General features: G+C 42.7%; 6 protein-coding genes across 15 annotated transcripts; 4 read left to right on the forward strand and 2 right to left on the reverse strand.

The window, feature by feature from the left end:
- The first annotated feature begins 5,799 nt into the window (after positions 1–5,799).
- Positions 5,800–19,949, forward strand: steap3 (STEAP family member 3, metalloreductase). 3 transcript variants are annotated; one of them, XM_055878127.1, is made up of 6 exons: positions 5,802–5,906; positions 6,636–6,682; positions 13,043–13,549; positions 15,289–15,816; positions 16,450–16,614; positions 16,706–19,949. In XM_055878127.1, exons 3-6 carry the CDS (start codon positions 13,058–13,060, stop codon positions 16,997–16,999), a joined length of 1,479 nt encoding a protein of 492 aa, XP_055734102.1. In that variant the 5' UTR covers positions 5,802–5,906; positions 6,636–6,682; positions 13,043–13,057; the 3' UTR covers positions 17,000–19,949. The 3 variants fall into 3 exon arrangements, with proteins under 3 accessions (XP_055734101.1, XP_055734103.1, XP_055734102.1); XM_055878126.1 differs by lacking the exon at positions 6,636–6,682 and having other exon boundaries at positions 5,800–5,906; XM_055878128.1 differs by lacking the exon at positions 6,636–6,682 and having other exon boundaries at positions 5,800–5,906; positions 16,891–19,949.
- On the reverse strand, positions 19,373–23,004 carry c23h2orf76 (chromosome 23 C2orf76 homolog). The gene is made up of 5 exons (XM_055878129.1): positions 22,626–23,004; positions 21,923–21,973; positions 21,216–21,253; positions 21,006–21,087; positions 19,373–19,758 (listed from the first exon to the last, which is right to left on the reverse strand). Exons 1-5 carry the CDS (start codon positions 22,753–22,755, stop codon positions 19,679–19,681), a joined length of 381 nt encoding a protein of 126 aa, XP_055734104.1. The 5' UTR covers positions 22,756–23,004; the 3' UTR covers positions 19,373–19,678.
- Positions 23,005–31,196: 8,192 nt separating this feature from the next.
- On the forward strand, positions 31,197–35,033 carry dbi (diazepam binding inhibitor (GABA receptor modulator, acyl-CoA binding protein)). The gene is made up of 4 exons (XM_055878130.1): positions 31,197–31,354; positions 33,024–33,141; positions 33,244–33,306; positions 34,498–35,033. Exons 1-4 carry the CDS (start codon positions 31,346–31,348, stop codon positions 34,569–34,571), a joined length of 264 nt encoding a protein of 87 aa, XP_055734105.1. The 5' UTR covers positions 31,197–31,345; the 3' UTR covers positions 34,572–35,033.
- A 3,756-nt stretch (positions 35,034–38,789) lies between these two features.
- tmem37 (transmembrane protein 37) lies at positions 38,790–40,479 on the forward strand. Its single transcript, XM_055879238.1, has 2 exons — positions 38,790–39,169; positions 39,949–40,479. Exons 1-2 carry the CDS (start codon positions 38,939–38,941, stop codon positions 40,477–40,479), a joined length of 762 nt encoding a protein of 253 aa, XP_055735213.1. The 5' UTR covers positions 38,790–38,938.
- Positions 40,480–41,036: 557 nt separating this feature from the next.
- sctr (secretin receptor) lies at positions 41,037–47,969 on the reverse strand. Its single transcript, XM_055878141.1, has 13 exons — positions 47,429–47,969; positions 47,008–47,130; positions 45,797–45,890; positions 45,423–45,526; positions 44,032–44,141; positions 43,653–43,785; positions 43,176–43,329; positions 42,930–42,990; positions 42,766–42,835; positions 42,586–42,677; positions 42,332–42,458; positions 41,950–41,991; positions 41,037–41,846 (listed from the first exon to the last, which is right to left on the reverse strand). The coding sequence occupies exons 1-13, from the start codon at positions 47,546–47,548 to the stop codon at positions 41,682–41,684; spliced, it is 1,395 nt and encodes a 464-aa protein (XP_055734116.1). The 5' UTR covers positions 47,549–47,969; the 3' UTR covers positions 41,037–41,681.
- An 8,928-nt stretch (positions 47,970–56,897) lies between these two features.
- LOC129820966 (M-phase phosphoprotein 8-like) lies at positions 56,898–121,579 on the forward strand. 8 transcript variants are annotated; one of them, XM_055878140.1, is made up of 16 exons: positions 56,902–57,212; positions 59,998–60,159; positions 60,317–61,348; positions 61,485–61,572; positions 61,870–62,118; positions 62,355–62,477; positions 62,603–62,691; positions 73,396–73,536; positions 73,674–73,760; positions 73,955–74,109; positions 74,252–74,409; positions 74,495–74,619; positions 74,744–74,827; positions 74,972–81,661; positions 114,509–116,606; positions 116,843–121,579. In XM_055878140.1, the coding sequence occupies exons 1-14, from the start codon at positions 57,123–57,125 to the stop codon at positions 75,011–75,013; spliced, it is 2,625 nt and encodes an 874-aa protein (XP_055734115.1). In that variant the 5' UTR covers positions 56,902–57,122; the 3' UTR covers positions 75,014–81,661; positions 114,509–116,606; positions 116,843–121,579. The 8 variants fall into 8 exon arrangements, with proteins under 8 accessions (XP_055734107.1, XP_055734108.1, XP_055734115.1 ...); XM_055878132.1 differs by lacking the exons at positions 73,396–73,536; positions 73,674–73,760; positions 73,955–74,109; ... (4 more) ...; positions 114,509–116,606; positions 116,843–121,579 and adding exons at positions 65,007–67,314; positions 67,550–72,118 and having other exon boundaries at positions 56,898–57,212; XM_055878133.1 differs by lacking the exons at positions 73,396–73,536; positions 73,674–73,760; positions 73,955–74,109; ... (4 more) ...; positions 114,509–116,606; positions 116,843–121,579 and adding exons at positions 65,007–67,314; positions 67,550–72,118 and having other exon boundaries at positions 56,898–57,212; positions 61,870–62,106.
- The last annotated feature ends 317 nt before the right edge of the window (positions 121,580–121,896 follow it).

Below are 121,896 nucleotides of genomic sequence, written 5' to 3' on the forward strand. Positions count from 1 at the left end.
TGGTGACAAGCCGAATTTCTTCAGCCTCCTGAGGTTGAAGAGGCGCTGCTGCGCCTTCTTCACAACGCTGTCTGTGTGGGTGGACCAATTCAGTTTGTCCGTGATGTGTACACCGAGGAACTTAAAACTTTCCACCTTCTCCACTACTGACCCGTCGATGTGGATAGGGGGGTGCTCCCTCTGCTGTTTCCTGAAGTCCACAATCATCTCCTTTGTTTTGTTGACGTTGAGTGTGAGGTTATTTTCCTGACACCACACTCCGAGGGCCCTCACCTCCTCCCTGTAGGCCGTCTCGTCGTTGTTGGTAGTCAAGCCTACCACTGTAGTGTCGTCCGCAAACTTGATGATTGAGTTGGAGGCGTGCATGGCCACGCAGTCGTGGGTGAACAGGGAGTACAGGAGAGGGCTCAGAACGCACCCTTGTGGGGCCCCAGTGTTGAGGATCAGCGGGGTGGAGATGTTGTTACCTACCCTCACCACCTGGGGGCGGCCCGTCAGGAAGTCCAGGACCCAGTTGCACAGGGCGGGGTCGAGACCCAGGGTCTCGAGCTTGATGACGAGTTTGGAGGGTACTATGGTGTTAAATGCTGAGCTGTAGTCGATGAACAGCATTCTCACATAGGTATTCCTCTTGTCCAGATGGGTTAGGGCAGTGTGCAGTGTGGTTGCGATTGCGTCGTCTGTGGACCTATTGGGTCGGTAAGCAAATTGGAGTGGGTCTAGGGTGTCCGGTAGGGTGGAGGTGATATGGTCCTTGACTAGTCTCTCAAAGCACTTCATGATGACGGAAGTGAGTGCTACGGGGCGGTAGTCGTTTAGCTCAGTTACCTTAGCTTTCTTGGGAACAGGAACAATGGTGGCCCTCTTGAAGCATGTGGGAACAGCAGACTGGGATAAGGATTGATTGAATATGTCCGTAAACACACCAGCCAGCTGGTCTGCGCATGCTCTGAGGACGCGGCTGGGAATGCCGTCTGGGCCTGCAGCCTTGCGAGGAGAGCCCGCAGGTTTTGGTAGCGGGCCGTGTCAGTGGCACTGTATTGTCCTCAAAGCGGGCAAAAAAGATATTTAGCCTGTCTGGGAGCAAGACATCCTGGTCCGCGACGGGGCTGGTTTTCTTTTTGTAATCCGTGATAGACTGTAGACCCTGCCACATACCTCTTGTGTCTGAGCTGTTGAATTGCGATTCTATTTTGTCTCTGTACTGGGACTTTGCCTGTTTGATAGCCTTGCGGAGAGAATAGCTACACTGTGTGTATTCGGTCATGTTTCCGGTCACCTTGCCCTGGTTAAAAGCAGTGGTTCGCGCTTTCAGTTTCACGCGAATGCTACCGTCAATCCACGGTTTCTGGTTTGGGAATGTTTTAATCGTTGCTGTGGGTACGACATCGTCAATGCACTTCCTAATGAACTCGCTCACCGAATCAGCATATTCTTCAATGTTGTTGTTGGACGCAATGCGGAACATTTTCCAATCCGCGTGATCGAAGCAGTCTTGAAGCGTGGAATCAGATTGGTCGGACCAGCGTTGAACAGACCTGAGTGCGGGAGCTTGTTGTTTTAATTTCTGTTTGTAGGCTGGAATCAACAGAATGGAGTCGTGGTCAGCTTTTCCGAAAGGGGGGCGGGGGAGGGCCTTATATGCGTCGCGGAAGTTAGTATAAAAGTGATCCAGAGTTTTGCCAGCCCTGGTAGGACAATCGATGTGCTGATAGAATTTAGGGAGTTTTGTTTTTAGATTAGCCTTGTTAAAATCCCCAGCTACGATGAATGCAGCCTCAGGGTGTGTGGTTTCCAGTTTACAGAGAGTCAGATAGAGTTCGTTCAGGGCCATCGATGTGTCTGCTTGGGGGGGAATATATACGGCTGTGATTATGACCGAAGAGAATTCCCTTGGTAGATAATGCGGTCGACATTTGATTGTGAGGAGTTCTAGATCAGGTGAACAGAATGACTTGAGTTCCTGAGTGTTGTTATGATGATCACACCACGTCTCGTTAATCATGAGGCATACCCCCCCGCCCCTCTTCTTACCAGAAAGATGTTTGTTTCTGTCTGCGCGATGCGTGAAGAAACCAGCTGGCTGCACCGACTCCGTTAGCGTCTTTTGAGTTAGCCATGTTTCCGTGAAGCAGAGCACGTTGCAATCCCTGATGTCTCTCTGGAATGTTACCCGTGCTCGGATTTCATCGACCTTATTGTCAAGAGACTGGACATTGGCGAGTAGTATGCTAGGGAGTGGAGCGCGATGTGCCCGTCTCCGAAGCCTGACCAGGAGACCGCTACGTTTGACCCTTTTACGGCGTCGCGTGGGCTCCCCGGCTGGGATCAGGTCCATTGTATTGGGTGGAAGGCAAAACACTGGATCCGTTTCGGGAAAGTCATATTCCTGGTAGGAACGGTGGTTAGTTGACGTTACTCGTATATTCAGTAGTTCCTCCCGACTGTATGTAATGAAATCTAAGATCACCTGGGGTACCAATGTAAGAAATAACACATAAAAAAACAAAATACTGCATATTTTCCAAGGAACGCGAAGCGAGGCTGCCATCTCGCTCGGCGCCGGAAGTATTACTCTGACTTGTGTGATAAGTTTGTCTCTCCTCATTTGATTGTAAAGAAATTAACCACCACACCTCTTGCTCAGTTGTGCATCGGGGCCTCCCACTCCTCTTTCCATTCTGGTTAAAGCCAGTTTGCGCTGTTCTGTGAAGGGAGTAATACACAGCGTTGTACGAGATCTTCAGTTTCTTGGCAATTTCCCGCATGGAATAGCCTTAATTTCTCAGAACAAAAATAGACTGACTAGTTTCAGAAGAAAGTTCTTTGTTTCTGGCCATTTTGAGCCTGTAATCAAACCCACAAATGCTGATGCTCCAGATACTCAACTAGTCTAAAGAAGGCCAGTTTTATTGCTTCTTTAATCAGAATAACTGTTTCCAGCTGTGCTAACATAATTGCAAAGGGGTTTTCTAATGATCAATTAGCCTTTTAAAATTATAAACATGGATTAGCTAACACAACGCGCCATTGGAATACAGGAGTGATGGTTGCTGATAATGGGCCTCAGTGTGTCTATGTAGATGTTCCATAAAAAAATCAGCCGTTTCCAGCTACAATAGTCACTTACAACGTTAACAATGTCTACACTGTATTTCTGATCAATTTGATGTTATTTTAATGGACGAAAAATGTGCTTTTCTTTCAAAAACAAGGACATTTTTAAGTGACCCCAAACTTTTGAACATATATATACATATATATAAAGAGAATGGCAAGCATCCAAGCATCAAATCAGTATTTGCCATGGTACAAGGCCTATTGTAATTTTTAGAAGACAAAATAAGATAACATACACTATATATACAAAAGTATGTGGACAACCCTTCAAATTGGTGGATTCGGCTATTTCAGCCACACCTGTTGCTGACAGGTGTATAAAATCGAGCACACAGCCATGCCATCTCCATAGACAAACATTGGCAGTAGAATGGCCTTAGTTAAGAGCTCAATGACTTTCAATGTGACACTCCCAAACTGCCTCTGGAAGCAACGTCAGCACAAGAATTGTTCATCGGGAGCATCATTAAATGGGGTTCCATGGCCGAGCAGACGCACACAAGCCTAAGATCACCATGAGCAATGCCAAGCGTCGGCTGGAGTGATGTAAAGTTTGCCACCATTGGACTCTGGAGCAATGGAAACGCATTTTCTGGAGTGATACATCACACTTCACCATCTAGAAGTCTGACGGACTAATCTTTGTTTGGCGGATTCCAGGACACTGATGTTGGGCGATTAGGCCTGGTTTGTAGTCAGCGTTCCAATTCAACCCAAAGGCTTTTAATGGGGTTGAGGTCAGGGCTCTGTGCAGGCCAGTCAAGTTTTTCCACACCGATCTCAACAAACCATTTCTGTAAGTACCTTGCTTTGTGCACGGGAGCATTGTCATGTTGAATCAGGAAAGAGCCTTCCCCAAACTGTTGCCACAAATTTGTAAGCACAGAATTGTCTAGAATGTCATTGTATGCTGTAGTGTTAGGATTTCCCTTCCCTGGAACTAAGGGGCCTAGCCCAAACCATGAAAGACAGTCGCAGACCATTATTCCTCATCCACCAAACTTTACAGTTGACACTATGCATTCGGGCAGGTAGCGTTCTCCTGGCATCTGAATAAACGTCCGTCAGACTGCCAGATGGTGAAGCATGATTCATCACTCCAAAGAACACATTTCCACTGCTCCAGAGTCCAGTGGTAGCGAGCTTTACAGCACTCCAGCCGACGCTTGGCATTGCTCATGGTGATCTTAGGCTTGTGTGCGGCTGCTCAGCCATGGAAACCCATTTCATGAAGCTCCTGGCGAACAATTCTTGTGCTGATGTTCTGTGAGCTTGTGTGGCCTACCACTTTGCGGCTGATCCGTTCTTGCTCCTAGAGGTTTCCACTTCACGATGAAAGCATTTACAGTTGACTGGGGCAGATCTAGAAGGGCAGAAATTCAATGAAGTGACTTGTTGGAAAGGTGCCATCCTATGACAGTGCCCCGTTGAAAGTCACTGAGCACTTCAGTAAGGCCATTCTGCTGCCAATGTTTGTCATGGATATTGCATGGCTCTGTGTTCGATGTTCTACACCTGTCAGCAACGGGTGTGGCTGAAATAGCCAAATCCACTAATTTGTCCACATACTTTTGTATATATAGTGTACCATCTGTGCATAATTGGCTATACTCCACATATAAGCATCTTACAGCGACGACTATCTCAGATGACCATGAAAGTCAGAAAGCTCCAATACATGTAGGTAGGTAGGTAGGTAGGTAGGTAGGTAGGTAGGTAGGTAGGTAGGTGTGTGTGTGTGCGTATTGGCATGCTTAAACTGCAAAGTGATATTGTAGATGATGCCTAATTAGATAGTTAGGTGTCAGAGCTGTGACCTGAGTTCTGAGAAGGAGACTTCTCTGCTCTCCTCGGGGTGACTTTGCCACCTCTACTCCACAGAGCCCACAATACTCAGCAGAGTGACAGGTGACCCGCCTGACCCCACACACACACCCCGGACAGGAACCGGTGTCAGCCATGTGGGAGTCTCCTTCTAGTCCCCAACACGTTTTTTTTCTGACCTTAAAGTTATCTTATGTCGTGATGAATTCACATCCCATGTCATTGGTATGGTATTTCTGCCTAAACCTCAAATGAATAGAAAAGATAGGAGCTGAATAAAATCCTGAATTTGCACTGCTTATCTTTACCATTCTCTTTGGATTGAATCATATGGATCTACATAACAGGTTGCCTGGGACATTAACTTATTTCATAAGTACACTCCAGTTTTGAGGTTGAAAACATCTCAAAGTGAGCAGCACCTCCAACGTGTTTGGTAGGGCACCTCAGTCACCTCTCTCTGACTCTGTCCAAGCACAGTACACCAGTGACACCTGTCGGGAAAAGTCTGTAATCTGTTGCCCAGAAATTGTTTTTACTTTCCTGCGTTAGTAAGTGCGAACAATTGTACAAACCGCATATGTAACAACTTCATGACATATTATTAAATATAAATCTAATATAATATATATATTTTTAAAATAACGAATTATGCGACTGAAAGTCCAATAAAGATACAGCAACCTTTCATATCATATACCAGTGTGTTTTTACATGGCACATTTTACACAACAGCTAATTTCATAATATACTATGAAACCGCTTAGCTATTATTATCATCTGTGTATATTATCTGTCTAATCGAATCACAAGGAACTGCATGTTGCACGGGTGTTCTGCACGGCCATTATTATCTTTCGTACACAGACACAGACGGGCGGAGCGATCTGGGCCGAGTCTTGTTGTAACGCAGTTCGTCATCTGCAAGGCATATGACGGATTCTGCTTCATAAACAACACACGTAAGTGCAATCAATCTGCGCCTCGAATAACAAACTATTGGCATAAAATACTTATGATATTATTCCCTTGTCGTCAGTGGCGATTTTAGCACGGAAATCTTGGTGGGGCAAAAAACAACAACATGTGGGATGCAATTCCAACAAAGCCACTACACAACCCTAAACAATACATGAAGTGCACTATGATGGTGACAAATGTTGCCCACAAACTGTTAGAGCCTACATAAAGCTGTCCCAACAGCAGAGTCCCAAAACTTCACAACTGCTACACCTGGCTATCAACGGAGCTTTGTCTTGCAGCGAAAGAGTTCATTCTGTCTCATTTTCGGCCTTTAAAAAAAACATAGCTGAAATGTCTGACTTGCTTAATCCTCCTGTTGTGTTCGTTTCATGTTAATTCTTTCTGTGTTCCCGGTCCAAATTGCCGGACCATTATAGCTGATTATAAATCCATAATAATACATATATGATCACCTAATGTTGTGTTAGATATTTTTTATCAACTTAAGTTCTTGTGAACATTACAAGTTTACAAGAACATTACATCTTGTATTTGCTATTTATGGCCTGTAGGCCTCATTGACCTGAGCTCATACAACTAGTTTTTGAGTTAAAAAAACATAATGTATGGATTATTTTGACTATAACAAATTCTCAGATGAAACATATTGTGCTATTTATCACAGACTACTTTGTGTCCAAGTTTAACAAGGATTCTCTCCTCTCTAGTGTCATGATCAAAGATATGATCAAGAGCCTCACATTTATTTTATCAGGTAAGTTGACTGAGAACACGTTCTCATTTGCAGCAACGACCTGGGGAATAGTTACAGGGGAGAGGAGGGGGATGAATGAGCCAATTGTAAACTGGGGATTATTAGGTGACCATGATGGTTTGAGGGCCAGATTGGGAATTTAGCTAGGACACCGGGGTTAACACCCCTACTCTTACGATAAGTGCCATGGGATCTTTAATGACCTCAGAGAGTCAGGACACCCGTTTAACGTCCCATCCGAAAGACGGCACCCTACACAGGGCAGTGTCCCCAATCACTGCTCTGGGGCATTGGGATATTTTTTAGACCAGAGGAAAGAGTGCCTCCTACTGGCCCTCCAACACCACTTCCAGCAGCATCTGGTCTCCCATCCAGGGACTGACCAGGACCAACCCTGCTTAGCTTCACAAGCAAGCCAGCAGTGGTATGCAGGGTGGTATGCTGCTGGCTAGAGTATATCGTTTGGTCATTGTGTTGCCACAGAAAGAATTGTGAGCAAGACCTCAAAAAAACTTTATATACAAGAGCTGCAAGAAAAGTTCAATAAAAGTTATTATTGAAACAATGTTGCTATTGTGAGAATGCCACAGGTGTGTTTCCCTGGGGGAAATATTCTATTGGGAAAAGGTTCCTGTGGGGGTTGCCATGGAAGCCAAGAAGGGGAGTGAGGTGTGTGTGTGTGTGTGTGTGTGTGTGTGTGTGTGTGTGTGTGTGTTCAAACACATCCATGTGGGGGTCTGGGAGGAGAAGTGTGTCCATCTGATGAATGGGCATGTGCCGGAACTCAATTTTATACACTAATTGTAGTCTCACCCATCTAATGACCGGGAACACCATAAGTGTTCAAAAGTTAAATAAAACACCCAACATTTTATGAAAATCATTAAAATGTGTTTTGTGTGTTCAGATGCCCTGTGTGGACAAAGTCATGGAACCTTATGACAATTAAATGAACTACATTTTTCAGAGAGAACTTTAAATCGGTCCAATTCGACCGGAACACAGCAGGAGGGTTAAACAAATGTGGTTTCTACTGACAATTGATGTACAAACTATGGCATAAGGGGACGACAAGCAGAAGAGGCAATCTGTTATTTCGACTAAGACATTAATGAGCGAGCTAGGACGGACGTAGTAAATATAACTGTTTGTTCAGCACTTTTGAAATGTACAGCAACAGAATTCAGAACATGGGCCATTCTTACAGTGTTCTCCCTGTACACCAAGTCAGAACCATGGGATAAATAAAGGGGTCATATAAACAATGAAAGCTCTTACAATATTCAATGATTATATTTCTCAAAAACAGTTTATAGGCTACATGTGGACCACCAAGTCAGAACAGTAGGTGAAATTAAGAGGTGAAAATAGACCAAATTATTAGGGTGAGGCACATGGGCTAATAACAGCTTAACTGTTAACAACTTTCTTAGCTACAGTATACATATCTCCCTGGCATATTACATCATTTATACAGCAGCATACAAGACATTAGACTCACCTTGTTGTACTGTGTTCACTTGAACAGGAAGGTGGCGTGGCGGTCCTTCGTGGGCAAATTTTATCATCAAACTTTGTCATCAATGTCTGGCATTCTCTGGATTTATGGTGCTTTCAAGACAACTGGGAACTCAGGGGGAAAAAGGTAGAATCATAATGACGTCAGTGATCTTCAGGTTGTAGCTCTAGAAAGAGGCCCGAGTTCCGAATGTACAATTCCGAGTTGGATGAAAGTTCAAAACGTTTTTCCCCGAGTTGACAGTTGTCTTGAACTCACTAAAGTCAGATTTTGCAGTTCAGAGTTAACAGTTGTTTTGAGCGCGGCACAAATCATGCTTCATTGACAGCATGGCCAATGTTGGAATGTTTATCATTTTAAAACTAGGAAAAGAGCCACCACACAGCAACTCCGCTGAATAGCAGGCTAGTGATTGCTTTGCAATAATTGCAGTTAGCCACTGATTCCTTCCAAACCACTCATTGTTGAATTTGCGATTTCCAACATTTCCAATGTTTATGGCCAATGGCCAATGAGCACGGATACGTTTTATCTATAATTTCTCTTCATATGACAAGGATTAAAAAGGATTTGCCAGTAGATTGTGGACTTGATTCATGATGATGACTGTTAGCTAAGATTTTTAAAGTATGATGTTGACATGATCAGTCCAATCAAAGCTACTGTGCAAAAAGCTACTGTACATATAACGTGATTTGACGTAATTTTATCTGTGGCCAATGACATTCAGCCTTCTTGGATGAGCCCTTCTAATGGCTCTATGGCATCACTCAAGGGGCTAGAATTGAAGGTCTCCCCTTAGACTTGGCGGTGACGTAGTGTCCCCATGAGTGACAGAACACTGAGCCAATGACGTCGCAACGCTCCGTATTTTCTGCTGGCTTGCCCCACCACCACAGAAAGCACTGAGCAGAGCTGAAACACCTGCATTTTGGAGCTGCCTTACTCAAGAAAACAAAAAAAGACCAGCATTTATATGCTGCGTTATTAACTCAATGATGTACAGTATATATTTTTTTTTACATTGTTTGCAAACTGATATGTGACACGTTTAATGACAAAATAACATGCAAGACAGGAAGGGCCCCCTCCCCCCAAAAACATACTAAAAATGCGGGGCTCAAAACAGGTGCGACTCTGCCCTGAATGACAAGTCGCCACTGCTTGGCGTGCTGTTTGGCAGTGTTAAATAAAACGCATTTCTTACACATAAGTATGTGGACACCTTCAAATAAGTGGATACCGGCTATTTCAGCCACACCCGTTGCTGACAGGCGTATAAAATCAAGCACACAGCCATGCAATCTCTATAGACAAACATTGGCAGTAGAATGGCCTTACTGAAGAGCTCCATGACTGTCAACGTGGCACCGTTGTAGGATGCCACCTTTCCAACAAGTCAGTTCGTCTAATTTCTGCCCTGCTAGAGCTGCCCTGGTCAACTGTAAATGCTGTTATTGTGAAGTGGAAACGTCTAGAAACAACAATGGCTCAGCCGCGAAGTGGTAGGCCTCACAAGTTTGGTGGAGGAGGAAGAATGGTCTCAGGCTGATTTTTATGGATCGGGCGAAGGCCCTTAGTTCCAGTGAAGTGGAATTGTAACACTACAGCACACAATGACAGTTTGGCGAAGGCCCTTTCCTGTTTCAGCATGACAATGCCTCCGTGCACAAAGCGAGGTCCATAGAGAAATGGTTTGTCTAGAACGGTGTGGAAGGACTTGACTGGCCTGCACAGAGCCCTGACCTCAACCCCATCAAACACCGTTGGGATTAATTGGAACGCCGACTGAGCCAGACCTAATCGCCCAACATCAGTGCCCAACCTCACTAATGCTCTTGTGGCTGAATGGAATCAAGTACCTGCAGGAGTGTTCCAACATCTAATGGAAAGCCTTCCCAGAAGAGTGGAGGCTGTTATAGTAGCAAAGGGGGGACCAACTCCATATTAATGGTCATGATTTTGGAATGAGATGTTCGACAAGCAGGTGTCCACATACTTTTGGCTTCAGTCTATAAAAAAAGTGGTCAGATGAAGCAGATGCTAAACTACAGGACTGTTTTGCTATCACAGACTGGAACATGTTCCGGGATTCTTCTGGTGGCATTGAGGAGTACACCACATAAGTCACTGGCTTTATCAATAAGTGCATTGAGGACGTTGTCCCCACAGTGACTGTACGTACATACCCCAACCAGAAGCCATGGATTACAGGCAACATTCGCACTGAGCTTAAGGGTAGAGCTGCCGCCTTCAAGGTGCGGGACTCTAACCCGGAAGCTTACAAGAAATCCAGCTATGCCCTACGAAGAACCATCAAACAGGCAAAGCGTCAATACAGGGCTAAGATTGAATCATACTACACCGGCTCCGACTCTCGTCTTATGTGGCAGGGCTTGCAAACTATTACAGACTACAAAGGGAAGCACAGCCGCGAGCTGACCAGTGACACGAGCCTACCAGACGAGCTAAATAACTTCTATGCTCGCTTCGAGGCAAGCAACACTGAGGCATGCATGAGAGCATCAGCTGTTCCGGACGACTGTGTGATCACGCTCTCCGTAGCCGACGTGAGTAAGACCTTTAAACAGGTCAACATACACAAGGCTGCGGGGCCAGACGGATTACCAGGACGTGTGCTCCGGGCATGTGCTGACCAACTGGCAGGTGTCTTCACTGCCATTTTCAACATGTCCCTGATTGAGTCTGTAATACCAACATGTTTCAAGCAGACCACCATATTCCCTGTGCCCAAGAACACAAAGGCAACCTGCCTAAATGACTACAGACCCGTAGCACTCATGTCTGTAGCCATGAAGTGCTTTGAAAGGTTGGTAATGGCTCACATCAACACCATTATCCCAGAAACCCTAGGCCCACTCCAATTTGCATACCACCCAAACAGATCCACAGATGATGCAATCTCTATTGCACTCCACACTGCCCTTTCCCACCTGGACCAAAGGAACACTTATGTGAGAATGCTATTCATTGACTACAGCTCAGCGTTCAACACCATAGTGTCCTCAAAGCTCATCAATAAGCTAAGGACCCTGGGAATAAACACCTTCCTCTGCAACTGGATCCTGGACTTCCTGACAGGCCGCCCCCAGGTGGTGAGGGTAGGTAGCAACACATCTGCCACGCTGATCCTCAACACTGGAGCTCCCCAGGGGTGCGTGCTCAGTCCCCTCCTGTACTCCCTGTTCACCCACAACTGCATGTCCAGGCACGACTCCAACACCCTCATTAAGTTTGCAGACGACACAACAGGGGTAGGCTTGATCACCGACAACGACGAGACAGACTATAGGGAAGAGGTCAGAGACCTGGCCGGGTGGTGCCAGAATAACAACATATCCCTCAACGTAACCAAGACTAAGGAGATGATTGTGGACTACAGAAAAAGGAGGACCAAGCACGCCCCCATTCTCATCGACGGGGCTGTAGTGGAGCAGGTCGAGAGCTTCAAGTTCCTTGGTGTCCACATCAACAACAAACTTTAATGGTCCAAACACACCAAGACAGTCGTGAAGAGGGCACGACAAAGCCTATTCCCCCTCAGGAAACTAAAAAGATTTGGCATGGGTCCTGAGATCCTCAAAAGGTTCTACAGCTGCAACATCGAGAGCATCCTGACTGGTTGCATCACTGCCTGGTACAGCAATTGCTCGGCCTCTGACCGCAAGGCACTACAGAGGGTAGTGCGTACGGCCCAGTACATCACTGGGGCTAAGCTGCCTGCCATCCAGGACCTCTACACCAGGCGGTGTCAGAGGAAGGCCCTAAAAATTGTCAAAGACCCCAGCCACCCCAGTCATAGATTGTTCTCTCTACTATGGCATGGCAAGCGGTACCGAAGTGCCAAATCTAGGACAAAAAGGCTTCTCAACAGTTTTTACCCCCAAGCCATAAGACTCCTGAACAGGTAATCAAATGGCTACCCGGACTATTTGCATTGTGTGCCCCTCCCCCCACTCCTATTTTTACATTGCTGCTACTCTCTGTTTATCATATATGCATAGTCACTTTAACTATACGTTCATGTACATACTACCTCAATTGGGCCGACCAACCAGTGCTCCCCCACATTGGCTAACCGGGGTATCTGCATTGTGAACGACCCACCACCCGCCAACCCCTCTTTTACGCTACTGATACTCTCTGTTCATCATATATGCATAGTCACTTTAACCATATCTACATGTACATACTACCTCAATCAGCCTGACTAACCGTGTCTGTATGTATCCTCGCTACTTTTATAGCCTTGCTACTGTATATAGCCTGTCTTTTTACTGTTGTTTTATTTCTTTACTTACCTATTGTTCACCTAATACATTTTTTGCACTATTGGTTAGAGCCTGTAAGTAAGCATTTCACTGTAAGGTCTACACCTGTTGTATTCGGCGCACGTGACAAATAAACTTTGATTTGATCGATGATGTGTAGTTGGCAGAGGACACTACATCATTTGATATTTGGACAGGGAAAAGGGCATGTGATATTTGAATGGTTGCATGATGAAAATGTAAGGCCATTCCAGAATTTAGTGGCAGTATTACAGCAGAGATGTAGGCTACAAGTAGGACTCATATTTTTCAATTTGTCAAATCAAATTTTATTTGTCACATACACATGGTTAGCAGATGTTAATGCGAGTGTAGCAAAATGTGAAATGCTCCAAGAATGATATGGCTATTTCATGTGGATATGGCTCTTGTTTGCATTATAGTGCCATCGTTGAACTTAAAATAGTTTTTTCATATATTCATAGTAACTATGTAATTACAATGTGTAGTATTAATAGTATGTAATAACAGCCTCAACGCCTCTTCCAGCTCTACAGGTCCAGCATGCCTCTTGGCGACATGAGGACACCCCTGCTGTCCAACTCATTTGACGCCCCAGAGGAACCCCTGCCCTGTGACCCGGGAAACCCCACAGTGGGCATCCTAGGCTCAGGTGATTACTCCCGTTCCCTGGCTGTGCGATTAGTTGCCTGTGGTTATAGGGTAGTGGTCGGCAGCCGTAACCCAAAGCATATAGCCACCGGACAGTTTCCTGATGGGGTTCAGCTTCTCACACAGAGGGAGGCGATGGTTGGCACAGAGAAGGTTGTCTTTGCTGCTCTCTACCCTGAACACTACCACACCCTGGTGGGGTTGAGGGATGTGCTGGCTGGGAAGGTGCTGGTGGATGTGAGCAACGCCACCAAGCTTAACAATGGAGAGCCGTCTAACGCTGAGAGGCTGGCAGAGCTGTTCCCAGAGAGCAGAGTGGTGAAGGGCTTCAATGTGGTCTCAGCCTGGGCCCTGCAGACTGGAGCTCATGATGGCAGCAGGCAGGTAAGAGAGTAATCATGTACATACAACTCCACACATTGTGTACAGTGGCAAGAAAAAGTATGTGAACCCTTTGGAAATACCTGGATTTCTGCATAAATTGGTCATAAAATTTGATCTGATCTTCATCTAGGTAACAATAATAGACGAACACAGTCTGCTTAAACTAATAACACACAAACATTTATACATGTTCATGTCTTTCTTGAGCCCGCCGTGTAAACGTTCACAGTGCAGGGTGGGGAAAGTATTTGAACCCTTAATAACTGTTTGACCCTCCTTTGGCAGCAATAACCTCAACCAAACGTTTTCTGTAGTTGCGGATCAGACCTGCACGGTCAGGAGAAATTCCTCTTTACAAAACTGTTTCAGTTCAGCAATATTCTTTGGATGTCTGGTGTGAAATGTTCTCTCGAGGTCATGCCACAGCATCTCAATAGGGTTGAGGTCAGGACTGACTGGGCCACTCCAGACGCGTATTTTCTTCTGTTGAAGCCATTCTGTTGTTGATTTACGTCTGTGTTTTGGGTCGTTGTCCTGCTGCATCACACAACTTCTGTTGAGCTTCAATTGGCAGACAGATAGCCTAACATTCTCCTGCAAAATGTCTTGATAAACTTGGGAATTCATTTTTCCGTTGATGATATCAAGCTCTCCAGGCCCTCAGGCAGCAAAGCAGCCCCATACCATGATGCTCCCTCCACCATACTTTACAGTTGGGATGAGGTTTTGATGTTGGTGTGCTGTGCCTTTTTTTCTCCACACATAGTATTGTGTGTTCCTTTCAAACAACTCAACTGTAGTTTCATCTGTCCACAGAATATTTTGTAAGTAGCGCTGTGGAACATCCAGGTGCTCTTTTGCAAACTTCAGACGTGCAGCAATGTTTTCTTTAGACAGCAGTGGCTTCTACCATAGTGACCTCCCATGAACACCATTCTTGTTTAGTGTTTTACGTATTGTAGACTCGTCAACAGAAATGTTAGCATGTTCCAGAGATTTCTGTAAGTCTTTAGCTGACACTCTAGGATTCTTCTTAACCTCATTAAGCATTCTGCGATGTGCTCTTGCAGTCATCTTTGCAGGACGGCCACTCCTAGGGAGAGTAGCTACAGTGCTGAGCTTTCTCCATTTATAGACAATTTGTCTTACCATGGACTGATGAACATCAAGGCTCTTAGAGATACTTTTGTAACCCTTTCCAGCTTTATGCAAGTCAACAATTCTTAATCTGAGGTCTTCTGAGATCTGTTTTGTTTGAGGCATGGTTCACATCAGGCAATGCTTCTTGTGAATAGCAAACTCAAATTTTGTGAGTGTTTTTTTATAGGGCAGGGCAGCTCTAACAACATGTCCAATCTCGTCTCATTGATTGGACTCCAGGTCAGCTGACTCCTGACTCCAATTAGCTTTTGGAGAAGTCATTAGCCTAGAGGTTCACATACTTTTCCCAACCTACACTGTGAATGTTTAAATTACGTATTCAATATAGACAAGAAAAATACAATAGTTTGTGTGTTATTCGTTTAAGCACACCATGTTTGTCTATTGTTGTGACTTAGATGAAGATCAGATCAAATTTGATGACCAATTTATGCAGAAATCCAGGTAATTCCAAAGGGTTCACATACTTTTTATTGCCACTGTATGTAGTTATAGACGTCGCACACCGACAGGCACTCACCCACACAATGTGAGCCTCAATTTCTCCTAATCAGTCCTCTCCCCCCTGCCCCTCCCAGGTCCTGATCAGCAGTGACTGTCCTGAGGCCAAGAGAACTGTGATCCAGCTGGCTCGCAGTATGAGTTTCCTGGCCGTGGACATGGGAGGCCTTGCTAGCTCTAGGCACGTTGAGGACGCCCCCCTGCGCCTCTTCCCATCCTGGGGTGGCCCCCTAATGGTCACTTTCCTCCTCATCCTCTTCTTCTACGGCTACAACTTCCTGCGTGGCATTCTCATGCCCTACCTGTCCCGGGGGCAAAACAACTTCTACCAGCTACCCCTGGAGACGGTGAACGAGACGCTGCCAGCAGTGGCCCTGGTGATCCTGGCGCTGGTCTACCTCCCGGGACTGTGGGCTGCCGCACTGCAGCTGGCCCGAGGAACCAAGTACAGCCGCTTCCCCGACTGGCTGGACCACTGGATGGGGAGACGCAAACAGCTAGGCCTGCTGAGCTTCCTGTGTGCCGGGCTGCATGCGGTCTACAGTATGTGTCTGACCCTGCGCAAGGCTTCTCAATACAGGCTGCTGGATGCAGCGTACAGACAGGTGAGTGGTTGGAGTCAGTTGAACAGGTTGAACTCATAGTCAGTTGAACAGGTTGAACTCATAGTCAGTTGAACTCATAGTCAGTTGAACTCATAGTCAGTTGAACTCATAGTCAGTTGAACTCAGTCAGTTGAACAGGTTGAACTCATAGTCAGTTGAACAGGTTGAACTCATAGTCAGTTGAACTCATAGTCAGTTGAACAGGTTGAACTCATAGCTAATTGAACAGGTTGAACTCATAGCTAGTTGAACATATATAATCCATCAGTAGTGGACTATCCAAATAAAATGTTACCAACCGTGGTTGGTGATGTCACTGCTGTGGAGCAGTAGGCCGGGGCTGCATTTTTAACTCTCTATGAGTGTGAACATGACGTGACAGAGTGTGGCTGAGGCCTAATTAACAGACTGACTCCGTTAAGAGCTGCTTCTTGGGGGCAGGATGCTCTCACGCATCCAGCTCTCCCATGGAGCGTTGTTCACAAGTGGGAGAAGGCAGTGTGTGCTCATTAGTTGATCCACAGATTAAGTGTTCCTCCCACACTTATCTCACAGTCTCCCAGTATTTTAATGCTTTTAACTGTATCAGTGAATAATTTGGTTTTCCACTAACCGGACTTTGTGCCCCTTCAGGTGAAGGCGGGAGTGGAGCATTCCTGGGAGGAGCCTCAGGTGTGGAGATCGGACCTTTATCTGTCCTCTGGCATTCTGGGACTTGGTGTTCTGACTCTCCTGGCCATCACATCTCTACCCTCGGTGGGTAACGCTCTCAGTTGGAGAGAGTTCACTTTTGTACAGGTGAGTAGCTAACAGCACGATATTTGACACTTTTGTATGCACCCGTAGTTTATTGCAACATTTTGAGCGGTTTTCTATCATCTGTCTCCAGTCAGGGTTGGGGTACGCTGCCTTGACTCTCTCCATCATGCACACCCTCTTCTTCAGCTGGGACTTTGCTTTCTTCTCATTTGCTTACCCTTACTACATGCCCCCCACATACCTGCTGGCACTGATCCTGCCCTGTCTGGTCCTGGTGGGTCGGCTCTTCCTGGCGCTGCCCTGCCTGGCGTTCAGACTGGCAAAGATACGTCGAGGCTGGGAGAGTCCATGCCACCACCCTCCTCAGACCCAAGAGGACACAGCCAATGGTGTGCTGCCCAGGGACTTGAGTGGTGATGTGTGACGGTCCAATCAAGTAGAGACTCAGTGCAAATCCATTTTCTAGCTCTGATGAAAGGGATAGTTCGTTGTACATATTTTGTCTGACACACACTATGGCACTTTTTAATGCCACTTAATTTTAAAATCAAAATAAGAAACAAACTCAAGAAAAGTGTTACTATTTTTCTAGAAACTGAAATACTGAAAGGTTACCTCACAAGTCCAATATACAACTACCTTCTGTTATGATAAATTATGTACGCTCTTTGTTTAACTGGGTTAAGAAACATGAACAGAAATATGTATCATTTTCACTGAGTATCATAGCAAGACAATTCATATTTGACTAGACCTCTAAGCTTCTCTTGGGTTAAGTGAAGACAGATGTGACCACTTTCTGGTCAATTTCAGCATGTTCAAATCTCCAAACCCACTATTCAACTAGATTTACCAACCAGAAGTGCCTGAATTGAGCCTCAACTGAGAAGCTGCACTTGACCCCGAAATAGAAGAAGAAAAATTGAGACAGAAGTCTGTATAAGTGTAACGGATGTGAAATGGCTAGCTAGTTAGCAGGTACGCGCTAATAGCGTTTCAATCGGTTACATCACTTGCTCTGAGACTTGAAGTAGGGTTTCCCCTTGTTCTGCAAGTGCCGTGGCTTTTGTGGAGCGATGGGTAACGACGCTTCGGGGGTGTCAGTTGTGTGCAGAGGGTCCCTGGTTCGCGCCCGTGTCGGGGCGAGGGGACGGTCTAAAGTTATACTGTTACATAAGGACATTGGATTAGTGTTAGAGACCTAGTCAATACAGTCCGTCTTTGCTGTTCAGCTGTGTGTTACAGCACTGTCGCTTCCAGACAGACAGTCTGTGTGCAGTGTTGTGGAATATCTTGAGTCAAATATTTGCACAGATACCGGAACTTGTGAATTCTTGTGAACTTGTGAAAACTTTAGTTTTTCCTGTCTTTACATTGCACATAGTCACTCCTTGTATGTACATGAACAACTCCTATTGGCCTTATAGTTCTCCCATCTTTGCATTACGTATAGAATCCCTTCCCTCTATGCGAAAATAACTCCTCTTGATCTTTCTCCACCATTATCTTTCCATCTCAGTTCTTACTTGTTAACACCCACATCTGACAGCTGTATAGGTTATACATTTTTTTTTTTACCGTTATTTTACCAGGTAAGTTGACTGAGAACACGTTCTCATTTGCAGCAACGACCTGGGGAATAGTTACAGGGGAGAGGAGGGGGAAGAATGAGCCAATTGTAAACTGGGGATTATTAGGTGACCATGATGGTTTGAGGGCCAGATTGGGAATTTAATGGTATTCCCAATGGTAGCAGGCCCTGTTCATACATGTTCCATTCCTTATATAGCCACTCTGTCTTAGCACTTCAGTGGACAGTCTAAACACTGCCTGCTAATATTGGAGTCATTAGTTTTGCTACTACAGCAGCTCCAGTCCTAACAGCATTATTATGTAAGGAGACTGGACACAGTCACAAAACACACAACTACTGTCAACCTGGGAAATGAACAATTAACTGAAGGAAAGCGTCTTCAGCGCACACACACATAAGGTGCAATATACACTCACCAGCCAGTTTATTAGGTACACCACCCAGTTTATGAAAATGGAGACGGCATTGAGGCAGTCACAGTTCGATTGAATGTTAAAACGAGTAACCTAAGCAACTGAGTGTGGTATGATCGTCTGGGCCAGGCGCGCTGGATCCAATATCTCAAAAACAGCCTCACTCCTGGGATTTTCACATACGACAATGTCTAGGGTTTACCGAGAATGATGCGACAAACCAAAAATATCCAGTCAGCGCATTCCTGTGAGCGAAAACAGCTCATTGATGAGAGGTCGAAGGAAAATGTCAAGAATCGTGCACACTAACAGGCAGGCCAACAGTGGTGTGCAGAAAAGTATCTCGGGAACGCACTCATCGATCTTTGTCCATACTGGGTTCCACTCCTATCAGCTAAAAATAAGAAGAGGCTCCATTGGGCACGCAATCACCAACACTGTAAAATTGAGGAGTGGAAAAACATCACCTGGTCTGACAAATCCCAGTTCCTGTTGAGTCATGCTGATGGCAGTCAGACTTTGGCATAAAGCAGCATGAGTCTATGGACCCATCTTGCCTGGTACAGTGTATAGCTGTGATAAAGGGCCTTTTTGTGATTAATTTGTGTGTAATGCAGTACCTTATTTACCTGTAAAAACTAGAAAGAGCAAAGCCAGTGGTTTCTCCTGGGATAAGAGTACATTTCTTTTTTCTATTGAATATTAAAGCTTATGTGCCATATTTGGACCCATCTCAGCAAGGGGGAAAATACTTCACTGTACTTATGCAATAAAGCTTTTTAGATGCATCTTTTCAAACCAGTGATTTAATTTGGAATCATGTTTGCAGTAATAAGACAGGCCTTACAGGAAACTAATAAGTACAAAGAAAATCAATGCACAACCATAATCATATTCAACACCACCAGATAAATGATAAGTGCATTTCAGTGGAGATGTATATAAGAGGCAAAAACATGTTTTATATATATGGCATGTTAAATTAAAATACTCGAACTTAGGTCTGAAGGCACATGTCACCCCCTCAATCTTCCATCCATGTGTATCCTCCATGTCAGATCAGAATCCCCTCTTCCGTGGTGAAGTGTAAACACCCTTACCACCAGGCCGGTTGGGGGTTGGCTTTAAAGAGCTTATAATCCTCTTTCCTGAAGAAGGCCAATTCTGTTTCATTTGCTGAAACAAAAGAAACAGGAATAAAATAAGGCGCTTCACTTTGACAATATTTCATTACCAGGATGTTGCCTGAATGCACAGTTCCAACTCATAAAATACATGTAGTACACACAGTCTGAATACTTATTTACATAAGTAATCTTTTTTATTTTTAAAACACTTGCAAAAAAAATAAAAAGGGGTCTGAATAATTTTCCGAATGCACATACAGTACCAGTCAAAAGTTTGGACACCTACTCATTCCAGTTTTTTTTTTTTTTTTTTACATTTTAGAATAATAGTGAAGACATCAAAACTATGAGATAACACATGGAATCATGTAGTAAACGAAAAAAACAGTGTTGAACAAATCAAAATATATTTTATATTTGAGATTCTTCAAAGTAGCCACCCTTTGCCTTGATGACAGCTTTGCATTCTCTCAACCAGCTTCATGAGGGAAGGGGAAGGGTACAAAAACATTTCTGCAGCAGTTTGGAACCACGAAGACTATTCCTAGAGCTCGCCGCCCGGCCAAACTGAGCAATCGGAGGAGAAGGGCCTTGGTTAGAGAGGTGACCAAGAACCCGATGGTCACTGACAGAGCTACAGAGTTCCTCTGTGGAGAATCTTGTTTCTCATGGTCTAAGAGTCTTTCAGGTGCCTTTTGGCAAACTCCAAGCAGGCTATCATGTGCCTTTTACTGAGGAGTGGCTTCCGTCTTGCCACTCTACCATAAAGGTCTAATTGGTGGAGTGCTGCAGAGATGGTTGTCCTTCTGGAAGGTTCTTATATCTCCACAGAAGAACTCTGGAGCTCTGTCAGAGTGACCATGGTTAGGGAGGTGACCAAGAACCCCAAGGCCCTTCTCCACCGATTGCTCAGTTTGGCCGGGCGGCGAGCTCTAGGAATAGTCTTGGTGGTTCCAAACTGCTGCAGAAATGTTCTGGTACCCTTCTTCAGTTCTGTGCCTCGACACAAACTTGTCTCAGAGCTCTAAGGACAATTCCTTCAACCTCATGGCACAGATTTATTTAAAAATGTTTTTTTTTAAGTATTACATTTTAGAATAAGGCTGTAATATAACAAAATGTGGAGAAAGTCAAGGGGTCTGAATAACTTCCAACGTTACTGTATTTTTATACTGGAGATGTATAGTGGTATGGCCCAGGAAGACCCCATCCGCCACCAACAACCCCCCCCCCCCCCCCCCCCCCCGTAACTCTTCCCCTGTGTACAGTATGTGTACAAAAACAAGATGACTATACCAATGCCCGCAGCTCTTAGGGTTAGTCCATCTTGCAGAATAAGCTTGTCATCATCCTCCAAACTCATCACCAACTCATTCGTCTGCAAACAGGACATTTATCATTTTGATTGGCTTTGTAAAACACAATTATTTAGAATAAACAATGGGAAAGATTTAACAGGCTTATTGATATAACTACTGAGTATTTGTAAGGTGTCAAGGAGGATACCTTTGCTCCATGTGCCTGGTGGATGATCTTCATTGTGTCTTCAAATTATACATTGTGTAGAAGTTAAGACATATCAATATACTGCATGTATCAAGAATGCATGCCAAATGGGTCCAACAATGTTTAGTGAAGAATAACTTTGAAATGTTTCGGGCATAATTCTCAAAACATAATCGACTCCTAAACCCTACCATCAAAATCAAATGTCTAGGGCACAGGTGTCAAACTCATTCCACAGAGGGCTGAGTGTCTGCAGGTTTTCACTCCTCCCTTGATTGATGAATTAAGGTCACTGATTAGTAAGGAACTCCCCACACCTGGTTGTCTCTGGCTTAATTGAAAGGAAAAACCTGCAGACACCAAACCCTCCATGGAATGAGTTTGGCAGCACCATACGGGGCAATGCCAATGGTAGGGTAGCAGATTAAACTCAAATCCACGACTGGACTGGAGCGCCGATGTTACATACAATTACGTTTTTAATAAAAAAAATAAAAAAAGAGACTTCAGCATCAAAAGAATAGCCAGCAATTACAAATGACATTGTTCTTTGTAATTGCGTGCTATAATTTTGATGCTGAAATAAGTATTTTTTTAAATTAAAAACATAATTGTATGTAACATCGGAACTCCAGTCTGCCCACACTAATCGTAGCTATTTGGAAGTAGGCAACAGAAGCCACTACTAAAATGCAGCCATAACTTACCATAGCCAAAATTCTTGAAGGGGGGTGGTAGACCGGCTCTCATGCTAACTTCTAAAAAGGGACAAGTCAACATATATGGAACCAGAAAGGCAGATGATGAAATATTGTGGAGTAACATTTTTCATGATGTAGGGTGTTCACTCACGGCTGTACAATGTAGAGAAAAACGGGGCAATTCAAGAGGGTGGCTCTCGAAATGAATGTAAAAAGGTAATTTTGTTTGCCCTATGTCATCATAAATGACAACTAATCAGACTTTTCTACAATATTATAACTTTAATATACTTGTACTTGATAGTGTTGAAATAAGAACGTTAATTTGCTGTAACCATTGCTAGTTTAGACTGCACCGCTCTTGGATGCATCTCTCATATTTGGTGTTGTGAGGTGATCCTTGGCTTTCATTGCCTGTAACCGCAATCAATCTACGCCACAGAGTTATATTGAGCAGTTACCACTTTTTGATCATGCATCTAACGTTAATGACATTCCATTCACTCTAAACATGCTAAATTCTCAGACTAAATCGTCGGTAACTTTTGAACCATATATGGTAGAAACATGGGGTTTGGCCTGTTGTTTTTCTGACTGAATGTTCTAATGCATTCACATATTTATATAAACCTTGAACTAATGAATTATGTTATAGGTGAACACCCTACATAACGTTTAGCTAGCTACCATAAAAATAAATCATACTTACCATTTTTCACAAACTGGATAAATTCCTGGACCGGTTGATCTAAATTCACGCCACTAAATACAACTGGCTTGAAATTTCGGTGCTCAAAAGACCTTACCAACCGTACAGTTAGGACTGCCTCGCTGGACATACTGTAGCTGGCAGGCTAACGTTAGGTGACTGTTTATTTCTAACTAGCAAAGCAAATGTCTCGTTACAGTGAAATGTCGACACTGCAGCCCTTTAAGCATATATTGACGCTCATACTAATTTAGAACCCGAGCTGAACCTTTATCGCTAGATACTAGTAAAGATTTGTCTGTTCTTAATAACGTTTCAACAAATAAACACACGCGCTTCCGGGATGACGGACCTTCCGCAAGACAAGAGCAAACGAATTTGTGCTCAAAATGCTCAGACTCGATGTGTTGATATGTCTATAATTTCAATATATATAGTTGTTCACATAACCTCTGATAAAAGCTACGGTTTTGTAAAATATTTAAATATGTTCTTGATAAATATGAATACATATTTTACTTGCAAGTAAATCGTTTTGTCTATTTATTGTGTCATACTATTCAAATAGTTAAACGATCGGAATATACTTAGTTTTCTTTATGTCCCCTCTATTATAGGGACCCGAAGGACTACTTAAAACGTCTGTAAATTGGATACAATGCTTTTCCGTTAATGCAGTTCATTGTATTTTACTTCTTGTGAACACTTTATACAAAAAGTACATCTTCATCTGGTACTTATTAAGAGCAACCACATGATGTGTATGACATCATTCTAAACCTGCAGCTGCTAGGTTACCTTCCTGGCCAACCTGACAACAACAATTCATTCCTGGTCTATCTAACATTCCCTCGTGACTGTTATGAGACTCAATAGACAAGGAATGTTCAAAGGCTATGGCAGCACCTGCTTGCCAAAAGCACATGATATGGCATATGATATAAGGCTGCCTGAGGGGGAAAGGGAAATAAAGGGAAGGAGTAGAACCAAAAATATTTCTGATTGGCTATGGTAGTGGGTAATACAGGGACAAAGGGCATACCAGTTTGTAATATAGGCCAACGTGGCAGACACCATAGTAGAGATACTTATTTAATTCTGTGGCAGACACACACATCCACATGCCCTACTTTAGTGGGACCACTCGTAACAATGAATTGAGAGCTTTGATTGGTTATGTTTACTCACCCCAACCAACGGAGATGTTGCGTAAAGTGCCACTCATTGAATGTACCAATGGGATTGAGGGGACGGTCTCGCCTCAATCAGTAACGAAAAGCGAGCATTAACAATCTACCACAGAGTTTCTAAACCCAGAGGACCAACATCAGGATACTTCCGGGAACGCTACGCGAAGCAAACTCGACAGACCAGACCGGGTTCCCTCAGGTCAATGAGATAAGTGAAACATTCTTCCTTATTTGTTAATTTTCTCGATTTCTAAAAGGCACAACCTAGATTCTAGCCAATGTCTTAAGCAGCTGAACATGTTATTACTCCAACCTCGTGAATGTGACAAACTGACACTTTTTATTTTTATATACAAACAAAAAAGTACAAATTAAACACAAATAAACAGAAACGCAACACAACCACCATACTTGATACACAACACAATATGGCCACACCTGTCCACGAACACACAAAAATACACAGTAGCTTCCCCTTACAATACACAAACATACTGTACATTAAATCCCCCTCACATAGAAATATCATACTCCTCAAGATGGTCAAAATAAGGCTTCCAGACTTTATCAAACATATCCATTCTCTGCACAACCTTATAAAACACTGAATCTAGTGGAATGTAACTACAACTCAGGAGGCTGCTGTGGGGAGGACATCTCATAATAATGTCTGGAAGGGAGCAAATAGAATTGCATCAAACACATGAAAACCATGTTTTGGGTGTATTTGATACCATTTCACCGATTCCACCCCAGCCATTACCACAAGCCCATCCTCCCCAATTAAGGTGCCACCAAACTCCTGTGAACTACATAGTTCAGCCCTCCAGTTTGTTATTGAAGGTGAGTATGATGCTTTCCAAATGATAGCTATACATTTTGGTGCGGCAATTAGACCTAGGTTACAAAACTTTCTTTGATATTGCTCACCAATATTTACCTTTCCCAACAGATATAGTTGTGGAGATGGATGGATATACATTCCTAAACACAATGATGTGATAGCACAGACATTATCCCAAAATGGTGTCAGTTTGTCACAGGTCCACAGCATATGTAATAGGGTTTGTTTTAGTTTTTTGCAGAGACATTTCTGGGTGCATTACATGCATTCTGTCAGGAATGTAGTAAATCCTATGGATTATCTTTAGTTGCAATCATTTGTGTCTAATTGTAACAGTGTTACATCCGTCCCTGTCCTCGCCCAACCTGGGCTTGAACCAGGGACCCTCTGAACACATCAACAACTGCCCCCCACGAAACTTCATTACCTATCGCTCCACAAAAGCTGTGGCTTTTGCAGAGCAAAGGAAACAGAAGTTACGAATGTAACTATGGTTCTACGAATACCTGGAGGTCATCACTACTTCCCGCCTTGCCAGAATTGATCCGAGAGGGACATCTGTAGTCAGGTAGGTTCTCTTCCTCCACAGCTGCAGAGTAGAGTAGCACACACTTGTCACCCAGATTTTGGTGTTTCTGTCCCGCTTGGAGCGGAGGTCGTTGAACCACACGTGGTGGTCTTAAAGACAGCAGGCCTAACAGTGTCACCATGGAGGCCGCCGCGTGCATGCCCATCAATTGTTGGAACGTTCGTACCTTCACCAACGCGGTCAACTGGAATTTTTGCAGAAGAAAAATAATGATGTCCATGATAAAATAATTTATATGTTTAAAGAAAATGATTAAATAATTCCACTCTGAAACCATATAATTGTATGAAATTTATTAGAATCATAAAACTATAATCTGATGATGTGTGTAGTTTTAGTCAGAATTAGAACAAGGACCTTTTGTTCCTTTTTAGTTGGTAAGCAGGGTGCAAATGGGAAACAAATGATAAGAGGAGCTATCGACAGACGAGTTGTACTACTTTGTTCCTTACAGGACATTCTGTCTCCACCCGTGGAGGGGAGAAACCGTTAGGCTTGCAGAAAATTATGAAACGTGTTGCAGATTAACAATGTATCTGTATAGTGGAAAAACACAGACTGTCTGAGCAAGGCGTAGCTTAAGATTTAAACTTGTATGTATGTGCGTAAGATATCTACTGTTTGTGTGTGAAGGTATGTGCGTAAGGAGCCAGTATAAAATTGATGTTTTTGTACAATGGACTAGAACGTTCTCGTGAATAAACATTTTGACTATTGTAAGCTGAGACTCTTGCCTTCTTCATTCAACCAGAATCTTACAAACTCTGGGTTGCAGACTGAGTAGATTAATTGAAGTTTATGAACATTGATAACAAAATTACCATAACAGTCCACTCACATGCCCTCATAGTGCGGGAGTTCAGAGCCATGCCAATAAAGGTGACCTTTTGGCTTGGTGTGAAGTTACTCTTCGTTGTTCACGGTAAGACCCAGTGTGGTCAGCGCTGTGCTCTCGGCTGCACATTCGCGAGAGGTGGCTTAGATAAGCCAGTCATCGAGGTAAGGAAGGATCTTGATCCCCTGTAAGTGGAGGGAGCTCAGGGCTGCGCTCACGCATCTTGTGAAGACACGAGGAGCCAGGGAGAGGCCGAAGGGTAATACCGTGAACTGATATGCCTGGCCTTGGAAGGCAAACCACAGAAAATGCTTCATCCCTGTCTGGGGCTGGCAAGCACCTGAGTTAGGCTGGTGTTAGGGCCAAGGGCGTGTATAGGGCTGGGCCGAATGAGAGCAGCCAGGTTCACCCGTGTCAGGCCTCGCTTTGACACGACTCTGTGATGCCTTGTTTTTGGGCTGTGGGATCCATAGCAGTGTAGCCTGACTCAGCTGTGGTCGATGGCCTGCTCATCCACAGGGCCAAAGAGCAGTCCGGGGACCACTGGTAGCTTTCTCAGCATCCGTCTGGAGTCACCGGACATTGGGGCTTTGGTGAGCCAGACCTGATGACGAGTCACAACTACGGTGGACATCCGTCTGCCTAGCTCTCTGGTTATAACGCAAACGCTTGAAGAGATGCACCTTTAAGGTTTCTGAGGTCGAGGTCTGCATGCCGGCTGGAGCATTCTGTTCTGAGGGTCATCAAGCTCTAGCCTAGCTAAGGCCGCACACAGGACAGCACATAGTGAGGCAGAGCTTTCTTCTGACTGTGTGATCAGAGCCTCGGAATGACTCCTCTGACCAATCTTTAGCATTGAAACTGAATGGGTCCACAACACTGGTTGGCACCCCTTCGCCATGTTGGGCGTGTCATCATCCTGGTCACTAAAGTGCCGGTTGGATGCCCGAGTGGAGAGCAGTTCATCATCATGGCTATCTGAGTCCTATGTCGCGTCCCATATGCTGGAGGGAGTGCTAGAGGGCCCTGACTAGGGGGCTTGAAGGAACGCAAAATAGTTTTTGCTGCTCTATCTCAGAGGATAAGGAATCAACCTTTCTAGTGAGGCTTTCAGCTTTTTCACCAGGGTGCCGCCATGGGTTTTGTGGGCTTTCCCTCTTTTGGTGGCCCTGGATAGATCCTGCTGAACAACGCCGGACGCTGGTAAATTATCTGTGAAAACCAGGCCCTCAACTCTGGCTAGCCGCGCTTCCCTCACTTTCATAAGGCAGGATGGCACAGTTAATGCAAGTCTCAGAAAGGGCCTCACGCAGGTGGCCAACGCCTAGGCAGGCGGGGCACAGGTCATGACCATCTTCTACTTGTAATTCAGCTCCACAAGAGAAGCAGCCATGCATAGCCAGCATCATGGAGATACAGTGTTCTCTCAGCTCAGAATGTAAAAGAAACATTATTTTACAAATAAATATTTATTATGCAATATACAAATTAATCAAGTTAACTGATCTAATAGTAACCTGTCACTGTATTACAACAGCTACCACAATAGACAGCTACAATAATCTGGCGGGAGTTGTACAGCCCCGCAAAATAATTTTGGGTGAGCCTAGCTCCGACCACAGGGCTGGAGCAGGAAAGATATAATGTTTAAACGTAGGCTTATTTATGCGAAACACGCACATATGGCCGTTGATTAGTAAGCCAAGCTGACAATACACAGTGGCAGCAAGGTTGAGTTGGTAAACTAGCTACAGTTGAAGTCGGAAGATTACATACACTTAGGTTGGAGTCATTCAAACTCGTTTTTCAACCACTCCACACATTTCTTGTTAACAAACTATAGTTTTGACAAGGAGGTTAGGACATCTACTTTGTGCATGACACAAGTAATTTTTCCAACAATTGTTTACAGATAGATTATTTAACTTATAATTCACCTTATCACAATTCCAGTGGGTCAGAAGTTTACATACACTAAGTTGACTGTGCCTTTGAACAGCTTGGAAAATTCCAGAAAATGATGTCATGGCTTTAGAAGATTCTGATAGGCTAATTGACATAATTTGAGTCAATTGGAGGTGTACCTGTGGATGTATTTCAAGGCCTACCTTCAAACTCAGTGCCTCTTTGCTTGACATCATGGGAAAATCAAAAGATATCAGCCAAGACCTCAGAAAAAAATTGTAGACCTCCACAAGTCTGGTTCATCCTTGGGAGCAATTTCCAAATGCTTGAAGGTACCACGTTCATCTGTACAAACAATAGTACGCAAGTATAAACACCATGGGACCACACAGTTGTCATACCTCTCAGGAAGGAGACGTGTTCTGTCTCCTAGAGATGAACGTACTTTGGTGCGAAAAGTGCGAATCAATCCCAGAACAACAGCAAAGGACCTTGTGAAGATGCTGGAGGAAACCGGTACAAAAGTATCTATATCCACAGTAAAACGAGTCCTATATCGACATAACCTGAAAGGCCGCTCAGCAAGGAAGAAGCCACTGCTCCAAAACCGCCATGAAAAAGCCAGACTACGGTTTGCAACTGCACATGGGGACAAAGAATGAACTTTTTGGAGAAATGTCCTCTGGTCTGATGAAACAAAAATAGAACTGTTTGGCCATAATGACCGTCGTTATGTTTGGAGGAAAAAGGGGGATGCTTGCAAGCCGAAGAACACCATCCCAACCATGAAGCACGGGGGTGGCAGCATCATGTTGTGGGGGTGCTTGCTGCAGGAGTGACTGGTGCACTTCACAAAATAGATGGCATCATGAGGTGGAAAATTATGTGGATATATTGAAGCAACATCTCAAGACATCAGTCAGGAAGTTAAAGCTTGGTCGCAAATGGGTCTTCCAAATGTACAATGACCCCAAGCATACTTCCAAAGTTGTGGCAAAATGGCTTAAGGACAACAAAGTCAAGGTATTGGAGTGGCCATCACAAAGCCCTGACCTCAATCCTATAGAAAATTTGTGGGCAGAACTGAAAAAGCTTGTGCGAGCAAGGAGGCCTACAAACCTGACTCAGTTACACCAGCTCTATCAGGAGGAATAGGCCAAAATTCACCCAACTTATTGTGGGAAGCTTGTGGAAGGCTACCTGAAACGTTTGACCCAAGTTAAACAATTTAAAGGCAATGCTACCAAATACTAATTGAGTGTATGTAAACTCCTGACCCACTGGGAATGTGATGAAAGAAATAAAAGCTGAAATAAATAATTATCTTTGTTCTTATTCTGACATTTCACATTCTTAAAATAAAGTGGTGATCCTCTGACCTAAGGCAGGGCATTTTTACTGGGATTAAATGTTAGGAATTGTGAAAAACTGAGTTAAAATGTATTTGGCTAAGGTGTATGTAAACTTCCGACTTCAACTGTAGCTAGCTTGTAGCGTGCTAGTAATACCTGGGGAGAGGGATGCCTCAGGGAGGCAGTCCAAATCTAACGTCATATAGCTGGCTAGGCTAACAGCCTTCCTGGACACAGTTATCTACTTAAAGGTCTCAGAGCAAGTGACGTCACTGATTGAAACACCACTAGCACCATTTCACACAGGTTACATAAGGATGTACGAGCAAATATGAACATTTTCACATATCTGTGACATAGCTCTCTTCAATTTCTTCCTTGAGATCAGTTTCCCATTTTTCTTGATAGCTTCTGAACTATCAGGTGGAGATTCAATCAACTCTTGATAGAACTTGGCAATCAACTTCTTTGGTGTTGCAGCTTCTTTCATTATTTTTTCAATGTTACATGCTTTAGGTTCTTCCAGATTCTGTTGAAGCGATTGAATACGATTTTTTAGTCGTAAGAAATTAAGGAAATTGATATTGGATAAACCACATTTTTCTTGTTAATGATTGAATGACAGAGCCATCATAGTACATATGCTCAACATTTAAATCAAATACAATTTTATTGGTCACATTCACATGGTTAGCAGATGTTAATGCGAGTGTAGCGAAATGCTTGTGCTTCTAGTTCCGACCATGCAGTAATATCTAACAAGTAGTCTAACAATTTCACAACTACCTTATACACACAAGTGTAAAGGAATATATAAGAATACAGGTCAACAATTTACATTCTTACATCATACAAAACAGAACGCAGGTATTAACGAGAAAATACTGAAACAAACAAAAAATAAACAATTCTAGTGCAATTGTAATCACTCTGAAAAAATCTTATTGTAATGATTTAGGAAAATGTTATTCTTGTTATTGTTCACAAGGGTTAATGTTTTAATAAAATAGTTAAATAAAAAAATGGTATATAATTTTGGAATTTTTGTTTGTGTATGAAGTATTTGGCAACAAGAATTTAAAAAATCACAATTCAAAATTCACAATCATTTCAGTGGTCTTATCATTGCAATAGTAACATAGTATATCTTTCATGTCAAAAACATAGGTAGTGTTCATAATGGTAAATAAGTATTTTGCAAGGTTTTCCTATCAAAAATATTTTGATTTGACGGCTTGCACATGCGCAGTTCGGCGCAAGACGACCGTTAGACCTGAAGACGTTTTTCTGCGCATGAGCTTAGCTAGCCAACGTAGCCTTGACATGACCTACAACCGTGATCGGGGAGTTCTATTGGAGAAGCAGTTTCTACCTTTCTGCGGTATCACAGTACTTTCAAGACAACCGGGAACTCATGAAGTCAATGATCTTCAGGTTGGAAAGTCGGAGCTCTAGAAAGATGCCCTCGTTTCCGACTTGGAATTCCGAGTTGGATGACCGTTCAAAACGATTTTTCTCTCGTTCTTTTCCGAATTCCCAGTTGTTTTGAACGCGGCATTAGTCAAGAAACCTGCCTATTTTCCTCGAAAATACGAAATGTAATGATTCCAACGCTATACGATATTACAGAGAACAAGTTAATTATCTCACATATCGGAAAAGATTTGTAATGTTTCTTGTTGTGTAAATTCATGCTAATGTTTTTTTTTACTTTAGCTATCGCCCAATTGACTCCCATTCACTCCTTGAAGAGCGCGCGTTTCCCAAAATCGCCCAAAATGCACCGCGCGTCCCATTGACAACGCATGGTTATTGTACACAATGGGGTTGGAGTTTTCCATCTCCTCAAAAGTATCTCTGGCCCGATCGGGGATTTCTATTGGAGAAGCAGTTTAGACATCTTCATACTAAAGCATATTTTGTTGTCTACTCCGTTATTTCTGGTTTGTGGACTCCAGTGGTGTTCTAGGACTGTACGAAGGGTCTTCAAAAGGAATTTTAAATCATGTCTGAGGTATGTATCGAATTTGTATTGTTTTGGGTGTTATATTGTAGTTACCATAATCAATGATGACATGCATAGCTATATTATTATGTTGATTTTCAGTTTCAATGTTTTCGCTAACATGTGTCAACTTGGCTTTGTCAGCTAACATTACCGTTAGCACTGTTAACGTAATTGTGTTTAGCTATCTAATAAATAAGCTATAACAAAATAGTATTATTGTTTTAGCCAACCTGCTTTGAATTTAGCATAACTAATTCTAAGGAGCTGGCACTTGACTTGGCTCCACTAGTTGATCCCGTCAGTCTTGTATCAAGTTTGAATTAAACTCCGCTAACTCGTTTATTGCCTTTTTTAAAAACGGAGCCATTCCCATGCTCCCACCCGATGAAACGACCCCGTTTAATTTGTTTGCCAGCTCAATGTCTGATTTCACTTCCAAACCAGGGGATTGCGTTTGCCACAACTGTCACCCTGCTCTAATAAGGGTGTGGAGCGGCTTTCGACATAGCCCAAGGCGATGATTGTGTGTGGACTAAAAACACGCTCCTGGGTTGTATATCATTGCTTGCCTATATATTATCCTGGTGAGAAGAAGCATGTTAAAGTTATTATAGCAAACGTTGACTAGCGTATAGCTTGTTTGGAGTGTTGGCGTTTTGCTCAATGATTTCATCATAACAGGATAACTCTAGGCAAGAAGCGCCCTGAACGAAGGTTTTGAGGCCAGTTTCTATGTTCTGCCATTCTGGGCTCAAGTTGCTCAATATATAATGTCATCATGACTTTGATGCGGTTTTACTGCCTGTAGGCTAAGAAAAATGGACCCAGATGAGATCAAAGTTCAATTTATGCCAGCACTGACTCTATCAATTGCTCCAGTGATTATCTAGCTCAGGGATGGGCAACTGGCGGCCCATGGACCGCCCCCCGGATCGATCCTCCTTCCAAGTTAGAATAGTACACTAAACAAACATAAACGCAACATGTGAAATAAAAGATCCCATGAATTGTTCATATGCACAAAAGAGATACCATGATGAGATCTTGAGGCCCATTGTCGTGCCATTCATACACCGCCATCACCTCATGTTTCAGCATGATAATGCACTGCCCCATGTTGCAAGGATCTGTACACAATTCCTGGAATCTGAAAATGACCTAGTTCTTCCATGGCCTGCATACTCACCAGACATGTCACCCATTGAGCATGTTTGGGATGCTCTGGGTTGATGTGTACAACAGCTTGTTCCAGTTTTAGCCAATATCCAGTAACTTCACACAGCCATTAAAGAGGAGTGGGACACAATTCCATAGGCCACAATCAAGTCTGATCAACTCTATGCAAAGGAGATGTGCCGCGCTGCATAACGCAAATGGTGGTCACACCAGATACTGACTGGTTTTCTGATCAATGCACTTACCCATGAGCAACTGTGGACCCTCATGATGAGTTCAGATTTTTTGTGGCCCCACCCCCATCAAAGTTGCTTATCCCTGATCTAGCTTAACCCTTTTCAGACATAGATCTGCTCATTCTACTGTAAGGTTGCTGCCATTTTCTAATGACACTGTACAGGAACCTGTACATCATATAACGTATTTAACTTGGGAGCAGCAATTTTCATGTGCATGTTTAGCTGACTTTAACTGCATATTTTGCTTCCCCTCCATCCAGGCAGATTTTGATAAGGCTGCAGAGGAGGTGAAGCAGCTGAAGGCTAAGCCAGCAGATGCGGAGATGCTCAGGGTCTACGCTCTGTTCAAACAGGCCAAAGTGGGCGACGTCAACACCAGTAAGCCAGTCGGCGTCCTTACTGTGCTTTGTGATACCCCTCCATTCTAGAAGTCTCATTGTATAGTCTGTTGATTGTGTGTGTTTTTCTTTGTTTCTGAAGCTCGTCCTGGGATGCTGGATTTCACTGGGAAAGCCAAGTGGGACGCCTGGGAGAAGGAGAAAGGTGTGTTTCCTGTAGTTCTTCCTCATTTAGCCTGTAGAGAGCACTGCTCAAATCAAATCAAACTTTATTTGCCACATGCGCTGAATACAAGTGTAGACTTCACCGTGAAATGCATACTTACAATGTAAATTGTCTGGTGGGAATTTTTATGAATTGCTTGGGGGTAGAAGCTGTTGAGGAGCCTTTTGGTCCTAGACTTGGCACTCCGGTACCGCTTGCCGTACAGTAGCAGAGAAAACAGTCTATAACTTGGGGGACTGGAGTCTCTGACAATTTTATGAGCTTTCCTCTGACACCGCCTATTTATATAGGTCCTGGATAGCAGGAAGCTTGGCCCCAGTGATGTACTGGGCCGTTTGCACTACCCTCTGTAGCGCCTTACGGTCAAATGCCGAGCAGTTGCCATACCAGGCAGTGATGCAACCGGTCAGGATGCTCTCGATGGTGCAGCTGTAGAACCTTTTGAGGATCTGGGGGCCCATGACAAATCTTTTCAGTCTCCTGAGGGGGGAAAAGGTTTTGTCGTGCCCTCTTCACGACTGTCTTGGTGTGTTTGGACCATGATAGTTCGTTGGTGATGTGGACACCAAGGAACTTGAAACTCTCGACCCGCTCCACTGCAGCCCAGGCGATGTTAACGGGGGCCTGTTCGGCCCGCCTTTTCCTGAAGTCCACGATCATCTCCTTTGTCTTGCTCACATTGAGGGAAAGGTTGTTGTCCTGGCACCACACTGCCAGTTCTCTGACCTCCTCCCTATAGGCCGTCTCATCATTGTCAGTGGTCAGGCCTACCACTGTTGTGTCGTCAGCAAACTTAATGATGATGTTGGAGTCGTGTTTGGCCACGCAGTCGTGGGTGAACAGGGAATACAGGAGGGGACTAAGTACACACCCCTGTGGGGCCTCAGTGATAAGGATCAGCGTGGCAGACGTGTTGTTGCCTACTCTTACCACCTGGGGGCGGCCCGTCAGGAAGTCCAGGATCCAGTTGCAGAGGGAGGTGTTTAGTCCCAGAGTCCTTAGCTTAGTGATGAGCTTCACCTAAATTGGGATCAGTGTTACACAGCTGTGGATCTCCTCAGCTCAATGCATTTACACTGTCATAAAGTATACTGGTTGAGACAGATAGTTCTTAAACAGTAACTCATTGTTAAATAAATGTGTTTTCCTTTTCTTACTTGACTCCCATAGGGAAGAGCAAAGAGGATGCCAGGAAGGAGTACATTGCCTTGGTAGAGGAACTGAAAGGGAAGTACGGAGTCTAATAAATGACTGACTGACGGGTCGACCGCTGGCAGTGTAGAACCTTGACCTCTGTGGTCAGCCCACACCTCGTCCCTGTGAGGTGCCTTAATCCCAACGAGTATGCCCTTTTCTACAAGACCTGGGGAAAATGCATATGTCAAATCCTTTGTAATTCTAGCGGTGCACTTGATTTAGCTGAAGTAACTTGGTTTAGCTGAGGTATGTGCAAGGGTGGTTGGAGTTTGCATTTGTTGGACTATTCAAATGGTTCCATTGTACAGAACTACCTAAATCAAGCACACTTCAAATGACATATGCGTTTTACCCAGGAATGTTTGCTACTGTGCATTGCACTAAGAATACAGGAGCAACAAGCCGCCGCTACGTACAGAGACAAACCGTCCTCCACCATCAACTTCCTAGTGAATGTTCTCAACTTGTTGTTCAGCCCACAACCTCCATAAAGTTTACATTTGTTTTAACTTTTCTGTTGTCAAGCTTGGTTATTTTATGAGAGGAGATTATATAATTTGCCTTGCATCACATACTCAGTAAACCACAAAATGTACACTTTGTCACTCACAACTGTGCCCCTTTGCACATTGAAAACATTTGTATATTCAGAAAATGTATAAGGGTCAAAGACATATAAGGTTTTCAAAGTAGCAAAAAAATAAAACAGCAATTACAATTCCTTAAAAGGCTTTTTTTTATGTTCAGTGGAGTGTCACCTATGCTGTTATATTCAAGAATAAAGCCTATTATTTTTTTAATTGTGATTCATATGAATCTACCCTAGTAAAATGTAATTGAGTAAAACACTTAAGTGTTTTTAAAAAATAAATTAAAAATCTTTATAATCACAAGGTTATATATCCATGCTTAGACTGGCAGGAATATAACTACCTAGGGGAAAAAATCATTTTATTTTGAATACCACATATTTGATGTGTCACGGGTACAACTACAAATTTGTTGAAGGTTTCTAACAAAAACTTTTTGCCTTACACTGAAAAAAATTCTAAAATCTATGAAAATATCTTTCACTTCATCCTATGAGATTTGTTTTGTCTCTGAGTCAACAAAACAAAGTTATTGTATTTTAATATAAAATACTGGTGTTATACTGTATGACACTATTTTGTTACACTGAATGACACTCATAACAACACTTTGCACAAACATGGTACATGCATTGCTTGTTCTTGAGATCACATAATGGAAGACAGTAACTTGGAAACGCTTGAGGTTTTCAGCAACCCGCTTTGGCTCAACCTGTCAACTAGGTGTTTCACATTCTCGTGATAGAGACACGCACAGGTGTTGTGGTCATGTGCCTTCGGCTTTGTAATGTAAAATGGCCGCGGCTGTAAAAACTGTATGACAGTGAGTGTCCCACCCACCTCTGAATTGTGCTCTGCATGGAGTTCTTTTAAAGATTTCATGAGTATGCGCCTCTGAACCTTCTTCATTTGCGTGACCGTGTCTATCTTCCCTGAGAGAAGGCAACTATTTTCATCTCCACTGAGAAATGCAATGACCTTTTCCTCACTAAAGATATATCTTTTTTCCCTCGTGGCCTGTATTTTTAACTTGGATTGCGTTTTAATTTATTTGACCTTTGCATGCCCTTTTCGTAATTTGTTGCTTTTTTGTTGTGATTGTTTTAGTTGCATTTCCAGGTGAAGAATTTTCTTCTTTAGTTTTTGTTTTTCCTTTTGCAGCCGCTTACAACACTTTGATACCCTTTTCACTTTTTCTGGAGTGGAGGAAGCAAGTGGTTGCTCCAGTGTTTGAGATTGAGGGTCAAGGGATTGCTCTAGTTCTGAAGTCAAGGACTCAGATGGTTGTTCTAGCTCTGGAGGTGCAAATTCATGTTGTACTTTTTCAAGTTGTTCAGGGGGCTGCTCAAAAGCGTTTCCGTCAGTGGATACTGGAGTTAAATTCATCACCACATTAATTTGTTAGATTTTTTTCACTGCGCCTCCTCTTATTTAATCTACATTTTTCCCTCTTTTTTTCAGCATCAGATTGTGTTATTGTATGGATTGGTGGATGATCAGGGTTGACATCCTTCTTTCTTCTCTGATAGCTAAAAAACGAAAATGTAATAGTTATGACACTGGCACAGAATAGGATTTGCATCCATGAAATGTTATTAGTAGTCTATTAATAGTAGGCTATACAATGATAACACTTAATCAAAGTTTAAAAGTTAAATCAACTCCCTCTCCCTTTCTCAAACATGTTTTGTTACTAATTCATTGCTAATGTTAATAATAATCACTTTACTATAATCTGCGGCAGCACTTGACGTTGCATTAAGTTGCATTATTACACGATTATTACATGATAGTTAATGTTGTAATTATGCATTGTTACATTGTAACTGGTCAATTTCTATAGGTACACAAATACAATTTCAAGATACCTACACAAAATAGCTACATCAAATGCCCATCAAACTACTTCAATTCAAACTTGTACAGTCTTGATTTTTCATAAAGTGCCCCAAATGTGAAGCAGCTAATAACTAATATAATTCACAATCCATTTGTATTCCATAATTATGTGTGTGTGTGTAATATTATATTAACTAATATAATCCATCAGTTAACTACAGTGTAATAGTGCAACTTAATGTTGCGTTAACCACCCTGCTTTATATCCTATTATATCCTATTCTGTTGCTGACAGTAGCATGAATCCATGAAAACAGTACCTTGCTTTCCTCCCAAGCAACTGGATCTGCGTTAATCTTTAGTCTGTGCCGTGCAGCCCTCTCCTTATTAGACAACGGCATCTACAGTATAAAGATAATGTGCCTTGAAATACCTTAAAATGCCATAAAATAGTTTAAAATTATAATATTCAGTATGCATACCACAAGTAAATATGAATTGCATGATTAAATGTTGTAAACTAGTGAAAACATGGGATAGCAAAGCTACTGTTATTCAGCATAATGGGTGACATTGTGGTATAAACATGAAACTTTTGGACAAAAGCATGATACAGAAGGACAGATTTCATGCATAAACATATTTAACAGGCAGTTCCTTGGCCACCAATATAAAGTAATGACCTTGACCTATAAAGATTATTCTTACTTTTCATATTGAATATAACTTTTTATAAAATAATAACAACATTAAAATTATGTTTTCTGTGTTGTACTGAAGGACATGCATTTTTGTTACAAAGGTTACTAGAGGGTGAAAAGGTGAAATCATCAAATATTTCAGAGAGATTTACTCACCTCATCACATTGATAGATGGTCTTCAATGGGTCTTTTTTGTGATGTTACACACTGTCACATGATTACCATCATGTGAAATGCTTAAAAATGGCTTTTTATCTTTGTTATACTGAATGACATTGATGAAGCACAAAAGTCCGGACAAAAGTTATTCAAGTTTTAAAATATTTTTTAGATACAGTATGTTGTCCATTATTCTATATATTGTTGCAAACACTAACACAATTATGCCATGGGTGTTCGTTTATATTTTTAGGATGATTTTCTACATTTTAAAAACACTTTTGTCATTAGAATTTTAACCTGGTCAGTTACACTGAAGGACATTTTGACAATTAGAAGCTCAATAACTCCCTTAATTTAATAGCTTGCAACACAAATATTTCTGGGTCAAAAGAAGGGTAAGAGTTGAGTGATTTAATATTATATTTATACATATTTATCTTTTTATGTTAAATGAATGGCCTTCGGACACCAAATGTACACTTCTCGTCTTTGACCCATAAACTCAGAAATCAAGAAGAATACTTTGTCAATTTTCCAGGTAGTTTTTTTCCACCTCGCACCATGTCCCAGGGCCAATGGTCACTGAGAAACAACACTTGGCACTTGTAGCTTATCGTTTCTTGCATAATGCCTCTGGCAGTTTCACAAGATCATTATACTTTTTGTAGCAATGATTAGCTCATATTAGTTCAGGAGGCATATTGAGTTTATAATATTGAGCATATTGTTCATGCAATAATTGGGTAAGCCTACATGTATATATTAGTAATAGTGTGGGATTAGTAATCTCAACAATGGTAGGCCTACATGTATATATTAGTAATAGTGTGGGATTAGTAATCTCAACAATGGTAGGCCTACATGTATAAATTACTAATGGTGTGGGATTGGGAATCTCAACAATGGGTAGGCCTACATGTATATATTAGTAATAGTGTGGGATTAATAATCTCAACAATGGTAGGCCTACATGTATAAATTACTAATGGTGTGGGATTGGGAATCTCAACAATGGGTAGGCCTACATGTATATATTAGTAATAGTGTGGGATTAGTAATCTCAACAATGGGTAAGCCTACATGTATATATTAGTAATGGTGTGGGATTGGGAATCTCAACAATGACCATACTCGCGGCGTATAAATCTCTGTGCTGTCATGGAAGGAACATTCTTCCTTCCTGTCTGCTACTCCTGGCGATAGCAGAGTATCCCGTAACCAGACTTCTAATAACTACAGGGGGGAGAGTCAATCAATTCTGTCTGATATTTGAAGTGAACACATCTTTTCCGCTGCCAGTTTTGCCTCTCGGTCAAGTGGAGTACAACACCATGACCGCTATTCAGATAAAGGTAAATAGTCATGTTTTTTTATTATTATAATGACTGTTAGATTTGCTTGTAAATCATATACATGCTTCTAAATAAGTAGGATACATCTGTTTTTGCCAGATTCTCAATGGTATCATGTCCATGATGTTTATTTCTTCAGTGATATTCAGTGTTCTGTCATTACCGATGTGGTTGCTTGTGTTAGTGCATTAGCATTGAAACAACAGACTCAAGAGACTTTCTCTCATACATTCATTTTATGATCACCTCATTCCAACTCTCTCACATAGCCGACATAATCCTCTCAGGACCTCCCTGCTCTCTGTTTTGATGTTCCCAACCCTTTACTCTTTGTGTGATGTGTGACAGACTTATTTGAGTGAATAATCAATTAAGAAAAACTCAGTAGACAAATATGTCAATGAAATATAGGCAGATGGGCTATCAAGGAGCTGACGCAAGTCACACTAACACAATAGCCTGTTATTTGTTCCCTTATATGCTTACAGTCTTAATTCACATGAATGAATGCACCCATTGTATTCTACACAGCTGGATCTGCTACTCAAGCCCAAGTTTCTTCTTAATCTACTGATTCAAACTCTGCTGGAGAGCAGCTTTACCAAGGTTACTGGGTTCGGGAATCAGATAGAGTTACTACTTACAGTGGAGTTTGAGACATGTCCCTGTGGTCACATATTGCCCTGTGTCTTTGTCTCTGTCCAAGTCACACAGGTCGGTACTGTACTCTGTACCTGCATAATTTGAATCCCCAAATTCACTAAATCCCCTTTCTGTAGGTCCCAGTAGGAGCACCCCGACAGAGGAAGGCCCGGCCTCCCTTCCTGGAGGTGTTGCCCCGCAGCCTGATCATCCTCTGCACGGCCCTGGCCATTGTCCTCTCCTCCATAGCTGTGTGCGATGGACACCGGTTGCTGGCGGGCCTGGAGGCAGTGGTGGAACGAACAGCCTCACCTAACTCTACAACCCACCTAGGTGTATCTGGGGTGGCGGTCGGCCTGGGCCTGGGTCACTCTACGGTCTTCCTGGCTGTGGCGGGAGCTATCTTTGGCCTGGAGTTGCTGGTCATATCGCAGGTGAGTGAGGACCGGGACTCGGGATGGCGGTGGGGCCTGGGGTCAGCTCTGGTGCTTGTGGCGGTGGCGCTGTCGGCAGGGGGAGTGGTGGTGTTGGTGTCTCTGCTCCGGCAGCAGGCCTCTCCTTTGGGCTTCACCCTTACCTTCTGGTGTCAGTTTACCGCAGTCTTCCTGCTCTTCCTCAACGGCATGGCAGCGCCACATCCATCACATGGCCCTGCAGGCACCACCTAGAGGCCGCCTGGGGAAATGCTAGAGGTGAAAGAGCACAAGGAGTCCAGCAGTGTCCAGCTACAGCAGTACGGCAGCAGGCATTTTCATATTCCAAACACGCAGACGTCCCAGGAACAGTGATTTCCTGTTGGGATTAGATTTAGGGTTACGCCCAGGGTTGAGGACTGTGGAGTATAGTGGACATCAGGACATCTCTGCATCCATGGGTGTCAGTGCCTGAGATGTCACAGGGTCTATTGGAATGAATCAGCTGTGTGTATGAATCCCTCAAGGCCTTGTGCATGTGCAGCTTGTTAATAGCACATACTGGGAACAGTAAACAACGACGTCTGCCTGTCTATATGCAGTCAAATCATCTGCATTGTTTTGTGGAAATACAGCTCTGGATTGTGCAGATTTTTTTTTTTTTACAACATATGTTTTTCTTAGTTACACTGAGCGTAGTAACTAATGTGTAACTTCCTTTTAACCCCTTGGCCTCATAGCTACAGGATGTATGCCAGTGGTAACGGATTAAACAGCCCAGTAAGAGATAGGAAGGATAATGACTTTTGAAATACATTTATGACATTTATTGTGAGAGTTGATCTTCTCATTGCCATCAAGTCGTACCATCATTGATCCTGTGTGAAGTACACGTAATATAACTAACATAGCATGGTTAAATTGATTCTATGAACTATCACCAACACATTCACACAAATTCCTTTAAACTTTACAACAGCTCTTGTATTCATGGTTAAACATACCCATATCGTATGTAACACTTGGAATATACATGTTAGAAAGCCAATAAATAAAATGAAGCATGTCCACATGGTCCTTTAGAATACCTGGTCATATTGACAATTGTACAATAGGTAGGTGCAGGCACGAGTCTCTTTCATTCCTGATAGTCATGCAGTGTGTGTGCCATGTGTGCCTGCAGGTGAGGATGAGGAAAGGTCAGAATAGCAAACCCATGCACAGAAAGGTTGTCAGCGTTTTGACCCCACAACCAAAGATCCAGTCCTGTCACTAAATGCCATGCCGGTCAAAGATCATATACACTCAACAGAAAAAAAAAGAAAAGGAGGCCTCATCCTTCAAGAGTCAAACAGGAATGTCAGAATGTCACAGATAGACTGTGGAACACACATGGCACCTATCCATTGACAAAGCCTCGTAGTTACAGTATAGGTAGTGAGGAGTGACTGGATGTGCTACACCAGACTAGAATGGCGTGTGGAGGGTCCCCGGGTCAGGAAGGAGACCTGGGTATGGGCCCCTACACTCTGACTCATGGAGCCATGTTGGCACCTGGCCTCCCCAGGTAGATGCTGCTTTAGCCTCCATCGCCTCCACCTCCTCTGAACCTCATACTGAACCTGGGGATAGGGTGTCAAAGGTCAACAGCCAGGGTCAGCCAATCCCCTCTCTCTATCCTCAATAATCTACTACTGGACATTGACTGTGTGGTTGTCAACTTACCTCTCCATTCAGAAAACAGTATAGAACTGCTACTACAAACCCCTAGAATAGGACAGAGCACAGACAAAGGGTTAAGTAAACTAAACTAAATGTGCGGAAAATAGCATAGCGGTTAAAGTGTTGAGCTAGTAACCGAAAAGTCGCTGGTTCGCACACCCTAGCTGACAAGGTGAAAAATCTGTTGATGTAACCCTAATTTTCTCCAGGGGTGCCATACTACTATGACTGACCCTATAAAACAACACATTTCACTGCACCTATCTGGTGTGTGACAATAAAACATGTTTTTTTACTCACTGTATACCAAAAAGTAGATATACTGAAAGTTTGTAGCAGGGATGTACTGTATGTACAGTACAGTACAATACAGGTACTACAGTACCTGAGTGGAAGCAAAAGCCAGCTCGATAAAGTTCCATATTTCACTGACTTTATGTGGGAGGAATGCAAAGAGGACGTAGTGCAAACCAAAGAGAGATACCAGGAGAACGGTGGACTTAGCAAGCCTCCTGAAAATAAATATTTACAAGTACATAAGATATCATCAACATGACAAAAGTGTTTTATTCTGTAGGTATTAAATAGCTTTTGGTCAAAAATAATAAGAAAAAAAATATATATATATATGTAACTCACCTATACTGGTTCAACTCATTTCTATGCATTTCCTGGGTCCTCAACTTGGCCACCAGGATTCTTATGATACTCAGAAAAAACAGCAAGTTAACCTGCGTAAGAGACAGATTTTGAGTGAGGTGCTGACTAACAGAAAATCACAAATTAGCTTATGGGGTCAAAGGTTATGGCAGAACTCACAACGATGAAGAGGAGAACAGGAACTCTGAGAATCCACCAGATCCCCTCGTGTCCCCTCCTCTCCCAGCACCTTTAAAACCAGGGGGAGAGAGAATACACACACACTATATGTGTGGAGCATGTAAGCATTATTACATAGATACTTGAATACAGACATAACCTACCCTTCATTCTCCTGGGTATATTTTGCCAAACTCCAGGCTACTATAACGACCATTGGGGAACCTGTAGAGGCAAACAGTCAGACAATGGAATAGGAAAAGACAGAAAATAGATGATGTCAGAGCTCCCAGACAGTCCAATTGAGTGGACAGATGTACATAGCCAAAATCAATGGTATAATCTTTTACTTTAGCAAACTTGTACTTCAGTCTTGTTAATTTAAGTTTGCTAAAGTAAAACAGGCTTACCCCAGCCCAGGACGATGTACCACCTGAGGTGCCTCTTCTGGGAGAAGAGGGAGACACTGACCAGGCTGTACAGGTAGTGTCCCTCGGCCAGCAGCCAACTGTAGTTGGCCATGATGCAGTAGTTGGAGAACGTTGTTGCAATCTTACAGCTGACCTGTGGAGGACGACAGAGGACCGAGACAGGCAGGAGGATAAGTCAACTCAACCGGAAGGGGAGGACGTGAGTGAGCCTTGTCTTCTTCTTCTAAGGGGTTTCTATATATAGATGAATGTTATATGATTAATGCATGTACGTAATAAAATTGAGATTGCAAGCGTGATTTGAAGTTTTTGTATTGATTGACTGGCTGATTGAACATAATTATGGTCTGATTGTCTGGTTTAGTAATTGGGTGATTGACTGGGTGGCAGTCAGTGATTAGGAGTCACTGGGTAATAAATGTTATGAAGGGATTAATAGTGATTGGTAGTAGGCACCGGATAGGAGTCACAGTGGAAGTGGTCATCAGAGGCGAAGAGCACAGCATCTCTGATGAAGATGAAGGTGGCTCGGAGGATGAAGGAGAGAAACAGTTGGATGTGGACGTAGTTACGGGTGCAGTGGAGCCTCCTTGGGGGAAGACCAAGGACACAGAGAGATAGAATAAAATACATACATTCATAATTTCATCCATTGACCCTTGTACATGCAGTGGACACAGTGAAGACAGCAGATTAAGATAAACAGTTGACATAGACAAGCAATTTAGACAAATGGAGAAGTGGTAAAAGTCATTCCTAATGTTAAGGGATGAGCAGAACAATTTATTATCTACTACAAGTATAAATCACTTGGACGGCCCCCAACTATACTCACCTGAACAGACAGAGTGTGGCAGTGGCGATGGTAAGAGACGCAGTAGAGATAGCATAGCCCACCGAGTACATGACTTGCACATAGAGGAAGTAGCCATGGGACCTGGGTGCCTGGGGAAGCAGAAACAACACTGTTCATCCAAAAGGGCATATTATAAGCACTTTGAGTTTATGAATGTATGAGTTGGGACTTTGAGCGATTGAATTAGAGAAAGAGAGTCAGAGAGAGAGAGGGAAAGGGAAAGGGGGATACCTAGTCAGAGTGAGAGAGAGAGAAAGAAAGAAAGAGATGTGTAAGGGTGGACGGAGTGTCCTGGCCGAACAGAAAAAGAGAGAGTGGGGGTTTGGACCATGTCGTTACTATCTGTCTCTTAAATCACTGTAGTTAAGCACTGCTGTCCACCCAGCAGGAAGACCACTCGGAACAGACTGGGAAGAGGAGTTCTGAGCAGAACCAGAACATTTCACACTGTGATTTACTCTTTTATTCCACCTGCAACTAGTCCAAATACAACACTCAGTCATAATCTGTTCCTAAATTACTACAAATAATAATAATAGGTTTACTTCACCCCAGGACACTGAAATGTTATAAATCAAATCAAATCATTGGTTTTATTGTGCACCCATATCCACTGACTCTCGCCCAGGCTGATGATATTGCCAAAAAGACATGCACCACTGTAGAAGAACTGAGTGCCAGCCTATCAAAATGCTTAACCTATACAGTATTTTCAGTGAACAGATCCTAAGGGAGGAAAAACACGATATAAGGTCATTAAAGAGTATTGGGACTTAGCACACCTGTGGATTCACATCATTCCTGAGGGACATATCCCACAGAATTCTGCTTATATCACGCTATACCACAATAAACATAAAGTTCAAATGCAGAGACTCTGAGATCATTGAGCACTTTTGAAGTGACAGGTTGGCGCGAAATCCATAGCCTATCTCCTCTGCACTGTATCAGCATAAAATAATGGCCTTCTAGCAGTCATTAGGACAAAGATTCAGCAGGAGGCAGGCAGGTAGAGGTGCAAATGAGTGTTAGATTTATTTACACAGCGCTGGTATTTCAAAGATGACGGTGAAATTTACAAATAGGCCAGGCTATACAAAGTTCTGACTTCAAAATGGCAGCATTCTAAAGCAAAAGCCTCTCATCAGGCAAAACCTATCTTAACCAATAAAGCACAGGTGGGGTCTACCAGCCTCAGATACAGCCTCCCCTTGAGTTACCCAACATTTAACTAACTAGAACATGCCCAACCAGTCACTCAATAATTTGAACTGCTATTTTTAAATAGAGACATAAAACTAAAACTGAACTGAGGGGCTAAGCCGCCTTTAGCCACCTCGTGGAACCAGGTACGAATCACATCATCCTACCTCAAAAGGGAAGGTGAAGGTCTCAAAGGCATACTCGCAGGCTATCTCATGTGGAGGAAACGGTTCAGTCCAGCCGTGCTCTGTGCAGTTCCTGTATACTCTGCCTGTGAGAGGAGCGAACACTGGTTTGCTAAAGAATAGATCTAAATAACGTTATTTTACAATCTTGACCATTACCCATCATTGCAACCGCTTTTTCCCGCTGGGATACTGTTTATCCTGTAATAACGCCTAAACTACACAGGCATTACATAATACCTGACATACAAAAGCCATTTACAATCATCAACCTTGAATATGGATGTGTCTGATGATGTTCTAATGTGTAACTGTTAAGGTGTCCTTGGAATGCTTAGTCATGTATGTGGGCATACCTGTGGTGTGGAGGAATCTGGGACATGGCTGTGACACAGTCTCTCCCACATCAGCATGAGGCCAGCAGTTCAGGTGGTCCCACAAACCTCGGCACTCTACAGGAGACATAATGGGTGTCATCCACAGGTATTCTAAAGGTTCTCTTCATTCATTCCACAAGGGAGGCTGAACAATTAAATCGCTCTCACAGTATACCACAAATCCTGACACATTTGGCTGCCAGCACAATATGCCTCTTGTTACTGTTATAGAAAGTCCCTTTCTAAAATCACCATCCATTTGCCAAATCACCTTGGCTTGTCTGACAACCCTTAGGCCCAGGTACCATATGGGCTGTGGAAGTGGAAGAGATAGAAAAGGACAGGTGTTCTATCTGTCTCTCTCGGGACGGCAGGTAGCCTGGCGGGTGGGAGCGTTGGACCAGTAAACCGAAAGGTTGCTGGATCGAATCTCCGAGCTGACAAGGTCGTTCTGCCCTGAGCAAGGAAGTTAACCCACTGTTCCCCGTCTGCCGAAGACGTGGCTGTCAATAAAGGCAGCCCTCTGCACCTCTCTGACTCAGAGGGGATGGATTAAACGCAGAAGACACATTTTAATTGAATGCATTCAGTTGTACAACTGACTAGGTATCGCTCTCTTAGTCTGTCTGTCCAATGTTTTATCTAATTGTTTTCTTCCTAAAGCCAATCTGAGGGCAAATCATACTCTTTCGCCAAATGGAATATCAGAAATGTCAATTGTGTGATAGTGCTAACCACTTCAATCAACCATTTGCATTGTATTTCTCACAGCCTTCTCTCCTTCTCACCAGCAGGAAACCATGGTAACATGAGGTTTTCAGCATCCTAAATCCAATAAGCCAATGTGTTATGCTACTAGCCTTAAAATAAAGGGTAAAAGAACATTGCTTGGCCTCCCATATTAATGACCCCGGGGCTCCCAGCACAGATATGTGTTTATCAGGGCACTAAGACCACCAGATTCCACATATAGCAGAGGAGAGAAGCGTTTGGCTGATCTGGTTACCAGAGTAGACTCACTGCTGCCTCCAAAACTCTCCATCACTCTCCATCACCACTCCCTCTTCATTGGACGTGATTTGTGGTGTACGGATGTGCTGTTATCTAAGCTGTTTTCCTGGCCCCTCTTTGAACTTTTCTTCCTCTGTGTAGATTACATTAATGGCTAAACATGATGCCCATAGAATGACTGACTTGCCTGGTTGTTGAGAGTCAGCCTGGCTGATGTTGATCTTGAACAGATCCTTGAAGCAGCTCAACTCATCTTGGAGTAAGATGTAGTCCGGGTCACATTCTGGAGGAATGGCCTTCACCTTCAAACATGATTTTAAACGGCATCGCATTCTGTGTTGTAGTATATTTCTTTCGATTTAGAAAGGGTATAGCCATATGCCTTTATCAAAATGTGCTGCATGTCATTCTCTCGCCCTAAACTAAACTTTTAAAAATACAATGAATAATATTTTGCATTTTCAGAGGAATTTATGTTGAGACAGCGACAATTATAGTTTAGGCTACTATCATTTTCCATTTCATGATCATGATATATACACACATCCATTCATTATCAAATAATTAGGAGGAATTGGAGCACATTTGAATATCACTCACATTGGAAGAGAAGTCGAGAAGAGCTGCTATAAACACAAACCTATGCAATTGTCTGTTTATCCTCATTGCAGCTATGGTATTGCCAAGACAAACTGAGAAATAAAATAAACAAATATACATATATATACGAAATCCGCTAGGAGGGACAATTCAGGTGCGCAATGGTAACCTGGACAAAAATATATCAATAGAAAATTCCAGGAATATTACTTGACCGAAGCAGAGAGTTATTCGGTGCCTAAGTCCTGAAAGCAGGTGACAGTGTCTTGTCCTGGTTATCTCAACCCTGATTTACACAAAACTGTAAACTTCAGATGCAGCGTAAAATAGATAATCCCTTTTCTGTAGACCCCGCCTACTGCTCACTGCGCGCGGCTGTCACTGTCTGGTCACATCCATTTAGGATACAGGTTTTATTTTACCTGGAAATTGCTAAATTCTAAATATTTGAATTTCCAAATTGTATAATTCGTTTTATCCTACCAGAGTTGTAGTTTATATACATTCTAAAGAACTGTTTCTGTCTCTGGCATATTAATTTCATCTCATGTGAACATTTAAATAAATCCTGAAAGTAAACTCTCAGTTGACTCTCAGCGCCTGTCCACCGCACTCGAACTCGCTCAAACACACCTTATAGTACCCATACGACACCTCTGAGTGGTGTTTACAAAACACAACAGTGAAGTGTACGGGTAGTAAAAGTGTCACCTGGTATCACATCTCTGCAGTGTTTGCTGTTGTACATGTATGATAAGCAGCACAAGGCTTGCCAGGGGGATAAACAAGCATGTCAGCGTTATCTAGACTCACTGGGTCAATTAAGATCAAATCGATTTTTTTTCTGGCCGAATACTGCGGATGGACAGAAGGAACATGGTGCTGGGTGTTTGGTAAAGCTGTGGACCGGTATAAATCAGATCCCTTCAGGGTCTGCCTCCACTCTTAAAGACTGGTTTAGGATTGTTATATCTCTGGAGACAATTAACTGAAGGGCTTTGGTTTAATTTACAGATGTATGATCTTAATTTGAGACAGTCTGCTACAGCAAGAAAAAAATCCTGCAGCAACAGGAAAAGTAAATTATTTTGTGGATTATAATTAATGGACATTTTTGTAGCAGTTGATACAGTTTTTGATAGAGCAAATCAAGTCTGACATTTCAAAGTGGAAATTACAAACTTTAGGAGCCTTTTAAAAACACAGATACACTACACATTTATAGTTCCTGTTAAGCAAGAACATTCCCAGCAACAAGAGTGATTAAACTAAGATCCTACATCTGTAAAAGCTGTTTGGTATGTGTGAGGGGCTGAACCCTGGATCTAAAGATCAGAATACTGAAACTTTGTGTGGTTTAGATTTAGAGGAAGAAGAAACATGGGAATATGTGTTTTAAAAACCACAAAGTCACTTGCCCCTTTCTTCTACAGCCATATTGTGGACTTTTCCATTGTACAATATATAGATAATTTGCAGATCAGCTTTAAATCCATCTAGAGGGAGAGTACTGCTGGTATGAGGAAGTGGCTGCCTGGGTCTTCTGCACCTCCAAGTGGAGTATAGCCTGAGAGTTTGGCATTTGCTCGAAACCACTGATATTATATAGGGTCAGGTATTTTTTCCAACATTTAATGTTTAATTAACCTGATTCTATATCTGTGGTTAGGGTCAACAACTTTTAGCGTAGTGTATGAGGAAGTGTCAAAGCCTAATGACCAGTGTAAACAGAAGACAATTGCACTGTAACCATACCTGCCCAACCAAATGATAAATTACCTGTTTATTTTTTTGTTTATTTTAAAATGATTTATTACAAAGAAACACACGGAAGAGGTAACATTAAAGTATTAGAACATGAAGGACAAACAATACAGCATCAAGACCCTATCAAACATGTATCAGTCTTTCCGCAACAGAGCCATCCTTACGTGTGAGGGTGCGTGTGCATGATAGTGATATAAAATATATGCCATAGTTTCCTTTTTCATGATCGCAATCTTGTGAATCCCGAACCCTCCAAGATCCCCCCACAGTTCCCCAATAGCTGTCCCTCAACCATTCGAGACCCCTCCCACAGTCCCCCCCAGAATAAAAAAATAAAAATAAATTTTTATTCCATTCCCCACCCCCAAGAACCCCTCAATGCACCAACAACCAAGAGAATGAACTAAAGAGAAAAAAGGACAAGACAGAAGAAAACAGCAAACAACAATGAAAAAAATACAAATATTTAAAACAAAGGACATCAAGGCCAACTGAAATCATAACAGCAATGCCAACTGTATATGTTTGTGTGCGTGTCTGGCACTATTACATGTATGTGTGTGTTCTTGTATGTGTTTATTTGAATGAGAGTGTGTGTATATGCATGTGTACAAACACCTGCACGGCATCAGCCTCAGGCAAACCGGCATTAGTTGTAAAAACACTGCCACTTAGTGTAATTCAAATGTACTTTTATTATGTTTTATTTAGACTTTTTTTTCTTTTATCTTTTGACCATCATTCTCTCTCTCACACAGCAACTCCACTCCCACTTGTCTCCAATTCCACATACCAACCCTCAGCTTCCTTCAGCCCATCCCATCTATCTCTGCTGGCCACCCACTTCATGTTTCCACGCAGCACATATCTTTCAACTATGCTATGATGTTTAACGTACAATTTCAATTTATCTAATCGAATAGAATCTACAGATTGCGTGTTGAAGATAAATACTTTTACTAAGAGTATTAGTATATTAGTAATTGATTGACCCGGTCTCTCCAGATCTCCTAACAGTACCATTTCTAGGGTCAATTTTAGATCAATGCTATGCATTTTCAGCCATTCCTGAGCCTGAGACCAAAAACAGGCTACCTGAGGGCAATACCAAAATAAACGGTCTATTAATTCTGTATGCTCACAACAAAATCTGCAGAGCTTTGATGATTTTATGCCCCAAATATTCAACATTTTGTTAGTGGCAAGAATTCTATATAATAATTTTTGCTGAAAAGCACGAAGTCTTGAATCTTGCGTTGTTTTATATATCCACTCATACACCCTGTACCATGGAATCGGTACATCAAAAATCTCTTCCCAACTATTTTGCAATCTGTATGGTACAGTTGTCAACATCCTGGTCCTCAAATGAAACTGGTATACTTTCTTATTTATGCTATTTTTATTCCTCCACCAGTTTTGATCCATTATATTGGGCAGACAGACCAGTTCCCTACCTCCTCCCGCTGCCACCCACCTCCTCCATTTTTGGGCAATGCTGTAATCAATTGGTTGTACTCTTGGATTGAGCAGACCTTCCCGTACAATTCTGATAACTACATGAAGGACATAACTCTACCATTACAATATCATTTAAGAACAAAATACAATTTTTAAACACCTTTCCCATAAATACAGGTATTTTATCAACCAGCACATTTGAGTTCAGCCATAATATTTGTTCTATCTTTTCAGGGGGATGAAATTGAAATTACCTGTTGTTACTCACAATGTTTAGAGTCCATAGCCCACTGGCCATCCGATCATAACATCATTTGATTGTGATCTGTGTGTTGGTTCAATGTCCAGATGATAATCTTGAATATTTGAGGACACGTAACAAACTTCCTGAGTGATTTCCTACAGTTGGTATAATTCACTTTATTAAACAAGTTGTTGTTTTGCTTCTGACATTTCAGTCCAGCTGAGACCAGTTATGGGTGACTTATAGGTGACCTGTAGATGACCTGCACCAGCCTGACTGGTGAGATGAATGATAGAGGGTGAGGAAGTTGTGTAAACCTGCTACTGACTGCTGGTACCATTGGTACTGGCAAATAATCTGCCATTAAAAAGGCCTATGGCTTTTAAAAAGTATGACCGTATATTCATAAAGAATAGAAATGTAAAGGGTAAATTTAGGTCTGGTAGGCTAGTCTGTTGGCCAGTATAATTAAGATGCAGGTGTTATTGTCAGTGGCTCGTGAAGGCAGTGTGGACCCATAAACACATCATGGGGTGTGGAATGCTGCGCTCACGTGCTATCTTAGTTATCGGAAGTTCAGTGGGAAATTTCACTTGAAAGACCCTCCAAGTTGGAATTACAAGTGAGAAACTCTGAGAAAATGTTGCTGTCCGAGTTGCCGAGTTGTGATGTCTCACCACTGACCTTTTACCTTTTCAACCAAAAGATGACAACAAATTTGTTTTGGACAACTACAATATTGTTTGGCTAATGTAGCTTGTTTGAACATATATTGTACATTTTAAGCAAGTTAGCTAACTTTATTAAAAATAATTTTACCTAGATTATTAAACTAGCTAAAATCTTATTGGTTGAAGAATTGGTCTGACCAAAAAGCACATGAACAAAATTAAGTTGTATTTCCGACATCACTAGGAAGCTCAGATGAGCATTTGAATGCAGCATAAAAAAAGAAAAAAAAAAACACAATGCAAATAGTCCGGGTAGCCATTTGATTACCTGTTCAGGAGTCTTATGGCTTGGGGGTAAAAACTGTTGAGAAGCCTTTTTGTCCTAGATTTGGCACTCCGGTACCGCTTGCCATGCGGTAGTAGAGAGAACAGTCTGTGGCTGGGGTCTTTGACAATTTTTAGGGCCTTCCTCTGACACCGCCTGGTGTAGAGGTCCTGGATGGCAGGCAGCTTAGCCCCAATGATGTACTGGGCCGTAGGCACTACCCTCTGTAGTGCCTTGCGGTCGAAGGCCGAGAAATTGCTGTACCAGGCAGTGATGCAACCATTTAGGATGCTCTCAATGCTGCAGCCGTAGAACCTTTGAGGATCTCAGGACCCATGCCAAATCTTTTTAGTTTCCTGAGGAGGAATAGGCTTTGCCGTGCCCTCTTCACGACTGTCTTGGTTTGTTTGGACCATGATAGTTTGTTGGTGATGTGGACACCAAGGAACTTAAAGCTCTCAACCTGCTCTACTACAGCCCGTCGATGAGAATGGGGGCGTGCCCGGTCCTCCTTTTCCTGTAGTCCACAATTATCTCCTTAGTCTTGGTTACGTTGAGGGATAGGTTGTTATTCTGGCACCACTCGGCCAGGTCTCTGACCTCCTCTCTATAGGCTGTCTCGTCGTTGTCGGTAATCAGGCCTACCACTGTTGTGTTGTCTGCAAACTTAAGGATGGTGTTGGAGTCGTGCTTGGCCATGCAGTCGTGGGTGAACAGGGAGTACAGGAGGGGACTGAGCACGCACCCCTGGGGGGCTCCAGTGTTGAGGATCAGCGTGGCAGATGTGTTGCTCCCTACCCTCACCATAACCATAATTATCCTAACCTGCTACGTTAATTCTCCTAACCTGCTGTGTAAGTTCTACTAAGCTGCAAGGAAAACTTGTCTTAACCTTCCAGTTGTAGATATATACCACCTAGGGGTTTTCTCATTTGGGAAATATATTATTATGAGCCGTCCTCCCCTCAGCAGCCTCCACTGCACAAAACCTATTAGAGGAAGAGAAGGTCAGAGGGGAGGGACCTCTGGCTTTCTCATCCAATGGGTTTTGGAAGGAAGCGAGGAGAGAGGAGGTGTGAAGTATGCAATTGAAATTCTCCCCCAGTTGCAGGCAATGTGCACACATCCTACAAATGTTTAGGTGCACGGTACATGAAACAAGATTGGTTATGCCACCTAGTGGATTCAATGGTGAATAACATTACTGTAATATCAAATCAAATCAAACTTTATTTGTCACATGCGCTGAATACAACAAGTGTAGACCTTACCGTGAAATGCATACTTACAAGCCCTTAACCAACAGTGCAGTTCAAGAAGAAGAAAATATTTACCAAGTAGACTAAAATAAAAAGTATTAATAAAAAATAACACCATAAGAATGTAACACCACATGAAGAGGCTATATACAGCGGGCTCCGGTACCGAGTCAGTGTGCTGGGGTAAAGGCTAGTTGAGGTAATCTGTACATGTAGGTGGGGGTGAAGTGACTATGCAGAGGTAACAAACAAACAGGGAGTAGCAGCAGTGTACAAAAGGGGGGGGGTCAATGTAAATTGTCCGGTGGTGATTTAATGAATTGTTCAGCATCCTTATGGCTTGGGGGTAGAAGATGTTGAGGGGCCTTTTGGTCCTAGACTTGGCGCTCCGGTACCGCTTGCCATGCGGTAGCAAAGAAGATAGTCTATAACTTGGGTGACTGGAGTCTCTGACAATTTTATGGGCTTTCCTCTGACACCGCCTATTATATAGGTCCTGGATGGCAGGAAGCTTGGCCCCAGTGATGTACTGCGCCTGTTGCGCCTTAAGGTCAGATGCCAAGCAGTTGCTGTACCAGGCGGTGATGCAACTGGTCAGGATGCTATCGATGATGCAGCTGTAGAACCTTTTGAGGATCTGGGGACCCATGCCAAATCTTTTCAGTCTCCTGAGGGGGAAAAGGTGTTGTCATGGCCTCTTCATGACTGTCTTGGTGTGTTTGGACCATGATAGTTCGTTGGTGATGTGGACACCAAGGAACTTGAAACTCTCGACCCGCTCCACAGCCCTGTTGATGAGAATGGGGGCTTGTTTGGCCCTCCTTTTCCCGTAGTCCACGATCAGCTCCTTTGTCTTGCTCACATTGAAGGAGAGGTTGTTGTCCTGGCACCACACTGCAAGGTCTCTGACCCTTACTGTAATATTTGACCATGATAATACATTAGGTCTTTAAAAACCTTGTGATAGCTGACAGCAGCTATAGGCCTAGGTTATTATGGTCATATTTATTATGATCAATTGATTTGATGAGGATGTTGTATTCTAAAGTAAAAGGCTTTCTTCTGGAAGAAAAATATTTTATATGACTGGCTGATCATTATGGCCCACTGGACAACGCTTCGTCCCAAAGAATGCCCGCTAGCTAAAGCAGGCCACTGTGAGTATGCTAATGAGTTGCTAGTTAGCTAGCTAGCCAACTTTACATACTGTAAAGCTAAGTGAAATATCATCAGCTAACTAAATGCATATTAGCTTGTTATCTTGATGTAGGCCTAGCCCCTGTGACCAAGAATGCGAAGGTAACCTGCCTAAATGACTACCGCCCTGTAGCACTACTTTGAAAGGCTGGTCATGGCTCACATCAACACCATCATCCTGGAAACCCTAGACCCACTCCAATACGCATACCACTCCAACAGATCCACAAATGACGCAATCTCAATCGCACTCCACACAGCCCTTTCCCATGTGAGAATGCTGTTCATTGACTACAGCTCAGTGTTCAACACAATAGTGCCCACAAAGCTCATCACAAAGCTAAGGATCCTGGGACTAAACACCTCCCTCTGCAACTGGATCCTGGACTTCCTGACGGGCCGCCCCCAGGTGGTAAGGGTAGGCAACAACATCTGCCACACTGATCCTCAATACCGGGGCCCCTCAGTGGTGCTTGCTTAGTCCCATCCTTTACTCCGTGTTCACCCACGACTGCGTGACCAGGCACCACTCCAACACCATCATTAAGTTTGCTGATGACACAACAGTGGTAGGCTTGATCACCGACAACGATGAGATAGCCTATAGGGAGGAGTTCAGAGACCTGGCAGTGTGGTGCCAGGACAAAAACCTCTCCCTCAATGTGAGCAAGACAAAGGAGCTCATCGTGGACTACAGGAAAAGGCGGGCCGAACAGGCCCCCGTTAACATCGCCTGGGCTGCAGTGGAGCGGGTCGAGAGTTTCAAGTTCCTTGGTGTCCACATCACCAACGAACTATCATGGTCCAAACACACCAAGACAGTTGCGAAGAGGGAACGACAACACCTTTCCCCCTCAGGAGACTGAAAAGATGTGGCATGGTGCATCCTATATAATAGGCGGTGTCAGAGGAAAGCCAAAAAAATTGTCAGAGATTCCAGTCACACAGGTCATAGACTGTTTTCTCTGCTACCGCACGGCAAGCAGTACCGGTGCGCCAAGTCTAGGACCAAAAGGCTCCTTAACAGCTTCTACCCCCAAGCCATAAGACTGCTGAACAACTCATATTGAACTGCACTGTTGGTTAAGGGATTGTAAGTAAGCATTTCAGGGTAAGGTCTACACTTGTTGTATTCGGCGCATGTGAGAAATAAAGTTTGATTTGAAGAACACAATTCTCCAGCGTACCAGTGGCCATCGAAGGTGAGCATTTGCCCACTGAAGTTGGTTACTATACCGAACTGCAGTCAGGTCAAAACCCTGGTAAGGACGATGAGCACGCAGATTAACTTCCCCGAGGCCTCCCTGCTAGCTGTGCCACTAGAGATTCTGGGTTTGAGTTCAGGCTCCGTTGCAGCCGGCCGCGACCGGGTGACCCATGGGGCGGCGCACAATTGGCCCAGCGTCTTCCGTGTTAGGGGAGAGTTTGACCTGCAGGGATGTCCTTGTCCCATAGCGCACTAGCGACTCCTGTTCCGGGCCGGGCGCAGTGTACGCTGACACGTCGCCAGGTGCACGGTGTTTCCTCCGAAACACATTGGCGCGGCTGGCTTCCGGGTTAAGTGGGCATTGTGTCAAGAAGCAGTGCAGCTTGTTTGGGTTGAGTTTCAGAGGACGCACGGCTCTCGATCTTCACCTCTCCTGAGTCTGTACGGGAGTTGCAGGGACGAGACAAGACTGTAACGACCAATTGGATACCATGAAATTGTGGGGGGAAAAATGGGTAAAGTAACAAAAAATGTAATTAAATAAAATAGCTTCCCTGAGACGGTTTCTGCAGAAAGTCTTTGGTTGTGTAAACCCACAGTTTCATCGGCTGTACGGGTTCTGGTCTCAGATATTCCCGCAGGTTAAGAAGCCGGATGTGGAAATCCTGGGCTGGCGTGGTTACATGTGGTCTACGGTTGTGAGGCCGGTTGGACATACTGCCAAATTCTCTAAAACAACGTTGGCGGTGACTTATACAGAAATTAATATTAAATTCTCTGGCAACAGCTCTGGTGGACATTCCTGAAGTAAGCATTGCAAATTGCATGCTCCCTCAAAACTTGAGACATCTGTGGCATTGTGTTGAGACAAAACTGCACATTTTAGAGTGGCCTTTCATTGTCCCCAGCACAAGGTGCCCCTGTGTAATGATCATGCTGTTCAATCAGCTTCTTGAAATGCCACACCTGTGAGGTGGATGGATTATTTAGCAAAGGAGAAATGCTCACTAACAGGGATGTAAACAATTCTGTGCAGAACATTTTAGAGAAGTAAGCTTTTTGTGTGTATGGAAAATTTCTGGGATCTTTTATTTCAGCTCATGAAACATGGGACCAACTCTTCACATATTGCGTTTATATTTTTGTTCAGTGTAAATACCACGTTAATGAGAACATATACCTGGCCATTACAACATATCAAAGATGTTTCACCAACTTTTTCTCCCGCTCTGCTAGCCGGGTTCTCGCCGCTCATTTCCCACAATACCCTGCACATTTCTCTGTGTGCCATCAAGAATGAATGGGGGCGGACCTTCTCCTGCTGACGCCACGTCTGGTGAAAATGCACTGTTAGTTTCCCCCGCCTACTCAGACAGCTCACCTAGTCTATCAGCTCCCCCTCTGTAATGTTAACCAGCTAGCTAGTAGCAGAAACTCACTGTGGCTAGCGAAGTAAATGAAAAAATAGACATCTTGTACTGTAGCTAGTTCCGGCCTTGGCTGTAATACCGGCTAAGGCATAATAAGAAAAGTAACGAATAATTGTTTATAACTAACGATAAAATGGCGGAAAAGCCAGAGGCTGGAGACAGCGAAGACGAGGTTGAAGATGTGTACGAAGTGGAGAGGATTATTGACATGCGAACGGAGGAGGTAACGAAACTAGCTAGCTAACGTTACTGCTCGGCAGTTTTGGTTGTTAGCCATCTAGCTGAACGTTAGCTTTATCTAGCTACTGTACACAATGTGACAACAATGAGCGGGTACCGTGATTAATTAATTTAAACTGTAAATAGACAACATAGCTAGCTAGAAATGCTGAAATATCCACGCACAGTTAGCCAACTGAAAGGAAATTGAAATGGCTGCACAACTTTGCCCATACGACGCCCTCTCCTTGCGCTAGGCCAAGGTCGGACAGACTGATGTTATTCTTTCGCGTTTCTGGACTTCAGCCAGCCCCACTTGCGCAGACTTGCCAAATACAACAAACCCTCTGTACTAAGCCTTGCACAACCAAGTCGTAATTGTCTTTAATGAGCTAGCTAACTAGCTACATGTGCTAGTTAAGTTGCTATGCCAGTTGGTTAGGAAAGTGCTAACGTTAGCAAACTAGCTAATAGTCTAGACATGTTTATGTAAGTTAGCTAGCTAAATAGCTGGACGTATTAGCGATTACGCAAATTTTCCACGGTACGTAATAAGATGGTACAGACCAGAGCTATTAAGATATTACTAGCTGTTACAGTTTGGCGGATAGCCGTTGATACTTAGGTAACGTTAACAGTTAGTGTTAAGGGCATGCAGGACATTTTCGACCAGTCTCTAATTGGCAATACTTAAACAATTCCCGACTTGGAAACCACCGCTGTCTTATTAACTTCCATGGCTAGTTGCAGGTTGGAATTTAGAAAATGCGCCATTTTTTTAAAAATTACATATTTTTTTTGCACCATGAAGTAATCCAACAATGTGTATACCGCCATCTTGTCTATTTCAAATCTTCTCTCCATCAAATCTTCTCTCATTGATGGAGAGAAGATTTTAAAGGGACAAGATGGCAGTGTACATACACATTAGTTTGTTGACATGGAACAACTGACTTACCTGGTATGCTAATTGGTGTAGACAGTCAACCATTTTTCTTACACCAATCCAATGCTTTTTTATGTATGAGGGTAAGTTCACACTTTGGGGTGGGGTGGGGGGCAGAGTTTGGCATAGGTCCCTGACAATCACAGTTGGCTACCACATGTCAGTCTGGTGACATCACTGTACTACACTATAGAGGAGAGTTGCTGAGTTGTCACACAACATGGGCCATGTGTCACTGAGTGATTAAGCAGTAGGATTCTCTATTAAAGTGCAAGCAAGAATCAATCTGTGTGAATAAGTAAATGGAGAGAATGTGTTTGTGTAGGTCTGATCTGTGTGAGATTGAGAAAGTGTTAGGTGAATGGGAGAAAAATAGGATTTTCTGAGGCTTGTGATTGTGGCTCAACAGCGATTCAGAGTGAAACACCCAGCCCCGCCAAACCTCCAGAGTTCCGGAAGAAGAGGGGAGGGCAGTATTGGATGAGGAGGAGTGGTGTGTGTGAAGAAGTCACTTGCACAGCCAGTTCCTCTTATCTAAATTGCTTTTGAGCTGAGAGTATGAGGGCGGGAAAAAGGAAAACAAAGCCTCTGAGGGAGGCGGGTGGAGAGAAACCTGACTCTCGTTGTGCTTTGTTTACAATCACGACCAGCCATGCACTGTGTTGCAGTCACATGTGTACCTCATTTGAACCAGAACACATTAGTCACGTGATACAAGCAAAATCTACTGTCAAAGTAACCAGGTTTTCAGCCAACTTTTTATGTGAGTAAAGGACATGTTGGATAAAGAATGTCACGACAGGAGTGATGGAAACAGCAAATTTGTCTAAACTTTCCAGATGTCGACAAAACAAAATACGCTAGACAAGGTGGGATCTTTTTGTGAGAAATTAATTGTGAGAAATGGCAGTGGAAGCACCTTTATGCGCTAATATTAATATAATATCAAAATAAATTTGGCTTCGCATGATATGTTGTGGTCCTCCCACTACGACTCAGGAAAGCATGCAGTTTATTAGGCTACAGATTAAATAAGTTACGATAAACTTCACAGGGTGGTGAAAGTGCGCGATGATGAGCTTGATTCTTCTTTCCAATAAATATCTAGGCTCTTCTGGTGACATGATGATCATGCTTGGCTGTCATTTGACAAATAGAAATGATCTCTTTTGTCCAAAATAATATCATCATGTAGGTAGCCTACCCACACTGTATCTGGGAACTAGAGCCACATGCCAATAGAAGAGTGTGCACATTTGCTATAAAATGCAACATGTTTGTGACAAAACGATCAGTAGAGTTGAAAATGTGATGGAAACCCATTTAACTTTGGAAATTAACCTCAAAGTTGTTTATGTGCAATATATCACGCACAGCCTTTTATCTGCAACAAGTACATTTGATGGAGACATCTCTGGTGGGAAAATGCGTATTGTTTTTATGCATATTTTAGAATATTTGCATGAAAATCTGTCGCCATTTGGATGGAAACCTAGCTAGTGTCAGAACGGTTGTCCCCTGTGAATGGTTCTCTTTGGTGTCCCAGTGCCCTGGATGGGAAGGAGGGGACTGGGAGTTCTGGCTGTGTGCCACATTGCCAGACACAGCCGCTTAACGGAATGTGTGTTTGTGTCAGATGGAGAGGTCTGAGTAGGCATGTGTCAGACTTAATACAAACTCTAGGTCTTTTTTATACACACAGGAGGTCTATGAGTAGGTGTAGGCCCAATACAGTCACTCAGTCAGTCTTCATCTTCTGCAATGATGTGAAAGAACTGAACCTTAAAAAAAAAAAAAAATCTCCATATTGCTCTCACCCACTTGAATTTGCCCTTGTCTTTAGGGGGAGGTACTGTACCGCGTTCGCTGGAAGAACTACTCCTCTGACGATGACACGTGGGAGCCTGAGGCCCACCTGGAGGATTGCAGGGAGGTGCTCCTGGGCTACAAGAGGGCTCTGGCAGAGGCTAAGGTCACGAAAGACCAAGATGCTAAGAAATGCATGGTAAGTCCCATCCAGAAGGATCATAGCCATCGTAAGAAAGGCGAGTCTAATTGCTGGAATGGAAAGTGCTTTATAGGACTGACTGTTACATGAACTACCTTTCGAGTAACCAATATCACTTTCAATGGCTGATGTGAATATCCCCTCTCCTTTGTAGAAGTTGCCCATGAAGAGTGATGTGTTCGATGCTGACTCTGACAGCGACAGTGATATTGACAAGCCCACAGACCTGCATGTTAAGAAGAAGAAAAAGAAGAAGCCCAGAGAAGAGGAGGAGGAGGAGGCACCTCCCCTGAAGGAGAAGAGGAAAAAGAAGAAAGACAAGCGCAAGGAGGACTTCAGGCCTCGTCCGGCACCGGAGTCTGATGAAGAGGAGCTTTCCCCTCCCCCAACCCCTGGCCGCGGAACCAAGATGTCCGACTCCAAAAAGAGATTTGTTGACTCCGATGAAGAGGAAGAAGCCCCTGTGCCCTCCAAGAAGCACAGGAAGGACAAGGCCAAGGATGGAGGAAAGCACGGAAAAAAAGAGAATGGGGAGGAAGGGAAGAAGAAAAAGAAGAAAAAGAAGGATCGAAGGGGTGATCTGGAGTCCACTGAAGATGAGGCCACCGCCCCTCTGGAAGAGGAGCTTAGCGAGGGGCCATCTGAGTCCCAGACAGATGATACCACCACAACGGAAAAGTCTCGCGCTGATGACAAGCCCAAGAATAAGAAGAGTAAGTCAGAACTGAAGCTGCAGGGCATCAAGGACTTACTTCAGGACAAGAAAGGCAAGAAACTGGAAACTTCGTCGCCAATGCTCTCCGCAAGCGGCCTCGCAAAACTGAAGAGCCTCACTTCCTCCAAGAGCCAGGGCCGGGATGAGCCCACACCAACCTCTGACTCCAGCGACACTCCTGCCCCGGCCCAAGTCCACAAGAAGGCCAAGGGCAAGAGCCACGAGGCCACTCCTGCACAGCCTAAAATTCCCTCTTCCTCATCCTCGTCTTCCTCTTCCTCCTCTGGTGCAGGGGCAAGCACTAGCAAGACTGTGGAGGAGTCTAAAGTTGTAGTGGCTGGGGATAAGGAGCCGACCGCCTCCACTAACCTGTTTGAGAAGTTCCTGCTGAACTGCGAGGCCAAGGACCGTGTTCCCCGCAAACAGATGGTCCACCAGCCCACCCCCACAGAGAACACTAAACCACCAAAGGTATGCCAAGCAGTTCTGCACTAAATGTACGGGGTTAGTAAATAAACGCTGGTGATATAGACTTTGAGGGCCCTGCCACTGGCTATCTTAAGCTGCCTCAAGTAAAATCTTAATTATATTTATGTTCAAATTTCAGCTCATAGGGAAAATTGAGAAAAGGACCAAGCCGACAAAGGAGTCACCTGCTCGGAAGCCAGAGACAGATAAGTCCAAACATACAGACGGTGAGAAGAATTAAAAGGGTCTTTTAAAAGCTTTTATTTTTTTGAATGTAGTGGACACAGCCACTAAATATTGACTCAATCAAGACATAAACAAAAATGTAACTGACATTTTAGTAATTTAGCAGACACTCTTATTCAGAGTAACTTACAGTAGTGAGTGCATATATTTTCATACTTTATCGTACTAGTCCCCCGTGGGAATCGAACTCAACCATGGCGTTGCAAACTACAAACTTAGCCACACAGGAACCCCTTTTATGCCACCTTTTTATTTTTTTATTTTCCCTTATCTAACAGCATTTCGGCCCAGTCAGAGCCCCGGTGCTATGGAGACTGGTGACAGGGCAGAGGCAGAGGAGGAACCCGCCCAGAAGTCAAAGTTCGGCGGAGAGGACCGGAGGGAGGAGGCACAACGTTGGGAGAGGAGGACCCAAGAGGATGACAGGAGGAGGAGGAGGAGGGAGGACAGCGAGCCACGCCTCTTCATCGCCTGTGACGACAATCAAGACCCCTTGGAGAGCGCTGACAAGTCTGGTACGCAGTTTGGTACGCCACAGAACCAACAAACAAACACACATGCATACATACACACAGACACACACACAGAAAAGTCAACACACACACGTCTGTTACAAAACCTACCATTATTGCTTACACCTATCCAATCCTTTCAGATCTACACAAGTGTTTAGGGGCAAATGGTTGTTTCTGGATAGAGACTCTCATAATGGCCATGTGAAATAATACTAAATGTACTATTGGATGTGGTTTGTGACTGACAGACAAAGGTCAAGCCTCTCTTAACCTTGGAATGGACCTCAACTTGGACTGGATGACACTGGAGGACTTTCAGAAACATTTGAACGGGGAGGATGAGATTCTTTCTGCTCCGCCTCTATCTCCCAGTAAGTGCATACCCTCTTTCTCTCTCATGTTTCCCAGCAGTCTCTCAACATCGGCTGTACATGGAACTCTCTCTTCCACACATGGATGTAGACAACTACTGATGCGAAATCTGTGTGTCCCTCAGGTGAGCTGCGGGATGCAGTGAAAAGTGGGGATTACATGTCTGTGAAACTTGCACTCAATTCCAAAGAGGACTACAATCTGGACCAGGAGGTACGTTCTATGTTCCAAAGAGAGTACCTCTCACCTGCATTCTCCCCCCTGCTTTGCTCCTGTCTTTGGGGAGCCCCAGCTGTTCCACATATTTATTCAGTCCCAGTACAAGCACTAACTAGTCACAACTAATCAATTAAATATGTTTTTACCTTTTGTTAGAGTAGCCTGTGTGTGTGGTTATACTTGTGAGTTCATTCAAATGAGGACCATTTTGCGACATACATCACAGTTCTCTTCTCATACGCTTCAGATTTGTTCTCGGGTTTTCCAACAAAAAACTTACGTTAACCAACTTGGGGCGGCAACAGATTCGCTTTTGATACATATGTTCAGCTATTGCATATATGTCAGCGCCATGTACTATAATTCATTACTCAATTAAATCCACAATATGTAACTTTCATTCCAGAATGACTGCAAGCACAGTACAAAGGACTGGAAATTTAAGTTACAGATTGCTGCTTTAATTAAATGTGTTGTGTAGAATGAATTTATTTAGCCAGTCTGGTTCAAACATAGATACAACTGGATCAACTTAGCCACTCTGATCGAGTTATAAAACAGTTTAAATATTGGATATAACGTGAGAGCCAGTGATGGCATGCAGAGGTTGAATACCAGGACATTGAAAGAGAATCCGACTACAGTACCTGCTGACTGTATCCATTGAGGACCGCTAAGCAATCGAAGGTAAGCAGATTATGCCCTTTAACTACTCAGTTATTTAATTTAGCCCAATGGAGCTACAGATTGTTTTGTAAAGATGTGTTAAGCTTGAATAGGAAAATGCAGTTTGTAAAATGTAATGTTTATCGCTTTAAAAACATGTTTTGCCTATTATCATACCTAATAAACTGTTGTGCCAACTTGGTCTGGCAATGAATAAATCCAAGCTTTATATTGCATTGAATGTTTGTTGTTGTGCACAGTTGTCAGAATTTTCATACGTTACTATGGAGGCAGCTAGAGTGGTCTCAGACAGGTATTATCTTCTCATTAACAGACACAGAACATGATGAGCAAGAGGTCAAAGTTCACAAGAAGCTATAAGATACAACATTTACCTCAGGTACAGTAATGCCTTCAGAAAAGTATTCTTGCACCACCGCAGAGCATGTAAAACTGCTGCGGACATAGCAGCACTGACATTTCACTCATCTTCATTATCGACAATGAATAGCCGAAAAGCTAAAATAAAAAACCTTCCTTAGTCACTCATTACAATACCAGTAACACATTTCAGCTTTTGCCATACAGTTGTCTTTGTGTACAATAATAATTAAATATGAATCGAACAAAACCTTCACAGTTTAACAAACTACTGACATAAGCATGTATTCTATTAACAAAATATGTATTTACATAGGCTAATATTACTTGCCCAGTTACATTATTATTTTGTTTGTGTTGTCCAATTTAGCTTTGTTAATTATTACAATTTATAAGGACTCAATAGTGTTAGTGTGGACCAATCAGTGTTTTTAAGGGCCTGCTGAATATATTATATGTCTAAAACGTTCTGCTGCAACTGTAACTGTTGGGCAAGTACCAGAATTAATTTGGACCAGAGTTTGTTTTGCATCTTTATAGGCAGCCAAACACTCCAGGATCTTATTCAGGTCTATTTGTGAAAACACTTTTAAATCACCCACCAAACGTCATCATTGCATGTAGGTCACTAAATACTGAATATATTGAGGATTCAAAACAGTCATTGGCAAAATTAGGTTAGAAGCCTAGTTGCATGGCGTTTTCTTTTCTGTACCTTCCTCGTCTCCATGCAGCATCTCATCCAACATCACATTATTAATTCCTCATCAGACATATTTACAATGTCAAAACGTTGTAGTTCGCTGATTTAATACAATAAAGCCATAAACTATTCCTTGAATGGGTCAAATGTGGTTTTTTTATTATTGAAGAATTCAGTCTACACGCAGTTTGGTGCTGTGTAACCATTGCATTGATTCTTGCTTGACTGTGATTAAAGTTGAGAGCATTGTTGAGGTGCTCTTAGGCGATCATTTGAATGACTCACAATGTGTACTGTACATGTTTTCAATGAGCAGTACTATGAGGTTTTCACGATTTTAGATTTTTCTGTGTATGAAACAGGGCAGGGGACACCAGCTTTGTCTAGTATGATGGTATAGTTTACCTAATTTCTCTTTGCCACAAAAGTTAAACACCAACTCCCAACAGCTATGAAGCTGCTTGTTTTACGTCCCACTTTTCATACATTTGAAACGGAATGCATCATGAGATTAACCTTTCATAAGTTATGAATCTTACGTTTACTTGTTCTTTTACAGGCATACACTGTTGAACAGAAGAGTTTAAGTGGCAAAGAGAAGAGTTTAAATGAGGAAGAGGATATTTTAAATGAGGAAAAGAAGTCTTCATGTGATGAAGAGAAGAGATTAAGTGATGAAGAGAAGCATTTATGTGCAGCAGGGAATCCTCGCAGCCTGGGGAATCTTCACCGCAAAAGGAATCCTCACCGCGAAAGGAATTCTCTTTGCAAAGATGAGATTCCTCTATGCGAAGAGAATCATTTACACAGGGAAGAGAAACATTCTCTACACAATAAAAAGAAGACTTCATGTGTTGAAGATAATACGTCATGGGATGTGGAAAATACTTTATGTGACATAAAGAAGGGTGCTGAGGAAAGCAGTTTGAGTGGTGATGAGATTCACGAAAACAGTTCTGGTGATGAGGTAGAACGACAAAGACTTGATTCAAACGTTCCAAGTGGGTCAGATCCTCTTCCATCTAATGCAGAAAGCTCATGCGAGGATGAATATGAGCAGTACCCTCCAAAAACGGCACAAGCTAAAAAGACTTGCCGCAAAATATTTGCGCCACGGAAAGGTACACGGTCAAGCTTACGTTCCAGCACAAAAATGACAGTCAGCGCATGTAGTACGATAGATGATGATGATGATAAGGGAAAATTGGACAAAAAGTACTTCTGCCCGTATTGCAATGAACCACACCACAAAATTGCAAGACATTTAGAAAGGATGCACGCAGAAGAAGCAGCTGTTGCTCATGCTATCAGCTTCCCAGAACTCTCCAAAATCAGGTCTCTCTTGCTTGACCAACTCCGTAACAAAGGAAACGATCAACACAACTTAGAAATTCTTCAATGTGGAGATGAAGTTGTGACAAAGAAAATACCCTCTTACAGTGGTGCTTCTGTGCGTGACTACCTACCCTGCCAACACTGTGTAGCTTTTTTTAACAAAATTGATTTATGGAAGCATGAGAGCTCATGTAATGCCAGAAAAGGACAAGATGAAACGAGGGGAGGAAAAAGAGTGAGGATCCAGGCTGCGTCCTCTCAACTTGTTCCATTGCCTGTCTATTCTACTGGAGGATGTGAAGAAATAATACACAATATGAATCAAGATGACATCTCATGCCACATCAAAAATGATCCCCTGATATGTAAATATGGCAATGCACTATCTGCAAAGCATGGTCATGCCAAGTCACAGTTTACTTACATTGGTTCAAAAATGAGGGAATTGGCTAGATTTGTACTTAATGTAAATGAGATGGACTGTGATGTACAATACTTGCATGAAGTATGTGTACCATCCAAATTCAAATTGGCCGTTCATGCTGCCAGGAAAATGAGTGGTCATGACCCTGCCTCCGACAGGTACAAGACCCCATCTCTTGCTTTAAAGATTGGCTATTCCTTGAAAAGAGCTACTGAAATAGCTTTTGGGGAGAGTCGTATGACAGAGGACCTTGAGGCAGAGGAACAAGCCAAAAGGTTCATTGAACTACTTGAAAACGATTGGAATAACTGTTTTTCCGGTCTATCCCTCAGCGCTGTCCCTCAGTGTGATGAAGTTGATGTGTCTTCACTAACTGAGGATTTGATCAAACTTCAGAAGTTTCTCAAGGTTGCAGAGGACACAGCGAAGAAAGAATTGCTGGAGAACCCCACCAACACTGTCTGGAAAAAGCTCAATGAAATTCTTCTTGCAGAAATAGCTCTCTTCAACAGAAAAAGGACAGGGGAGGTTGCGAAAATGCTCTTGGAAACGTACACAAACAGGAAGAAAGCTCCAGCTAGTGCAGACATTTTCAATAACCTCTCAAGGCTGGAGCAGGAGCTTGGTGACGACAAATTAACCAGGTTGGAAATAGAAGGCAAAAATGGTAGGAAAATGCCAGTCCTACTAACAGAGAGGATGATCTCATCTCTTGAGATCCTTATTGCAAACAGAGACAAAGTTGGTGTGTCAAAGGACAACCCTTATGTCTTTGCACGTAGCCTGGATGCAGCAAGCTACATCAGAGGGTTTGACTGTCTGAGGAAGTGTGCACATGAGTGTGATGCAAAGAATCCTGAAAGTCTGATCCATGCGACAGTGAGGAAAGAGGTTGCTATTCATTCCCAAATACTAAACTTGAATGAAAGTGAATTAGATCAGGTGGCAAAGTTATTGGGACATGACACCCAGATCCATAAAGAGTACTACAGGCTCTCTGAAAACGCAGCACATCTAGCACAAATCAGCAAATTGCTGCTTGCAATGGATCAGGTTCCAGTGGTAATTCCAGGGCCATCTGAGGAAAGGGTTGTTTCTCCTACATATGGTGAGTATTAGTTGCTTTACCGGGTATTTGGAGAAAGATGTCCATTGTGTTTTAAGGGATTAAATGATCAATTAAGTGGAAAAATCTGTTTTTGTGCCATTTACATGTTCACTAGACCTACATTTTTGAGAAGCTGGCAACTTATTACTCTAGTGTTTGCTCTGTTCCTCTTCACAATATATGATAATGGCACATGTTCATGAATCCTTTTCTTCTGTTTCTATTCATTTCATAGGTACATATCCAGCGGGGACAGATAGTGGAAGGACATATCCTATCGAGACATGTCCTACTGGATCATCATATCCTACAGAGACATATTCAGCGAAGTCATATACTGTGGAGGCACAGCCTTCAAGGTCATATCATGCTGGGACATATCCTGAGAAGTCATATCCTTCAGAATCACATTCTGCGAGGTCATATTCTGCGGGGACAGATTCTGCAAGGGCATATCCTACCGTGACACATCCTGCAGGGACCTATCCAGCAGGTTCATATGTTGCAGGGACATATATTGCAGAGACACATGATGCAAGATCATATCCTGCAAGTGCTTATGCTTCAGGGACGAATCCTGTCAGGTCATATCCTGAAGGGACATATCCTGCGGGGACACATTTTGTGGGTACACAACTTGCTAGGTCATATCCTGCCGGAACATATCCTGCACAGACACTTCCTGCACAAACACTACCAGCGCATACAGTTATTACACCAACACTTCATGCCCAGACACTTCCAACGCAGCCGCTTTCTGTCGGGGCAGTTCCTGAGGGGACAGGTTCTGTGGGGAAGGTTAAGGTGGGCACAGTGTGGAAACGGAGACCGTGGAGTGATGCGGCTAAGGCTGCGGTGAAACGTCAGTTGGGACACTTTATCTCATTGATGGAGGTTCCAGGTAAACGGGACTGTGAAGTTTGCCTCCACAATGAACCAGCTGTACAAGACAGGACTTGGAGAGACATCAAAAACTATGTGCACAACACAGTAAAATCTATTAAAAGGAAAAAGGGTCTTACAAGAGTGGACCCCACCCAACAGACAAAGAAAGGAGCGGCAAAGAAAGAAAAAGAAACGGAGGCAAAGAGTGCTAAGGAAAGAGTTGGTGGAACAATGACCGTATCTGCACAGGAGAGACTAGAGGCAGGTCCTGTTGCAATACCAAGGAAACAGAAAATTTGGGGTGATGAGGCTCAGGCTGCGGTCAGGCGGCAGCTAGGAGACTTCACTAAACTGATGAAGATTCCAGGTAAAAAGGAATGTGACGCATGTATTGCGGCTGAACCAGTTCTACAAGGCAGGACATGGAAAGATGTAAAAAACTATGTGCATAACACATTAATGACAATGTGCAGGAGGCATATTTCAGGCAAACAAAACATGGATAGTGAAAAACCTATTCCTGTGACACAGAAACCAGCGTTGCAACAGAGTCCAGTTGTGCATCAGAAACCAGGGGTGCTGTTGGGACATCCAGAAGATCGTCCTGTTTATCTGTCCTTATGATTACCTTGAACTAGTTTGAAAACCTCCCACGGTTGAAGGTATGCAAGGATGGAGAAAGGAGAAGATAGCTTTTGATTTAATCTGACCACCCTTGGTCACTCTGATCTCACTTTGTGACGTAAAGCAAGAATGAAGTATCTACTTTATTCTACGAACGTATCCGTGGCAACTACATAGTGATATTATGCATGCAAACTTGTTTCGCAGATGTTGAAATTCTCAACTACAAAATTCCATTGTCACAATGCATTATGTGGTACCTAAACTCAGTATTTTGGCATGGGCTACACATTTGCAACCTTGGGAGAAGGGAGGCAAGGAAGGATGGAATCATACCTTTTTGTTTAATTTTTTTTTCCAATAGCACTTTACAAAGGCTGTCAAACTGAATCTTCTGGGTCAGCAATGGCAACAAGGCCTCATAGACATACATTTGGAATCCAAACGCACCACATGTTTCGATTGAACCATGTTGCTTAAAAATGGCCACAATAACTGACTGAAATACAGTATATGCTCCACATGGATAGATAACATGTACCAAGTACAGTGCATAATGTTTAGTTTTTTTTTTAAAACAACTTTGTAGATTGTTGTGCAAAGCTATAAAGTTAAACTGTTGACTTTGGCTTTTTGATCACTATACTGGTATACTTTACTTTCACCAAATGAATCTGGATCCAGATGTACAAAATGTTTTGTGTATATGTCTAGGTTAGGTTTTGAGTAAAAACAACTGACCAGAAAACCTGGGAATTTAGCAGGTTATTCCTGGTAGAAGTGAGGTGTGAATGGGTTTCAGGGCTCCATCTGTGCTAGCTGCACATTCTACATTGTCACCCCACTCAAACCTTCTATTTTTTGAGTGGCTAATATCACGATATGGTCAAACAGTAAAGTTCATTATCCTCATTCCTGTAATATTAGTGTCTGCCCTCCTGCCCCTGTTTCGCTGGGGCCTGCTGATGTGATAAGTGAGCCACTCTCCTCTCTGGTAGAAAAACATATGTTCTGGTTGTACAACAATGAGGTCTCAGCTTTCTGTAGGTATACTTTTCTAAACTCAATATTGAGCTCAGTAGCAACTATTTTACAAACAATATTTTATATGGCTTTCAGATACGGAGTGGGGAGTGAAATACGCATTGAATATTGTGAGGGCATATAGGTCTCATTGGGTAGCCTACAACTGCAGAGTTTTTTCAGGACTTTACATTTACTGATTAATACATGGCTACTAGTAGTGGGTATCATATTTAGAGTTAGCAATCTAATGTTTTGAATTTCCACTTCCACAGATGTTGAATTAGCTACAAATGTATGTTGTAGATGAAGGAAAATTCATCTTTATTGAAAAAGAAAAACATTCAAATATAACAACAATATCCATATTGTCAACCCAAAATTCATGCCATTAATGGGATTAGGTTGCATCAATATCTTGAATCATGCATTCCTGATTGGACATGTTAGATTAAACAACTTATTTTTTAAATAGCATCTCGGTGTAGTCTATTACAAAAAAATAACTATGACTGACTTTATAAGATGATTACAAACATTTTATATTGCATGACGCTACAATTTTTGTGGGTTGAGACTAAATCTGAAACTGAAAAAGTTGCGCACAGTTCAGATGCCAAATGTATGGCGAGTCGAACTGAATAGAAATTAAAAGCAGGCTGTCATGGTTGAAAGCTTTTCTTGACTTACCAACAGTGCAGACTTTCTTGTTGGTTTTGGGTTGAATTCAGGCATAACAGTGACCTTATGTGTTGAAGAAACCACAAGATTTATTGCACTAAAAGGGCAAAGTTCGACGAGGCGCACTGCGTGGTTTCACACGGCACTCTATGCCTGCTCCTCCAAAGAGAAAGTTACATATTGTTTTGTTCGGTGCGGCGATGGAGCGGTGTTTGAACTAGGGCCTAGTGCCACCAGCGGAAAATGCTAGTCTGGAGCCATGGGTTTACGTACGAAATTTGTGCCCAGCTAAGAGTATGGCTTGACGTTTGAGCCACTTGAAATCCAATCATGTCAAGAAGAATGTTTAGATGAAGACAGCTCCATTGTAAATTGTACTTATTATAAATACAAGGTATACATACACTATTCATACTCGATTGCTTTTGAAGCATGGTTGAGTTTATTATCATGGATATTGTACTTATGTTATTAACGTTAGCGAACTAGCTATCTTGTATTCCTAGCTACCGGTATGTATCAGTCGTTTTTTTATATTTGTTTTTATATATATATATATATTATTTTTCTCAACAATTTCGATCTCAGCAGTGACACGTTCAGATCCTATCAAAGGGCCCATTTATGGATGCATCCTGATTTTTCCACCCTTCTCCCAAAGTGTGCAAGTAAACTCTTTGAAAGAAGTGTGGAATCCGCACTCAGCGTGAGTGATAGCTGATGGGTTTGGCAAGAACGGGTGCACTTTAATTAGCAATCCCTTTACATCGCAAGTTTATGTGTGAAGGCTAGTTTATGGTTCCTAAACCAAAGCCTTGTTTATGGTCACTAGTAACTTTACAGTAATGGTCACTAAAGTTGGTTGACTTCCCATCCAATTTGAGGCAGTTTTTGGTTCTCCTATCCACTCCTTTGGCCAAAGGTTACTATTGATAAGTAACTGAAATCTGCCTTAACAATTGGAAACAGATCCTTTGTTCTGCATGTGGAATTGGTTTCAGAGATTCACACACATACAACCTAGGCTATTTCTCTTATACATGCCTTTACTACTAAATATGATGTGAATTATTAGGCATTAGCTGAACATGTACTTGTTTTATTGCTTCTTGTCAAACGATAAACATTTCAACTTTTTAAATTAATGTTGCTATTATTCACTGCGGTCTTAACCATATTGATTCAGTAGCTGTTTAAGTTCCTCAACACTCATTTAGGCTGACTAACTTGTATAGGGTTTGACGGCTGTTGCTTCTCTGTATTATTTGATCCGCTTGCCTACTAGATAATGTTACTATTGCAAGTAAACCTTTCTGTTGCTTCTAATTGGATCAAGGAGGAATAATGTAAATAAATTAGTTCATAGTTGTCAGTTCATGTTGTAACTGCATAAGGTCTGCCACAGTGTTAGGTGTTAACTGAGAACAATTGTCAGGGGTTTAAACCACACCCCACTATTTACTGTCTAAAGACATGGACATCATTGCTTATAGTTTTTTTCACCAACATGTATTTGTTACCACCTGGTGCTTATTGTGTTTATTGTAAGATACTATATTTGCGCCGTTAATAAATTGTTACTTGACGTAAACGTTCTAAGCCCCAAGACATGCTCTTTCAGTTCTGAGAATATTCATACAGCTTACTTGCTGTCCATCATTAGTGTTCCAACAGGGATTTGGAATTGTAACGGTTATGGAAAATGATGTTGTAATACTAGGAATCTACCCCACATGACAAAAGTATGTGGACACCTGCTTGTCGACCATCTCATTCCAAAAGCATAGGCATTCATGTGGAGTTGCACCCCCCCTGGCATTACAGCCTCCACCCTTCTGGGAAGGCTTTCCACTACATGTTGGAATATTGCTGCGGGGACTTGCTTCCATTCAGCCACGAGCATTAGTGAAGCCGGGCACTAATATTGGGCCATTATTACAAACCATTATTACTCCAACAAACTCTACAATTGGCACTATGCATTCGGGCAGGTAGCATTCTCCTGGCATCTGCCAAACCCAGATTCGTCCGTTGGACTGCCAGATGGGGAAGCATGATTCATCACAGAGAACACATTTCCACTGCTCGGAGCCCAATGGCGGTGAGCTTTACACAACTCAAGCCCACGCATGGCATTGCGCATGGTGATCTTAGGCTTGTGTGTAGCTGTTCGACCATGGAAACCCATTTCATTAAGCTCTCGACAAACAGTTATTGTGCTGATGTTGCCTCTAGAGGCAGTTTGGGACTCTGTAGTGAGTGTTGCAACAGAGGACAGAATTTGTACGCACTTCAGCACTCGGCGGCCCCGTTCTGTGAGCTTATGTGGCCTACCACTTTGCAGCTGAGCCGTTGTTGCTCCTAGACGTTTCCACTTCACACAAAAAATACAGTTGACCGGGTCAGCTCTAGCAGGGCGGAAATACGACGAACTGAATGGTTTAAGAGGTGGCATCCTATGAATGCAATGTTGAAAGTCAGTGAGCTCTTCAGGAAGGCCATTCTACTGCCAATGTTTGTCTATGGAGATTGTATGGCTTTGTGCTCGATTTTATACACATGTCAGCAACGGATGTGGCAGAAATAGCTGAATCCACTTATTTGAAGTGGTGTCCACATACTTTTGTAAATATAGTGTATCACCATTGCTCAGTGCTTTATGCTTTTAAGTACTTAAAAACCTTTGGGATGAAAAGACAACACCCTAGGTAAGTCGATAATAGTTCACTTTTTTGAAAGCTAAACTTCTCTTTTTTAGTTCTATAAACAATTAGCTGTACAGATATATTTTTATTCCTGACCCTCTCCCCATAGTGTTTGCTACCAGCTTTGGTCTTCAGTAATGAAGGAGTTTGTTGCCTCCTGCAGGACTCCAGCGGTATGTCCCTGAGTATGTTGGCAGCAGCAGGGGGACAGGATGACATCCTGAGGCTGCTGATAAAGAAGGGGGTGAAGGTGAATGGACGGCAGAAGAACGGAACCACTGCCCTAATGCACGCTGCAGAGAAGGTAACACAGGATGAACTGGTTTAAACCGCCTCAATACAAAGTCTACACACATGTATACACTACTCTTGTTTGTGTGTAAATGTCTTATGCAAGGTTTACTTACTTAACCCTCTGTCCTTTTTTTTTTTTCATTTCAGAACTTCCTGACCACAGTTGCTATCCTCCTGGAGGCAGGGTCCTATGTCAACGCTCCGACACTGGGAGGAGAGACGGCCCTGATGAAGGTACGGAGGAGGAAGGGAAAAAACGGGGGCGATGAAGACAAATGCTGTGTTTAATTAGAAATCAACATCTCACCGCTGAAGCACAGAGATTAAGTTAATCAATGACCCCTATTTGTAAATATCATAATTTCAGCTAAAGTCCTGTGTGACAGACTTATCGCAATAGTTCCTTACCAGTAGCCTCTGTTCTTCAGGCTTGTAAGAGGGGGAATGCTGACGTGGTGCGCCTCCTACTGGAGTACGGGGCCGACTGTAACATCCTGTCCAAACACAAGAATACGGCCATGTACTTTGCCAAGGTTAGCAACAACCTGCTTGTGTACGACCTCATCAAGGACCACATCAACATGTGAGTGTTGCTGCCATGTCTCTCTTGCTCTGTAAACTTATGAGTTAGTATGTATAAATAAAGGTACATATGTAACAGAGTTAAGATGGTATACTGTAACCCCACATACTGTTAGCAGCAAAGTGATATCTTATTCACACAGGTTATCAAGTGTGGCAGAGGACACTATCCGGGCATTCTTTGAGACTCGGCTGGCCCTGCTGGAGCCGGTGTTCCCTCTGGCCTGTCATAGACTGTGTGAGGGACCAGACTTCTCTCTGGAGTTCGGCTACAAACAATCGCCTCACACACCTGGAGAGGGTAGGATACACCTACAAACAGTGCTAATCACCTGCACACACTGTATTAGGGGGGGTTAGGTAAAACATTTAATCTCTCCTTCCAGGCTCAGGTATCCTGCTCTTCATCTTCCATGCTAACTTCCTGAGTGAGATCACAGCCAGGCTGTGTGGGCCCTGCAGTGTCCACGCCGTGGTGCTCAACGACAAGTTCCAGCTGCCCATCTTCCTGGTGAGTCTCATTCTAGATCAGGAGTACTCCTGGTCTGGAGAACGGTAGATTTTTTGTTTTGTTCTACCTCATAGTTGATTGATTCATGTCACTGATCTTTTCCTCTTTCAATTACACCTCACAGGATAGTCACTTCATCTACTCATTCAGCCCAGTGCCAGGCATCAACAAACTGTTCATTCGCCTGGCAGAGTCACCTACAGCCAAGGTACACATACATATACACACACACACACAGCAGAGTAACTTGTGGCCATGGTGAGAGGCCCAGTTACTGTAAAAGACTGACAAGTTGTTGATAAATTACATTTGACCAATACATTTGATTGATGGAATCTTTCTTTCTCCCCAGGTGAAGCTTCTCATCTGTGCATACCGTGTTCAGCTACAGTGATGGGTAGCACCTGCCAAGTTCAGAGTTTCCAAGTTGCTTGGACCCCAATTACAGCATGGGAGATTCACACACATACCAAGATTCACACACATGCAATCACACAACATGAAGAACAGTTTGAGACACACACCAGGCTACCTTCATATAAAGTTGTTGGACATTAAGCATCCACCCAGAGTTTGAGAGACTGTTTCTCTGGCAGAGGATTAAAGGACAAGAACAGCATATCAACCCTGTCCATTGACCAATCATGTATATTTCTGTGTGTACGATTAATACTCTAACTGAAGTCTGAGTTCTGCTTTTGTGTATGCGTAGGGGGACAATAGCCGGATGTTTTGTTTGTGCTCTTGATGGCATCATAGGCAAGGAGTTAATGTCAGATTCTTTGGACCAAGTTAATGCTTTTCCCAATTATACCATTTTAGAAATGAAAATATGTTGCCTTTCTGGAGTTGTCTATTTTATTGTCTGTACATACAGGTGTGGAATGTCAAGTTTGAAGGATGTTTCTTGATTTAGGCAAATTTGCCACTGTTGGAGTGGGTTAAAGTATAGCATGATGCTTCAGATGTAGTTTTACTAAAGGGCTAATGTGTCACTCCTTACGAGTGAAGAATCCTGCTTGGGATTGGAGGAAAACACAAAAGATGAAGTCTAGGACTACATGAGAGCTTTCAAGAATGCATGATTTTAACTACTTTATCAAAATAGACATCCATTGTAAAGGTCGTTTTTGCGATGATAATGCAGAGCACATCTTGGCAATGATCTGCCTTGCTGACATAACAGATATGGGATAAACATTTATCCATGATAATCCACTGTAATAGGAACAGGAATTGCCATCCTTGTTTTAAGATGTAGGAATTAATTTGATATGAGGATTCCTTCTGCCTTAATAGCCACATCGTTGAAATAATTTCCCCATTTGTGAACTGCTGTGAAAACTGGCAACTTAGTAAAACGGTGAAATTCACCAAAGGATACCCATGTCTGTAGTTTATTCTGAAGATAGTGGGGAGAACAAGTATTTGATAACCTGCAAAATCGGCAGTGTTTCCTACTTAAAAATTACAGACCTCTACATGCTTTGTATCATAGGTACACTTCAACTGTGAGAGACGGAATCTAAAACAAAAATCCAGAAAATCACATTGTATGATTTCTAAGTAATTAATTTGTATTTTATTGCATGACAAGTATTTGATACATCAGAAAAGCAGAACTTAATATTTGGTACAGAAACCGTTGTTTGCAATTACAGAGATCATACGTTTCCTGTAGTTCTTGACCAGGTTTACACACACTGCAGCAGGGATTTTGGCCCACTCCTCCATACAGACCTTCTCCAGATCCTTCAGGTTTCGGGGCTGTCGCTGGGCAATACAGACTTTCAGCTCCCTCCAAAGATTTTCTATTGGGTTCAGGTCTGGAGACTGTCTAGGCCACTCCAGGACCTTGAGATGCTTCTTACGGAGCCACTCCTTAGTTGCCCTGGCTGTGTGTTTCGGGTCGTTGTCATGCTGGAAGACCCAGCCACGGACCCATCTCCAATGCTCTTACTGAGGGAGGGAAGGAGGTTGTTGGCCAAGATCTCGCGATACATGGCCCCATCCATCCTCCCCTCAATACGGTGCAGTCGTCCTGTCCCCTTTGCAGAAAAGCATCCCAAAAGAATGATGTTTCCACCTCCATGCTTCACGGTTGGGATGGTATTCTTGGGGTTGTACTCATCCTTCTTCCTCCAAACACAGCGAGTGGAGTTTAGACCAAAAAGCTCTATTTTTGTCTCATCAGACCACATGACCTTCTCCCATTCCTCCTCTGGATCATCCAGAGGGTCATTGGCAAACTTCAGACGGGCCTGGACATGCGCTGGCTTGAGCAGGGGGACCTTGCGCGCGCTGCAGGATTTTAATCCATGACGGCGTAGTGCACAGGTGTCAAACTCATTCCACGAGGGGCCGAGTGTCTGCAGGTTTTCGCTCCTCCCTCATACTTGATTGATGAATTAACATCACTAATTAGTTAGGAACTCCCCACACCTGGTTGTCTAGGGCTTTATTGAAAGGAAAAACCAAAAACCTGCAGACACTAGGCCCGCCGTGGAATGAGTTTGACACCCCTGGCGTAGTGTGTTACTAATGGTTTTCTTTGAGACTGTGGTCCCAGCTCTCTTCAGGTCATTGACCAGGTCCTGCCGTGTAGTTCTGAGCTGATCCCTCACCTTCCTCATAATCATTGATGCCCCACGAGGTGAGATCTTGCATGGAGCCCCAGACCGAGGGTGATTGACCGTCATCTTGAACTTCTTCCATTTTCTAATAATTGCGCCAACAGTTGTTGCCTTCTCACCAAGCTGCTTGCCTATTGTCCTGTAGCCCATCCCAGCCTTGTGCAGGTCTACAATTCTATCCCTGATGTCCTTACACAGCTCTCTGGTCTTGGCCATTGTGGAGAGGTTGGAGTCTGTTTGATTGAGTGTGTGGACAGGTGTCTTATACAGGTAACGACTTCAAACAGGTGCAGTTAATACAGGTAATGAGTGGAGAACAGGAGGGCTTAAAGAAAAACTAACAGGTCTGGGAGAGCTGGAATTCTTACTGGTTGGTAGATGATCAAATACTTATGTCATGCAATAAAATGCAAATGAATTACTTAAAAATCATACAATGTGATTTTCTGGATTTTTTTTATTCTGTCTCACAGTTGAAGTGTACCTATGATAACAATTACAGACCTCTACATGCTTTCTAAGTAGGAAAACCTGCAAAATCGGCAGTGTATCAAATACTTGTTCTCCCCACTGTATGTCAAATGTAGGCACAGAAGCACAAGCGTAACCTATCAGTCCTTCCTGGAAGAGTTTTGAAATCTGCCACACCCCCTTTGAATCAGGTATGTTTTCTCGAAGGAGAAAAGGATGCAAACATTAAAAGTTGCATCTATACAATGTCTTGCACAACTAGCTAAATTTATCACTTTATACATTTATTTGGGCATTTTGCGTTTGGAGGAGAGTTATTTCATATGGTTCGTGTTATCTGGGACCCTTTGGATGTCCCTACCCAAGTTGAAATGTAAAATGTTAAGGGTTATGTTAAGTGGCGATTTTAGCATTTAAATCTTGGTGGGGAAAACAAAAAAACATAGATGCAAAGCCACAAGACTAATCAGTACATGAATGCTACTATAACGGTGACAAACGGTGCCCACAAACTGTTAAGCCCTACATAAAGCTGTCCCAACAGCAGAGCTTTCTTTTCAGCACCATGGAGTGAATGCTTACCACTGCTACAGCTGGCTATCAGTGGAGCCTTGTCTGGCAACAAAACAGTTCACTCAGCCTCATTTACTGTCTTTAAAAAAAAACATAGCTGATATGGCTGACTTGTTTAAACAAATCTGGTTTCTTCTGACAATTGAGATGTACAAACTATAGCATAAGAGAACGACGAGGCTCTAATTTTGATTAAGACATATTACATTTATGCAGCAGCATACAAGACATTTTTGGACTCACCTCGGTGTGCTGCGCTCAGATCCTTCTTGTGGGCAAATTTTGTCATCAAAGTCTTGCATTCTCTGGCTTTATGGTGCTTTCAAGACAACTGGGAACTCTGAAAAAAACAAGGTTGAATCATGACGTCAGTGATCTTCAGGTCGGAGCTCTAGAAAGAGGCCAGAGTTTCCGACTTGGAATTCTGAGTTGGATGACTGTTCAATATGTATTTTCCAAGTCGGAGCTTGTTTTCCAAGTTCCCAGAAGTCTGAGATTCCCAGTTCTGTTTTTTCAGTTGTTTTGAATGTGGCAGAAATCATGCTGGATTGACAGCATGGCCAATGTATTCAACATTTTCTGACCTATGGTGTTGGATGTGAATGTTTATCGTTTTAAGTTTGGAAAAGAGACCCTTAAACCCAGACTTGGACCCCACACCCACTCCACTGAATAGCAGGCTAGTGATTGCTTTGCAACGCTTGCAGTTAGCCACTGATTCCTTCAAAAACACTCATTGTTGAATTTGCGATTTACAACTTATGTAATGTTTATGTCCAATGGCAGGATGAGCACCAATACGTTTTATCTATAATTGCTCTTCATATGACAAGATTGAAAAGTATTTGCCAGTAGATTGTTGTATTGATTCATGATGATGACTGCTTGTCTGGCTTGCTAGCTAAGATTTTGAAAGTATGATGTTGACATGATCAGCCCAATCAAAGCTACAGTAGATATAATGTGATTTGTCATCATTTTATCTGTGGCTAATAACCTTGAGCCTTCCTAGATTGGCACTTCTAATGTAAATCTATGGCAGCACCCAAGGTGCTTGAATTTTCGAGCTCTCGTAGATTTTGCAGTGAGGTAGTGTCCCCATGAGTGACAGAACACTGAGCCAGTCACGTCGCAACTAGAGAACATTACCAACCCCTACGCTTCTTATTTTCTGCTGGCTGCCCTATCACCACAGAACCATTTGCAAACTGATATGTGACACGTATTAATGCCAAAATAAAATGCAAAACAGGGAACTAGAAACAAATAAGATATACTGTATATATATGTAACGGATGTGAAATGGCTAGCTAGTTAGCGGGTGCGCGCTAGTAGCATTTCAATCAGTTACGTCACTTGCTCTGAGACTTAAGTAGTGTTGCCCCTTGCTCTGCAAGGTTCGTGGACTTTGTGGAGCGATGGGTAACGATGCTTCGTGGGCGACCGTTGTTGATGTGTGCAGAGGGTCCCTGGTTCGCGCCCGTGTCGGGGCGAGGGGACGACGTAAAGTTATACTGTTACATATATTTATTTTAGCTAAATAGGTGGGGCTGCCCCACATGACGGGTCGCCACTGATTATTTTTTACCTTTATTTAACTAGACAAGTCAGTTAAGAACAAATTCTTATTTTGAATGACGGACTCTCCTGTAAACTCTCCTTCCAGACCCACATCAAACATCTCCAATCCAAAGTCAAATCTAGAATTGGCTTCCTATTCCGCAACAAAGCATCCTTTACTCATGCTGCCAAACATACCCTTGTAAAACTGACCATCCTACCAATCCTCGACTTCGGTGATGTCATTTACAAAATAGCCTCCAAAACCCTACTCAATAAATTGGATGCAGTCTATCACAGTGCCATCCGTTTTGTCACCAAAGCCCCATATACTACCCACCACTGCGACCTGTACACTCTCGTTGGCTGGCCCTCGCTTCATACTCGTCGCCAAACCCATTGGTTCCAGGTCATCTACAAGACCCTGCTAGGTAAAGTCCCCCCTTATCTCAGCTCGCTGGTCACCATAGCAGCACCTACCCGTAGCACGCGCTCCAGCAGGTATATCTTTCTAGTCACCCCCAAAACCAATTCTTCCTTTGGACGCCTCTCCTTCCAGTTCTCTGCTGCCAATGACTGGAACGAACTACAATAATCTCTGAAACTGGAAACACCTATCTCCCTCACTAGCTTTAAGAACCAGCTGTCAGAGCAGCTCATAGATTACTGCACCTGTACATAACCCATCTACAATTTAGCCCAAACAACTACCTCTTTACCTACTGTATTTATTAATTTATTTTGCTCCTTTGCACCCCATTATTTCTGTCTCTACTTTGCACTTTCTTCCAATGCAAACCAACCATTCCAGTGTTTTTTTTAGTTTTTATTTTACTTGCTGTGTTGTACTCACTTCGCCTCCATGGCCTTTTTATATTTTTATTTATTTATACATATATCTGTTTGCCTTCACCTCCCTTATCTCACCTCACTTGCTCACATTGTATATAGACTTATTTTTTTATCTTTTTCACTGTATTATTGACTATATGTTTGTTTTTACTCCATGTGTAACTATGTGTTGTTGTATGTGTCGAACTGCTTTGCTTTATCTTGGCCAGGTCGCAATTGTAAATGAGAACGTGTTCTCAATTTGCCTACCTGGTTAAATAAAGGTTAAATAAATAAAATAAATAAATAAACTAGGAACAGTGGGTTAACTGCCTTGTTCAAGGGGCAGAACGACAGATTTTTACCTTGTCAGCTCGGGGATTCGATCTTGCAACCTTTCGGTTACTAGTCCAACGCTCTAACCACTAGGCTACCTGCCTAGTTTAACCCTTTCATACAAGTGCATTTTCGTCCACTTTCCCTCTCCTCAATAAACGTAGACCTTTTCGAAAAAAGGAGGTCTGAGGAAGGACGCAGGAGTTGAACAAATCTAATTAAGAAAACACAACGGTCTCTGGGCCACACTCCAGCACAGTAGGGGGCAGTAATGCACCATTGACGTTGGATGCCAACCCCTGGTAAATCCCATCTAAGACAACGTCCCTACTTTGGGGCGCATGCAGCGTTGCCACGTTCGTGGTTTTCCTGCATTTGGGCTTCTTTGACAACGATGTTGCGGGTGAAAATGTATTGGCCGCGGGTTTTTGGACTATTTATAAATTGTACCGCGGCTGCCATGGCATTTCTCTTAAAAAATATACATATCACTTACCGCTAACTGAGGCAGGCTGTTGCTGAGTGAGTGCGTGAGCGGTGGGGGTGTGTTGAGAGAGCACTACAGTTCTTGGCTGAGTCACGTGAGCAAGAGGAGAGCTGCACGCGTTCACGTTGTGACAACTTCTTACCAGTTGTAGGTAGGCTATTTAGATTGTCATTATGGAGACACCTATTTCCAACTCTTTTTCCATAAAACATAGCAATACGCTAGAACTGAAACACATCAATAAATAATGTAAACAAAACACTGGAAAACGACTTTGGGCGCATTATATAAATTCGCTCGGAGGGGGTTTAAAGTGCATTCTCTATGACTGCTTAAAGAAAACGGTATCAAGCGAAGTGCTTTATGCATGCTCAGGTCTTGGTTCTCAGGGGTTGCCCGAGTGAATTTGAAATGGAAGTTATGGAACTCCCTCGCGTGGTTCATTTTATGAGGAGAAGTAATTTGTAAAAATATACATTTGCCTCTGTTAGCCATCAAGTAAGCTATTAATGAATATGCCATTGTAGGCAACCATTTGATACAATACAATATGTTGAAATTAAGATATCACTGGAGTCATTGCGAATCAAATTGTGCCACCTGTGTAGCCTACCTGGAGCTGGTGAACAAATGTAATAAATAGCCTATGACTTCAGTTTGTTGTTGTAGCCATGTGTTATTATTAACAAATTCAATTGACGGTAACAGTAGTCAGATTAGGCTACGGGTAGACTACAACAAATTCCCCCCAAAATAACCACTGACTGTTGTTGACAAGCATTTTCAGTTCATATACATATTATTAATATTCAGTGATTTAAATTATGACCCCTGTTGCAGCAGGCTATTTGGGAAACAAGCATTTTTTATTGCAAAATTCATTAATAAATGTGTCTGTTAATTTGAACTAATCAAGCTGCTAAATCGTTCACTTTATATCTTGCCTACATCTTGTTTAGGCTACTGTAAACTATCTGAAATTAGATGTAGGCCTATCAGGGGCTATAGGCTACCTGTAGCCTATGCCTATTGGAATGACCAGTCAATCTCGAAAATGGGCCATTTATAACGGTTTGTAGGCTGGCACATAGCAGCACAATTGCCAGAAAATAGACTAACATTAGTTTTTATGTTCATCCAAGTGTTTCTTGCTCAGAGATTGAGATCCTAAGTCCAACTTTCATCACTCAAACTTTACATTTATAAACCTGGTTCGAGCCCTTAATGCTGATTGGCTGAAAGCCTTGGTATACATTTTACTGTTCTAATTACAGTGGTAACCAGTTTATAATAGCAATAAGGCCCCCCGGGGATATGTGGTATATGACCAATATACCATGACTAACGGCTGAATCCAGGCACTCCACATTGCATCCTGAGTAAAAAACAGCCCTTAGCCGTGGTATATTGGCCATATACCATACCCCTTATGTCATAATAAAGGAATTTGAATATGTGGCAAGAGAAAATAAATTTCCCCCATTATAAAGTCGCCAGATCATTTTCCATTAATGGATGTCGATTTAACTCGTTTGACTGCTATTATTATGTTTAAGCAATGTCATATAGCTTGCAATAATTATTATTTTGAAACCCGAATTTTGTTTCCAACGTCGTTACAAGTTACTATATTATTCCTTCTTAATTGTCTCGGTAACGTTATGGGAAAAGGGTTTATTGTATAGATATGGCAACTCCTCTATTGCTGTTATACATTTTGGGGGGACTAGTTTTAGGCCTTTTAGGTGGGTTTTGAGTGGTCAGTGGGCTAGAAATTGTAGCTTGATCTGGCAACCCTGGGCGTATGCTATCCTCGATTTATCTCAGGGCACAACAGTGGCGCTAGCTATATCGTTTCAAGCTCTACTCCTCCGGTAAGAACGTCATAGACGTTTATTCCAATTTTACGGTTAATTAGTCAACGTTGCAACACGTGCTTAGGTGTTAGCTATATGACCACGGGCTCCCTTGAGTCGCTGTGTTAAGAAGTCAACATTTGTTTATCTCCTTTTCTGGCCTGCCGTGGGAGGTTACTATATTACCAAATATTTGCAACTAACCCTCATTGTTCTATCTGTGACATTGCCCTGCTCTCGCATTGTTTCGCTCACTCTCTAATGGCGGACGTGAGGCAGTGCTGCTTGCTGACGGAATGGAGTGGTGGTGGGGGTGTTATTTTAGCCCTTTGTTGAAAAGGTTCAGTTACCCCCCAGGTTTGTATTAGCGTTGTAAAAAAATACTTATACTTAGAATAAATATGAGTTTTTTTGGTCTGTCAGCTATTTTATTGACTCAAACAGGTCAGGTGGTAGATATGCAACTAACAGTATAGCCGAAGTGGGAACACCAAGCGGATGCGTCACATTTATACATCCAGTGAAAGATCTGTCTCATTGTTCTATCTGTGGTATAAGCCCCCCCCACACTTCTCTTCAGAAAATGGCGGAAAATATGCTGACGAAGTCCGACGAGAGCGGATACAAATTCAATGCTTAAACAAATTACGAGAGCGGATACAAATTTATTGTTTAAACTAATTATGACAAATGTTAAGAACATGTTGTGCAATGTAATGACTTTTCATATAGGTTACGTTACACGTTATGTTGGCTGACAATTTTTAGCTCCTTACGAACTGATTAGCAGTACAGCAGTATGTAATGTAAACTCACCCCATTCCTTACAAATGTGCGCAACCGCAACATTCAGACGAGGCTACAAAGAAAACTAATGGGACTGTGTTGACTTCAAAATCGGGGGTGTGAACTAGGTTTCTATTCAAGCGTTGATCGACATGGTAATGGCTCTATAGTATTGGAGAAAAGTTGAAAAAACGGACCCTCCGTTACATCGTGAGTCTCAAATCGTAACGTACAGCACGCATAAAGCAACTATTTCTGTCTTACAATCTCTCTCCACCAGGTGTAGCACTTCTCTCATCGTTTAAAAACAAGAAATGGACAGTGACAGGGGTAAGGGGGGATACCGAGACATTTTTTGCGTCATCATTGCATGCAATCATCATTCTCAAAGCCGCTGTTTACTTCTAAGATCACTTTAGCACTGCCCTAAAAACCCGATTCAAATTCGACACAAACCTTCAAATAGGTATGTAATGACACATTATATAAACTCTCTATAGTGTTTCATTCACATTTTAGAGGCGATAAGTTGGACAGATCGAGTGAAAAAAAGCAATTTTCCCACACATCTCTCCTCACTATCACACATTAGTTTCGCTTCCCCACCCGCCATTTTTAAAAAGACCCGACGGGGCTCATTGCCTGCTTGAATTATGCAGGAACGGGCAGCCTTTAGGACATGTAATTGATTCTGTTGGAAAGGGGAGAAATTGTGCTTTACAATGGTATTGACATTGCAGTTGATCTGGAAGTATTACGTTTTTGGGGGGCTAAAATAAGGGCAATTGTACGGACCAAGGCGATGTACGAGTTTACGTTACCGGTGTTAGCTCGTTACCTAACGTTATTTGGCTACTAATACATCGAACTTGCCAGGCAGTATATTAACTATAATCTAACTGACCAACGTTTATTGACTTGATTATTCACGACATTCTTAGCTAAGTGGTATAGTCGAGCTGCGTTCTCAATGGACATTGTTAATTCTGGCTACTCCGATTTCAGAGCACTCTCGCCTGAGTGTGCCATAGCGCAGAATAACTGATGCATTTACGAGGCGAGTAACACGGAACCCAAACCGGCCCGCGCGCGCTATCGTGCATACATTTATTTCGTCCCCCTAAACCAAACGCGAGCACGACACGCAGGTTAAAATATCAAAACAAACTCCGAACCAATGACATTAATTTGGGGACAGGTAGAAAAGCACTAAACCTGTATGGCAATTTAGCTAGCTAGCTTGGTGTTGCTAGCTAATTTGGCCTGGGATATAAACATTGAGTTGTGCAGTTCAGGTAAAATAACAAGGTCCTCTACTCCGACAAATTAATCCACACATAAAACGGCCAACCGAATCGTTTCTAGTCATCTCTCCTCCTTCCAGGCTTTTTCATCGTTGAACTTATAGGGTGATTGCATCTAAACTTTCATAGTATTACCACGACTACCGGCAAAACAGTTCGTCTTTCAATTACCCACATGGGTATAACCAATGAGGAGATGGCACGTGGGTACCTGTTTCTATAAACCAATGAGGAGATTGGAGAGGCAGGACTTGCAGCGCGATCTGCGTCAGAAATAGGAACGAGTTCTATTTTAGCCCTTGGTGTCGCAGACGCTGGTTGGCGCGCGCGAGCAGTGTGGGTGCAATAATTGAATAACATGGATTTCTACATTTATTTTGCGACACTCGCGCACGCGACGTGTCCGGTCTGGTCCGAATGTGAAATGGTCAGAGTGAGCTGTTCTCTCAATTGTGTCTGGAAATAGCTAGCAAGTTAGCCAACGTTAGCTTGGGTGCTTTTATTTTATTTCACCTTTATTTAACCAGGTAGGCCAGTTGAGAACAAGTTCTCATTTACACCTGCGACCTGGCCAAGTTAAAGCAAAGCAGTGCGACAAAAACAACAACACAGAGTTACACATGGGATAAACAAACGTACAGCCAATAACACAATAGAAAATCTGTATACAGTGTGTGCAAATGAGGTAAGGCAATAAATAGGCCATAGTGGCTAAATAATTACAATTTAGCAATTAACACTGGAGTGATAGATGTATGGATGAGGATATGCAAGTAGAAATACTGGTGTCGAAAAGAGCAGAAAAAACAACAAATATGGGGATGAGGTAGGTAGTTGTTTGGACTATTTACAGCTGCAGCGATCGGTAAACTGCTCTGACAGCCGATGCTTGAAGTTTAGTGAGGGAGATATAAGTCTCCAACTTCAGTTATATTTGCAATTCGTTCCAGTCATTGGCAGCAGAGAACTGTAAGGAAAGGCAGCCAAAGTAGGTGTTGGCTTTGGGGATGACCAGTGAAATATATCTGCTGGAGCGCGTGCTACGGGTGGGGCTTGACTCCGGTTGTGAGGTCAGAACGCTTGGATCAACTCTACTCCTCGGCCAGATAGTCAAATGACACGCTCTGAATTTACGAACGGACAATCTGACAAAGTTCTGGATTTACGAAGCCCAGAGCGCACTCTGGCACTCCTGATTGAATTTACAAAATGTCTAGCTAGTCATTTGTTATGTCAACAAGCTAGCAGGAGGTTGCATAGCAACAACCTCAACTTCTGGTAGACAGGCGAAGGATACCATTTGTTTACAGTATACTAAAATGAACTAATAGTATGTAGTATATACTCATTAGGAAGTAGTTCAGACTGTTAGTATGGGTATTTGAACACAGCTTTGATATTCTGGATTTCCCCCTGATTGTCTGTGATTAAAATGTGGGTCAAAATAAAATAAAAAGTATTATCTGAGTTAGGAATGAAGGACACTGTCTACCCACAGAGTTTCTAAATCCAGAGGCGCAACATCGCCAGACTTCCAGGAACGCTTGCGAAACAGACCAAGCAAGCCAGGGGTTGGGGTTTGAGAAGTGAACAATTCTTCCTTTAATTGTTAATTTTTTCAATCTAAAGGCAAAACCTAGATTTGAGCCAGTGTCTTAAAGATGCACTATGCAGAAATCACTCCGCCATTTTCTGGTTGGTATAATTCTAATAGTTCACCTAATGCCAGTTTGTGACAAAACAAGCAAGTATAGTGTAGAGAATCATTGTACCATCTAAACCACTGAAATATATTTTCCTTGACCAAAAACATTGTACTTTCAGCTGTTTTGAAACTGCTGTACAAAACTGAAAGTAAAAGATGCAAAAACTCAAATAAAATTTTATTGGTCACATACACAAGAAGGGAAAGCATAGAAATAACGCACACAGAACAGATCTACCACTTCTTAAAGTTGCTTTCCATGACCATGACAGCTCTGTAACTCACATGTATATGTACACTTGTTTGGGTTGCCCAAAAAGTTACATATTGCTTCTTTAAGTAGTTGAACATGTTATTACTCCAACCTCATGAGTGACAAACCAACACGTTTTAATTTTCGTCAAAAATAACTTTAAATCAAACGAGTGCCTTTGATTTGACGGCCTGCACATGCACAGTTCGACGCGAGACGACCTTTAGACCCGATTAACAGTTTCTGAGCATGAGCTTAGCTAGCCAACTTCGCCATGACATCGTTATCAGGGATTTCTATTGGAGAAGCAGTTTCTGCCTATCTTCATACTGTACTGTTCTTGGTCTACTGGTGTTCTTGCTAGCTAGGTACTTGTGTCGCTCCCGCCTGCTGTGCTAGCATAGTTTCCTTCTCTAACGCCTGCCGAACACCTGCCTTCACTGCTGTTAATAGAACTGTTCATTACCGCCACCTACTGTACTGGAGCAACCCCGCCTCCAGCCTGTGTCCTAGCTTAAAAATGATTGCAGTAATGCCCACATCCAGTAATGCACCGAATTGAGTGTCTTCTCGGTGTAACAGAGGAAGAGGCAAAGCAAGAGGGTTAACTCCACCCAAAAATACTGCTATAAGCAGACCAAGTGGGGATTTCTTGTATGGATGTCTATGAGAGAGTGTCGAATTTGGTCAACATAAAATTGAATTGTTAATTTGCTACGTGAGGCTTATTTTTTTTAACCTTTATTTAACTAGCCAAGTCAATTTAAGAACAAATTTTTATTTTCAATGACAGCCTAGGAACAGTGGGTTAACTGCCTTTGCGCACATGTATTCCTATTGTTAAAGTGGTCAGTCGACTATCTTGTCAGTATCATCTTTGAGTGTAGTCTCTCCGGGTAACTTTCCAATTAAACGTTTGCGTTACACAGGTATCACAAAAACAACCGTTTTAAGATTGTTGTGAAAACAAGGAATGTTTACTGAATAATAATGGTGGGTTTTTGCCTCAGAGCACTGTTGTTTTTTCTTCTAGCCTGTCACATTGATATTTGAAGCAGCATGGAGGATAGAAACGTGAATAATGCTTTATTCTCTCGATTAGAACATCACATGGGTCACAAATAATTGAGAATAATTTATGATTAATTTATGATTATTAGCAGCAGGATAATAGCAACAGGACCAGGAGTAGGAATAGAACTGAACCACGTTTAGTGGTCCTCAAGTTAGCTCACTGACCTCATCTACCCCGCTCCTTTGTTCTCGAGAGCGGTTTATCGGGTAGCTATGAATTATATTTGTCATCAGTCTATTATCCACCTAAAGTTTTGGACCCTTTGCTCTTAAGTTTTTTTAATACAAATGATCGCTCAGGGCGGGTTGATATCATTATCCGGTTGCCTTGAGAGTTGATGAGTTGTGGAATTGAGGTTCTACTCAGTTTGTCTACTCAAGGGCATGGCCTGATATATACTTTTCTGTACCGCAGCCTCTGAGTGACATGGAGAATAAATTGAGCAACGATACATGACCGTCATGCTTGCAACATTGCTACAGAGAAAACGGCTTGTTTCTAGCTCAAACCATTCAAATGTTATGACCCATATTAACAGCATTATGTTTGTTTTTCTGATCGTGTATCGCCAGGACCGCATTTTACATTCATAAACCAATGTAGCGGGCCATTCGCAAGCCGCAAACCTTGTTCAGTCATGTTACGGTGTTAGCTAGCGAGCAAATGTTCCATACTTGAAATGACAGAGACAACTCCAGTCAATCTTTGTTTGGCCAACTTTATATAGGGCTATGTTCAATACAAAATTATATTTTGTAGTATAGTTTTTCAATTATAGCAATGGCTGAATGACTGATCTCTTGCATGTCCTCACTCTCAACTTGACGTTCTTAAAGAGATCGTGTACAATTTCAACAGTAATACATCTCAAAAGGGCTACTAAATCAAATACAATTTTATTGGTTGTGTACACATATTTCGCAGATTTTATTGCAGGTGCAGCGAAATGCTTATGTTTCTAGCTCCAACAGTGCAGTAATGCCTAACAAAACACACAAATCACCCCCAAAATAAAAATTTATGAATATCAGAAAGAATATCAGATTCTGGAATATATACAATATGTTCAGAAAGTATTCAGAGCCCTTTACTTTTTCCACATTTTGTTACGTTACAACCTTATTCTAAAATGGATTTTTAAAAACATTTTAGCATATTTATTAAAAATAGAAAATAGAAATATTAAATTTACATAAGTATTCAGACCCTTTACTCAGTACTTTGTTACAAGCTTGGCACACGCTACAAGCTTGGCACACCTGTATTTGGGGAGTTACTCACATTCTTCCCTGCAGATCCTCTCAAGCTCTGTCAGGTTGGATGGGGAGCGTCGCTTCACAGATATTTTCAGGTCTCTCCAGAGATGTTCGATCGGGTTCAAGTCCGGGCTCTGGCTGGGCCACACAAGGACATTCAGAGACTTGTCCCCGAAGCCAATATTGCATTATTTTGGCTGTGTGCTTAGGGTGGTTGTCCTGTTGGAAGGTGAACCTTCGACCCAGTCTGAGGTCCTGAGTGCTCTGGAGCAGGTTTTCATCAAGGATCTCTCTGTACTTTTCTCTGTTCATCTTTCCCTCAAACCTAACTAGTTTCCAGCGTTGCTTTGGCTGTATGCTTGAGGTCATTGATCAGTTGGAACGTAAATATTTGCCCCAGTCTAAGGTCGTTTGCACTCTGAAGCAGGTTCTCTTCAAGGAGTTGGCTGTATTTGACTCCATTCATTGTTCTCTCTATCCTTACCAGTCTCCCAGTCACTGCCTCTGAAAAGCATCGCTCTTCAAGGAGTTGGCTGTATTTGACTCCATTCATTGTTCTCTCTATCCTTACCAGTCTCCCAGTCACTGCCTCTGAAAAGCATCGCCATAGCATGATGCTGCCACCACCATGCTTCACCGTAGGGATGGCGTTAGATGGGTGATGAGCTTCCTCCAGACATAGCGCTTTGCATTCAGGCCAGAGGGGCGGGAGGTAGCCTAGTGGTTATAGTGTTGGGCCAGTAACCAAAAGGTTCCTAGAATCCCTGAGCGGACAAGATACAAATCTGTCGTTCTGCCCCTGAACAAGGCAGTTAACCCACTGTTCCTAGACCGTCATTGTAAATAAGAATTTGTTCTTAACTTCATAATAGTCCCTATATTGTGCACAATTAGCTGTCCTCCCTCTCCTATGAGCTATCTTCTGTAACAATATACATAGCACATATATCATTCCATCCATAACACAATAGTCACTACTCCTAATGCACTTCTACAGTTATAAACATACTAAAACATTCTCAAATCAATTAGTCAATATACATCAATCCCTCCTCTGGAACAATGATCACTCTCATGTTCCACGAAACCTAAAAACGTATTGACTTAACAGGGAAGAGAGAAAAAGTACATGTTTAATCATTTCACACCACACCACCAGAACCGTCCATCCGTTCTATGCCCATGTGATGCTGGTCTCCATGCCCGTCTCCTTCATTCTCATCCTTTGGTGTTAACGCAAGACACAGACTATGAGACTTGTATGCAACTAATTGTACCGTATCATCCAGCAATCTATATGTATTGATGCGATTTAACATACAAATTCTGATGACATGGTAAAACAAAAAAAACTTCATGTTTGAACCAAGCTATCATCCAGTGAGTTCTCTGATAACCTCCCTGTTGGAGGACACTTAACAATAAGGTTTATATAGCCTCCCTAGGCCCAATACATTTCGAGTAGTTCGAGCAACTCTCTCTCGCTGTATCCGAGTCGCAACTAAAACATTTTATAAATTATCCAACCCAAATTTAGAATGACAGTCCTTAGTGCTTTACTTTGAGTCTATCACTCAAACTCAAGCTTCCAGGCACTTTTTCTGATTCATGAGATCCAGACAAGCATGGACTATATGACAAATTATTACATTCCCAATTTTCTTTATAACATTACTGTTACACCATGTTGTTACTGTTGAAACCATTTTCAAAATTAGTTCATACTCCCTTTATTTTACTGGCGACCTCTCGAAAGAGTTACCAGATCAGGGAGTTAGCACCCTAACCCATGGGGGTTGAAACAAAAGTGAATTCAGTAATACACATATCACAATCCATTTGGAGTAACCGTCAACCATTATTAACATATTTTCCCTTCTATATGCAGACTGAACAAAATAAATTTCTGTATTTACCCAAAGACCAGGGCTCCAAGGAACTGGTAATTTCCCATTCGAACACATGATTCATATCGTGATTCAAAAACAACATGTTACATAAAAAATAAATTGAATACCATTCAACTTAGAATTACAACACTTGATGAGGGAATAATGGTATCTCATAAAGTAATAGTAAAATGTAATAGAGACTGGTGTTTCTCATTCATTTTATAATTAAATCCCACCTATTTCGATCATTTCTAGTGAGATTGATCAGGCCTCACCAGAAAGTCAGGATACAGGGCATTCGAAACCATTAAATATTTCCTCTCCCATTTCTTTCTCTGTCCTTCAGACACCATATAAAAATCTTTCAAACATTTCCATCATTCTGCATACCAATTTAAAACCAAATTGAAAAGACCCCACACAAAATAAATCCCACAGTATCAACACCACTAACGCATATTCATAACCGGTAAGTTGTGTGTGCATGCTGGTGTGTGTGGTAAACCGAAGGTCAAAAACACGCATATGAACAGGCCATACTTATCTGGGAACTCCGTTTATGGCCTAATCCAGATACTTTTATACTTAAAACTGCCGAATATCACTAACTGCTCTCCCCAAGACCACAGTCTCAGGGAACATTCCAACGAGAGATAATGAAACCCCCTCCTCTTCTGGAAAATAAAGTGTACATGTCGTTAGCATTCACTATGCTACATCTTAATCAGCAATCCAAAATTATTAATTATAAACCAAACATGATAATGGTAAACCCACTGTCCTTACTCCAATCATTAAACGTTTGTTTTAATCCACCCCAATGTTTACGTATCCTTTATTTAGCACCCTTAGAGACAGCGACTTTGTCTTGCCACTGAATCCAACGATTCACTGGTCTCTTTTCCCAGTAACCACCGCACCACCATTTTCATGAACAATCAAGTTAATTTTAGGTTTGGTAACCTCTATGCTAATTCCTCGTGACCCCTCCACCCTTTCGTCCATTCTAGAAATCTATTTCAGAATAAGACGACATAAAATGTAAATCTATTTCATAATAAATCGACATAAAATGTCTCATGAGATTGAAACCCCCCCCAAGGTTTTCTGAGTTACCAGGAGTGTTTGGCCAGAACATTTTTATTTGTTACCTTTAGAATCCATTCCCCTGGCATTTCGCCTAGATTTTTTAACCCAAAATACTTTTTTTCCTAGGCAAATTTAGCAAATTTCTCATCATAAGGAATCTGCAATATTTGATCCGTGGCATCTATTAAAAAGTTGTGTAAAACGTGATCTCGTACGTCTTTCTTCACAAAGAAACTGTAATCTCTATGAACCACTATCGATCGTACCGAGGCATACACCGCTATGTGTAAGTTTCCTGTCCTGCTACTTTCAGGAGGATTTGTTGCTGCTCTTTTGAAAAAGAGGCAAACGCTTGCATGGCAGCATTTCTTCCGATTGCACCGTTCCCACTCTACACTCATTCTTCCAATGCCCAACGGTCCCGCATCTGAAACAGGGATCTATCTCCCTACGTTTTGATGTTTTTTCGCTACGTTTCTGTCTTACCTTGGCCATTGAAACTATAGTTAGTGACGTTCCCTGTGGCCGTATTAACCCCTCACACGTCTGCGAAGAGAGCAGAGTTATTTTCCACTCTCAAAGCATCTTGCTCTATTTCATCCACTACCCTCACAATTGCCGTTTTGATCACAGGTTTCAAACCTGCCATCAAAGCCGAAGTACAAATTCTAACAATATACTGACGTACCCAGTCTTTTTGCAGCTGAGTACATCTACTAGTTTCATTTTTATCGGTTTTACTCTTCTGTTGATAAAACACCGACATCAAAACACTTGTAACACAGCTTGCGATTTCTCATTGATGTCATTGTGCCATACCACAACAGAAGAACTCATGGGGGTATCCCAACAATCCAGTAGACGCAATCTGGTGAAATTTGTATCGAAACAAAAGTGAATTCAATAATACACATATCACAATCCATTTGGAGTAACCGTCAACCAGTTCTTTATTTGATTTGAATTTTCTGATTTCTTCACTCCCGTCTCCCTTCTATTAACTAAACTCAGCAAAAAGAAAAGTCCTCTCACTGTCAACTGCGTTTATTTTCAGCAAACTTTACATGTCTAAATATTTGTATGAACATAACAAGATTCAACAACTGAGACATAAACTGAACAAGTTCCACAGACATGTGACTAACAGAAATGTAATAATTTGTCCCTGAACAAAGGTGGGGTCAAAATAAAAAGTAACAGTCAGTATCTGGTGTGGCCACCAGCTGCATTAAGTACTGCAGTGCATCTCCTCCTCATGGACTGCACCAGATTTGCCAATTCTTGCAGTGAGATGTTACCCCACTCTTCCACCAAGGCACCTGCAAGTTCCCCTATGTGTTTTCTGACCTTCCCTTGGTCGTATTTTCGCGGGGCAGAAATCTCCGAGACCAATTGGTACACTCTGATTTAACCCCCCAAGATATTCCTGAACAACGTCTATTTGCGCCCTTATTGGATGGTAATTATAAGTGTAATGGCTGTGCCCAATGCAATGGCACTTATAAATGCAGATCCTTCAAACATCCACAAACAGGGACATCCATCCCAATCAAAGGTGTTATTACTTGCTCCACTAAGGCAGTTATTTATCTCATAACTTGTCCTTGTGGTAAAAATGATGTGGGTAAAACAAAGCGTGAAGTAAACGTACGTATCTCAGAGCATCGTAGCACCATTAAGGGGGAAAAACTTGACCTACCCAGTTGCGGCCCACATTTTGGAGGCAGGCCACTCGATTTCATCTTTGCGTTATATTGGCATCGAACATGTCACCCTCCCTAGGAGAGGGGTGGACCTTGATAATTTATTGTTAAGACGAGAGGCTGCTTGGATATTTAATTTAAAGACCCTTGCTCCCTTCGGTCTTAATGTGGACTTTGATCTGAAGCCATTCTTGTGATTGTTGTGTTTGTTGTGACTTTGCCATTGTGGTTGTTTGTAGGCTTGTGTGGTCTTTAGTGAGTCTATGATCGTATGCTATCCATTTGTCTTAATTGTATGTTGCTCATTCTATGCCGTTTTAATATGAGTAATTAACCAATGATATTAGGCCACTGTTGGCCATGATTACAGACACCTGTGTGTCTTGACACTATATATAAACGAGTCATCCCGCAGTGTCTGTGATTGTACCCTGATGAAGACAGCTTGCCTGTCGAAACGTTGGTAATTAAATATTTTTGCATCTGAGCTCCTAGAGTGTGCGGCTCTCCTTTATTTTCTAACCTGCAAGTTCCCCGACATTTCTGGGGGGAATGGCCCTAGCCCTCACCCTCCGATCCAACAGGTCCCATACGGGCTCAATGGGATTTAGATCCGGGCTCTTCGCTGGTCATGGCAGAACACGGACATTCCTGTTTTGCAGGAGTTCACGCACAGAATGAGGAGTATGACTGGTGGCATTGTCATGCTGGAGGGTCATGTCAGGATGAGCCGGCATGAAGGGTACCACATGAGGGAGGAGGGTGTCTTCCCTGTAACTCACAGCGTTGAGATTGCCTGCAATGACAACAAGCTCACCATGACGGACCCTCCACCTCCAAATCGATCCCGCTCCAGAGTACAGGCCTCGGTGTAACGCTCATTCCTTCGACGATAAACGCGAATCTGACCATCACCCCTGGTGAGACAAAACCGTGACTCGTCAGTGAAGAGCACTTTTTGCCAGTCCTGTCTGGTCCAGTTGCTGGTGATGTCTGGTGAGGACCTGCCTTACAACAGGCCTACAAGCCCTCAGTCCAGCCTCTCTCAGCCTATTGCGAATAGTCTGAGTACTGACGGAGGGATTGTGCGTTCCTGGTGTAACTCGGGCAGTTGTTGTTGCCATCCTGTACCTGTCTTGCAGGTGTGATGCTCAGATGTACCGAACCTGCGCCGGTTGTTGTTACTCGTCGTCTGCCACTGCAAGGAAGATCAGCTGTCCGTCCTGTCTTCCTGTAGCGCTGTCTTAGGCGTCTCACAGTACGGACATTGCAATTTATTGTCCTGGCCACATCTGCAGTCCTCATGCCTCCTTGGCCTAAGGCACGTTCACGTAGATGAGCAGGGACCCTGGGCATCTTTCTTTTGGTGTTTTTCAGTCAGTAGAAAGGCCTCTTAATTATTATAAGTTTTCATAACTGTGACCTTAATTGCCTACCGTTTGTAAGCCGTTAGTGTCTTAATGACCGTTCAACAGGTGCATGTTCATGAATTGTTTATGGTTCATTGAACAAGCATGGGAAACAATGTTTAAACCCTTTACAATGAAGATCTGTGAAGTTCTTTGGATTTTTATTAATTACCTTTGAAAGACAAGGTTCTGAAAAAGGGACCATTTTCCAAGGTAGCGCTACCCACTTTCCGAGAGAATGGTTATGGTATTTGTGCCTATTAATTGGTCACGGCACTTAATACTTTGTATTAGAACCAATACTATAGCGTCTGCAAATGTATTACTGGAGAACACGGATGACCTAATGTCTTATTCCAGTGTTGTGCCTCAAATATCACTGTTGTTGATAACACATATTACCAAAATTATTCACACCTATTTTCACATAATCTGTCATGGTTCACCGCCCCAATAGGGCATAAACCAACCTCTCTCCTTATTGCTACTGCTCATATACTCGAATCATGTTATCTTTCTCCTATTCTAACCATGGATGAGGCTCTCTTCCAGACACATGTCCGTACCCTGGCACTATACTGCCTCACAGCCACTGCGGCTGAGACTTTCACCCTCTCTTTACAGGTTTAGCAAGGAACCAACCCCACCCGGGTCTTACCCCCTAGGAGTTACCCTTTGCAAGTACTAACCTGCTCGGGCTTATATTCCGGGACTCACCCTATTCTTATATTACTCACAGGAACCAACCTACTCAGGGTTTACCCCCGAGGACTTACCTTTTGCAGGTACCAGCCTGCTCGGGCTTACCTTCCAGGATTTACCCTATACTTTATGGTACTAGCAGGAACCAACCCACTCGGGATTTACCCCCTAAGAGTTACCCTCTACAGGTACTAACCTGTTCGGGCTTACCTTCCGGGATTTACCATATACCACAAAGCTACGACCGGTTGTAATACAATGGCACTACTGAATAAGCTCAGGCTTTCTAGGTCCGTATCCTATAATTGGTTCAGCCTACGACTCTCATCTCCCCAAGATGTCAGAATTAGTGATAACAGGTGTAGGAACTGTGCCTACCTTGTTTCTGGTGCCGGCTCCTGTTTCACTGATTCGGAATCTCTAGTTCGACTGCAAATCGTGGTGAACCCTGTTCGCAGCGCCAACTGTTAGGTTCTAATTATAAGAGTAAGAACTCAACAGACTATGAAAGCTTAAACCAAGTTTATTCTTCCCAAAGGATCGAACAGCTGAACAGACAAAAACATGTTTACAATAGTGGTGGTAATTGTACCCCACTTAGTTTCCTGCCTACAATAAAGATACAAAGTGATACGGGCAATAAACTTTTCCTTCTCCCTTAACGTAACCTGACCTGACCTGACCTCGACCCCCTTCATCACTAATCCATGGCTCTCTCCCCTTATCAATGCCTGCCATGTGATTGTTTTCCCTACACTTGGTACATTCCAAGCTTAATTGCGTCCACCATATACCTTATACCTACAGATAATCATTAACCTCTGGTGTAGCCCCTCGGCTGTGGCACCCCTCAGTTCTCTATTATAACTAATGATTAAAAACATTTAAAGTTCAGAAATCCAAACCCATCACAGTGGATGAGAGCCCACTCTTTGTTCCTCTTCTACAGCGACAGTGACTTGGAGCAGCCCCTGGGATTAATGGAATTGCCTCGGAGTTCAAACAAAGGATCCAATTCAGGAAATTCACATTTCTGGTCAAAATTCTGGTGAATGACCGCCGATCTAATATCCCAAAAACCTTTTTGGCTGTCGGTAATGATGCAAGAAACGTTTTGAGCAAATAAAGTCAGAAATAACACCAAAAAAAATAAATACTGCAAAGTTGGATAGGAGCTAGAAACCTGGTGACAATGTCTGTCGGCACCTAATATTCCAAAATAAGACATTTACAGGTAATTGACTCAACATTTTAGCTTCTTAGAATAAATGAAATTACTTAAAAGGGTTACGCTAGTTTCTAGGGCACAACACTAACGACCTAAGGATAACCACAGATGAAAGTTATCATAATCTTTGTGATAACTTTATCAGTAGTATGCAACCATTTTTGTGGCACATAAATAATGGAAAGGGGAGAGCTTCTTCAGGAGATGAGCTTCAAAAGTAGCTAGTATTCATATAGGCTATATCTCAATCTGAATTATTTTTCTGTTCTGGTGCTCCTAAACCCTGTATTTTGTCATTGCTGGAAATTCTTATTAATATCTCAAAAATGTTTAATTGTGCTCCTACATTTCTTTCGGGGGTCCTACATTCAGGGTTCAACATTTGTATTTATTAAGGATCCCCATTACTCTTCCTGGGGTCCAGCAACATTAAGACAGTTATATACAGTTTAAAATTTGACATTACATTTCAAATCTAATTTTATTTGTCACATACGCTGAATACAACTGGTGTAGACCTTACCGTGAAATGCTTACTTACAAGCCCTTTAATTAATTAACCAAGAATGCAGTTCAAGAAATAGAGCTAAGAAAATATTTATTAAATAAACAAAAGTAAAAAAATTAAAATTAACACAAGAAAATAACATAACAATAACGAGGCTATATACAGGGGGTACCGGTATCCATTCAATCAATGTGTGAGGGTACAGATTAGTCGAGGTCATTTGTAAAGTGACTATGCATAGATAATAAACAGCGAGTAGCTGTTGTCCGGATGGCCGTTTGATTGATTGTTCAGCAGTCTTATGGCTTGGGGGAAAGAAGCTGTTTGAAGGAGCCTTTTGGTCCTAGACTTGGAGCACCTGTACCGCTTGCCGTGCGATTGCAGAGATAACAGTCTATGACTTGGGTGACTGGAGTTTTTTGGACCTTCCTCTGACACCGTCTAGTATATACAGTGGGGAGAACAAGTATTTGACACACTGCCGATTTTGCAGGTTTTCCTACTTACAAAGCATGTAGAGGTCTGTTATTTTTATCATAGGTACACTTCAACCGTGAGAGATGGAATCTAAAACAAAAATCCAGAAAATGACATTGTATGATTTTTAAGTAATTAATTTGCATTTTATTGCATGACATAAGTATTTGATCACCTACCAACCAGTAAGAATTTCGGCTCTCACAGACCTATTAGTTTTTCTTTAAGAAGCCCTCCTGTTTTCCACTCATTACCTGTATTAACTGCACCTGTTTGAACTCGTTACCTGTATAAAAAACACCTGTCCACACACTCAATCAAACAGACTCCAACCTCTCCACAATGGCCAAGATCAGAGAGCTGTGTAAGGACATCAGGGATAAAATTGTAGACCTGCACAAGACTGGGATGGGCTACAGGACAATAGGCAAGCAGCTTGGTGAGAAGGCAACAACTGTTGGCGCAATTATTAGAAAATGGAAGAAGTTCAAGATGACGGTCAATCACCCTCGGTCTGGGGCTCCATGCAAGATCTCACCTCGTGGGGCATCAATGATCATGAGGAAGGTGAGGGATCAGCCCAGAACTACACGGCAGGACCTGGTCAATGACCTGAAGAGAGCTGGGACCACAGTCTCAAAGAAAACCATTAGTAACACACTACGCCGTCATGGATTAAAATCCTGCAGCGCACGCAAGGTCCCCCTGCTCAAGCCAGTGCATGTCCAGGCCCGTCTGAAGTTTGCCAATGACCATCTGGATGATCCAGAGGAGGAATGGGAGAAGGTCATGTGGTCTGATGAGACAAAAATAGAGCTTTTTGGTCTAAACTCCACTCTCCGTGTTTGGAGGAAGAAGAAGGATGAGTACAACCCCCAGAACACCATCCCAACCGTGAAGCATGGAGGTGGAAACATCATTCTTTGGGGATGCTTTTCTGCAAGGGGGACAGGACGACTGCACCGTATTGAGGGGAGGATGGATGGGGCCATGTATCGCGAGATCTTGGCCAACAACCTCCTTCCCTCAGTAAGAGCATTGAAGATGGGTCGTGGCTGGGTCTTCCAGCATGACAACGACCCGAAACACACAGCCAGGGCAACTAAGGAGTGGCTCCGTAAGAAGCGTCTCAAGGTCCTGGAGTGGCCTAGCCAGTCTCCAGACCTGAACCCAATAGAAAATCTTTGGAGGGAGTCCGTATTGCCCAGCGACAGCCCCAAAACCTGAAGGATCTGGAGAAGGTCTGTATGGAGGATGGGCCAAAATCCCTGCTGCAGTGTGTGCAAACCTGGTCAAGAACTACAGGAAACGTATGATCTCTGTAATTGCAAACAAAGGTTTCTGTACCAAATATTAAGTTCTGCTTTTCTGATGTATCAAATAAGTTTTTTGTTTTAGATTCCGTCTCTCACAGTTGAAGTGTACCTATGATAAAAATTGCAGACCTCTACATGCTTTGTAAGTAGGAAAACCTGCAAAATCGGCAGTGTATCAAATACTTGTTCTCCCCACTGTAGGTCCTGGATGTCAGAATGCTTTGCCCCAGTGATGTAATGGGCCGTGCGCACTACCCTCTGTAGCGCCTTACAGTCAGATGCCTTACAGTTGCCATACCAGGCGGTGATGCAACCGGTCAGGATGCTCTCGATGGCGCAGCTGTAGAACTTTTTGAGGATCTGGGGACCCATGCCAAATCTTTTCAGTCTCCTGAGGGGGAAAAGGTGTTGTCGTGCCCTCTTCACGACTATCTTGGTATGTTTGGACCATGATAGTTCGTTGGTGATGTGGACACCTAGGAACTTAAAACTCTCTTCCCGCTCCACTTCAGCCCCGTCGATGTTAACGGGTGCCTGTTCGACCCTCCTTTTCCTATAGTCCACGATCAGCTCCTTTGTCTTACTCACATTGAGGGAGAGGTTTTTGTACTGGCACCACACTGCCAGGTCACTGACCTCCTCCCTATAGGCTGTCTCATCGTTGTCCGTGATCAGGCCTACCACTGTTGTGTCATCAGCAAACTTAATGATGGTGTTGGAGTCGTGCTTGGCCACGTAATCGTGGGTGAACAGGGAGCACGGGGGGGACTAAACACGCACGCCTGAGGGGCCCCAGTGTTGAGGATCAGCGTGGCAGATGTGTTGTTGCCTACCCTTACCACCTTGGGGCGGCCCGTCAGTAGGATAGTCTCGTTGGTAGGATAGTCTTAATCGTAGATCGTCCAGTTTGTTTTTTCCAATGACTGCACCTTGGCCAATAATACGGAGGGAAGTGGTGGTTTACCTACTCGTCAGTGAATTCTTACAATGCACCCCACCCTCCTCCCCCTTTTCCTCTGTCTATTCTTCACACTGATGACGGGGATTTGGGCCTTGTCTTGACAAAGCAGTATATCCTTCCCGTCAGACTCATTAAAGAAAAAATCTTCATCCAGTTTGAGATGAGTAATTGCTATTTTGATGTCCAGAAGCTCTTTTCGGTCATAAGAGACAGTAGGAGCAACATTATGTACAAAATGAGTTAGAAACAATGCGAAAATAGAAACAAAATAGCGCAGTTGGTTAGGATCTTTACCCAATACATTTAATGTGTTCCCTCAGGCCACTACTCCACTATCACATATTTACAATACAACATCCATGTGTATGTGTGTGTAGAGTGCGTGTCTTATCATGTGTTTGTTCGTGTCTCTCCACATAAGGTGTAATTTTATCAGTTTTTTAAAAATCTGATTCTACTGCTTGCATCAGTTACCATGTAGCCATGGCTCTATGTAGTCCTGTACGCCTCCCATAGTCTGTTCTTGACTTGGGGATTGTGAAGAGACCTTTGGTGGCATGTCTTGTGGGGTATGCATGGGTGTCCGAGCTGTGTGCTAGTAGTTTAAACGGACACCTGTTGACATGCTGAATGCACCACTTCTTACAAAAGCAAGTAATGATGAAGTCAATCTCTCCTCCACTTTTTGCCATGAGATATTTACATGCATATTATTAATGTTAGCTCCCCGTGTACATTTAAGGGCCAGTCGTGCAGCCCTCTTCTGAGCCAACTGTAATTTTCCTAATTCCCCCTTTGTGGCACCTGACCACACGACTGAACAGTAGTCCAGGTAAGACAAAACTAGAGTCTGTAGGACCTGCCTTGTTGTTAAAAAAGCAGAGCAGAACTTTATTATGGACAGACTTCTCCCCATCATAGCTACTGTAGTATCAAACCCCGCCCTGTGCAACTGGGTCCTGGACTTCCTGACGGGCCACCCCCAGGTGGTGAACGTCGTCAACAAAACAAAGTGGAATTCAGGAAACAGCAGAGGGAACACGCCCCTATCCACATTGACGGGACCGCAGTGGAGAAGGTGGAAAGCTTCAAGTTCCTCTGTGTACACATCACTGACGATCTGAAATGGTCCACCCACACAGACAGTGTGGCGGAGAAGACGCAACACGTCAGGAAGAAGGCACAACACCTCAGGAGGCTGAAGAAAATTTGGTTTGGCCCCTAAAACCCTCACAAACATTTACAGATGCACAATTGAGTGCATCCTGTCGGGCTGTATCACCACCTGGTACAGCAACTCCACCACCCGCAACCGCAGGGCTCTCCAGAGGGTCGTGCGGTCTGCACAACGCATCACTGGGGGCAAGCTATTTGCCCTCCAGGACACCTACAGCACACAATGTCACAGGAAGGCCAAAAAGATCATCAAGGACATCAACCACCCGAGCCACTGCCTGTTAATGCCGCTATCATCCAGAAGACGTGGTCAGTACAGGTGCATCAAAGCTGGGACCGAGAGACTGAAAAACAGCTTCTATCTTAAGGCCATCAGACTGTTAAATAGCCATCACTAGCCGGCTTCCACCCCGTTACGCAACCTTGCACCTTAGAGGCTGCTGCCCTATATACAGTGCCTTGTAAAATGATTCATCCCCCTTGGCGTTTTTCCAATTTTGTTGCATTACAACCTGTAATTTAAAAAATAATTTTATTTTTATTTCATGTAATGGACAATAGTCCAAATTGGTGAAGTGAAATTTCAAAAATAACTTGTTTCTAAAAAATTAAAAACGGAAAAGTGGTGCGTGCATATGTATTCACCCCCTTTGCTATGAAGCCCCTAAATAAGATCTGGTGCAACCAATTACCTTCAAAAGTCACATTATTAGTTAGATTGCACACAGGTGGACTATATTTAAGTGTCACATGATCTGTCACATGATCTCAGTATATATACACCTGTTCTAAAAGGCCCCAGAGTCTGCAACACCACTAAGCAAAGGGCACCACCAAGCAAGTGGCACCACGAAGACCAAGGAGCTCTCCAAACAGGTCAGGAACAAAGTTGTGGAGAAGTACAGATCAGGGTTGGGTTATAAAAAAATATCCAAAACTTTGAACATCCCACAGTGCACCATTAAATCCGTTATTAATTTTTTTTAAGAATATGGCACCACAACAAACCTGCTAAGAGAGGGCCGCCCACCAAAACTCACAGACCATGCAAGGAGGGCATTAATAAGAGAGGCAACAAAGAGACCAAAGATAACCCTGAAGGAGCTGCAAAGCTCCACAGCGGAGATTGGAGTATCTGTCCATAGGACCACTTTAAGCCATACACTCCACAGAGCTGGGCTTTACGGAAGAGTGGCCAGAAAAAAAGCCATTGCTTAATAAAGAAAAAAATAAGCAAACACATTTGGCGTTCACCAAAAGGCATGTGGGAGACTCCTCAAACATATGGAAGAAGGTACTCTGGTCAGATGAGACTAAAATTAATATTTTTGGCCATCAAGGAAAACGCTATGTCTGGCACAAACCCAACACCTCTCATCACCCCGAGAACACCATCCCCACAGTGAAGCATGGTGGTGGCAGCATCATGCTGTGGGGATGTTTTTCATCGGCAGGGACTGGGAAACTGTTCAGAATTGAAGGAATGATGGATGGTGCTAAATACAGGGAAATTCTTGAGGGGAATCTGTTTCAGTCTTTCAGAGATTTGAGACTGGGACGGAGGTTCACCTTCCAGCAGAACAATGGCCCTAAGCACACTGCTAAAGCAACACTTGAGTGGTTTAAGGGGAAACATTTAAATGTCTTGGAATGGCCTAGTCAAAGCCCAGACCTCAATCCAATTGATAATCTGTGGTATGACTTAAAGATTGCTGTACACCAGCGGAACCTATCCAACTTGAAGGAGCTGGAGCAGTTTTGCCTTGAAGAATGGGCAAAAATCCCAGTGGCTAGATGTGCCAACTTATAGAGAAATATCCCAAGAGACTTGCAGCTGTAATTGCTGCAAAAGGTGGCTCATCTAGGTATTGACTTTGGGGGGGTGAATAGTTTTTTTGTCTTGTTTGTTTCACAAGAAAAAATATTTTGCATCTTCAAAGTGGTAGGCATGTTGTGTAAATCAAATGATACAACCCCCCCCAAAAATCTATTTTAATTCCAGGTTGTAAGGCAACAAAATAGGAAAAATGCCAAGGGGGGTGAATACTTTCGCAAAGCCACATAGACTTGGATTCACTGGCCACTTTAATAATGGAACACTAGTCACTTTATTAATGTTTAAATAATGTTTACATACTGCTTTACTCATCTCATGTATATACTGTATTCTATTCTACTGTAATTTAGTCAATGCCACTCCAACATTGCTCAATCTAATATTTATATATTTCTTAATTCCATTCTTTTTGATTTGTGTGTATTGTTGTGAATCATTTTTAGATACTACTGCACTGTTGGAACTAGAAACACAAGCATTTCGCTACACCCGCAATAACATCTGCTAAATATGTGTGTGTGACCAATACAATTTGATTTGATCGACATGTTTTGACCATCCAGGTTTACTCCAAGCAGTTTAGTCACCTCAACTTGCTCAATTTCCACATTATTTATTACAATATTTAGTTGAGGTTGATGGTTTAGTGAATGATTTGTGCCAAATATAATGCTTTTAGTTTTTGAAATATTTTAGGACTAACTTATTCCTTGCCATTCATTCTGAAACTAACTGCAGCTCTTAAGTGTTGCAGTGATTTCACTCACTATAGTAACTGACTTGTATAGTGTTGAGTCATCCGCATTAGAGGTCGACCGATTATGATTTTTCAACACCGATACCGATTATTGGAGGACAAAAAAAGCCGATGCTGATTTGAAAAAACAAAAATTGTAAAAAATATATGTATTTATATATATCATACACACATACACATTTTTGTAATAATGACAATTGCAACAATACTGAATGAACAATGAACACTTTTATTTTAACTTAATATAATACATAAATAAAATAAATGTAGTCTCAAATAACATGAGAACATATGTTAAAACGAACCACCAGCTTTCATGGGTCTTCAATATTCCCAGTTAAGAAGTTTTAGGTTGTAGTGCAGAAAGCAGAGCTTGTCTGCATGGTCCCCTGTCAGTCTGCTCCTCCGCGAAACACATACCTTATTTGAAGGAGATCAAGACATTCTCTATGGAAGACATGAATGGTAAAATAACGAAGGAACCCCTTTCAAGTTCAGCCGCAAGTTATTACAGGAATTATAACGCGCCGACTATTTCTCTCTAAACCATATACCTTTGACTAATCCGGAAACTATCACCTCGAAAACAAAACGTTTATTCCGTTCCATACTTTATCTAACGGGTGGCATCCATGAGTCTAAATATTCCTGTTACATTGCACAACCTTCAATGTTATGTCATAATTACGTAAAATTCTGGCAAATTAGTTCGCAAAGAGCCAGGCGGCCCAAACTGTTGCATATACCCTGACTCTGCGTGCAAAGAACGCAAGAGAAATGACACAATTTCACCTGGTTAATATTGCCTGCTAACCTGGATTTCTTTTAGCTAAATATGCAGGTTTAAAAATATATACTTGTGTATTGATTTTAAGAAAGGCATTGATGTTTATGGTTAAGTACACATTGGAGCAATAACAGTCATTGATTGATTGTTTTTTATAAGATAAGTTTAATGCTAGCTAGCAACTTACCTCAGCTTACTGCATTCGCGTAACAGGCAGGCTCCTCGTGGAGTGCAATGTAATCAAGTGTTAGAGCATTGGACTAGTTAACTGTAAGGTTGCAAGATTGGATCCCCTGAGCTGACAAGGTTAAAAATCTGGCAGAACATTCCTAGGCCGTCATTGAAAATAAGAATGTGTTCTTAACTGACTTGCCTAGTTAAATAAAGATTAAATAAAGGTGTAAAAAAAATAAAAATCGGCCCCCAAAAATACCGATTTCCGATTGTTATGAAAACTTAAAATCGGCCCTAATTAATCGACATGCCATTCCGATTAATCAGTCGACCTCTAATCCGCATACATAGCTACACATTCGCTTTACTCAAGGCTAGTGGCATGTCATTAGTAAAAATTGAAAAAAGTAAGGGGCCTAGACAGCTGCCCTGGGGAATTCCTGATTCTACCTGGATTCTTTTGGAGACGCTTCCGTTAAACACTCTCTGTGTTCTGTTAGACTAACTCTATATCCACAATATAGCAGGGGATGTAAAGCCATAACACATACGTTTTTCTATCAGCAGATTATGATTGATAATGTCAAAAGCCGCACTGAAGTCTAACAAAACAGCTCCCACAATCTTTTTATCATGAATTTCTCTCAGCCAATCAGCTGTAATTTTTGTAAGTGCTGTGCTTGTTGATTCTCCTACTCTATAAGCTTGCAGAAAGTCTGTTGTCAATTTGTTTACTGTAAAATTGTCACGTTCTGACCATAGTTCTTTTGTGTTTTCTTTGTTTTAGTGTTGGTCAGGACGTGAGCTGAGTGGGCATTCTATGTTGTGTGTCTAGTTTTCACGTTTCTATGTTTGGCCTGATATGGTTCTCAATCTGAGGCAGGTGTTAGTCATTGTCTCTGATTGGGAACCATATTTAGGTAGCCTGTTTTGTGTTGGGGTTTGTGGGTGGTTGTCTTCTGTCTTTGTGTCTATGCACCAGATAGGACTGTTTCGGTTTTTCACATTTGTTGTTTTTGTATTTTGTAGTGTTCACGTTTTTTGTCATAATTAAAGTCATGATGAACACTAACCACGCTGCGCTTTGGTCCGATCCCTGCGACACCTCCTCTTTAGACGAAGAGGAGGAAATCTGCCGCAGAACCACCCACCGAAACTGGACCAAACAGCGTGGTAAGGGACAGCAGCAGCAGCGGCCAAGTACACAGGACTCCTGGACATGGGAGGAAATTCTGGACGGTAAGGGACCCTGGGTTCAAGCTGGAGAATATCGCCACCCTCGTGAAGAGCTGGAGGCAGCTAAAGCCGAGAGGCGGTGGTATGAGGCAGCACGGAAGCGTGGCTGGAAGCCAGAGAGGCAGCCCCAAAAATTTCTTGGGGGGCACACGGGTATGTGTGCCGAAGTCAGGTAGGAGACCTGCGCCAACTTCTCGTGCTTACCGTGGAGAGCGAGAGTGCGGGCAGACACCGTGTTATGCGGAAGAGCGCACGGTGTCTCCTGTACGTGTGCATAGCCCGGTGCGGTACATCCCAGCTCCTCGTATCGGCCGGGCTAGAGTGGGCATCGAGCCAGGCGCCATAAAGCCGGTTCAACGCATCTGGTCTCCAGTGCGTCTCCTTGGGCCGGTGTACATGGCACCAGCCTTACGCATGGTGTCCCCCGTTCGCCAGCACAGCCCAGTGCGGGTTATTCCACGTCGCCGCACTGGCCGGGCTAAGGGGAGTATTCAGCCAGGTAAGGTTGGGCAGGCTCGGTGCTCAAGAGCTCCAGTACGCCTTCACGGTCCGGTATATCCGGTGCCACCTCCTCGCACCAGCCCAGTATCACCAGTGCCAACACCACGCACCAGGCTTCCTGTGCGTCTCCAGAGCCCTGTTCCTCCTCCACACACTCGCCCTGTGGTGCGTGTCTCCAGCCCGGTACCACCAGTTCCGGCACCCCGAACCAAGCCTCCTGTGCGTCTCCAGAGCCCTGTACGCCCTGTTGCTGCTCCCCGCACTAGCCTTGAGGTGCGTGTCCTTAGCCCGGTACCACCAGTTCCGGCACCACGCACCAGGCCTACTGTGCGCCTCAGCAGGTCAGAGTCTGCCGCCAGTCAGGAGCTGCCAGAGCCGCCCGCCAGTCAGGAGCTGCCAGAGCCGCCCGCCAGTCAGGAACTGCCAGAGCCGCCCGCCAGTCAGGAGCTGCCAGAGCCGCCCGCCAGTCAGGAGCTGCCAGAGCCGCCCGCCAGTCAGGAGCTGCCAGAGCCGCCCGCCAGTCAGGAGCTGCCAGAGCCGCCCGCCAGTCAGGAGCTGCCAGAGCCACCCGCCAGTCAGGAGCTGCCCTCCAGTCATGAGCTGCCCTCCAGTCATGAGCTGCCCTCCAGTCATGAGCTGCCATTCAGTCCGGAGCTGCCCCTCAGTCATGAGCTGCCCCTCAGTCCTGAGCTGCCCCTCAGTCCTGAGCTGCCCCTCAGTCCTGAGCTGCCCCTCAGTCCGGAGCTGCCCCTCAGTCCGGAGCTGCTTCTTCAGTCCGGAGCTGCTTCTTCAGTCCAGAGGCGTCTTTCAGTCCAGAAGTGTCCCTCAGTCCTGTGGGCCCATTTAATAGGGTTCCCAGGCCAGGGTCGGCGGCGAGGGTCGCCGCTCAAAGGAGGACACTAAAGCGGACAAAGACTATGGTGGAGTGGGGTTCACGTCCTGCGCCAGAGCCATCACCAAAGACAGATGCCCACCGAGACCCTCCCCTATAGGTTCAGGTTTTGCGGCCAGAGTCCGCACCTTTGGGTCCGGAGTCCGCACCTTTTACTCCTCCCAAAGGGGGTACTGTCACGTTCTGACCATAGTTCTTTTGTGTTTTCTTTGTTTTAGTGTTGGTCAGGACGTGAGCTGAGTGGGCATTCTATGTTGTGTGTCTAGTTTTCACGTTTCTATGTTTGGCCTGATATGGTTCTCAATCGGAGGCAGGGGTTAGTCATTGTCTCTGATTGGGAACCATATTTAGGTAGCCTGTTTTGTGTTGGGGTTTGTGGGTGGTTGTCTTCTGTCTTTGTGTCTATGCACCAGATAGGACTGTTTCGGTTTTTCATATTTGTTGTTTTTGTATTTTGTAGTGTTCACGTATTTTGTCATACTTAAAGTCATGATGAACACTAACCACGCTGCGCTTTGGTCCGATCCCTGCGACACCTCCTCTTCAGACGAAGAGGAGGAAATCTGCCCTTACAAAAATAGCATTGTATCTGGTCAAGCACCATTTTTTGCAAAAGTTTACTAAGTGTTGGGAACAGGCTGATTGGTCGGCTATTTGAGCCAGTAAAGTGGGCTTTACTATTTTTGGGTAACGGAATTACATTTGCTTCCCTACAGGCCTGAGGGCACACACTTTCTAGTAGGCTTTGATGGAACATAGGGTAAATAGGAGTGGCAATATCATCTGCTATTTTTGTCCAAGTTGAAGGATTTTCCATCCAAGTTGTCAGACCCCGTGGCTTTTCATTGTTGATAGACAACAATCATTTTTTTAAATGATTTCACACTCACTTTATGAAATTCAAAATTACAATGCTTGTCTTTCATTGTTTGGTCAGTTATACTTGGGATGTGTAGTGTCAGCGTTTGTTGCTGGCATGTCATGCCTAAATTTGCGAATCTTGCCAGTGAAAAAATCATTAAAGTAATTTGCAATATCAGTGCGTTTATTTTGATGAATGAGCCATCTGATTCAATTGAATGATGTAGCCAAGTTTGCCTTTTTTCCCAAAATTTCATTTAAGGTGCTCCAAAGCTTTTTACAATCATTCTTTGTCATTTATCTTTGTTTCATAGTGCAGTTTCTTCTTTTTATTCAGTTTAGTCACATGATTTCTCAATTTGCAGTGTTTTTGCCAATCAGTTGTGCAGCCAGACTTATTTGCCATTCCTTTTGCCTCATTCCTCTCAACCATACAATTTTTCAATTCCTCATCAATCCACAGGGATTTAACAGTTTTTACAGTTATTTTCCTAATGGGTGCATGCTTATTAGTACGTGGAATAAGCAATTTCATAAATGTTTCAAGTGCAGCATCTGGTTGCTCCTCATTACACCACAGACCAACAAATATTATTTACATCAACAACATAGGAATCACTACAAAACTTATTGTATGACCTCTTATATACTATATTAGGCCCAGCCTTTGGAACATTGGTTTTCCTAGATATGGCTACTATATTGTGATCACTACATCTGATGGATTTGAATACTGCTTTAAAGCATATTTCTGCAGTATTTGTAAAGATGTGATCAATACATGTTGATGATTTCATTCCTGTGCTGTTTGGAACTACCCTGGTAGGTTGACTGAACCTGAACCAGGTTGCAGGCACTAGTTACAGTTTGAAACTTTCTCTTGAGTGGGCAACCTGATGAAAGCCAGTCAATATTTAAATCACCCAGAATATATACCTCTCTGTTGACATCACATACAGTGCATTCGGAAAGTATTCAGACCCCTTGACTTTTTCCACATTTTGTTACGTTACAGCCTTATTCTAAAATTGATTTAATATATGTTTTCCCTCATCAATCTACATACAATACCCGATAATGACAAAGTGAAATCAGGTTTTTCGAAATTTGTGAAAATATCTTTAAAAACAAAATAGAAATACCTTATTTACATACAGAACCAGTCAAAAGTTTGGACACACCTAGTCATTCCAGGGTTTTTCTTTATTGACTATTTTCTACATTATAGAATAACAGTGATGACATCATAACTATGAAATAACACATATGGAATCATGTAATAACCCAAAAAGTGTTAAACAAATCAAAATATATTTTATATTTGAGATTGTTCAATACTTTGCCTTGATGACAGCTTTGCACACGCTTGGCATTCTCTCAACCAGCTTCATGAGGTAGTCACCTAGAAGGCATTTTAAAGTGTGCCTTATTAGAAGTTAATTTGTGGAATTTCTTTCCTTCTTAATGCATTTGAGACAATCAGTTGTGTTGTGACAAGGTAGGGGTGGTATACAGAAGATGGCCCTATTTGGTAAAAGACCAAGTCCATATGGCAAGAACAGCTCAAAAAAGCAAAGAGAAACGACATGGTCAGTCAATCTGGGAAATTTCAAGAACTTTGAAAGTGTCTGAGAGTGAAGTCTGAAAAACCATCAAGAGTTTTGGTTCCATCTGCCGTGTCTTTGTGAAACACAGAGTAGGTGAACGGATGATCTCTGCATGTGTGGTTCCCACCGTGAAGTATGGAGGAGGAGGTGCCTGGTGCTTTGCTGTTTTGATGTCTTCACTATTATTCTACAATGTAGAAAATAGTAAAAATATAGAAAAACCCCTTGAAGGAGTAGGTGTGTCCAAACTTTTGACTTGTACTGTAAGTATTCAGACCCTTTGCTATGAGACTCAAAATTTAGATCAGGTCCATCCTGTTTCCATTGATCATCCTTGAGATTTTTATACAACTTGATTGGACTCCACCTGTGGTAAATTCAATTAATTGGAAATGATTTGCAAAAGGCACACACCTGTCTATATAAGGTCCAACAGTTGACAGTGCATGTCAGAGCAGAAACCAAGCCATGAGGTCGAAGGAATTGTCCGTAGAGCACCGAGACAGGATTGTGTCGAGGCACAGATCTGAGGAAGGGTACCAAAACATTTCTGCAGCATTGAAGTACCCCAAGAACACAGTGGCCTCCATCATTCTTAAATGGAAGACGTTTGGAACCACCAAGACTCTTCCTAGAGCAATCGGGGGAGAAGGGCCTTGGTCGGGGAGGTGACCAAGAACCCGATGGTCACTCTGACAGAGCTCCAGAGTTCCTCTTCCAGAAGGACACCCATCTCTGCAGCACTCCACCAATTAGGCCTTTATGGTAGAGTGGCCAGCTGGAAGCCACTCCTCAGTAAAAAGCACATAACAGCCCACTTGGAGGCACCTAAAGGACTCTCAGACCATGAGAAACAAGATTCTCTGGTCTGATGAAACCAAGATTTAACTCTGCTTGAATACCAAGCAGAATGTTTGGATGAAACCTGGCACCATCCCTATATTGAAGCATGGTGGTGGCAGCATCATGCTGTGGGGATGTTTTTCAGCGGCAGGGACTGGGAGACTAGACAGGATCGAGGGGAATTGGAACGGAGCAAAGTACAGAGAGATCTTTGATGAAAACCTGCTCCAGAGCGCTCAGGACCTCACTGGGGCGAAGGTTCACCCTCCAACAGGATAACGACCCTAAGCACACAGCCAAGACAACGCAGGAGTGGCTTCGGGACAAGTCTCTGAATGTCCTTAAGTGGCACAGCCAGAGCCCGGACTTGAACCCGATCGAATATCTCTGGAGAGACCTGAAAATAGCTGTGCAGCGACGCTCCCCATCCAACCTGACAGAGCTTGAGAGGATCTGCAGAGAAGAATGGGAGAAACTCCCCAAATACAGGTGTGTCAAGCTTGTAGCGTCATACCCTAGAAGACACGAGGCTGCTACCAAAGGTTCTTCAACAAAGTACTGAGTAAACGGTCTGAATACTTATGTAAATGTAATATTTAAGTTTTTATTTTTTATATTTGCAAAAACCTGTTTTTGCTTTGTCATTATGGGGTATTGTGTATAGATTGATGAGTGGAGAAAACAATGTAATCAGTTTTAGAATAAGGCTGTAACGTAACAGTATGTGAAAAAAGTCAAGGGGTCTGAATACTTTCCGATGCACTGCATATGTGATCGTATACAAATGTAAGCAAGGTGTAAAATGATTATGTTTTAGTCAAATATTATATCTGTTTGGGCTTATTGCAGTCAATTTGCAGTCTACAAATGATTTGTAATTATGTTCTGGCACCCTGACCATCCACTGATTTATTTTTTTTTGCCCTGCATTAGGGGATCTACACACGGTGCTCAGAATGACAGAAATTACATTATGGTTATGATAATTCATCTTAACAGAACATGCAACTCCTGTAATGAAGCATTTGCAGGAAAACACCATTCTAAGCAGTGCACCTGATGAGTGTGGCTCCATATGTGACAGAGATTAAAATCTCAGTTAGAAACTTAGAAAGAATCTAAAGATGCAACAACTAGGATGGGTTGCTAATATACTGTACAAAAATATAAACGCAACATGCAACATTTTCAACGATTTTACTGAGTTACAGTTCATATAAGGCAATCAGTCAATTGAAATAAATAAATTAGACCATAATCTATGGATTTCACATGACTAGGCAGGGGCGCAGCCATGGGCGGTCTTGGGAGGGCATAGGCCCACCCACTTGGGAGCCAGGCCCAGCTAGTCAGAATTAGTTTTTCCCCACAAAAGGGCCTTATTATAGACATAAATACTCCTCAGTTTCATCAGTTGTCCGTGTGGCTGGTCTCAGATGATCCCGCAGGTGAAGAAGCCGTATGTGGAGGTCCTGGGCTGGAGTGGTTACACGTGATCTGCGGTTGTGAGGCCGGTTGGGTGTACTGCCAAATTCTCTAAAATGATGTTGGAGGCAGCTTATTGTAGAGAAATTAACATTAAATTATCTGGCAACAGCTCGGATGGACATTCCTGCAGTCTACATGCCAATTGCACACTCCCTCAAAACTTGAGACATCTGTGGCATTGTGTTGTGTGATGATAAAACTGCACATTTTAAAAACGCCTTTTATTGTTTTCAACACAAGGTGCACCTGTGTAATGATCATGCTGTTTAATCAGCTTCTTGATCTGCTACACCTGTCTGGTGGATGGATTAGTTTGGCAAAGGAGAAATGCTCACTAACAGGGATGTAAACAAATTTGTGCACTAAATTTGAGAGAAGATTTTTGTGCGTATGGAACATTTTGGGGATTTTTTTATTTCAGCTCATGAAACATGGGACATACACTTTACATGTTGTGTACATATTTTGTTCAGTACATGACTAGGATTGTGCCTTTTGGTTTCTGGACAATGAAAGAAAGTTGATATGAAAACCAATAGAACAGGAGAGAAATGCATGGTTTCAATGGCATATGAGGAAGTTTTTATGAAATCATTGCCTCCGTGTTGCTATGGTCAGATTTTGCATAGGCTACATTGAAGCAATGTAAGAAATGCCTCATAAGTAAAACGTTCAGGTTTCATTAGTTAAGTATATGTTTTCAAAATGCATACTGCCTCCAGCTCACATTGCAAAGTGGTTGGTGACATGCTGATAGCCTACTGTTGCCTATGCATGGCAAATAGGAATAATACAAATAGTAACTCTTTTTAATCGTGCTCAAATGTTTTTGAAATGCAATCCTATTGTTGCGCTATTATAAAAGCACATATTTCACTCCAGCAACAATGAGCTGGTGAGCTGCAGCTCTAGCGCTGTCTGACAAGTGGTATTATGCAAAATTAGATACACATGCCCCAATTTAATTCCACAATATTTAGCAAATTGACCAATAAGCATGACTGTCAAATGTATTTACGATTGTCAGATTTGTCCATCAATTAATAAAAAGCATTATTTTGCAAAGGGATTTTTTTTCTTCTCCTGGTCAGTTTGGCCGGGGGAAAAAATAAATGACCGCAATTACCGGCTAACGGAAACCATGAGCAGAGCTCATTTATGATTACTTTGTAATCAACCCGCTCGCCTAAACAGTGGTTGGCTATATTCCTATTTCTTCACATACGCACAGCTTGTACCTGGGATACTTCCATTCAACATTCTTACCATGTACTAGGCTTATGATGGGTTTCTCCTAACAAATGCTGTGTTTTGTGTAGGTGCAGATGGCAGCAGCCTAAACGATGGATGGGGAACACCAGGAAGAGAATCCTTTACGCGAGAAAGGAAATCCTCTACACAATGAAGAGAAGACTTCAAGTGATGTGGAGAAGACTTTATATGACATGGAGAGAGCTTTATGTGACATAAAAAATAGTGCTGAAGAGAGCAGTTCAAGTGATGATAACAGTTCAGGTGATGAGGTAGAAGAACAAAGAATGGATTCAAACCTCCCAAGTGGTTCAGATACTCTTCCATCTAATGCAGAAATCCCCTGCGATAGTGAATCTGAGCCGTCCCCCCAAAAAGCCGCACAAGCTAAAAAACCTCGCCTCAAGAAGTTTGCGCCACGGAAAGGCACAAGGTCAAGCCTACGTTCCAGCACAAAATTGACAGTCAGTGCATGTGATACGACAGATGGTAAAAGAAAATTGGACAAAAAGCACTTCTGCCTGTATTGCAATGAACCACACCACAACATTGCAAGACATTTAGAAAGGATGCACGCAGAAGAAGCAGCTGTTGCTCATGCTATCAGCTTCCCAGAACTCTCCAAAATCAGGTCTCTCTTGTTTGACCAACTCCGTAACAAAGGCAACTATCAACACAACTTTGAAGTTCTTCAATGTGGAGATGGGGAAATTGTGAGAATGTGTAGACCATCTTACGATGGTGTTTCTGTGCGTGACTGCCTGCCCTGCCAACACTGCTTAGCTTTTTTCAACAAAATTGATTTATGGAAGCATGAGAGCTCATGTAATGCTAGAAAAGGACAAGATGAAACGAGGGGAGGAAAAAGAGTGAGGATCCAGGCTGCGTCCTCTCAACTTGTTCCATTGCCTGTCTATTCTACTGGAGGATGTGAAGAAATAATACACAATATGAATCAAGATGACATCTCATGCCACATCAAAAATGATCCCCTGATATGTAAATATGGCAATGCACTATCTGCAAAGCATGGTCATGCCAAGTCGCAGTTTACTTACATTGGTTCAAAAATGAGGGAATTGGCTAGATTTGTACTTGCTGTAAATGAGATGGACTGTGGTGTTCAATATCTGCATGAAGTATGTGTACCATCCAAATTCAAATTGGCCGTTCATGCTGCCAGGAAAATGAGTGGTCATGACCCTGCCTCCGACAGGTACAAGACCCCATCTCTTGCTTTAAAGATTGGCTATTCCTTGAAAAGAGCTACTGAAATAGCTTTTGGGGAGAGTCGTATGACAGAGGACCGTGAGGCAGAGGAACAAGCCAAAAGGTTCATTGAACTACTTGAAAACGATTGGAATAACTGTTTTTCCGGTCTATCCCTCAGCGCTGTCCCTCAGTGTGATGAAGTTGATGTGTCTTCACTAACTGAGGATTTGATCAAACTTCAGAAGTTTCTCAAGGTTGCAGAGGACACAGCGAAGAAAGAATTGCTGGAGAACCCCACCAACACTGTCTGGAAAAAGCTCAATGAAACTCTTCTTGCAGAAATAGCTCTCTTCAACAGAAAAAGGACAGGGGAAGTTGCGAAAATGCTCTTGGAAACGTACACAAACAGGAAGAAAGCTCCAGCTAGTGCAGACATTTTCAATAACCTCTCAAGGCTGGAGCAGGAGCTTGGTGACGACAAATTAACCAGGTTGGAAATAGAAGGCAAAAATGGTAGGAAAATGCCAGTCCTACTAACAGAGAGGATGATCTCATCTCTTGAGATCCTTATTGCAAACAGAGACAAAGTTGGTGTGTCAAAGGACAACCCTTATGTCTTTGCACGTAGCCTGGATGCAGCAAGCTACATCAGAGGGTTTGACTGTCTGAGGAAGTGTGCACATGAGTGTGATGCAAAGAATCCTGAAAGTCTGATCCATGCGACAGTGAGGAAAGAGGTTGCTATTCATTCCCAAATACTAAACTTGAATGAAAGTGAATTAGATCAGGTGGCAAAGTTATTGGGACATGACACCCAGATCCATAAAGAGTACTACAGGCTCTCTGAAAACGCAGCACATCTAGCACAAATCAGCAAATTGCTGCTTGCAATGGATCAGGTTCCAGTGGTAATTCCAGGGCCATCTGAGGAAAGGGTTGTTTCTCCTACATATGGTGAGTATTAGTTGCTTTACCGGGTATTTGGAGAAAGATGTCCATTGTGTTTTAAGGGATTAAATGATCAATTCAGTGGAAAAATCTGTTGTTTTTGTGCCATTTACATGTTCACTAGACCTACATTTTTGAGAAGCTGGCAACTTATTACTCTAGTGTTTGCTCTGTTCCTCTTCACAATATATGATAATGGCACATGTTCATGAATCCTTTTCTTCTGTTTATTCATTTCATAGGTACATCTTTTGCAGGTACATATCCAGCGGGGACAGATAGTGGAAGGACATATCCTACCGAGACATGTCCTACTGGGTCATCATATCCTACAGAGACATATTCAGCGAAGTCATATACTGTGGAGGCACAGCCTTCAAGGTCATATCATGCTGGGACATATCCTGAGAAGTCATATCCTTCAGAATCACATTCTGCGAGGTCATATTCTGCGGGGACAGATTCTGCGAGAGCATATCCTACCGTGACACATCCTGCAGGGACCTATCCAGCAGGTTCATATGTTGCAGGGACATATACTGCAGGGACTCATCATGCAAGATCATATCCTGCAAGTCCTTATGGCCTTTCATCTCCTGCAATATCATATGCTTCGGGGACTAATCCTGCAAGGTCATATCCTGCAGGAACATATCCTGCACAGACACTTCCTGCACAAACACATCCAGCGCATACAGTTATTACGCCAACACTTCATACACAGACACTTACAATGCAGAAACTTGCTGTCAGGACAGTTCCTGCGAGGACAAGTCCTGTGAGGCCGTGGAGTGATGCGGCTAAGGCTGCGGTGAAGCGTCAGTTGGGACACTTTTTCTCAATGATGAAGGTTCCAGGTAAACGGGACTGTGAAGTATGCCTCCACAATGAACCAGCTGTACGAGACAGGACTTGGAGAGACATCAAAAACTATGTGCACAACACAGTAAAATCATTTAAAAGGAAAAAGGGTCTTACAAGAGTGGACCCCAGAAAATGGACAAAGAAAGAATCGGCAAAGATTGCTAAGGAAGAGGTTGGTGGAACAAGGACTGTACCTGCACAGGGTCAAGAGGAGAGAGTAGAGGCAGATCCTGTTGCTGTGGCAACACAAAGGAAGCATAAGATATGGAGTGATGAGGCTCAGGCTGCGGTCAGGCGGCAGCTTGGAGACTTCACTAAACTGATGAAGATTCCAGGTAAAACGGAATGTGACGCATGTATTGCAGCTGAACCAGTTCTACAAGGCAGGACATGGAAAGATGTAAAAAACTATGTGCATAACACATTAATGACAATGTGCAGGAGGCATATTTCAGGCAAACAAAACATGGACCATGAAAAACAAAGTCCAGGGACACAGAAACCAGGGTTGCAACAGAAACCAAAGGTACCGTTGGGACTTCCAGAAGATCTTCCTGTTTATCTGTACTTATGATTTCTTTGAACTAGTTTCAACGCTTTTGATTTAATCTGACGATCTTTGCTCACTCTGATCTGACATTGTAAAGCAATAATTATGTTGCATTTTTATAATGTCACGACCTACTTAATTTTACATTTTTACATTTTAGTCATTTAGCAGACGCTCTTATCCAGAGCGACTTACAGTAGAGTGCATACATTTTATTACATTTTACATGCTGAGACAAGGATATCCCTACCGGCCAAACCCTCCCTAACCCGGACGACGCTATGCCAATTGTGCGTCGCCCCACGGACCTCCCGGTTGCGGCCGGCTGCGAACCCAGCCCAGCCTGGGCGCGAACCCAGAGACTCTGGTGGCGCAGCTAGCACTGCGATGCAGTGCCCTAGACCACTGCGCCACCCGGGAATACCGAATATTCTACCTACGTATCCGTTAGGCCTGGGAATTGCTATGGACCTAACAATACGATTTTATCACAATACTTGTGCCAATACTATATATACACGTGTATATATATTGCGATTCTATAAGGACTGCGATTCGATACTTTGATTTTATTGCGATTTAATATTTCAAACATATTGCTCACTGTGTCTGCTGAAGAGGGACAGGAGAGAAACATGAGAAAACGAGTTTTGTTCAGTCATGGAAGTAAGTGCTGAAAACATGTTGGCTCCCCATCTAAAAAGAAGTTGAGAACAAGGTAGAGAATAAATACTGGACCTTTTGGCACAGGTACAGCCAACTAGCGCTAGCTAACGTTAACTTCCTAGCAAAATAATATGAGAATCGATACTTGGAGTCATAGAAATTATAAAATATAATTGAAAATAATATTGCGTTACTCTATTGTATTGAGAGAAACAAATCCACTAGTAGGCCTATCTGTAGCATCTAGGCTACATAGTGAAATATTATGCATGAGCACTAAATATATGTTCAACATTAATAGATTACATGTACCAATTACAGTGAATAGTTTTTTGAACTTTGTAGATGAAAGTTGTGCAAACCTAGACCGTTAAACTGATAACTTTACCTTTTAGATCACACTAATGGTATACTTCACCAAATGGATCTGGATCCAGATGTACAAAATGTTTTATGTATTCTTGCCTGTACCATTGTATGTGTAGCTAATGTATATGTGTAGGTTAGGTTTTGAGTTTGTGAATTTAGCAGGTTATTCCATTTGAAATGTGTGACTTTTAATGGATTATAAATACATGGCATCACAGGTAGTTGGTGGCACCTTAATTGGGGAGGTCGGGCTCGTCGTAATGGCTGAAGCGGAATCAGTGAAATGGTATCAAATACATCAAACGTATGGTTTCCATGTGTTGGCCATTCCATTCACTCCGTTCCGACTATTATGAGCTGTCCTCCCCTCAGCAGCCTCCACTGCATGGCCAACATGCATACACTATCTACATCCATGCATTTTGAAGCATGTTTGGATTTATTATCATGGATATTTTACTTATGTTATTAATGATAGCTAGATAGCTAGTATTCCTAGCTACTGGTGTATCAGTAGTTGTTTTTATATATATTTTTAAAACACTTGTTTTTATCATTCCTTTCAATCATGCTAGTTTTTGTGGATATTTGCATCTAGAGCTGACATTCATTTTCATTACTAAGCCAGATTCCCACAGCTCCATGACCCAGTGAGCCATCTCAGTCCTGGTGAGTTGCTTTAGTCAAAAGGTGCTGTTGATTAGGCTTGCCAAGTGGGCAGAGTGTGTGCTTTAGGACCATTGAAAGGTTCTGAAAGGGAAAAATCTGTCTACCTATTGCACCGGGCAAAGTCAGTGACACTTTCAGATCATAGCATCATACCCTTCTCCCAAAGTGACTGGGAGTATTTAAAAAATAAATATATTTCACCTTTATTTAACCAGGTAGGCCAGTTGAGATAAAGATAGAGCTATAGATAAGATAAAGCAAGGTAGTGTGACAAAAACAACAGAGTTGCACATGGGATAAACAAATGTCTACTTCTCACTTACACTGAGTGTAAAAAAACATTAGGAACACCTTTCCCCTTTTGCCCTCAGAACAGCCTCAATTCGTCAGGGCATGGACTATACAAGGTGTCAATTGTTTCACAGGGATGCTAGCCCATGTTGACTCCAATGCTTCCCACAGTTGTATCAAGTTGGCTGGATGTCCTTTGGGTGGTGGACAATTTGTGAAAAACCCAGCAGCCTTGCAGTTCTTGAAACACTTAAAACGGTGCGCCTGGCACCTACTACCATACTCTGTTCAAAGGGACAAATCTTTTGTCTTGCCCATTCACCCTCTGAATGGCACACATGCATAATCCATGTCTCCAGGCTTAAAAATCCTTTTAACTGGTCTCCTCCCCTTCCTCTACACTGATTGAAGTGGATTTAACAAGTGACATTGCATGTATTGATTAACAGCTTGAATACCACTATATAGCTAGCTATCTACAGTAGCCTAGATTTGTTTGCATACATTTCTTATGACTAGCAGCCTGGTGCAAGCGGCTGTGTTGTTGCCGAGCAACCGATCTGGTGTTAGAACTTGTAGAAATGCTACAAAAACAGTAGCACATCGTTTGCTGGTAGTTATTATAAAGAAATTAGCATGTGAGAGCTGTCTCACAACAGCAGTTGGTTAGCTTGCTAAAGTGAACTTGATTTGCTTGCTAGCTACTTCCAGACACAAATGAGCGAACTAACTCTGACCATTTAACTCGCCCTAGCAGAGCTAGTTATCTAGAGCGTTAGTGACTGTAACTGTGTTGCTTTTTTTTCCTCCCACCTTTACTGACAACTGTCATATTCGACGGGTGTTGCGCGTTCGTAAGTTCATCAGTTATTCAACAGTTATTCAAAAAATCGTGGGTTATTGTGCGCTCTGGCACACTCAAGGGAGAGTGCTCTGAAATCGTAAATAACCAAAATGAATTTACGAACACACCCTCAATCAATGCATACTATATTGTGGAGGCTATTGCCCCACAATCATTTTTGGTCACTAGTAACTTTTACTATAATGTTGGTTGACTTCCCATCCAATTTCAGGCCGTTTATGGTTCTCTAATCAACGTCTTTGACCAAAAGTTACTATTGTAAATGTGATTTTGCCAATTGGAATTGGTTCATTTGTTCTACGTGTGGAATTGGTTTCAGAGAATCACACAGAACCTATTCCTATTGTACCAGTCTTTCCTGCTAAATATGATATAGATAAGGCTCTAGTGTTCCATGTAATTGTTTTATTGCTTGTCTAATATTAACATTTACACTTTTTATATTAATATTTATATTATTCACTACTGTCTTAACCATATTGATTTCACAACAGCTGTTTAAGTTCAACATTAAGGCTGACTTGTATAGGGTCTGTTGTTACACACCCCACTATTTACTGTCTAAAGACATGGACATTATTAAGTGTTTTTTCTTCAATATGTATTTCTTGTTAAGCTGCCTTTTGTTGCCCCCTGGTGCTCATTGTGTACTGTATATGTAAGATACTATATTTGCTTGGTTAATAAATTGTTACTTGATGTAAACTTTCAAATGTTATTTCAGTTCTGAGAATATTCATACAGCCTACTTGATGTTCCAACAGGGATTTAGAATTGTACCAATAACAATTATGGAAAACAACAGTTTTGAGATTTAAAGGGATAGTTCAGGATTTTGGCAATGAGGCCCTTTATCTACTTCCCCAGAGTCAGATGAACTCGTGGATACAATTTTTATGTATCTGTGTCCAGTATGAAGGAAGTTAAGAGGTAGTTTTGTGAGCAAACGCTAACTAGCATTAGCACAATGACTGAAAGTCTATGGGTATCTAACAAGATGCTAGCAGATACCCATAGACTTC

This window comes from Salvelinus fontinalis, chromosome 23 (assembly GCF_029448725.1).
Source record: "Salvelinus fontinalis isolate EN_2023a chromosome 23, ASM2944872v1, whole genome shotgun sequence".
In the NCBI taxonomy this organism is placed as follows: domain Eukaryota; kingdom Metazoa; phylum Chordata; class Actinopteri; order Salmoniformes; family Salmonidae; genus Salvelinus; species Salvelinus fontinalis.

Coding starts and splice junctions, on each gene's coding strand:
- c23h2orf76 (XM_055878129.1), bottom strand. CDS start 22,755: ATGTCCAGCGAGGCAGTCCTAACTGTACGGTTGGTAAGGTCTTTTGAG. Junction 21,974..22,625: donor TATCCAGTTTGTGAAAAATG/GTAAGTATGATT, acceptor GTCCCTTTTTAG/AAGTTAGCATGAGAGCCGGT. Junction 21,254..21,922: donor CTTCAAGAATTTTGGCTATG/GTAAGTTATGGC, acceptor TATAATTTGAAG/ACACAATGAAGATCATCCAC.
- tmem37 (XM_055879238.1), top strand. CDS start 38,939: ATGACCATACTCGCGGCGTATAAATCTCTGTGCTGTCATGGAAGGAAC. Junction 39,170..39,948: donor TGACCGCTATTCAGATAAAG/GTAAATAGTCAT, acceptor CCCTTTCTGTAG/GTCCCAGTAGGAGCACCCCG.
- sctr (XM_055878141.1), bottom strand. CDS start 47,548: ATGTATATTTGTTTATTTTATTTCTCAGTTTGTCTTGGCAATACCATA. Junction 47,131..47,428: donor TTCTCGACTTCTCTTCCAAT/GTGAGTGATATT, acceptor TCATGTTTGAAG/GTGAAGGCCATTCCTCCAGA. Junction 45,891..47,007: donor CTCAACAACCAGGCAAGTCA/GTCATTCTATGG, acceptor TCTCCTGTAGAG/TGCCGAGGTTTGTGGGACCA.
- dbi (XM_055878130.1), top strand. Junction 33,142..33,243: donor AGTGGGCGACGTCAACACCA/GTAAGCCAGTCG, acceptor TTGTTTCTGAAG/CTCGTCCTGGGATGCTGGAT. Junction 33,307..34,497: donor CGCCTGGGAGAAGGAGAAAG/GTGTGTTTCCTG, acceptor TGACTCCCATAG/GGAAGAGCAAAGAGGATGCC.
- steap3 (XM_055878126.1), top strand. CDS start 13,058: ATGCCTCTTGGCGACATGAGGACACCCCTGCTGTCCAACTCATTTGAC. Junction 13,550..15,288: donor CTCATGATGGCAGCAGGCAG/GTAAGAGAGTAA, acceptor TGCCCCTCCCAG/GTCCTGATCAGCAGTGACTG. Junction 15,817..16,449: donor TGGATGCAGCGTACAGACAG/GTGAGTGGTTGG, acceptor GTGCCCCTTCAG/GTGAAGGCGGGAGTGGAGCA.
- LOC129820966 (XM_055878132.1), top strand. CDS start 57,123: ATGGCGGAAAAGCCAGAGGCTGGAGACAGCGAAGACGAGGTTGAAGAT. Junction 61,573..61,869: donor TAAGTCCAAACATACAGACG/GTGAGAAGAATT, acceptor CTTATCTAACAG/CATTTCGGCCCAGTCAGAGC. Junction 62,692..65,006: donor ACTACAATCTGGACCAGGAG/GTACGTTCTATG, acceptor GTTCTTTTACAG/GCATACACTGTTGAACAGAA.